This window comes from Canis aureus, chromosome 14 (genome assembly GCF_053574225.1).
Source record: "Canis aureus isolate CA01 chromosome 14, VMU_Caureus_v.1.0, whole genome shotgun sequence".
In the NCBI taxonomy this organism is placed as follows: domain Eukaryota; kingdom Metazoa; phylum Chordata; class Mammalia; order Carnivora; family Canidae; genus Canis; species Canis aureus.
In genome coordinates this window covers 57,903,025-58,047,203 of record NC_135624.1, presented here as the reverse complement: position 1 = coordinate 58,047,203, position 144,179 = coordinate 57,903,025, and the positions used below count along the sequence as shown (strand labels likewise).

At 34.3% G+C, this 144,179-nt stretch overlaps 1 long non-coding RNA gene and 1 pseudogene across 1 annotated transcript; one reads left to right on the top strand and one right to left on the bottom strand.

Annotated features, from left to right (window-relative positions):
* Nucleotides 1–37,528: 37,528 nt before the first annotated feature.
* LOC144282969 (uncharacterized) lies at nt 37,529–111,544 on the bottom strand. Its single transcript, XR_013351378.1, has 3 exons — nt 111,466–111,544; nt 94,546–94,671; nt 37,529–37,644 (listed from the first exon to the last, which is right to left on the bottom strand). It is a non-coding gene; the product is annotated as an uncharacterized LOC144282969 (long non-coding RNA).
* On the top strand, nt 39,656–55,834 carry LOC144283807 (inositol polyphosphate 1-phosphatase pseudogene; annotated as a pseudogene).
* Nucleotides 111,545–144,179: the final 32,635 nt, after the last annotated feature.

Here is a 144,179-nt window from a genome sequence, read left to right as displayed (position 1 = left end):
TGACTAGAAAAGAGGTAAAAATAATAATTCAGAAAAACTTCAACCATTTAGAATCTTTGAGAAACTAGGTACAATTAAATTAATAAGAATCTGAATTCAGAATAGTTATAAATCATATATTATTTCCACATACATTAGAGTAATAAAATGTAGCTGGCTTTTCAAAATTCCTTATTATCCTCACAACAAGTTTCCATAAAACATAGTGTAAAACATACGTAAGCAAGACTTTTCTATCTAAACGTTTATTTGTAGTTTCATTGGTAGTATAATAGAAATTTTTTTGGACTTAGAATGTAATCCAATGCATAGCATTGCTGAATTATTGGAATAAGATTTTATTTGTTTGCACTGAGATATGCCTGAGAGCAATTACCCAACTCGTAGTTTATGGAGCCTTTCAGTTGACCAAAATAATAAGTGTTCTGAAAAATATAATATCCTCGACCCTTAATTTTTTTTTTGCTTGTTTCTGAGTTTGAATACTATGTTATAGGCAAGTTTTTGATTAAATCTGCAGTCACTATGACCAAAGTTTCTGATCTTTCCTTGAGTTCTTTTTAAAACTGTTTTCTGCTCAATGCGACTTTACTTCAGGTTTAGAAGGGATTTTTCTGTGTCATACAGAGATTTTTACACTTTCTTTCTTATTAAGACTGACAAGTTACCAGGAAAGTTATGGCAACCAAACAAAAATATCACTCTGTTTACTTTAGAGAGTTATTTTTCTTTGATCTTTTTGGATGATGTACTTGAATTTACTTCTGTTCCACACCTGAGAATTTGCTCATCTGATATTATTTTTTGAGGGTTTTTTTTCTTCATCTGCTCATTTCATTGCTGTTACCACAAATATACCATGACTTTCAGAGTTTTCCCATTTACTTTACACTTTGCAAAGGGATTTTTGTCCTAAGAAAAAGCTTTGGGAAATATTAAATATCAAGTTATGATGTATCAAATTTTAATACATTTAAGAAATCTGTTTTTTTTTTTCATTTTTATACTTGATGTTACACAATTGGAAGTATATTGTTTACTGAATCATAATTTTACTGAGACTGAGTTACTTAAGTTAACTGTCATTCAAAATGTTATATAATACCCTACAGGTTACTCAGTAGACATTATAAATAATATAGTTAATTTTGTTAGTGATCTTTAAAAAACCTTGAAGTCTTATTTTATTGTGGCTTCAACTACAGCATGGTTCAGTCTTATAAATAGCAGTTTCTATTAAAGTAGTACATGTTTTCTTAAAATACTGATTTTTCAAATGTTATTGAACCATGAGTATTCTTTTATAGACAAACATGCCACTAATTCAAGATATAGATGTAGTTTGTCCAACAGTGTCCTCAATGAATACACTTAGATGCTCTTTATTTTTCAATTATATATTCCAGAAACTTTTGATTTTTCCAAAAATGTACTTACTAGGAAATCAGATGATGCATAATAATGACATATTACTTGTATTATTATTAAAAATTCTGTATACAAGTGGGTTCATTTTGCAAACATTAATTGAACAATCATATATCTGGAGCTCTGCTACACACTCTCCATTAGAAGTTTGTTAACTACTAGTAGCCACTTTAACTAGTTAATACACTGGGTAAGGAGAAAATAAGCTAACCCATGAATATACGATACTCTCAACTGGATGAGAGAAATTTAGAAATGTGCACTGACACTACAGGGAGCAAAGAAGAACCAAAGAAAATAATAGTAATAACAACAGCAACTACATAACAACACAATGAGAACAACAGCAATAATTAAGGCTGGTTTTCCAAATCTTATAACTGTTTTTAAAAACTTCTGATTCTGTTAGGAACTGCATTTAATAATAGAGATGCTGGCCTATAATGTTTACAGTAAAAATTCAGATCTATAGGATGATATTTTGATAAAATAGATCTAACATAATTGCTAATTTTAAGTTTATGACTAACATACTTAATATTGACAAAATATGTTTTTCTGCCACTGGCATTTCTATACATTTAAATATACATTTGATATAGAAGATATTTTGCAATATTGCCTGTTATTTACTTAAATTTGGGAGACAAATTCACAAGTGGATATTCTCATTTTGCAAATAGCAAAATGCAATGGTAAAATTAATTTCCTAGGTACAATTGAAAGAAAAGCATAACCAAGATTTGCATCACTATGAAGTTCTCAGCTCTCTTGACAGTTCATCTTGCTGCTCTATCAAAAAATAAGATAAGGGATCCCTGGGTGGCACAGCAGTTTGGCGCCTGCCTTTGGCCCAGGGCGCGATCCTGGAAACCCGGGATCGAGTCCCACATCGGGCTCCCGGTACATGGAGCCTGCTTCTCCCTCTGCCTGTGTCTCTGCCTCTCTCTCTCTCTCTGTGACTATCATAAATAAAAAAAAAAAAAAAAGTCTTTAAAAAAAAAAAAGAAAAAAATAAGATAAAATGGGCAGCCTGGGTGGTCCAGTGGTTTAGCGCTGCCTTTGGCCCAGGGCATGCTCCTGGAGACCTAGGACCGAGTCCCACCTCAGGCTCCCTTCATGGAGTCTGCTTCTCCCTCTGCCTGTGTCTCTGCCTCTCTCTCTATCTCTCTGTGTTTCTCATGAATAAATAAATAAAATCTTAAAAAAATAAGATAAACTGATTTATTACATGGTCAAAAGATGTGCTTACTTAATCGATGATAAAATTTAGTGACAGCCTTATACTTAGAGAAATTGGACATTGTAGGAACCCACAACTTCCAACTACTTAACTTCCACAGCAGGAAGTAACAATTAGCATTCACTCTATGACATTAGAAATTGAAATGCTCCTGGGATAGCTAATGCTATTTATTCTAAGGAGCATATGGTTCCTAGTGTTTGTAGTACTGTTGGATAAATCTGCTTTTTTTGGTCTGCTTTTTTACTGATACCCTATACAACACCTTTTGTGGCAATAGACAGATGGACTTATGCTGAAATTCTGGACACCTGTCACAGGCACAAATGTTAAATTGTCAAAAACTTAGATGAACTTCAGGACTAGAGATTCTCTAGTCTAGTAACTCTTGTTGACTTCTCATTAAAATACCTTTGAAAACTTGCCAAAATGAAAACAAATATTTTTTTTTCCACAGCAGTAGAAATAAGGGTCCGACATGCTGCAATATGGGAATAATTGTCACATAATACAGTGTTACTGGAATAAGCAAAACAATAAATGAGATAAAGGCACATATTTTGCATTTAGTATCGGAAAGGAGAAAAACACATAATGAGAAAGTTAAGAAACAGACACTTCACATCCCTTTCCTATTGCCGTAGGTTTGGAAGTGCAAAACTTACATTTACTTGAATCCAGTTTACTTGTTTTAAAGAATAGATTTCTGACTCACCAGAATAATTTCTCATAGCCCAAACTCTTCTTCTTGAGTGTCTATTTAGAGAATACAAGTGCCAATCTCTACCATGTCAGCAACTAAAACAAAATCTATGATTATACATTATAGCAAGAATGGAGACAAAACGATTCCTGGAAGCTGTATACTTTTTTGGATAGTTGTTCTGCTGTCCTATATCTAAGCTATGAAGAATAATTGCAAGTGGTTCTCAAAATCTGGGAAACAAGTAATGTAACAAGAGATGCTCCCATGACATCCAAGTTTAAAAGTACAGTAAGTTAACTCTAGATATCTGGTAAGGGTGTCACATAAGAATATTGGATCTGGTTTGAGATAAGAAGAATCCTCTTAGAGAAATGACATGATCAGAAGGGAATTAATTATTGTGCACAAAGTTGGAAAAACGTCTCTTATAATTAAGTAAGCATAGAGAGAAAAAAAACAGAGGCCATGTTTTGCATCAATAAAACATTTAAAAATGGAAAGAGAACACAAATTTTAGGATTTTTAGAGAAGGTCTTTCTCTGAATACTATTACGATCAGAAACAAAATAAAGCAATGGAAAGTTTTCTGGTTTTTCCTCTTTGCCAAAATACTCCATGGTGTCCCTATAAATAAGAATTCATTATAATGTAGAACAGATTGAAAGGCAAAAGAAAATCCTGATAAAAAATGAGAACAAATAATAATAAGAAAAACCAGCAGAGTCTAAAATTTTAGTAGCATGACTGAATTCATTGTTACAAATCAACAGAAAGGAAACTTAAGTCCAGGAAAAGTGTAATCTGTATTTCAAAGGTCAAATAAAAGATGTTCTGTAACACTTAATAGAAAATTAAAATGTGGTCGAAATTATGACTGATGATAATTGATATGCATATACAAAACAGAAATCTAATTTTCGAGTAAAAGGTATTAATAATTATATTGAGCAAAAGACGAGGTAATAATACTTAGAATTTTTATTGGAGAAAAATAAAATAATGAGCTGAAAAGGCAAACAACAGGCAAAGGAAAATTAGTTGAAATGCAAATGACAACAAAATTACCAGTATCCCTAATCTGCACCATTCTTATCTACGTGTCTTAAACAGTCACTTAAATTTCTCCTGAAACAAAAATATCAAAGCAAGAGTATAATTCAGAAAGTAAGATGATAGCATCAAGAAAGTAAAAAAAAAAAAAAAAAAATCTAGTAAAGTAAGTGCAGCCTAAAACAAAATTAAGATTGTGGAGGCCAAGAAAATTAAGGCCATTCCACTTTGAGTTCAGTGTTAGCACAAGCACAGCCTTCCCAGGCCCCTGCGAAGAAGAGCTGAACTTTACCTTACTTCAGTTACAGGAAGAAAACAGCTTACAGCTTAACGTCCTAGAAAGCCCCATATTAGAATAAAAACAGAGCCCAAGCCAAGGGCAGGAAGCCCCTATTAGAATGAGAACAGAGCCCAGGCCGGTGGCAGGAAGCTCCTATTAAAATAAGAACAGAGCTCAATGCCCTTGAAGGCCCCATATCAAAATGTAAACAGAACTTGAGGAATTGCTCCCCCCCTTCTGGAGGTCCCCGAGACCAGTCCTTAAAACTAAGCTGAAACCCACCTCGGGGTCCAGGTCCCTGCTCCACTGCGTCGGGTATACTTGGACCCAAGCTCGAGCTTGTAAATAAACCCTCGTGTGTTTGCATCGGTGTCGGCTCCTTGGTGGTTCCTCGGATTCGCGATCTTGGGCACAACAAAGATAGTATTTTTTATTAGTAACAGTGCAAATATTAAAATACAATGATAATATTCAATTAAAATCCTTAGGTTCCTACTAAGAATGAGAGCACACGGAATTTGATTGTTCTCAAAGATGCTTGCAAGATGAGGGGCATATTTAGGAGAAGTGCAGGAATGAGGGAAGAATCCTGGAGAAGAAAGCAGAAGGCCGTTACCACAGTTTTGAAGAAGTAATATAAAAAAATGAGAGAGAGATTATCTGGCTGTGTGTATGTTAGAGTTTTTCAGGTGAAGTGGACCACCTGAAAGAAGCTTTGCCTTTTGACTGAAGTACACATGATTTAGCAAATAGGGGAAGCTTGCCTGAAGGAATGAGAGAGAAGAAATACTTAACCCACTCAATTCCCTATCCTAGGTTTTAACAGCAGCTTTTACTACTTTTCAGTCCATTTCTACAAGCCCATTTACAATGTAACCCATATGTTTATGTGTTTTGAGTTCAGCAGGAAAGAAAGCTTTGCAACAGATTCCGACGGTCTGGCAAAGTGTTGTGACACTGGGGCATGGGATATACCAGATGGTGGATGAAGTGCCTCTGACAAAGGAACGCCATAGGCAAATTATTATGCATACCCCAAGGATTTTGAAGCAAATATAGGCCATCTGATGCAGAAATTTGTGGGGTTTTTTTTGAAAAATAATTCTGCATTAATACTGTGCCTGGTAGAGACTGTTTCGGTACGGACCTCCGGAATACCAAAACCTGGATGTCTGAGCCATCAAGCTATAAATTGAAGTGCTTTAACAGCACTCTGTTGTCAAGTTAAAATTGTGAATAAGAGGTTATAGAAGAGAGCAGATATTGGAGATATAACTACATTGCATAAGGAAGTGCCTCATGGTCTCAAATGTTCATGGAACATCCTCTGTGATTGCTTAAGGAAGCAAATGAAATCAGATCTTGTTTACAGATAGTGCTAATAAGCATGCTGGTACCATGTGAAAGTGAGCAGCTGCAAGAAAATCCTCCAAATGGGGTAAACTTTATATGCTTGATTGCTGACTTATCTAGAGGGAGAGATGAGAAGTATAAGTCTATACCGACTCATGAAATGTGGCTAATAGTTTGATAGATGGTCAAGGACTTGGAAAGAACAAGATTGGAAATTTGATGACAAGGAAGTCCTGGGAAGAGCTATGTTCACCACCATCTGGCAACTTGAGGTTGTTTGTTTCCCCTCAAAAATGCACAACAAAGTAACTCATAGACAAAGGAGTTTCTCCAATATCAGATGATCAAGATAATCTATTCTGCGGGTGTCAGTTATCTTCCCCAGATACTCTTTTCTTTGCTAATAAAGTCATTACAGTATCTTGATGACAATAACGAGGAGATCCTGTGTGAATTCAATAGTTTCCATTCAACAAGGCTGCACTGGTCATAGCTAACGGAAAACTCTCAATGAGTCCCTTATATGGCACAATTCCCCAGGGAATTCCCCAAACAGCAAGTCACAAGAAAGCAAGTTGATTAAATTGAACCATTTCCATCATGACATTTTTACTTTTATCAGAAGATGGTTACCTTTTACGTATGTATGTACTTATGTATTTTATTTAAATTCAATTTGCTAAAGTATAATATAAAACCTAGGAGATAGTTACCTTTTTAAATATTTTAGAATTAATAGTTAACATTTGCTTGGTTAACAGTCAACATTACATTAAATTGGACATGTACAATTTAATATTTTCAGTATATTCACATGGTTGTGCAGTCATAATCGAAATTTTAGAGCCCTTTACATTCCCAGCAGCAATGGTCAGTGGTTATAATTTTTGCATATCCTCATCAACAATTGTTATTTTCCATATTTTTATTATAGCCATCCAGTGAATGTGAAATGGAATCTCATTATGATTTTGATTTGCATTTCCCTGGTAATTAATAGTGAGCATCTTTTCATGTGCTTATTGGCCATTTGACAATTCTTTTTGGAAATATGTCTATTCCAATATTTTAACTATTTCTAAAATTGGATCAAAATTTCTCTTTATATTCTGAAAACAATTTATTCATTAGGTATGTAATTGGAAAATATTTCCTCCCATTCTGTGGTTTGTCTTTTACTTTCTTGCTATTTAAAAGTATTTTAAAAACTTAATAAAACCAAAATTAGATTTTTCCTTTGTTTGTTGTGTGATAGATGTCATACATAAGAAACCAGTGCCAAATCTCAAGTCATCTTTATTTGTCCCAGTTTATTTTAAGGGTTTCATATTTTTAGCTCTTATATTTAGGTCTTTGATATATTCTGATTCAATTTTGCATATGGTATGAGGTACAAATCCAACTTTATTTTTTTGCATGTGGCTAATCAGTTATATCAGTATCATTTATTGAAATGACTTCTTGTCCCTATTTAGTTGTGGATCATTCTTGTCAAGAATCCATTGATCATAGATACATGTGTTTATTTCTAATGTGTTTATTTCTAATTTCTAGTCACTCATTTATATGTCTGTCCTTAAACTAGTATCACAAAGCTGGATTATTGTAGCTTGGTAATAAATTTTGAAATTAGAAAGTGTAAATCCTTTTTTTTTTTTTTCTGTTCATGATTGTTTTGGCAATGCCGGATCTCTTGTACTTCTAGAAGAATTTTAGAATCAAGTTGTAAATTTATGAAGAAAAAAATCTTGGATTTTGTTATAAGGATTGAATTTGTAGATCAATTTAAGGAATAGTGCGGTTTAAAAAATATATTAGTTTTCTGAGTCATTAACATGGTATGTTAAACTTCTACACATTTTAAATAATTTGTTTATTGAGTAACTTGCCTGAACTGATTCTGCAAAGGCTATTTCCCTTTACTGTATAGCCTTTTATGTCTCTGCTCAGATTTCTCCTCCTGTTTTATCTTTTCATGTGTCTATCTAGAATTTGTCCCACGTTGGTATAAGAAACTAATTAGTCAAATTTTGTGCTCCCAGGTTGGTATAAGAAACTAATTAGTCAAATTTTGTGCTTAAGCCCTCTTAACTAGTTTGATTTGACTCTTCTTTTTAAAGACTTTATTTATTTATTCATGAGGGACACCGAGAGAGAGACTGAGACATAGGCAGTGGGAGAAGCAGGCTTCCTGTAGACACCCTGATATAGGACTTGATCTGATCCTGGGACTCTGGGATCAGGACCTGAGCCAAAGTCAGACAGATGTCCAACCCCTGAGCCACCCAGGTGCACTTATTTTACTCTTTATTATTGGATGTACAGGTTGGTTGGAGGATGCTGCCACTAAACAAGGTGTTTGTGAGTTTTCTTTATCCCTTAAGTTCCACCGTGGATCTCTAACTTGGAAGTTTCCTCTTTTCATCCCTTAGGTGATACATGAGTATGCACACAATCTTTCAGACATCCAAGGAGAATTATTATTTTATTTTTAAGCCTGCATTCTTAGGAGTCACTCTCTGATCAAAATAGCTTATTGTTTAATGTTAGATCAGTCTGTTTCTGCCCCTTTGGCCAGTTGGTCAGCCCCACCTTAATTGATTTCATGTGTCTTGAAGAATGCTCTCAAGTTGGCCTCACATATGCCTTGGTTGCTCCTGAGTAGGTGCAGGCTAACATATATACACAGCTTTTCTGAAACCTAGAGTTGACTATGATCCCAGGAAGGAAGGCTTTTTTTGTTGTTGTTTGTGTCTTCCATGGTTCAATGGTTCTTTCTACCAAATTTCTGATAGTTCCATGACACAAGCAATGTAGCCAAGCAAACAGATCCTCCGAATTGCTCTTCATCGAGCCCCTCATAGTTTTTAACAACATCCTTAAGCATGGCATTTTCCATTCTCTGATCCAAATAAAACCAATCTTCTCAAGCAAAGCTCTGGAACTCCTCATCATTACGGCCTGCCATTCTATCATGCAGAATCACTACACCACTAGAGGTAAAAGCAAGAACCTGCTTTTTTCTAAGATGATACTCTTGCTCTTTGAATGGACACTTGAATTTAGGGAATAGCAAAACTTGGCCTTAAAAACCTCTGTCTAATGGGGAAGTGAGCTGAGAAAGGGAGGTATGGAATCCCAATATTCTTTATCTGCTGTGATGAGTAGGGCTCAGTCCTATAAATATGCACTTGACTTGGGGAAAGGATATCTGCTCCTTTTAGCCATGCATGCTGGAAATGGAACCTCATGGAGGGCAAGAAACAATAGCTTGAACCTTTGAGGTGAAACTATAGACCCAGACAAGAGGCTTGGAGGATAGGAGAGCCTTGTATTAACAGTGACATATACCCAGGATAGAGTTTCCATAACATGGAAATGACAGAGGAGGGATGTGAGGTAAGACAGCAGACTATACTTCAAATGCTACAAACTTTTATTACTCTCATCAAGATGTAGTAGATTTTTATATCTGAACATTTTTCCCATTTATTATATGCCCCCCAGACAATTTTCAGAGACTTTTAGAGATAATGTTTTTATATTATTGAATGATTTTGCTATGCTGAGAAAAATATCTTGTTGTTATCCTTACTCTACTATTCCAGAAATCACATATTAAAATATCTTAATTTGAGGATATCTAGGGAATTTAATCAGTTAAGCAATAGGCTCATGGTTTCAGCTAAGGTCATGATCTCAGCGTCATGGGATAGAGACCCACAACAGTCTGACTGCTCAACATTGAGTCTACTTGAGGTTCTCTCCCCCTGTCCTTTCTCTCTCTCCCTTTCTCTCTCTTTTTCTCTCCCACTGTCTAAAATAAATAAAATTAAAAAAAAATACTTTGATTTTTCTCCCCTTCCCATGGTGTTTCTGCTATAATCCTAATTTATATATTTATAGAATGCTATTTGCTGTCTTTGTATTCCATACATCATTGCTTCTAAAATGAAGGTGTTCCTGAAATAACTCATTATGATTCAAGGCAATAGTATCTGGGCCACAGACTTTACTAGTCTAACTATGAGCCGAACAGAGTAGATGGTCTGAAAGGACAGTGAGATGACCATTTTGAATGCTTAGTTTAGTCCTAAATGTAATGTATCTGAACCAGTAACAAATAGATGGAACTGTTTATCCTGCAGTCAAATATGTGGGCCAGAAAACCAAATGGTAGATATAAGTATGTCTCATTTTACTCCAAATTATCCACTAAAAAATTGCTACACAAACATGTTCTTCTCTTTATGTGTAACATACATGTCTGCATGTATGTGTTAAATATAAAATAAATTACCATTTTCTTTCATATTATTTTATTTTCTTATTATTTCATAAATGTGCGTATAGTACATGACCAAATATTTCACTAATTACATATTTAATAAACAGAATAGCTCACTGACATTTTGAAAGAGCTAGAAGAGGAATAAATATAAAAAAATATAAAGTGAGGGCAGCCCGGTGGCTCAGCCGTTTAGCACTGCCTTCAGCCCAGGGTGTGATCCTGGAGACCTGTGATCGAGTCCCACCTCGGGCTCCCTGCATGGAGCCTGCTTCTCCCTCTGCCTGTGTCTCTGCCTCTCTCTCTCTCTGTGTCTCTCATGAATAAATAAATAAACTATTAAAAAACATATAGAAAGTGGCACATAAGTTTGTGTCTGACTTTATGACAGGGGAAAGCATGGCTTTGGTGATATGAGACTTATATCATGTTAGGTGGTGATATGCTGTTGTTACTGTTTAAATTAAGAGATCAGATTATATATATATATATATAAAACAACATAATTACACATATATAACATATATAGTATATATTTGCATATATATTCGTCTTCTAAAATATGTATAAGGAGATATTTGTATCTCTTGAGTTTATGAAGCATTGCACGACCCTTTGTTATCTGGTTAACTCATTATCATCTCAGCTTACTTCTATCCAATGCAGAGAGCTCTGGTATAGATTTCTGAGAATCTCTTTAACCTGTGTATTTTGGGTTAAAATTTGCCAATAAGAGGAGCTCACAAGATATTTGAAAGGTGGATGGGAAAGGGACAGGGAAACTTATTTTTGAAGATAGTTGTGGTCAGACAAGATGGCCCTGTAGACTTTTCCATGACTTCCTGATGCTCTATCATGATAACTAGAGGTGTCAGATTTTGCAGTTCTCTATTATGAGCTTGTGTTTTGTTATTTTAAATATATTGGTGGTTTCACAGACCTCTCCACTTGTTCCTGTTTCATAACCATAGAGGTGCTATGCTCCTCAGAACTGGTACTAATGCCACTTTCTCATATCCTCTGGCTATAGTCTTTCAGATCTTCATACCCTAAGCTCCATCCACGTATGTATAAGCCCTTATTCTTACATTTATCCCCTTTATTCCTCTAACACATGTAGTGGTTAGTTTTTCTGATGAAGCTGAGATTAACATAACCACATATGTCCCCTGTAGTAGAAGCGTGGTCAGTTAATAAAATTCTCATGTACATTTGCAACAATATGGATGGAACCAGAGAGTATTAGGCTAAGTGAAATATATCAGCTGAAGAAAGACAAACACCATATGATTTCACTCATGTATATTTAAGAAACAAAACAAATGAATAAAGGAAAAAAGAGAGAGACAAATCAAGAAACAGACTCTGAACTATAGAGAACAAATTGATGGCTATGAGAGGGGAAATGGGTGGTGGAATGGGTGAAATAGTGTGTAATTATCCAGATGAGTACTGAGTAATGTATAGAGTTGTTGAAACATGATATTATACACCCAAAACTAATATAACACTGTATGCTCACTATACTGGAATTAAAATAAAAAACAATAAAATTTTTAAAAATTCTCATGAATAGCTAAATTTATTATTAAATGTTTGTATAACACATTGATAAATTAGAAAATCAGTTCATGTAAGTTACATATATTTTTTAACAGAATATAATGTAAGTTGCCATTTAATTTAATGAAAAATATTTGCCAAACTAATCATATTAGGCTCCTTTCACAACTGTTTGGGCACTCTTGAATTCCACATGTGTGCTTTCTCCTATAGCCCTCTCCAGTGAAAAGGAGTGAGGAGGTGGGAATGATTGAATTCACGGAAGTTGTATTAATTATACATATTATAATAGCATTTAATAATTAAACTTGTTCTTTTGTATTAAGGCTCAGACTTGTGGATTTACATAGGGAGATATGTAAAGCTTTAAGTTTTGACAATTTTTCCCCTGGAATTCTCATGTCAGATAATGGTCCATTTAAGGAGATTCTGACCCTTTAGAATGGAGGCAAAGCAGTGGAAACAATGCCAATTCACATTGCTGAGGAACTGCTACAAAATGGGATCAAGAGGACTTGTCAAACCTCACGTGGCCAGAAGTGTGGCAAATGGATCTTAACCAGTAGCTTGGCGAGGCCCTTATTATTAGCATGTCAGTAACATGATTCTCCCCACATTTGGACCCCTTAGTTCTTTCATATTTGCCACAACATCATCGATACAAATTAATAAACTTTAACTTAATAATTTATTATTAGCAATAATTAATATCTTATTATTAACAAATTAATAAACCACATTTATTTGAGGCATATTATTTTGGGTTTTTTTTTCAAATAATCCAGTGTAAATCCTTTGCCAGACATCATGAGAAAAAGCAGGAGTGTAAATTCTTGCACATTCCAGTGGACATCCTTTTAGTTGTCAGACACCTAAGTTTGCTTATAAAGTCTGAGAGTAAATCAGTGATAATCAAGGAGCCTGGGAGACTAGACTAATCTAGCCAGGATGATTTCTAAGCATACTAAATATATAAACTGCCTTTCAGGTCTGTATTCTTGGATTTTACAGGGTGTACTTTGAGATCAATTGTTTTTAAAAGGGCAATAGTAAATCTGTTTATATACAAGTCTCAGCTGACTGTACCCAATTTATTACCAGGCCAACATAAGTCACTTACTCGAGTGTGCCAGTTGTATAAAAATATAGTAAAGTGAAAACTTATGGGGATTACAGATGACTAAAGAAATTCTCAGACATGGTGTATTGTTTGGTGTTGTCGATGGGTGAACACACTACAAAATGTGACTTTTATCCAGGATAATCATCAGTCAAGAGCAGTTATATTCCATTCTACAAGAGTAGAACTGTTTGAAGCATTTCCACTCTCACAATCTGATATTTATTTTCAGGCAACCCTCTTAAAAAATTCACTAGAGAATTGAAACAACTAAAACATTCCTCCTTAGGCAAACTCAGTAACCTGGAAGCTTTATACCTTCTAGCACAATTCTGAGCAAACTTCAAAATTATCATCGGTGTGCTGGTGAAACATTGTTGGGAGTACTAAACAGGACTATGAATAATATAAGTAAGTAACAGTTGGGCTTGGTGTTTTTGAGTTACTATTTGTTTCCTGAAGACTTTAGAAAAATTTCTCAACTCAAAGTCTTCAGCTCAGACTAATTTATTTATTGGTTATTTTTACAGATCAGAACAGTGACCGATATGTTTTTTCCTCTTGCACTTAATTTGGAACATAGATAATGTGTTTGTTGTGTATGATATTTATGTTGCTAACAAGCATTTTCTTATTTCCAATTTCATTAGCCTGGAATGCTCCCTTCCACTTTGTTTTTAACAAAGTGTGATTAATGCGGTTAAATAAAATGTGAGTGTGATTATCTCAGATTTAAAAGGTTCCCCATCTAACTGAGATCATTATTTGGATGTCAATAAGCATCTGAAACTTAACCATGTTCAAAATTAAAGTCTTTTCATCCACCTCCTCCTATTCATGTGATATATCTTACTTTCACAGTTTTAGCTATTGTTATTATTAGAAATTAAAATGTAACAATAGTTCAAAACCTTGGTGTACTTTTTACTTTTTCTTTCTTACACATGTATAATTCAATTTGTCAGCAAATCTGGTGGGCTGTAGATTCAAAATAATTGGCCATGATCACTGGCACTGTATAGATCTGGTCCAAGTCACCATCATCTCTCACCTGCATTGTTAACGGTCTCCTCACTGGTCTTCTTACACCGGCATTACCCACCTTCATTCTAGCCTCAATACAACTTCAGTGATCCTGTCAAAGTGTTTGGCACTCTTTTGTACTAAAGCCAGCAAAGCTTCACATTTCCCATAGAGAAAAGTCAGATTTCATATAAGTTCCAGTGCAATCTCCAGTGCCTATCCTTTCCCGCCATCTTCTTTCCTATTTGACCTCATTCCTTGTTGCTTGATTACAACCACCACTCTTCTTGTGCCATCTTGGCTTCATTGCTGTTTCCTTACATATACCAGATATTCTATTACCCTAGTGCTTTTGCCCTTTGAATACAATATCTAAAAATTTGCTCCCTCATCTCCATCTAGATTTTAGTCCAAATTTACATTTTTGTAATGAAATCTTTTCTCTCCTCCATATTTAATATTAAATAATTCCCACACCCAATATCTCTTCTGAAGTGTTTTAAACTTTCCATATCTGCTTTTTACAGAACACTTATCACTACCTAACATCATTTATATCTTACATTTTTTTGTATTATCTTTCCCACTAGTATATAAGCTCCATAAGAAGTTGTTATCTGTTTCTTTTGTTCAACAGTATATCCCTAAGGATTGGAAGACTGGCTGGCACAAAATAATGGTAAATTAATATCTATCAATGAATAATTTAATGAAATATATTTTTAATAATCATGGACCCAATGCAATTAAAATGTATTTCCTATTCGATAATGGTATGCAATATTAAGAGCTATTAAAAAAAAAAGAGCTATTAAAAAGGATACCAAAACTATACAGTTGGGCAATGTATTGCTACCTACAAAGCATTTCGAAGCACACACCATCTGAAACACTAGAGACTCCAGTGTAGTTTGCAGATTTCTTCACTCAAAATTATCTCCCAGTGTTTGAGGTTTTAAAATTATTATCATTATTTTTAAAGATTTTATTTATTTATTCATGAAAGATACAGAGAGAGAGAGAGGCAGAGACGCAGGCAGAAGGAGAAGCAGGCTCCATGCAGGAAGCCTGATGTAGGACTTGATCCTGGGACTCCAGGATCACGCCCTGGGCCGAAGGCAGCTGCTAAACTGCTGAGCCACTAAGGGATCCCTATTATCATTATTTTTAAAGATTTTATTTATTTATTCATGAGAGACACACACAGAGAGGCACAGACATAGGCAGAAGAGAGGCAGGCTCCCTGCAGGGAGCCTGTTGTTGGACTTGATTCTAGAACCCTAGGATCAAGATCTGACCCAAAGGCAGACACTCAAGCACTAAACCACCCAGGTCCCCCAAGGTTTTAAAATGGTCTTAAAAAATATTCTTGCTTTTCTTTTGGCAAAACTATAGCAGCTAATTTATTTTTATCTATAAAATTAACAGTAAATTTATAATTCTAGTTAGTCATTATTTTCATAAAAGAGGCTTTCTTATGAATACCATGACAAACCTTTGAAGTGTTGATATTTAGTGTGGTCCTTCATCACTAGGTAGAGTAAAAGGCAACTCATTATAAGGGCACACAATTTAAGATACAAAATTATGCTACACTTAACCACAAAATTGGGTATTTTCTAAGTTTTATGGGAAGATAGAATACTTACACCTTGTATGCAGCAGAAAAATCTTTCAGTAGAGCAAAAATACAAGTAGCAGCCTTTGGAGATTATTATAATAGTTGTATTATTTAAAAGCAAGAATAAGAGGCACTGGGTGGCTCAGCGGCTGAGCATCTCCCTTTAGCTCAGGTCATGATACCATGGTCCCGGGATCAAGTCCCTTGCAGGGAGCCTGCTTCTCTCTCTGCCTATGTCTCTGCCTCTCTCTATCTCTTTCTCTCTCTCTCTCTCTCTCTGTGTCTCTCATGAATAAATGAATAAAACCTTAAAAAAAAAAAGGAAAAGCAAGAATAGGAGTTTGATGTATCCTAATACAAATGGTTCTAAATTACTTAGAGCTCTTATCTTAGAGAGCTACTTAAGCAAAGTAACACTGGCTATAAGAAGACAGTTTAAAATAAAAAAGGAAGATAATCCATTTGGTTGGATTCATTGATTGTTTTTACTTTGAAAATTATGTGCTGAAGCAGGCATCAGGCTACTCAAATGTTGCTTCTGACACACAGCTACTATACACTGCTGTTGAAAAATGTGAAAAATGCCTTCATCAGCTTTGTAGAGTTTGTGTTCTCTTTCTTGAACCGGAGCAAATCATGCCTTCTTACTGCTTTCCATGTTTCTGTCTTCCATCTTATAATAAGAGAAATCAATAGATTTGAACTTGATACCAAAGAAAATTACATTCAAACCTTGATTTTTCTCTATAATTTTATATAATTTGCATTAAAATAAATATAATTAATGGTGTACTGTAAAGCGCAACATTGTATACTTTTTGATACAATAAAATAAAACTTTAAAGAATATTTAAGGATCTCATTTTTAATGTCAATTATTAAGAACAATCAGGACGTTTTTTTGAGACCGCAAAACAAATTCTAATAGAAAATATTTTCCCCGCTGCCAAAAACTAGCAGTGCTGGATTACTCTCAAGATATGTCACTTTTTCTGGCCTGTTTAAAATGTTTATCCTTGGCCTCTAAAACCCTTTTTTTGATATAAAACTATGTAGTTAGTAAGTTCCTTTTCCACAGGGAGAGTCATTTTTCATTACTAATTATAATGCAGAATTTCTGTAAAGTTTCAATAAAAATATCTAGGAATGTAGCAGGAGGTTTTGTTTGTTTGTTTGGTGTAATTTATAGCAATTCAGAGATGTCTCGGTAGCTCAGTGGTTGAGTGTCTGTCTTCAGCTCAGGGCATGATCCCGGAGTCTGAGATTGAGTCCCTGCATTGGGATCCCTGCAAGGAGCAGGCTTCTCCCTCTGCCTGTGTCTCTGCCTCTCTCTCTGTCTCTCATGAATAAAAAAATAAAATATTTAAAAAAAATAAAAATACAGAAATAAAGCAATTCACATAACATAATTTAACTTCACACAAAATATTCTTTTATGACATTGAAATTTAATGTTTATCAACCTAGGTATTATAGTCAGATTTAAATTATCACTTAAAAATACTTTTAGTAGTGAAATAGCATATACATTTGAAAGAAAACATTATTTAAATTATTTTTGTGTCTCTCTTCTTTTACAAAAAAGTAAGCCTTTTTTAGGTTATGCATGGTGGTTCTTATAAACTAAGAGCCAAAGATTAGCTGAATCTTAGATGGAACAAGGACCTAGAAAACTATCATAGTGAGAAAATACAGATGCATTGTCTCTTGTCCTCTCCTTTCTGTGAAAATAGGCCTCATTCTTCTTAAATATTGCAAATTGGTGTGTTTTTTTTTTTTGCTTTTTTATTCATATGATAGGATATGATTGCTCCACTCTTCCTAAATTTATGTAATATAATGCTAGTCATATCAAAAGTGAGTGAAAAGTGTCGATCAAAATTCTGAGTTTCAGAGAAAGAGAATATGATTGCTTCACTTGAATAATGTTTCCAGGGATGGCCAAATTGGCTTGAGGCAGAGAAGTAAAGTTTATAAAATTTACACATGCCTGTCAAGGGTTTATCTCCACAGATCTAAAGGTATCAAATTTGATAAATGAGATCTGAGTGTCATATAGCTATTATTAAATTACAAACCAATTTTAATCTTTTGAGATTAAAATCCTGTAGTTCAAAAAGGATACTTTAGGGAAAAAAAGATGGAATTGACATGTTAAATTTCATATGTTCTGTATGTGGCAGGAAGACTTAAAGAATTTTTTGTGTTTCTAGGCCCATGAATCACAGAATTTTGAAATAACAACAATACTTACAACTTCAACAGAAAAACACCCATTCAAAAATGCAAACAATGAGGATTATGCACTCTGGTGGAACCCGGGCTCCAATTTTACTAGTTGTATTCTTATGGACATGTTACAAAACTTTGGTTTTTTTTCCCTAGATATTTTATCCTAAAAGCCAGTTTCTTAAGTCCATAGGCTTTTTGGGAAAATTAACTCATGAAATCAGCACCTTGATGGGTTTCTGTAAAGTAGTTTACATGCAAATGGTAAATAAGCAATGATGTTGCTATAGCAAGGAATTTATCCATACTACATTTTCCCTAACATTTTAAAATATATTTTTTGTTCCTCTGGATAAAAGCATCCACACTCAAAGTGAAATACAAACTAGAAATGTCAAAAATGTAACACAGTGAATACTTTACATGATATCCAATCATCTCATGCTCTTTTTGTTCCTCAGTTTGGCACCAGATTCTCTTCTGGATCTGCTTATTTCATAGTTCCAGCAGATTTGTACACTTTCCTCATGTCTCCATAACTAAGCAACCACAGTAATTCCTTGCACCTTCTGTATCAAGTCTCTCCCCCATTTTATTGATTTTAATGTAAAGTATATTATCTACTGTGGTATTTGTAACTTATTAGGAATGTAGCCTGTTTTGTATATAACCTAGTATAATTATTAGAGTTATCGTAATTGTCGGTTCTCCAATTACAAAAATGTATATGATTTAAGTTTTCTGTTCTTCACCTTATATTTAATGCATATTGTGCAGAATCTGAGGTTTCGCTAGAACTCATTTATCACATGACAGCAGAAATAATACATCGAATAATGCTTAGAATATAGAGAACACTCAAGAAATATTACTTATTGTTACCATTGTGCTCTTTCTTTCAAAAGCTAGTACTAAATCAAAAGGAGAAGCAAACAAAATACTAATCTAGTCAACAAAGATTAACTGATTGCTTTTTAAAGTAAAGGCATTTTGCACGTGCTGTGAGTGCAAAGATGAATAGGACATTATCTCTGCCTGGAGGAAGCTCACAAATATATCAGATATCATAACATTAAATGTCATTATTAAAGCATGAATAAACTTCTATGGGCAAAACAACGTAGATTCATACTTTCTAGTCAAGTGGAAAATCCATGTGACACTTTATTGTGGAGCAGGCAATATGTGACAGACTAGCAGAGGGTCTAGATTTGTTCTTATCTTTTTTTTTTGTATATTTTTTTTATTTGAGTTCGATTTGCCAACGTATTGTATAATACCCAGTGCTCATCCCGTCAAGTGCCCCCCTCAGTGCCCATCATCCCGTCATTCCATCCTCCCACCCACCACCCCTTCCACTATCCCTTGTTCGTTTCCCAGAGTTAGGAGTCTCTCATGTTTTGTCACCCTCACTGATATTTCCCACTCAGTTCCCCTCCTTTCCCCTATAATCCCTTTCACTATTTTTTATATTCCCCGTAGGAGTGAAACCATATAATGATTGTCCTTCTCTGATTGACTTATGTCACTCAGCATAGTACCCTCTAGTTCCATCCACATCGAAGCAAATGGTGCATATTTGTTGTTTCTAATGGCTGAGGAATATTGTAAACATAGACCACATCTGCTTTATCCATTCATCTTTCGATGGACACCGAGGCTCCTTCCACAGTTTGGCTATTGTGGACATTGCTGCTAGAAACATCGGGGTGCAGGTGTCTTGGCTTTTCACCGCCTCTGTATCTTTGGGGTAAATCCCCAGCAGCGCAATTTCTGGGTCGTAGGGCAGGTTTATTTTTAACTCTTTGAGGAACCTCCACACAGTTTCCAGAGTGGCTGCACCAGTGCACATTCCCACCAACAGTGCAAGAGGGTTCCCCTTTCTCCACATCCTCTCCAACATTTGTGGTTTCCTGCCTTGTTAGTTTTCCCCATTCTCACTGGCGTGAGGTGGTATCTCATTGTGGTTTTGATTTGTATTTCCCTGATGGCAAGTGATGCAGAGCATTTTCTCATGTGCGTGTTGGCCATGTCTATGTCTTCCTCTGTGAGATTTCTGTTCATGTGTTTTGCCCATTTCATGATTGGATTGTTTGTTTCTTTGGTGTTGAGTTTAATAAGTTCTTTGTAGATCTTGGAAACTAGCCCTTTATCTGATACGTCATTTGCAAATATCTTCTCCCATTCTGTAGGTTGTCTTTGAGTTTTGTTGACTGTATCCTTTGCTGTGCAAAAGCTTCTTATCTTGATGAAGTCCCAATAGTTCATTTTTGCTTTTGTTTCTTTTGCCTTCGTGGATGTATCTTGCAAGAAGTTACTGTGGCCGAGTTCAAAAAGGGTGTTGCCTGTGTTCTTCTCTAGGATTTTGATGGATTCTTGTCTCACATTAAGATATTTCATCCAAAAAAAAAAAAAAAAAGATATTTCATCCATTTTGAGTTTATCTTTGTGTCTGGTGTAAGAGAATGGTCTAGTTTCATTCTTCTGCATGTGGATGTCCAATTTTCCCAGCACTATTTATTGAAGAGACTGTCCTTTTCCCAGTGGATAGTCTTTCCTGCTTTGTCGAATATTAGTTGACCATAGAGTTGAGGGCCCGTTTCTGGGTTCTCTATTATGTTCCACTGATCTATGTGTCTGTTTTTGTGCCAGGACCACACTGTCTTGATGACCACAGCTTTGTAGTACAACCAACTACAAATTTGGCATTGTGATGCCCCCGGCTCTGGTTTTCTTTTTCAATATTCCCTGGCTATTCAGGGTCTTTTCTGATTCCACACAAATCTCAAAATTATTTGTTCCAACTCTCTGAAGAAAGTCCATGATATTAAAAATAAAAAAAGTCCATGACATTTTGATAGGGATTGCATTGGACATGTAAATTGCCCTGAGTAGCATAGACATTTTCACAATATTAATTCTTCCAATACATGAGCATGGAATATTTTTCCAACTCTTTTTGTCTTCCTCAGTTTCTTTCAGAGGTGTTCTGTAGTTTTTAGGGCACAGATCCTTTACCTCTTTGGTTAGGTTTATTCCTAGGTATCTAAAGCCTTTGGGTCAATTGTAAATGGGATTGACTCCTTAATTGCTCTTTCTTCAGTCTCATTGTTAGTGTATAGAAATGCCCTTGATTTCTGGGCATTGATTTTGTATCCTGCCACGCTGCCAAATTGCTGTATGAGTTCTAGCAATCTTGGGGTGGGGTCTTTTGGGTTTTCTATGTACCATATCATGTCATCTGCGAAGAGGGAGAGTTTGACTTCTTCTTTGTCATTTTGAATGCCTTTTATGTCTTTTTGTTGTCTGATTGCTGAGGCTAGGACTTCTAGTACTATGTTGAATAGCAGTGGTGAGAGTGGACATCCCTGTAGTGTTCCTGATCTTAGGGAAAAGGCTCTCAGTTTTCCCCCATTGAGAATGATATTTGTTATGGGCTTTTCATAGATGGCTTCTAAGATTCTGAAGAATGTTCCCTCTATCCCTACACTCTGAAGAGTTGTGATCAGGAATGGATGCTGTATTTTGTCAAATGCTTTCTCTGCATCTATTGAGAGTATCATATGGTTCTTGTTTTTTCTCTTGTTGATATGATCTATCACATTGATTGCTTTAAAATTCTTTTTTTTTTTAAACACATCATTCCGGTTTCTTTTTTTTTAAGATTTTATTTATTTATTTATGATAGTCACACAGAGAGAGAGAGAGAGAGAGAGAGAGAGAGAGAGGCAGAGACAGGCAGAGGGAGAAGCAGGCTCCGTGCACCGGGAGCCCGACGAGGGATTCGATCCCGGGTCTCCAGGATCGCGCCCTGGGCCAAAGGCAGGCGCCAAACCGCTGCGCCACCCAGGGATCCCGATTGCTTTAAAATTCTTAAACCAGCTTTGCATCCCGGGGATAAATCCCACTTGGTCATGGTGAATAATCTTAATATACTGTTGGATCCTATTGGCTAGTTTCTTGTTGAGAATTTTTGCATCTGTGTTAATAGGGGATATTGGTCTGTATTCTCCTTTTTGGTGAAGTTTTTATCTGGTATTGAGGGTTTAGATTTGAAAGCTGAAGTCGGACTCTCAGTAAAATTTGAACTTCTGGTAAATAATAAATACATTTTTAGTATAAACGTCATAAGCAATATTTGGGGCATATTTATGCTAAAACATATCTGCTGTTTATTACAAATTCAAAATGGCCTAGAGTCCTGGATTTTTGTTTGCTAAATATGGCATCCTTAGATGACACTCAGAAAGAGGAAATATGTTTGCAGAGGCAGTTGGTATTGAAATAAAATAGATGGCTTAGAAGATCTGAAGTGTGATTTGAGGGAGAAATATTTTATATGCAGTGATTAAATAACTTATGAAATTTGTGTTTGGATTTGTCAGCACTAGTCTAACAGAGATTCAGGGCATGAAGGTGGACTCAATGTATTCTAAAGCTTTCCCTCCACAAAACACACAGATATTGGATAAAGAGTATAACATTGTTATACTCCAACAACAGCAAGGGAGTGGACCATGGTCCTGCTCATCACTGTTCCCCACAAAAAATCAATAAAGTGACACTAACAAGTTCACAAGGATTGAGATGCAAATACTATAAACCTAGAAATTTAGAGATTAATATCCACAGGAGAGAAACAAATTAGAACCAGACATTGCCTTGTACAAAGCTGGATCATTAACCTTGAGAACCACATAAAGAGGAGACTATTCCTCCTCCTACTACTCCATACGATTACAATTTTCAACCCATAACCACACTCATTTTCTTTTTGCTTGTTTACATTTCTGGACCAAAAGCAAACTTACCTGAGTAACTGAAATATTTGTTTTGTGTGATTTATTCTTTGCTTCTCAATTCTAGGGTTCATTATCATATGGCAATATTAGCAGAGAATACTCTGAGAATTAAAATGGAATTCAATAAAAGGAACTGGCAAAACACAACATTTCTAAGGAAAACTAGATTAATGCTATGAACCGTAAGTTTATTTGAAACCGGCATCCCCATACAAGCAACTATTATGCACACATATGCATCTCCTTGGAGATGAAAGAATGCTATGTAAGATTAATGTCAACATGAAAACTGCCTCATATATTATGGACTTTGCCCATTTCATTATTGTGCAAATTGAGAAAAGCCAGGAAATTATTTTCAACATACTTTCAATGCATTCAGAAAATGTTGATAGCAAATTCCACTTGAAAACAGTAAAGTTATGAAGTTTTCAGGGTTATTTTCTGTGCTCTTACAGTGATTTATATAATCTCCAGAGGAGCCTCGAAGCCTGAAGGCTAAAGAATATACCACAGTGAGTGTCATGCAATTCATCCACAGATTGTTTTCACTTGCCCTGTATAAGTTGATTTATGTGTCAACTTACCTAAGCTCTTGTGCCCAGTTCTTTGCTCAAACCCTGGCCCAAATGTTGCCGTGAAGGTATTTTGTAGATGTGACTAACATTTAAAATTTATCGATTTTGTTTATTTATTTATTTTTTAATTTATCGATTTTAAACAAAGAAGATTATCCTCCAGAATGTGGGTGAAACTCTCTAGACAAAGGAGTTAAGAAGAAAAACAGATTTCCCAAAGTAGAAGGAATTTCGCCTCAGTTTCCAAGCAGCTAGCCCGCCTTATATTTCAGAGTCAAGATTCAGTATAAACTGATGTTTTATGTTAAATTAAAGCATAGAAAGTGCAGTTATTATAAAACCAAGAATTAAATGGGATTAGTTGGAAATCTGAAATCTTACACGTTTTATACATTGATGAGGCACTCAGTTCTCTGGGGCTGGAAAGCACACAGGTATTCTATTCTTAATTATTTGCTCAGGCAATGTGTTTATGTTTAATTATATTTAAATACTCAGATTCTTTTTAAAAAATAGTCCAAAATATTCATTTCCAAATGTAATGCTTGTTATTATATAATGTGTTGGTTTATCTGTGTGTTCTCTTGTGCAGTCTAACTTATGCATGACATCCTGTGCTAAACACTTTCAATTACTTAAACTAATGTCAATCAAGTACAATATGTAAATATATTTTCATTTTTTCCCTTTTTTCTAAATTTTGGAAACTTTTAATTATATTAAAAGATTAATAAAATATTTTTAAAGAAAAAATAATAGACAAATATATTTCCTTTGACTCTTAGTTTTGAATTTTCTTCTTAGCTAATATGGAAAGAAAATCCTGGAATTCCTTCTGTTGATGGAGCTTGCCAATTGCATGGTTAATTGATTGTTCAGTATGGGTAGTGTTATTATCAATATTGTTATTGTTTTTACTAGCTTTGGTCTTTCAAAAGCTATATCCTCACTTACCAAGGGAGTAATTCTTTATTTAAATTACAAATTAATTTATTTGTATATATACAGAAATATTGCAGGTTTGGTTCCTGACCACTATAATAAAGCAAATATCACAAAAAAGTGAGCCAAATGAATTTTTATTCCATATCTTATATAAAAGTTGTAGTATATGGTAGTCCATTAAGTGAGCAATAAAATTATGTGTAAAAAATATACATATCTTAATTAAAAGATACTTTATTGCTAAAAGACATTAGCCATCATCTGAGCTTTCAGCAAGTTGTAATTACTGATCACAGATCACTATAACAAATATGGTAATAATGAAAAAGTGTGAAATATGAATTACCAAAATGTGACACAGAGACACAAAATGGTGCTGATAGATTTGCTCAATGCAGGGTTGTCACAAACTTTCAATTTGTAAAAAAATAGAAAAACACAATATCTGCAAAGAATGATAAAGCAACGAACAACAAAATGAGTTATGTCTGTATAGAGGTATATTCAGAATGGATGCTTAGGAAATTAATGGTTCATAAATGAAAAATTACTTTATAAATTATAGATGCAGTAATTTATCAAATAAACCAAATAGATTGAATAATTTATTAAAATTACATATCAGTAGGTGAATTTTGCTCTTCTTAAAATCTTAATGGAGAAAACTAAATATCTAGGATATAATCTATTGATGAATTATAATCTTAGATGAAATAATACATATTAAGAACTATGTATTAGGTATAAAATAGGTCAATCTGAGATTTAATCCACAAAAGGAGCAGCATTTAAAAAATGCAAGGATAATTCTCTTCTCATTACCAGAAAGTGTGAGAAAAACAGTTAAATAAATCACAAGATATAAAATAGACACTTATGTTGTTTATGTTTCTGAGTTTAATGTGTATTTGAGGTAATTACATAGCATTTGGCTTCCTTAACATATTTCCAAACTATTTGAAATTAAAGATACAGCAAATATAAATATACACATACATTTTTGTACACATATATGCACGTTGTAGAACATATATTATTGTACATCATAATGAAGAAAATAAAAATTCACTTTTTCTAATACATGAAATTTGTCACTTAATCTTTCTATGACAATTTATATTTACTGGGAAATTTAGATGAACTGGGCTCTGTACTTGAATGAGGACATCAGAGATACTACAGATAAGCTCTCTGATTTGGAATCATTAATAATTACCAAAAGAAATATAACATAATGAAGTTTTCAATAAATATTTCACAGAGGTGGGTTTTTTCTTTTTTATATTCAGCTGAGAGAATAAATAAGTTTCCAGAGAATGGAAAGGTAAGTAAAGACATTTTTGCATTTGATTTAAGAAAAAATAATCTATATTCTAGAATATCTGAAAAATATGCATCTATGTATTTTTGTGCATATGTGTTTATATTTGAAATATGGCTGTTTATATGTGATAATACACAAAGCGTTATTTTTACTTACAAGTGCGCTTAATACCTAATGAAAATGAAATGCAATATTGTAACTGATAACAATATTATATTTGTAATTTTGATGATACCATTAAAACATATTGGTTTTATAGGAACTTATTCACCAAAGACGGTGCAAAGGATCCTATAAATTCCAGTTAATTTAATTAAAATAAAGCAATATAAACATATTACAGCAACATGGAAAATGGTGATAATTATTCTAGTCTGCAGGAAGTGGGACTACTACACAAGTAGATAAAATCTAAAACTAAGTGGAAGGTTCTACTCAATTGGAGCAAATCATTCCATGCAGTGAATATTCTGAGCAATGCGGGATATTTGAAAATGAATGGTGAATTACAAAAACTTGGTCAACAAAGATATGACTGGAGCCAGGAGTATAATGTTCTATAGATGGGTAATAGGAGAGGATATGGTAATAATAGTGATGATAATAATTTTTGAAGCTCAGATAAGTTCAAATTATAAAGACTATCATTTGGCTATTAATTTACTGTGAAAAATAGGAAAAACATAAAACTTTAGTTCAAAGATGCATGAAATTTTGTGTTATAAATTGCTAATACACAGTCTTTAAAGGAAATTTTTTTGAAAAGTATATCAAAATATCTATAGAGGTACATAAATGGTGATTTGTTGGGGAGCTTGAATGGCTCAGTCAAACATTTGCTTTCAGCTCAGGTCTTGATCCCAGAGTCCTGGGATCCAGCCCATGTAAGGATTCCTGCTCAGCGGGGAATCTGTTTCCCTCTCTCCCTCTTCTCCTCCTCCCACTTGCATGCACTCTCTCTCTCAAATAAATAAAAAAAAAAATCTCATAAAAAATATATACATACATACATACATAATGTTGACGTTATTGTTAAGATAGTGCTAACATTTTATTTTCATGAAATTATTTATTATGAAAATATATATTTAGAGACATGGGTGTTATATCTATATAGAAGGAAATAAAGATGCAAAAATATATAAATAGGGAAGACAGGATAAAAAGGAGAGGTGAAAGAAATGAAAAGAGAAAAGAAGGAAGAAGCAGTCAAAGGAACAAACCAAAATGACTAATAGGGGGAAATGTTTGAGTATGCTCCAATATAAATGCATATTTATTAAATTAAAATGCAATCTATTAAACTTTTAAAATTGTTTTTATATTACCATGTAATTCACATTTTATAAAAAAAAATCATTAGAGTAGAAATTGAAATTTCTCCTTATATAATTGAAACACACTCTTATACTACATCCCAGGGCCAACCACAGTATTTAGATATATCCTTTCAGATATTTAAATACATTTGTTATATGCATACAGAAATATATGTTGTATATATGCTATATATTAAAGGGGATCATATTAGTGATACTAGTATTTAGCTCTCCAAGAAGACTTTTTAAAATTTTATAGAAAACTAAACCTAAATATATATCTCCATGAATTTTCACAAACTGAACCGCTATGAAACCAGGAACAAGATTAAGAAAGAGTTTTGCCCATACTCAAGTAGCCTTTTCCTATCCTTCAGGTTACTACCACCACTTTCTCCTAGACAAGCAATATTTCAGTTTCTTACAGAATATGTTTAATTGTTTTATACTTTATATAAATTAACTCATGTAAAGTAGAGGCTTTTTTATCTGGCTGCTTTAACTCACCTTTATGCTTGTGAGATACATACGCATTGTTGCACATAGTTGTGGATCATTCGTTCTCATTTACTAGATATGCCAGCGAGTGATTATACTGCAATTTATGTACCCTTATTTGTCATCCTGCTGTACTGATATGAACACTCAGATGCCCGTCATTAGAGAATCGATATACCTGTTCTGTAGGCTCTATACTTAGAAATGGAAATTCTGATTCACAGGGTTTACATACGTCCAGCTTTAATAGATCTTACCAAACATTCTCCCAAAATGGTTTTACCAATTTACTCTCTTCATTTATATATGAGAATTCTGGTAGCAATACATCTTTGTTTTGTATGCATTTGTCTTTTAAAAATTTTGGCTTTTCTGATAGGCTATTGTGGTGTCTAATGTTACATCATTATTTGCAAAGTCTAATATATATTGGACATTATTTTTTAGAGCAGCTTTATGTTCACAGCAAATTTTGGAGGCATGTATAGATATTATCCAAATATCCCCCTTCACACATGGATAGCTACCCACTTAATATCTTCCACCAAAGTGGTATATTTATTATGATTGATGAACCAATATTGATAAATCATTACTGCCCAGAGTTAATAGATCACACTGTGATACCTTCTTCATGTACATTCTGAGTTTGGACAAATGTATAATGACATGTCTCTACCACTTCAGTATCATATAGGAAAGCATCACTACCCTAAAATCCTTTGTGCTTGGCCTATTCATCCCTTCTTCTCTCCTAAACCCTGGACACCTCTGATCTTTTTAATGACTTCATAGTCTTTTTCTTCTACACAATGTCCTATAGTTGGAATCATACAGTAGGTAATTTTTCAGATTGGCTTGATGCGCCATAGTTTATTTATCAACTTAAAAACATTTTGGTTGCTTCAAAGTTTTGGCAGTTATGACTATAAGCTGTTATAAATATCCATGTGCAGTTTTTTGTGTATATATAATTTTTCACCTCACTTAGATAAATACCAAGGAGCATGATTGCTGATTGTATGGTAAGAGTGTGTTTAGTTTGTAAAAAACCACCAAATTGTTTTCCAAGATAGTTGTGCCATTTTGCATTCCCACAAGGTATGTGTGGGAGTCCTCTTTGCTCCATATCTTTGCATTTGGTGGTGTCAGAGTTCTGGATTTTGGCCATTGTGAGAGGTGTGTGATAATTTCTCACTGTTTCTTTAAAAAAAACTATTTATTCATGAGAGACACAGAGAAAGGCAGAGACACAGACAGAGGGAGAGGCAGACACCCTGTGAGGATCCTGATGCAGGACACCATCCCAGGACAATGGGATCATGCCCTGAGCCAAAGGTAGATGCTCAACCACTGAACCACCCAGGTGCCCCAACTTCTCATTTTTTTAATTTGCATTTCCCTGATGACATATGATATGGAACATTTTTTATATGCTTATCTGTCATCCGTATATCTTCTTTGATAAGAGGTCTGTTGATGTCTTTGCCTATATTCTAATTGTGTTGTATGTGTTCTTATTTTTGAGTTTTAAGTTCTAATAAGTTAGAGCTAAGACCAAAGGAGAGGCTCCAACAATTAAATAAAGTAAGTTTAACACTAGCTTGCACAAGACTTAAAAAGAGAACTAGGCAGGAGTTATACCACTAATGACATAGTGAGTCATTGATATTTTTTATATGAAAAGAAATGGAAAAACATTGAATGGTTTTAAGTTAAGAGTAACATAATAACACTTGAATTTTTGGAAAAATTACTTTGAAGCAAGACTGAATTAAAGTGGTTTTACAATTAGAGCAATTAGAGTCAAGGAAAACCATTATAAGGTTTTATCATAATTTAGCTGAGAGAGCACACTTTTACCTTCAAATTATTTTCACTCAGAATATTGAAACTATGGTTTATTGTTTTTTAGCATACAACCAGAAAGAGAAATATCCAATGACACTTTGAGTCCTGTTCCTTTTCTTGGTTACTGATTTTCATCACCTTCGACTATGAATATAGTTCTTCTGGTTTCTCTCTCTCCCTCCTTTTCTGTATTTGATAATCTTCTCCTTTCAGTTATTTCACAAACTGAATTTGATAATAAGTACAGAAACAAAAATTAGGGCATTTAAGATTCTACTTACTAATAATCTCATCATGGAAAATTTATGACAAGAAAATATCTCTGAATTAAAACAACAAAGACATGCACATTTTTAAAAGCAACTGTTCTACCCCTTTTGAATAAATTGTAGAAATATTAATCATAGAGGTAAAACAAAAATAAGAAATCATCTTCTATAATTACTTATAGAAAATTAGGGCCCATAAATTTATAATGATCATTTATTTCATACCTGACTTTTAGTATTATGGATCTGCTTTTATCATTACCCTATGGATATTTGTCCAAGAATGAATACACATCTATCCTTTAACAAAGATGCTGATCTTATTTAGTGTAATTTTTTTCTCCAGTAAAAAAGAACTTTTTCCCACCTTTATTGATATCTCTGACATAGTAGGGATAACAGAAATCATGAAATTTGTCTTTAAATTTTGAACATGTTTCAATAATCTGCGAGCTCTAAGACTATTCATTTAACTCAATTTTGCAGAAAATTCTGAAGGTCTATTCCATCGCTGACTCCCAAAGGTTAGACCAAGTTTGAACTTTAAGCAATGAACCTTTAGAGTGAGGGCATATTGAATTATAATTTGTCATTTTTCAGGAAAAAAAGTACCTATTACAAGAAATAAATAGGAACTTAATTGTCTCACCTCACTTGTGCTTGAGAGGACAGCTTGTCATTCTATACAGGAATCCAGAATTTATTATCACTGGGTTAGATAAAGTAAGAAATCATCAAATATTCTCATCAGAAAATATTCAACGTATGTATATTCCAAGGTTTTTGTTTATTTTAAATAGAACAATTCAAGTATTAAGGCAGCTAATCTGGTAAGAGTTACATACAACAGTGTTTTATTTTTAATGTTTTTTAAGGATTTTATTTATTTATTCACGAGAGACACAGAGAGAGGCAGAGACATAGGCAGAAGGAGAAGCAGGCTCCCCATGGGGAGCCTGATGCGGGACTCGATCCCAGGACCCCAGGATCAGGACCTGAGCCAAACACATGCTCAACCACTGAGTCACCCAGGTGCCCCCTGAGAAGAGTTATATAAAGTAAAACCTGTTTACTGAGTTAAGCTAAATACTGACCCACACATTTTATCTGATGTACATTGGTGACTTGACTGTACTGCTCTATTTTATATGGATTTCAAAAATAATATTTCAGAGAAGCAGTAAAGCTTTGTGTGTGTATGATCATTTGAATTGACAATGCATTCTGACACTCATTTTATTCTTCACAGAAACCTTGGCATTTATCTTCTCAAGCACATTAATGTCCCTATCTTAACTGGCATAAACAGAAAGTGCATTTATAATTAGAGGAACTCTGCTTCTAATGAGTGATCTGTTAGTTTTGGATACAAAATTCAATTCTTCTGACAGTTCATACATTTTTCTCAAAATGAACAAAAATTAATTAGATAAATGAGCACCTGCTAACAAGTTAATGAAATAATAACATAAGATTCACATGAACACAACACTCAAATTGGCATAAAATAAGAATGGTGTCTGCAGGTGTGAATGAAGGAATTGTTATGTAGGCTCTGACCATTCAAAAGAGAATGATTAAAAATGGTGAAGTGATTTTGGTGGAGCACTAGATTATTACTTCTCAGAGTGGAGACTAAATTGAATTGATCAAAATTCTTACAGGCATAAATAAAAAATTAAAAAAAAAAACATTTAAAAAAAAAAGGGATCCCTGGGTGGCGCAGCGGTTTGGCGCCTGCCTTTGGCCCAGGGAGCGATCCTGGAGACCCGGGATCGAATCCCACATCAGGCTCCCGGTGCATGGAGCCTGCTTCTCCCTCTGCCTATGTCTCTGCCTCTCTCTCTCTCTCTGTGTGACTATCATAAATAAATAAAAAATTAAAAAAAAAAAAACATTTACAAAATTCTTACAGGCAGTTGCTGTGCGAATTCTATGCACAAGAATAGAAAAATGCAATGATTGGTTATATTAAGTAAAATTATGGAAAAATATAAAAATTTGAACTAACTTAGAGATTATGAAAAATTAATCTGCATTGGAATTATTTACACTTTTATCACTTCTTTAACAACTATTTCAACTCTATTTTAGAAGTGAATAAGCTATAGGATAAATTTAGAAAAAATGAGTTCTCTCATCTTTGATTTTATGGTGAGCCTACAACTATTCATCTTCTTCATTATGTTTCTTTTACAATTTCATAGATATATTCTAGGAAATGTTACATTAGGAAAAAAAATTACCTAAATTTTATTCTTGAATGGTACTTTACTTACTTTTAAGTGTGTTGGATTTAAATACATATAATAATATTAATGATATTATTAAACTATATTATTAAAAATCCATTATATTATTAAACTAAGTTCAAAATTGGTCACATTCCAGGGAGATTATTTCATCTCCAACTCTAAGTTTATCATTACTCTCCAATTTATATCAATCTATTTATCCCTTTAGTGTTTGTGTGTTTTAAAAAGTTTGTACTTGATGTTAGACATGTTATTTTTAGAGGTGGGGAATTTATTGGTATTTTATTTTATGACTCCCTTGTTCTAAAACAAAACATGAAATAAATATTATATGCCAGTGCCTCATTGGAACTTTGTAATTAGGGTGCAAAAAGAGAAGGGGAAAAACAAAAAAAAGAGAGGTAGTGGTGTATTACTAAGCCAGACAAAGCATTGCAAAACACAGCACGTGCTTACATACATGTACCTTCTTCAGAGAGGGTATGAGGAATCATTGTAATGTAGAAGGATCTATTATCAAAGGAAGGGAAAGAAAGCTATATTTGTAGACCATTCTTTCTCAAGTTCTTTTTTTCTGATCTCAGTTTTTCCCCCATAGGACATTAACTGCATTGCTCTACCTAGCTTTAGTACTCAGCCTGTTTGGTGAGACTGAGGAATTTTGTCGTATCAAGATCATGTTACTTGTCCATTTATTTCCTTTGAACAAGATCTTGAATCTCATGGCTCTTTAGGAAGGAACAAATCTAGGAAGGTAAATACAGAGTTCTCTAATCTTTCCTAGTTTTGAATATTATATTTAAGCAATACATACTAGGCAATATGTCTGTCCAGTACAATATGGATTCTCCTGATTGAAGTATATTTGGTAGTCAAATGTCAACATCTCTGTGAAGGATACACTTAGGAGCAAAAAGTTGAGCCATGGGGTCTATTATATTCAGAATAACAGGATATGAGAATTCTCCTTCCTCACATCTTCCCAAAACCTGATATTGCCACATTGTTGTTTGTGTTATTAAGTATTTTTCTAGGCTTCTCTTACAACTTTAGTATTTCAATGTAGTTTTAGTTTGCATTTTCTTGATGACAAATGATTTTGAGAACATTGTTTAGAGACTTTTTACCATTAGTGTGCCTTCTCTTCATGAAGTATGATTTCAAGGTTTTTACCTACCTGGAACATTGAGGGAATGTCTGGTTTGAGTTATGTAATTATATCACTTATATACTTCAACTCTGAATCTATTGCTAAATAAATATGTTGAAACTAAATATCTCAGAACATAACCTGCATTTATTCTCTCTTAATAGATTTTTTTGATATACAAAAGTTGTCAAATTTAATATAATCCAATTCATCAACCTCTACCTTTACAGTGATGTTCTGTTTAAGAAAATGTTACTGCAACAAGGCTATGAAAACATTCTTCCTTATTTCTGGAAATGTCATTGTTTTGATCTATAATCTCTCTGGAATTGACACCTGTGTTTATTATAATTTCTAGATCTGAATTATTTTGACTATGAATAGCCAATTAATATAAATACACCATGCTAACTAGCAATAAAGGGAGATATCCTCAACTTGATAAAGAGCTTCATACTTAATGGTGACATTATACTTAATGGTGAGAAATTAATGCTTTCCTGCTAAGATCAGGAATAAAGTAATAATGTTCCCTTCTCACCAGTCTTATTCAACATCATGCTAGAAGTTCATCCTAATGAAATAAGACAAGAAAAGTATACAAGTTCAGAAGGAGAAAATAAAAATGTCTTATTTATTTATTTATTTATTTACTTATGTATTTTACAAAAGTCATGATTGTCTATGTAGAAAATTACAAAGAATCCACAAAAAACTTTCTGAAGTTAATATAGAGTTGTATTAACTATATTTTTTATTCATTCGCCTATGTATTCAGTTATTATTCTTTTTAAAATTATATTCTTGATGTTTTGGAGCCTTGCTGACAGGTGAGATGCTTTCCTCGGAGCTGGTCAATTCTTAGACATAGGAAATGGATGGTACTTTTCATGTGGAAATTAAACAATCCAGAATTCACACTTCCAATGATCTCTATATAGCTTCTTCACTACCAGAGGCAATATTCCTATCTGCCCTAATCATCCTAGTGCCTCCTACCAGACAACTAGAAGCAACAAATACCCTAGAGCCCATTGGAATTCAAATTAGCCAGTCCATTAGAAAGGACTAATACCCACCATTTGCTTCTTCGAAGTGGTTGGAACTTGAGGGTATTATGCTGAGTGAAGTAAGTCAATTGGAGAAGGACAATCATTATATGGTTTCACTTATACAAAGAATAAAAGAAATAGTGAAAGGGATTATAGGGTGAAGGAGGGAAAATGAGTGGGAAAAATTAGAGAGAGTGACAAAATATGAGAGTCTCCTAACTCTGTGAAGTGAACAAGGGGTAGTGGAAGGGGAGGCAGGCAGGGGGTTGGGGTGACTGGGTGATGGGCACTGAGGAGGGCACTTGACGGGATGAGCACTGAGTGTCATACTATATGTTGGCAAATCGAACTTCAATTAAAAAAAAAAAAAATTAGCCAGTCCTAAATTGTTCTACCCTGCTTTCTCTTGTATTTCCCCTGGAAACCACAGTAAAATCTTCTGTCCATGCTTTTCGGACACTTTCTGCTTCTTGGCAGAACATAATGCTTCTTCATGTGAACTCATGTTGTGTGGGATGCCTCTTATTCTTGGGTACAGTGAGTTACAAATTATTTGTTGAATGGCAGTCATTCCTGATCTACTGGTCTTAAAATACACTGTCTAAAATACATAATAAAACCTGCTTTTTAAAACTGTAATCATAGCAAAATTATAAGATAAAATGTTAATAGGCAAAAGTCAATGGCTTTCTTATATTCCAGCAGTGAACAATGAAAATTGAAAATTAAACACATATCATTTATATAAGCACCCCAAATAAGAAATTTTTAGATATAAATAAAATATGTGTAGGATCTGTACAAGGAAAAATACAAAACTTTCATAATAAAACTTAGGAAAGATCTAAATATTTCGAGAGATAGTCCATCTACATGGATAAAAAGACTTGATATTATCACAATGTAAGTTCTTCCCAATTTAATCAAGACCCAGAATAGTGAACACAATATTGGAGAAGTAGAAAAAGGTGGAGGACAATACTTGACTTTAAGACTTACTATGAAACTACAGTGATCAGTATTCTATAGTATTGGTGAAAATATATACTAAAAGATTAATGAAACAGAATTGAGACCTTAGAATAGATCCACACAAATAGTTAACAGATCTTTGACAAAGCAGTAAAAGTAATATAATTAAGAAAGGATGATCTTTTCAACAATGGTGCTGAAAAAACCGCACTTCCACATGCAAGGAAAATGAATCTGGACACAAATTTTATAGTCTTCATAAAAATTAACTCAAAATGGATTATAGACCTCAATATAAAATGGAAAATTGTAAACTCCTAAAAGACAACGTAGAAGGAAATCTAGATGTCCTTAGATTCAGTGATGAGGTCATGGGTACATAACAAAAGCATGGTACAGGAAATAAAAATTGCTAATTTGGACTTTGTTGAAACTAAAAACTTCTGCTTTGGTAAACATACTGTGAAAATAATAATAAAGAAAAAATATAAACAAGCCACAAACCTGCAGAAAATATTTTCAACAGATACCTGAGAAAAGACTATTACCAAATATATAAAGAACTATTAAACTCAATAATATGAAAACAAAAAACCCAATTTGAAAATGAGCAAAGTATTTCAACAGACATCTTGCCAAAAAAAGATATAAAGATGACAAATAAACAAATCAGAAGATACTCTACATCATATGTTATCAGGGAAATGCAAATCAAAACAATAAGAAACTACTATACACATATTAAAATAATTAAAATCCCAAATACTGACCATACCAAATACTGACAAAGACACAGAACAACAGGAACTCTCATTCATTGCTAGGAGGAATGAAAAATGATCTTGTATGTTCTACTCAATTTTTCTATAAACCCAACACTTCTCAAAAAAAAAAAAAAAAGTCTCTTAAACAACAACAACAACAACAACAAATGTAGCTTTTCCTACTGCATGACTATAGTGTCTTCATCTTATGTGAAATGACCTTAAGTGCTCTGGTCTGTTTTTCTCACTCCCCACCCCATTCCATTATATTAAGTATTCATATAACCTCGTGCCAATACCATACTGCTGAAATTACTGTATTTTAAGTGTGTTTTGCTATCCACTAGGTTAAGCTTGTCAATTTTCAACTTTTAAGAATCTTTTGTTGGTCTCATCCATTTATATTTTCATATAAATTATATCAGCAGCACATCATTTCCCCCAATATACTTTGTTCTAAGCTGGCTGTGTGTGCTATCCAGTTATTTACTCTTGTTTGCAAAACACTCTAAATATCACCCCTTACCAAATCTTTACCATAGGCTACAAGGCTATCCATGATCTGTCACCATAGTTCTACCATTTATTCACTCTGCCTGCCTCTCTTTTCTTCAAACCCGTGAAGCACAGTACATTTTATGGTGTTTGCTTTTGCTGGACACTCTGCTTGTTCTACTACTTTACCAGATTTGCACTCCCCTAACCTTCTGTTATTTGTAAACTATTAGTTATTAGAACAACAGAAATTTAAATTTAGTGATGCAGAAAGATATCCAAAGTATATTGTTAATTCAGTAATCCATGTATCAAAGCATATATATTTATAAACATGATTTTCTAAAAGCAAAGGAATGAATGCATATATACTGGAATATAATGTAAAAGAAACTTAATAGATTATCCTCTATAAAGCTGGTCCCTTAAAAGAAGATTTTTAGTTGCAGTTTTCATATCTTTAATGAGGTGTTTTTTTGTTTTTTTTTTTTTTTTGCTATGGACAGAAAATAATTTTACAACACGATAAACTATTTTTAAAAATAAACAGTTAAAACATTTCTCATCACTTGGTTTATTGTGAGGGGAGAAATTTTGGTATTGCATGTTTTTTGAGCTCCGTGTCCAAAAGATAACTTCCCCATTACCACAGTTTCACCACCAGGAAAGAAAGATATTAAGCTGTTGTCATTTAATATAAGATAGTACCTCATCACTCAAGCAATGTATTGTCCTCCATTCTAAAGGAATTTTTATTCTATAATAGTTTATAAAAATGGAATAATTTTTAGGATAAAAAGGTGTCTAACCTGGCAAAATATGTGAAATTACAAATGCTAAAGCTTCAGTATGTTATCCAGAAATTGAAATTATAAACACAACACTATTCATTGAACTCTCCCAAAGAACAAGATTAATTTCAATAATCCTTCTGCTTTAAACATCATCAGCATGTGTAAGATTAATCATGTTTCAGTGAGATGTATTGTTGGAATGTTTGATGCATATTAATGTCCTCACAGTTGTGGTTATTTATCTTCATATTCAAAAGTTCTTGCAATCTTAGCATTAATAATGTGCAAAGTCATTGCTCTACAAAATCTCCAATTATGCAGAACGGAACCACTTTTTAATACGGGACATACATCTTAAAAGTATTTACTCTTATGTAACATCTTCAAAAGCATTCCAAAAAATAAACTAACTTTGTATCTTTCATAATATGACCATCTCAAGAAAAACAGGCACTAATGAAACTTCAAATGTCACTTTTCATTTTGTTAATGAAGATGTTAATACAGTAGCTTCTCCTTATCCACGGCTTCTCTTTCCATAGTTTCCGATACTCACGGTCAACTGCTCTCCAGAAGCAGATGATCTTTCTTCTGACATATTGTCAGAAGGTAGGTAACAGTCTAAGGTGGCATGTCATTCTCCTCACTTCATCCCATCAATTGGCAGTTAATCTTCTCACATCATCACAAGAAAAAAGGTAGGTGCAATACAATAAGATATTTTAGGAGAAAGAGACCACATTCAAATCACTTTTATTACAGTACAATGTTATAATCACTCTAATTTATTATTAGTTATGGTTGTTAATCTCTCACTGTGTCTCATCTATAAATTAAACTTTATCATTGCTATGTGTGTATAGGAAAAAAAAACATAGGTTATATAAGGTTCACTACTATCTGTGATTTCAGGCATCCCCTGGTGATTTTGGAATGTATCCACTGCAGATAAGGGGAATTACTATATATTGAATTTATCAATATCTGAAGTTACCTTTAAATATTAAAATATGAAATTTTTAGGTTGTCTAATCACCAAAGCATAACAGTAAAATTTTATGCAAATTCCTCCACTTTTTAATTTCTTCAATTACCATCTAATACTGAAATCTTCATATATGTTTATTGCCAAAGAGACCACACTTTTGAACTTCAAATCTATATAATTACTGCATAACTAATTCTCCAATTGAATGTCTTACAAATACCTTATAAAAATGTGTCCCCAAAGAGTGCTTCTGTTACCATTGTTCTTTTTTTTAAGTTTTTATTTATTTATTGAGAGACACACAGAGAGAGAGAGAGAGAGAGACAGAGACAGAGACAGAGACACAAGCAAAGGGAGAAGCAGGCTCCATGCAGTGAGCCCAATGTGAGACTCGATCCCGGGACTCCAGGATCACACCCTGAGCTGAAGACAGATGCTCAACAGCTGAGCCACCCAGGCATCCCTGCCACCATTGCTCTCATAATATTTTCAATGAAAACCAATGTTCATAACAGTACAATATTTTTGCTCAGACTTAAAAGCAAAAGATTCTTTATATGATTTCTTTTATATAAACTCTACATACAATTCACATTTAGACTTCCTAAATTTCTCTTGAATCAACCACATTTTTTTTCCTTGTTAACTGCTAACAATGTATCAAGATTGCATCTTTCATTGCCTATGCCAAATAAATATTGTCCTACCAGTCTACACATATCAATTCTCACTTATTGTACTGGGAGTAATTCTCAAAAAATATATAAAACTATAAAACATGTCTTTTAACTTCTTTCTTAAAATACCCCAGAGAGTCCTGTAGTTGCTCTTAGAAGATATTCTAAAATGCTTAAACTACCCTACAGGATTTTAAATGGTTAGCTCTTTGCTCACTTTTACAGCCATACCTACCATTCTTCCATTTTATTATATTTTGGCACCCTTATTTCCCTTCTCTCGGTTCATAATCTTGACATGAAATCAATTTTTTAATCACCTCTTACAAAACTTTTCCTTTAATTATGTCCTAAATTAATGTAAACCTAACACTCTATTTCATATCATTCCAAAGTGCTTCCCTCTAATCTTTTCTATTTATGTCTATGTTTCAAATATTTCTCACATCACTGAAGCCATTTATTTTTTTGGTCTCATGCTTCTATTTTAACATTAATATCATCAGTGACCATATTTTTCTTTTGGTTTAATCATCTTACCTCAAAACATTAATAATGTCTTTCAACTCATTTTCATTTTCAATGTTACAACTGTCATCCGGTTCCCATCATTTTGCTCTTTTAGTCTAATAGCCATGTTCCTATCCTTCTGTCAATCTCTGAACCTCATTGATGTGAGACTTGTTCCCAGATGCTAGAAATAAGATAGTGAACAATACTGGTATGTGTCTCATGACCTTTATATCCAAATGGAGGAGATGAACAAGTGGATTAACAGATAAACAATAATTAATGAACTATTGCATGCCATTGATCAGACTAAACATCATATAATGCAATACATAGAAACCTTATAACATTTCTTATTTTTACAATATGCAAATAGTTTTAGATTACCTTATTGGATCCTTCCCTGGAACATTCTTTAATTTCATTATTACTTTAATTTTGTTTAAGACACAAACAAGAGTCAAAGAGATTACTGATTTTCAAATGTCCTATAGCAGGTGACGTGTTGATGGCAATTATGGATATGGATCTATATTATTTCCGTGGCCTGGAGAAGCATGCTTCCCCACTCCTGGTTAATCACAGTGCCCCTCTGCATCCCTTCTATATAACCTTGAGTCCAGGTAACTCTAAAAATATGGAGCATTTAAGTTGCACTTGATTTATATTCTTAAATATGGTTCACTATTGTTGTGGTGGTTGTTTGTTTGTTTTGATTTTTTGGTGAGTATGCAGGGAGTTCATTTACTGGACTTTCTTTGTATTAGTTATTACCAAGATGAAAGTGATATTTTTTAAATAAATAAAAACATTCCAGTAAAAATATGGTTAAATTTACAGGGAAAATATGATACTACCAAATCAGTAACAAAATGAATGAGATGGTAAAATCATAAGACATTCAATATGATATTTTTGTCCCCTTCAATCTACACTTATGGAGAAACTCTTAGATTCTGGCTAAGTTGCATTACTTATGGAGACAGAATGGTGGGGCAGTTAGGTTAAGCATGGGGTAGGAGACATTGAGCATGTTATTTCTTATAATTGACATTGTATTAGGTTGGATTTCTTCTCACATTTCTGAAATAACTATTCAAAATAATATTCATGCTGTAAAAGGTGCCCTCTATAAACTGGTAAAGACACTATATCTGCATAAAAATCCCTTCTGAAAAAGTTTGTTTTGGTTCACGTATCAAAAGTTAGACCATGGAAGATCAAGAAGATTTGATTTAAGAGTACAAATACAAAGAAAAACATAACATTGTCATATATCTATCTAAGATTTGCATGAACTTTCTCAGATATCACCAACTCAGTTAAAACTATCATTTAGAAGAAAGAATATAAAAAATAATCTGGGCTTTTTAAAACCTGTGTATTTATCTTTGAGATAGATAATAATAGGTAAGGTTTAATAATGAACATAACTTCATTTTGAAATTAGATTTAATTCTTGCCAAATCATTAGACTAATACAAACTTTTATTGTAAAAGTATTCTCTCTAGAATAATCTAAGTTTGAGTGCATTTCTGGTAATCATTCTTAATAATGGTTATAAATCATTTTTTGAATGCTGTTTCTCTGCCAACCACCAAGCTATTTCTCAACAAATTCACCTAGTATCCATATTATTTGGAATTTATTATTATTATTATTATTATTTCCTTTTTTAAGTTAAAGAACATGAAGCTCAAGAAATGAAATTAGCACCCTTAAATTGAATAGCACACAATTTACAAGAAGGCACTTGAAACCAAGACTTTCTATTCTAAAATCTATGTCAAAAGGAATAAGTATTTAATATATTATAAAATCCCACGATATAAATTGTCATTGGTTTTCAGATACTATTTTAAGAAGCATTGAAATTAAAATTAAATTATGAATGATTATGGGATAGATAGGCAAATAAAAAGGGTATTAAGGATTAAACAATAATAATTATTTGAAATGTAAGCATTTCCTTCTAAAGTCACTACACATTTTAATTTATTTGTGTATGTTTAAAGATTTTGACACAAGGGCATTTGAGTGGGTCAGTGGTTGAGCCTTTGGCTAAGGTCATGATCCCAGGGTCCTGGGATCAAGTCACGCACCAGACTCCTTGAGGGGAGACTGCTTCTCCCTCTGCATGTGTCTCTGCCTCTCTCTCTGTTTCTCTCATTAATGAATAAATAAAATCTTATAAAAGAAGATTTTGACACAGATTTTAAAATATGGTATATTATTTTTCTAGAATGCTTTTTTTTAATTAGATATGACAAAAATTCAATCCATGTATTATCATTATGCATATAATTCTTTAGGCTAAAATTAATTCTTGGAGAGCCTTATCCTTAGCACCATGATTTTATGACATTGTATAATCCAGATTTTATATTAATGTTATCAGGATGACTTCTTAAATGTGTAAACCCATTCCCAACTAAAAGAGGGAGAAATTGAGGAACCTCCATACAGTTTTCCAGAGTGGCTGCACCAGTTCACATTCCCACCAACAGTGTAAGAGGGGTCCCTTTTCTCCGCATCCTCTCCAACATTTGTGGTTTCCTGCCTTGTTAATTTTCCCCATTCTCACTGGGGTGAGGTGGTATCTCATTGTGGTTTTGATTTGTATTTCCCTGATGGCAAGTGATGTGGAGCATTTTCTCATGTGCATGTTGGCCAATGTCTATGTCTTCCTCTGTGAGATTTCTCTTCATGTCTTTTGCCCATTTCATGATTGGATTGTTTGTTTCTTTGGTGTTGAGTTTAAGAAGTTCTTTATAGATCTTGGAAACTAGCCCTTTATCTGATAGGTCATTTGCAAATATCTTCTCCCATTCTGTAGGTTGTCTTTGAGTTTTGTTGACTGTATCCTTTGCTGTGCAAAAGCTTCTTATCTTGATGAAGTCCCAATAGTCCATTTGCTTCAACGTGGATGGAACTGGAGGGTTCCAACTGAGTGAAGTAAGTAAGTCAATCGGAGAAGGACAAACATTATATGTTCTCATTCATTTGGGGAATATAAATAATAGTGAAAGGGAATATAAGGGAAGGGAGAAGAAGTGTGTGGGAAAATCAGAAAGGGAGACAGAACATAAAGACTCCTAACTCTGGGAAATGAACTAGGGGTGGTGGAAGGGGAGGAGGGCGGGGGGTGGGGGTGAATGCATGACAGGCACTGAGGGGGCACTTGACGGGATGAGCACTGGGTGTTATTCTGTAAGTTGGCAAATTGAACACCAATAAAAAATAAATTTATTATAAAAAAATAAAATAAAAGAGGGAGAAATTGGTTGGATATTTAAAGAGGTGTTATAATTAGAGGACATACTATTACCTGGAATTCTTAAGTCTGTGTTATTATAATTCAAAATATTCTGCATAAATCATCTTGCTTAGAAATGTTGATGAATGAGAAGTCAGAGTGATTTAAATGCCTGTACAAAGTACATACTTAGTGCTTCTTCACTAAGCATACTTTTATCAATTATTCAATCCTAAGGATTAACTGGAAGCAAAAATGAGTTTAAGACAATTATTTGTAACTACTCCAGTCATATTTTAACTGCAGATTTTAAAGTAATTGCTTCGTATAAGAACGGAAAATCCTGAAAACATATATGTGTAAGAATTATGTTGTTTTCCATGGCAGAACATTCATGTTTAGGTTTTCAAGCAAAAAACATAGTGTGTGAATTTTAATGCAACATGTATTCTGCAAAATATCCTGATAATACTTTCAACATTGACTTTGTCATTAGATTTATCTCAATTTATTGATCATCCTATTTTTCTTGTTTATATTCCTTTTAACAGAACCTCAAATATACAAAACGAGTAGAAATTTAGAACAGTAAAAACATTTATGCACACATACTATTTACATGTGTGGTACAATGTTGCAAATACATACACATTTTCTATGTATTTATTTACATTCATATTAGTGCATATGCCTATGTATATATCTATATATAAATATGCATATATTTGCAACTGATTCTTGTAAGTAGGTGTGTTTTATTTGTATTCTTTTTTTTAAGATTTTATTTATTTATTCATGAGAGACACACAGAAAGAGAGAGAGAAGCAGACACACAGAGGGAGAAGCAGGCTCCTTGCAGGGAGCCTAATGTGGGACTCTATCCTGGACCCCGGGATTGCATCCTGAGCCAAAGACAGATGCTCAACCGCTAAACCACCCAGGCATCCCTGGCATCAGAATCTAGGAACCACTGAAGATTGAGGGTATGTGCTGGCAAATGACCTTGTTTGGTTTGGGACCTTGTAGAGTTGTACTCCAAGAGTAAGGGTTAAATGAAAATAGACTATACTTAGTAGGGACTTCAGTATAGCTTTGAATCAAGTTAGTACCACAAAAAAGGATTAATGTGATTCCAGACATCACATTTCCCAAACTTGACGAAGGAAGATAGCATCTTCCAAAGCCTCCAGATAGTTTTACAAACAGAAAATATTTTATGTATGAAAAAATAGGTATATTAGGATATGAGACATATGAAAATAACCAACAGCAAAAAAACACAATAGACCAGCAAGACATATAATTATGTTAATATGACATATTAACAAAAATATAATTTATAATCCAGTATGTTTAAGAATATTAAATACATGTTAATAACAGTATCAGGACTCTATAAAATATTTATGTCAATTACAAAGTGAATGTAAAAATGAAAAATGCAAAACTTGATTAACATTAATAATTCAGTATATAGATTAGACATTGCTGAAAAGTGAATTCATGAACTAGAAAATAGCCCAGAAGAAATTATATGTATTAAACCATGAAAAGTTATGAAGATAGAAATATTGAAGAGAAAGAAGATCTAACATCTGAAATTGGAGTTCCAGAAAGAGTAAAAAGAATGAGGAAGAACCAACATTTGAAAAAATAATGGCTTAAATTTTCCAAAAAGAGGAATGCCTGGGTGATTCAGTGGTTTAGCATCTGCCTTTGGCTCAGGGCCTGATCCCGGGGTTCTGGGATCAAGTCCCACATTGGGCTCCCTGCATGGAGCCTGCTTCTCCCTCTCCCTGTGTCTCTGCCTCTCTTTCTCTGTGTCTCTCATGGATAAATAAATAAAATCTTTTGAAAAACTTTCCAAAAAGAAATAAACACGTCATGCAAAAATTATGAAGATGAACAAATAAAACCCAGGATAAAATATTTAACAAAATAAAAGTATCATGTAGGCATATCATAGGAAAAGAAGTAAAAGCAAAATATAGAAACAGATTATCCTCTGAGGAGTCTTAACTGAAGGAATGAAAAGGAAAAAAAAATAAATACTCACAGTGTAATAATGTTTTCTGGTATTGAACAGAGATGAATAGATGTTGGGTGGAAAGATGAATACAGGAATAGACCATAGATTATAGAAGATGATGAATGGATAGACAAATGCAGATAAATAGAATAAAATAAGTGTCAATAATATCTCACAGGTGATTGTCAGAGACTGGAGGGATGGGGAGTAGGGAGTTAGTTACTTTTTATAGTTACAGAGTCTCATTTTGGGAAATGAAAAGTCTTGGAGATTAGTGGTAGTGATTGTTACATAACTAAGTGAATATACTTAATTCCACAGAACCAAATACTTTAAATACCTAAAAATAGTCATGTTATTTTTTTATTGTGGTAAAACATACATATTATAAAATTTACCATTTTTACTATTTTAAGTTTATTAAAATAATTTTAAGATACTTAAAAATAATTTTTAGTTATTGGAAGTGACCATTCCAATTTTTGTCTCTATAAATTTCACTATTTCAGAAACCTCATATAAATGGTATCATACAATATTTGTTCTTTTGTGAAGTATAGTGTGTCAGAAAGTAGCATTTTGTCTTCCAAACTAATCCATGCTGTAGTAAGCCTCAAAATGTCCTTCCCTTTTGTAACTGAACAATATCCCATTGTGTATATATTCCACATTTTTTGTTCATTCATTCATTCACTCATTCATTCATCATTGGGCACTTAGATTGCACCTTTTAGCTATTGTGAATAATGCTGCTGAACACATAAAAAATATGTGAGTTCCTGCTTTCACTTCTTAAAATGGTAGTTTATGCTATGTTACTTTACCACAATAAAAAAAAATCTAATGAGCATATTATTTAATAGATTCGACATAATAAATGCATTAACTAATAAAGAATAAAAAATAGCATTAATATTAGCTCTCCAAAGATTACCTATGTATTAAATAATAGATAACTCAGTGTCATTAACTTTTATATTAACTCTATAAAATAATTTTCATATTTCCTTGAAATAATTTCTCATCAGTCCTTTATGAACACTGTTTGTTAACAAAGTCATCTCTATTTCTTAATATAATATTTAGCTAATAAATATATAATCTAAAAAAATGTTCCTGATGGCTCTCACATGTTAAATTTCCCAGATTTAAGATATTAGTTCAATGTAATATCACATCCAATAACATCTATAATGAGTGCTTCAGAGGCAAAATAAATCTCTAGTTTAGGATTCAGATTGAGATATTTTGCACTCTACATTGGTTCAAATGATAGATAAATAAAAAATAATTTCTTATCCAGATTCATATGTTGTCACAATTCTGTTTGTCATTTCTGAAGAGATTCTAGTGGTCTCTAGAAAAATCTTGCTATCATTAAAATAATAATATAAAGAAAATACACTGTTTTACACACAAACTATAACATAAGAACAGTTTTGTAGTTCCTGTTGTGTGGCTGTTCAATTCTACCATCAAGCACTAGCAAAACAAGATAAATGGATTTCTGGCTAGATCCATTTTTATCACTTTTCCCAATTTAATAAGTGTACATTAAGTTATTTAATTTCCCAATCTCTATGTATTTCATATTTTATGAGCTTGCTTATAGATCCTTTATAAGGAAATGCATAAATCACAAGAGCCCAAATTGATTGCATGTATCTGTACAACCAGCACCCAAACCAAGAATAAGAGTATCATACCAAAAGTACTCTGAATATCCATCCCAGTCACCACTTACTCCAAAAGGGTACCCACTCCACTGACTTAACACAAAACTTTATTTTACTTGTCTTTTGAACTTTACCACAAAAAAAGCATGTGGCAGGAAGCCTGGGTGGCTCAGGTTGAACATCTGCCTTTGGCTGAGGGTGTGATTCCGGGGTCCTGGGATGGAGTCCCACATCAGGCTCCCCATGAGGAGTCTGCTTCTCCTTCTGCCTGTGTCTCTGTCTCTTTCTATGTCTCTCATGAATAAATAAGTAAAACCTTCAGGGAAAAAAAAAGCATATGGCTTTTACTTAATGTATCTAATTCTCTTTTTTTTTCAGAGTATATGTTGGGTTTCATCCATGTTGTTACATGTGTATGTAGTTTGTTCATTCTTGTTGTCATGTTAGGAGTTATTAAGAATATATTACTTATATTTAACTTAGTTAAATATATAAATTAAAATATTAAAATTAATTATAAAAATAGAAGCTACCAAGAAGTTTTTTTAAAATAATTATAAAAATTACACTTTCACCAAAGGTGCATGACCATTCCTTTTTTCCACATTCTAACCAATATTCGAATGTTTTTGTCTTTTTAAAAAATTTTAGTCATTCTCACAGTGCTGCATTTTGATTATGACTTGCATTTTCCTGATGAGTAATCATATTGAGTACTGTTTCATATGTTTATTGGATAATTGAATAAATTTTTGTGAAGTGACTATTTTTTTTTCCTATTGAGTTGTCTCTTTTGCTTTTTGTATTCTAGATATGAATTTTTGTTGGATGCACATTTGAGTCTTTCATTCTCTTAATGTCTTTTGATAAAGACATTTCTTAATTTTAGTATAGGCACATTTATTATTCTCTACCTCCGTCCTTCTTAAGAAATCTTTGTCTAGGGCAGCCTGGGTGCCTCAGTGGTTTAGTGCTGCCTTCAGCCCAGGGTGTGATTCTGGAGACACAGGATTGAGTCCCACGTCAGGCTCCTTTCAGGGAGCCTGCTTCTCCCTCTGCCTGTCTCTCTCTCTCTGTCTCTGTGTGTGTGTGTGTGTGTGTGTCTTCCATGGATAAATAAATAAGATCTTTAAAAAACTCTTTGTCGGGGATCCCTGGGTGGCTCAGCGGTTTCGCACCTGCCTTTGGCCCAGGGCGCGATCCTGGAGACCCGGGATTGAATCCCACGTCGGGCTCCCGGTGCATGGAGCCTGCTTCTCCCTCTGCCTGTGTCTCTGCCTCTCTCTCTCTCTCTCTCTGACTATCATAAATAAATAAAAATAAAAAAATAATAATAATCTCATATTTCTCCTATGATTTTTATTGATTTGCCTTTCATACTTAGATATACAGAATATCTGAAAGTGATTTTGCTATCCTACCATTTATTTTTTTTCATTTTTTTTAAAAGATTTTATTTATTTATTCATGAGAGACAAAGAGAGAGAGGCAAAGACACAGGCAGAGGGAGAAGCAGGCTCCATGCAGGGACCCCGATGTGGGACTGAATCCCAGGATCATGACTGAGCTGAAAGCAGACGCTCAACTGCTGAGCCATCCAGGCATCCCTCATTTTTTTCTCTTTTTTTATGGACATTCCATTATTCATAATCATTTTTCAGAGAGAACATCCTTTTTCATTTTCAAGATTTATATCACTTTTATCACAAGTCAGATGACCATACATATGTGGATATCTCTCTGGACACCAAATACTATTCTTTTAGTTGATCTATTTACCTTCAGACAAAATTAGAGTGTTAATTGCTTAAACTTTATAACATGTATTGATATCTGGTACTGCAAGCTTCCAGTGTTGCCTTTCTTTTCAAACAAAATTTAGAATTGGATTACGAATTTATAGACACACACTAATACACATGGGATCTTGATCAAGATTGCACTGAGTCTATAAATCAATGCAAGATAATTGAAATCTTTACAACAGTAGTTTTCCATTGGAGGTATTTGGTCCCCAAAGGATCTTTGTCAATAACTAGAGATCTCTTTGATGGTCAGAACTGGGGTGCACCTAGTGAGATTGAAACCAAGAATACTGCTTAATATCCTGCAGTGAACAATGTGGCACCTCCCAACAAAATAAAATATTCAAAACAAAATATCAATGGTGCCAGGGTTCAGAAACCCTTCTTTATAAGACTGTGTTCCAATCTATGAAAATCACATATTTATATTTGTTTAAAACAATTTTCATTTTCCTAAGCAATGTTGTGTGCTTTTTGTTATTAAACTCTTGCACATCTTTTGCTATATGAATATATATATATTTTTTCGCTAGGAATTAGATGTGTTTTTTAAAGTTCCCCTAAAGTATATTTTATTTCATTTTTTAAAAATTTTTCATTGCCAATATATAGGAAATAAATAGATGGATCTGTATTGATTTGACATCTGTGATCTTGCTAGATTCACTTATTGACTTACTGTTTATTCTAGATAATTTTATACTTTTTCTATTCACAATCATTTTATCAATAACCAGTAATTAATTTATTTCTTGCCTATGAATACTAATGCCTGCTATTCATTATAATTTTCTTACTTTATTTTTTTATTGTCACCAATACACTGCCGGGCATAAGTGGGCTATAATGGCCTTCCTTATCTTGTTCTGATTTTAAGTGGAAATATGTCAATGATTCATTATGAGTAGGATATCTGATCTAGGGTATTTGTTAATATTCTAAGCTCATTAATAAAAGTTTCTTGGGAAAAAAAAAAAAAAGAAAAGAAAAGTTTCTTGAAGGCGGCCTGGGTAGTTCAGCGGTTTAGCTCCGCCTGCAGCCCAGGGCATGATCCTGGAGACCGGGATCAAGTCCTGTGTTGGGCTCCCTGCATGGAGCCTGCTTCTCCTTCTGCCTGTGTCTCTCATGAATAAATAGATAAAATCTTTACAAAATAATTTTGTGTATATATTTTCTTTGTGTTTACTATAACCAGATATGTGTGTGTGTGTGTGTGTATCCAAAATCAACTTCTCCTAGAAGTAAATCATTATTATAAGTTGTAGCTTCCATTGACATGATTACATTTAGTTTTCTTAGTGGATTGAATTGAGAGAGATGACAAATTCTATTTCATCAATATCCTGACTGTCACAACATAGAAAATATATTTCATCTATAATTATTCTCAGATTATCAAAATAGTTTTATTAAGAAAAATGTTTCTATCCTATAGGGTAAGAATAAAATTAGATTACTGTTTCTCATAATTCCTTTTGGGTTTTACATTTACATTTTTTCTAGATCCTTATATATTTATTCTTGTGCCATAAGGAGTTAAAGTATATAACGGGGGACCAGTTTGCCTTGTAAGGCATCTCTTCATTGTTATACTTATTTAAAGATGAAGGTAAAATTTCATGTAACTTCCAGCTTTCGACTTTTCTTGCAGGATTTCAGGGTTCTTGTCTCATAGAGATGAAGAATGAATTTCACAGACACAAAGGAGTGAAGGTAAGTGAAAGTTTATTAAGTGTAAGTGAGAGCAGAAAGGAAAGAAAAAAGGCTTCCTAGAATGAGAGGGGTCTGGAATGGGTTGCCACTGCAGGCTTTTCCTGGCAGTCTTTCGCTGAGAACTGACCCAGAAGCTTGTGGCCTTGAGATTCTTGTGCTGGCTTGGTTTGAGCAAGGACTACTACTATTCATAACATCTTTAATGGCTTACTTCTTTGAAGTTTGGTCATTTTCTGTGATTGCAAAGTAGCTGCCCAAAAAATACACTCCCTAACATCTAGGGCCAAGTGGTCTGCTTTGTTCCCTTATATCTGGTTTTGTCAGCCTCAACATCTCCACACCTGGGATTTCTGTGAGCCTGATCACAGAGCCCCCTGCCTGAACCTAGAGCCTCCTCAGAGGAGTCAGGGCCTCCTCTCTCTCCCTGCCTAGACTTCAAACCTTTCCTTATTCACTTTGAAAATATCCATCCAAAGAGACAAAGGAAATAGTCGGTGTCAGGAGGGACCGTTAACAACATATTTTGTGAATATATTTTTGTCCCAAATTATATAAAAATGTGCAGTATCTTACTCCTCACACAAATGGACCATCTTCTCACATAGAGTGATACCACAGTATTGATTTATTGTTTGTGTTTATAGCAATTTACCTTGATTACTACATGTCTTTCAATGTAGCATGACTTACCTTTCCTGATTTGAAGCGTAAGTTGTAACATTTTTATTGGAGTGGGTATGTCTCATAAAAAAAGAGTGTAGTTTTCGTTTTTGGCATGACCTTGTCATCTGAGAAAGCATTACATTTTAACGACATATAATTTAAAATGCCTTTAGGAGTGAGTTGAATTTACTGAGATATTTTTAAGAGTAATTACTTACTAGAGGTTGTCAGAGCACTTGTAGAGTATCAACCTTCTTCAGGGCAGATATTTGAGACTACTCAAAATGAATTAACGCTTCTACTATTAATGTTTGATAGGAGACCACAGTGAAAAAGATGGATGCTTATATAATTGACATCCTTAACATTTAGAGCTGAATACTTAAATGCCAGAAACATAATTCTGAATAAAATGTCAGGACCTAACTCAATAATATTTAATGATGTAGTAGGGAAGGAATGAACAGAAGTCATCTTATATTATTAATGAAATTATTTAAAATAGGCTTAATTGTCCCCACATATTGTTAAGAAGCTTTTATTCATATTATTGTTTTTAAGAATAATTTGTTTCAAATATTCAACCATATGAGTCTGGAGATGTCAAATATCTTTCTGATTCATATGATTGAAAAATACTTTTATCAAAATGTAAACAGCAATTGCACTTGGTCAGCTAAATATTTTAACTTATTACAATTGGTACAGTATGAAATCCTACTTCATTCTTGAGTTTTTAGTCTTGGTTAATGGATTGATCTTTTGCTAGTTAAATGATATGCTTAATAAAACTAATTTATACTAGTAGGACCTAGTAGGCATATGCAATAAAAATAAAAACAAATAATGCTGAGATAAAATACATTCAAAATTTATTAAGAAAACTAATAATTAATTAGCATAGTTGAAAAATAACTAAATGAATGATAGAAAACTATATTATATACCAATATGGCCCATAATTTTTATGAATAATTCTGTAAAAATTAGGGTCAAGAGTTTTAAGAGTTATTTATTTCATTTTTAATTAATAAATTAAGTGGTGCTGTGGGGGTTTTAATGCAAAATTGCTTTTTGGAGAGTATATATTAAAGAATGCTTTTTGCAAAATCTTTACTTACTATATACTGAGAGCTGTAAGAAATTTAGGGCAGATTTATAGTTCAGCTAGTCATTTTGCTAAGCCTCAAATCCTGTCATTATAATCTTAATTACCTCTATAAGTAGAAAATAGGCTATAGTGTGGTGATCAAATTATATTTAACCATGTCCATCAATGCAGGGAAGGTTCCTGAAGAGGATTCCTGGATAAGGTAATGAATAATGCTCTTGCTTCAGACAGTAAAAGAAATACTTGTCAATATTAAGCATGGAATTCTGGAATTATAATGACAAGTAGTAAGAGATAGTCAAAGAAATCAACTGGTATTGACTAGTTCTAAATATAGTCATCTTTTCTGGATCTATCAAGGCTACAAAACAGTTAACCAATCTTCCTGAAGTCAATGTTCCCTTTCATAGTGTTATTATAAGATATTATATACTAATGACTCTCAAATTGAACTCCAGAGAACCTTTCAGGGGCTTCAGAGGTCAAAAGTAGTGTTATGATAATTCTTTTTCACTCACATTTTCTCTTATGGGAACTGTGGATTTCTTAAAAAGCTAAAAGATGAGTGTAATAGGCACAGAGCCAAGGCAAGACATAGGAATTCAGCTGCTTTCTTTAAGTCAGCTGGAAATTTAGGAAATTTTATTTAAGAAATTTGCTGAAATGTAAAACAATGTCACTCTTTTCATTTTTTTTTTTTTTTTTGCTTTGGAAAGTATAATTATTTCAATAAACTGCTATTTATGCAATGAGTTCATTAGTATTTTAAGGGGAATAATAATTTTTCAGTTAACTCCTAATACAAACTTTAACAGATCTAACATATGAATAAAAATTATTTGGACTATTAGAGTGCCTGGGTGTCTCAGTCGGTTCAGTGTCCAGCTCTTGGTTTTGGCTCAGGTTGTGATCTCAGAGGTTGTGAGATGGAGCCCTGCATTGGACTCTGGGCTTGGCGAGGAATCTGCTTAAGTTTCTCTCCCTCTGCTCTGCCCCCACACCAGCACATGAGTTTTCTCTCTCTCTCAAATACATAATCTTTTTTTTTAAATAATTCTTTGGACCCTCAATATCTTCTAAGATTGTAAGGAGTTCCCAAGATCAAATAGTTTGGAAAAAAAAAAAAAAAAGGATCAAATAGTTTGGGAATGACCTTTGTATAGAATCTTTAATGATTGAGTTATTATTATTATTATTAGTTGTTATTATTTGAAGTATCTTCTCACTCTTGCACCACTAGAGAGCCAGCGTTTTATTAATTAATTAATTAATTAATGTTAATTATTTTAGGATGTACAAATGCTTCTCTATTATAGGATAACTAGACTTTCCAAGTCATTTACATTTCTAGGAAAAGACTATACTGCAAATGGCCACTCTGGTTCCTGGGAAATTCTGTATTTTTATCCCTATTAGTTATCATTATTTAATTACACAAGAAAGCTATTCAAGTATAATACTTATAGATAGCTATTCCATTAAAACATTTCCCAATGTTTACACAATATCAATCAGGATATTATATTTATTTTCTTCTCCGTGAGCAAATCTGGAGGAAGGGGAATGCTGTTTCCTCATTGTATCTCCAATGCATAGTACATTTTCTGAAGTAAAGTAGATGTAGAGGCTGCGTTTAGGCAAACAGATTTGAGCAATGGAATGTGGAAAGGGCTCACAGAGCCCAGCTGACTGAATACAACAGACAGGTCCATCAGGGGACCCACCTCAAAATGTCCCTAGCGGTAACTGTCCAAAGGGCTATTTAGAATTAGGCACAGTTGCCAAAAAAAAGGGAGATTCAACACATTATCATACCTCTTCAACTTCCCCCTTAAAAGCAGCCCCCTCCCACTGCCTTATTGCAGATAGCCTCTCCTTCGCTGTCATGCTCACAGCTCCCTTGCTGTATATTTAATAAACTTTTCTCTCCTTTGTCCTTCAAGTGAATTCTTTCACCTCCTACGCTACAGGCTTCCAGCTGATCAGTCACCACATATTTGGGGTCCCCCTATCTGATCAAGAGATACACCATTTGGACACCACAGTAGATCCTCAAGTATTGGATAAATTAATGGCACCTGTGGCAGAAATGCATGCATTATTTACTATTAATCTTTAATCATCTTGAATTTGTTAACCTGATTTACCAGATTTACACTACTGCCCTCTTCTTTTAGAAAACATACCTGTCCATTTCCCTTATTGTTTCAATGTATGAACCACACATATGCAGAAATTATCTTTCAAGGTTTTAAAGGAGTTTTTCAAATCACTTTTGAAATGAGTCTTTGCTTCCTTACTGCCAACAAAGGCGTGATATTCAAAGCCTTTTATTATCCAATGAAATTTAACTCTCAGAAATATAATTTTCCAGTGTCCTTTGAGTCATATCATGTTCCTTTGCACTAGGAAGATTAATATTCTCCCAAACATATCAATAACTCTGACAATTCATATTTTTCACACAAAATAGTAATAAAATAGAGTTACTATTCCAAACATTTTAGTTGTATCTAATTTGCTCAAGTTAAATTTCTTAATATACAGTTTGTTTTATGATCCTTTTTATTACAGTAACACTATTTCCCAGTATCACTTAATAGCTATTAAGAGATAGCACTTAATTTAAACTGACTTTACCTTTTCTGTTGGATCTAAATGAATATGCATTCATGAATTTTATGATAATATGGCTTAATGAAATGTTATTATATAATTCTTTGCATAATGTCCTTTTATCTCCTCTCCTCTGAGCTGTGTATTTTAACTGTTCTTTGAATTTATAATAAAACAGATCAAGAATGACAAAGTAATGTGTTAATCTCATTTATTTAAAGGATAAATAATTTAATGATCCATATCCGCTCATCAAATGTCTAGTGATCATATGACTTCCAAACTTTCCAAAATATTAAAAGCTGGTACAGTCCATATATATTTTTTTCATTAAGATACCTATCTGAAGAGAAAATGAAGTTCATTACAGTTGCACTAACTTTATTGAATGGCAATTTAAACAACTGAAATTTTGCTATACAATGTCAAAGGGATATTATGCACTTTGAAACTTCAACTTAAATTCCATCAAGTCAAATTTGTTGTAGTTTAATTGACATATTGAATTGGCCTTTATTTCCTTATCTACTATCTGTAGTTAGGAATATTCAGAATATTGACATCAAGATCCTGCTGATGTATTGGTATATGAAGTTATGAAACGGAATATAGAGAAGTTTCTAAGCTTGGAAAAAAAATGGAGAAAAATCCAACGATTTTACTAATGATTTAGGAAGAAAGTTTATCTTGAGACTCTGTCCAACAGAGAAAGAAATAGCAGAGCTTCTTAGCAACATCCTTAGTGGTAACAATTTGGCACTTGAAGCATTAGCTAAGGTTGTTCATCAGGGTGTCGCCTTTACTGACCCAAATCTGGATTCCGTAGAGTTCAACACTCTATAGGACATTTTAGAAATTTGGGTATAAAAGTTCCTGCTGACATTAAATCCATTCAAAGAATCTTCCCCTGTGGACATCAGTGTGTCACCATTTTAACTGGTATCTATGACATTCAGATAGCAGTGCCCCTGATAGAAGTTATCAACTAACCTTTTGCACACAAGACTTAAACACTCTCAGTTGGAGAGGACAGTGCTACTGGGACTCTTCTTACATGGGGACCAATATCCATTCATTTCAGCCCCTATCTCTAAAAGGAAAAGCAATGCAACACAGAACCAACTGATTGAAAACACCAGTTCTGAGGTGGAATTCCTCTACTGGTTTTCCATTTGTACTTGTAACAAAATAGTACAAGTGAAAAGAAAACCTATCAAAGTCAAATCTTCAGAGATATGTGGATATAATATATTCTAAGTTGTCCAGTCTGCTTGCAAGAATCTTTGTGTTATCCAAGGACTTCTGGACATATCTATCTTACCAGAAGATACCGCATTCCAGTGGGACTCTTGCACTGCTCATGCTACACTCAGGGCCATGGGTAGGACAATGAGAGATTTAAAAGAATGCTTGCAAAAATATCCAGAAATGAGCTTGACTTGCCACAGTTGGTGCACCACAGGTAAAGCAAAGGCACTGCTGAAGTTAATTGGTGTGCCAACAAGGAAGGATTAATTGCATACAGATTAAGGAAATGGGTGGAGTCGTTTCTGAACCTCCCCATCAAAAAATCCAGCATGAGCAGATCCATACACACAGATAAACCATGTTTTCATGTACTTAGAAACCAAAGCATGAAACTATTTCCTACATTTCTATGTTTTAAAGATAGCCCTGTCTTGGGGAAACCTAGAGAGGTCAGAGGAGCCCTGGGGTTTGGGAGGGTGGGGCAGGACCAAACTGTTGCAACCACAGCTGGTGGAGCAAAGCCAGGAGGTGCTAACAAACTTGGCATGTCCTCCAAATGGGAGAGGTGAGGGCTATCAGTAATTAGAAGCTCCTCAGAGCAACTTAAATTCTAGTGTCCCAGGGAAGCTGCAGCTAAGGGGAGCACAGTGAGCATGCTGCAGCCCTGGGGCGAGCATGGCCACGAGGAACAGGGGGATCAATGCAGTTGGGCCCATAAGGTTTTTTCTCTGTCAATTTTCCCCTTTTTCATTCCTGCTGAGCCTCCAACCCCCAGGTCTGATTGAATTCCTAGAAAGGCCTACTGCCTGCTGCCTGCGGGAAGCCTACCAACCCTCCTGGAGTTGGGGCATTGGTGAATGGGAAAAACAACATTCCAGGAGGCAAGCTGGACAGGGGTCAGCTTGCTTCAAATTATCATTCTCATTATTTTCTGACCTAGGTCCTTTGATCTGTAAGAGGCCTGATTACCTTTCTTTGAGATTTGCAGACCACTGGCCTTGAGGAGTGAAGGACCAGAACTTTTTCAGGCCACATAAAACAGCAAGCCTGAGGCCACCTTTGCCCTCTGATTAGCCTAGCAATTTTTAGCAAAATGCTTTTCTTCCTTTCTTTTTTTTTCTAGGTCACGCAAATGATTCTACTGATCCCCCATTGTGTATCTGTAGAACTTGCCCACCCTTGCAGAAAGAACAGAGAACCCCTGCACATAATGAAACACACCAGATGCCCTGGCACAAGCCCTTAGCACTGAGATAATGTTTATGGCTTGCACCATCGAGTCTGCATATGATCAAGAAATTGTGGGATCCCTGGGTGGCACAGCGGTTTGGCGCCTGCCTTTGGCCCAGGGCGCGGTCCTGGAGACCCGGGATCGAATCCCACGTCGGGCTCCGGGTGCATGGAGCCTGCTTCTCCCTCTGCCTGTGTCTCTGCCTCTCTCTCTCTCTCACTGTGTGCTTATCATAAAAAAAAAAAAAAAAAATTCTGCAGGCCACTGCACTCCCTTTGCTGATTTACTACTCTAATCCCCTTTAAAAACCCCTGCACCATTCAGAAATCTCAGAGTTGGCTTTTGGACAGAGTCCACCTTCTCCTCAGGTTGCCAGCCTCCTGAACAAAGCTCAAATTCCTTCTAATCAAAAACCCATTTCTTGAGTAATGGTCTTTCATGCGAAGGGCAGCCTGTATCAGTAACATTGCCACCCGACTTCCCTCTCTTTCTTCCCAGGCACAGGAGACAGACACCAGGTAGAGAAACCCCATTCTCAGAGCATGGGACACATCTAGAGCAGATAGAGGTTCTAATAGTTAAAAGAAGCCTGTAGGATTGGATGATCCTCCCCAAATTTGAGACTTCCCACCAGTGACTTAGGTGGTCCAATGTCCAGGAGGTCTGTGTGCTACAGAATGCTCTTAGCCAGCCCTGGATGATATGCTCTAAGGAACTGTCATCTAAGATCATGAAAAGGAGCAGATCCTGCTGGTGCTGGAGCTGGAGCCCTCCTACCTGAGGAAGTCAAAACCAGGCTGCCAGAACAATGTCTATAGATCAGAGCAGAAGCTATAGATGTCCTGAGGACATTGTAAACAATCTGATAAGACAAGGGCAACGGATGAAAAGAAAATTAAGTTTTGGGGGGCACCTGGGTAGCTCAGTGGTTGAGCATCTGCCTTTGGTTTGGGTCATGATTCTGAGGTCTGGAGACCAAGTCCCACATCAGGCTCCCGGCAAGGAACCTGCTTCTCCTTCTGCCTATGTCTCTGCCTCTTTCTTGGTGTCTCTCATGAATAATAAATAAAATCTAAAAAAAGAAGAAAATTAAGTTTTTTTAAGTGGGAGTGGCTAAGATTCAGAAGTGTGGATACATTGCCTTTGATACCCAACTTGAAGGACCATTTTGCTGTCCCAAGGAACTCCACTGAGGTTTACACTTGCCAGTTTCAGAGAATTATCTATTTCCCTCTAATGGGTTTTTGATCCTGTGTTTCTGAGATACTTGGTTTTTCATTCTTCCTACTTTATTCATTTTCTAATGAATGTAATTTTTTAAATTCTTGTGTTTGACTCTCAAATACCACCTTTCTCATAATATACTCAGTAAATAGTTACTGAATGTCAGATTAAATGACTTGGACAAGGGGGTTCCTGTGATCTCTGCTTTAAGATTATTAAAAAAATCCTACAGAATAACTATTTTTTAGATGTTTAAATTATACAACTAATGCATACATTTTCTTTTCAAATTAGAATGCTAATTTGAGAATGAATTTGAGTCTGTGTATGGACCAACTAGGAAAAAGAGTTTTTATCACTTACTGATGTTTGCCATGAGTGTTTTTGGTGTGAGTGTGAATGTGTCTTTATGTTTGCCTATGTATTGATTGGCAGACATACAGTTTTATGTTTCCTTAAGGGACTTATGTCTTCTAGACTGCCTTTTCCCTGAGATGAACTTATTTCCTTACTGAAAATGTTGAGGCTAAGTCACAATTTTATTCATATGGAATTTCAAGGAGCCCCAAATAGTCAAACAATCTTGAAAAAGAAGACTCACACTTCCCAATTATAAGCTACATTCCTCAAAACATGTGATACTGATATAAGGATTAACACATAGATCAGTGGAATAGAACTGAGAGTCCAGAATAATGCCAGACCAACTAGCAACTAATTTTCAACAAGGATATCAGAACCATTAAAGGGAAGGGAGGGAGGAATGGACTTTTCAACAAAAGGTGTTGGGACAACTGGATATCCACATGCAACATCATGAAGTTGGACCTTTATATCCTATACATACAAAAATTAACTCAAAATCAATCAAATATCTAAATGTAAAGCTAAAACTATAAAACTCTTAGAAGAAAACCCAGGTATAAATCCTCACAGGCAAAGATTATGCAATGGTTTCCTAATATAATATCAAAATCATAAGCAACAGAAGAAAAAAATGATAAATTGAATCTCATCAAAATAGAAAATGTACATCAAAGGATGCTATCATCCTTTGATAAAGTGAAAGACAGCCCACTGAATGGAAGAAAATATTTGGAAATTATATATCATTTAAGAATCTAGTATCCAGAATATATAAAGAACTCAATAATAAGCTACAAACAGTCCAATTAAAAATGAGCAAAGAAAACGGATAAAGGATTTCAATCGTAAACATTTCTCCAAAGAAGATATGCAAGTAACCAAAAAGCACATGAAAATATAATCAAAATCTTTAGTTATTAGGGAAATGGAAATCAAAACCACAATAGATACCATTTTACTCCACTCGTATGGCTAAAATTAAAAAATAAAATCTAACAAACAAACAAAAAACAGAAAACACCAAGTATTAACAAGGATGTGAGTAAATTGGAACCCATTTATATATTGCTTCTGGGAATATACAATAGTACAGCCACTATGGGAAACAGTTTGGCAATTCCTTAAGAAGTCAACTAAAGAGTTACCATATACCCTAGCAATTCAACTCCTAAGTATTACTCAAGAGAATTAAACACATACATTCACACAAAAACTAACACAGAAATATTCATAGCACCATTACTCATAATAGCCAACAAACAGAAACAATCTAAATGCCTTTCAACTGAAAAATGAATAAACAAAATGTGATAAGCCATACAAATGAAATAATATTAAAGCATAAAAAGGAATGAAGTACTGGTACATGGTGCAACAGGAATAAACTTCAAGAACATCATGCTGAATGGAATAAGTCACTCCAAAGACCATTTATAGGAAAAGTCCAGACTAGGAAAATCTACAGAGACAGAACATACATTAGTGGTTGCTTATGTTTTGGTGACATGAGATTTGGGGGGGAAAAAAAAAACTAAGTGTTTTAGAGTTTCTTTTCAAGTTGACAAAAAAATATCCTAATATTGTGTCAAATGATGCACAACTCTGTGACTATGTAAAAGCCATTGAACTGCATTCTTTAAATAGATAATTTATATGGAATGTGAAAGATATTTCAAAAAGCTGTTTAAAAAAGGACACTATCAAGGAGTAATTCTGAATGATGACATTTGCTTTTTTTCCATCCTTGGTCACTTGGCTGAGATCTGGTAATAGTAGATAAGGGATTCTTTATGAGACACTTATCTAGTAGAAAAAAAAATATTAATCTCCTAGTTGTTGCCAAGTGTTTCCTGGGGAACCACATAGCCTCTTTAGGCATGAGGCTCCCTAATTTACACCAAGATAATTTGGGGTTTGGAAGGAGAAAACAAAACTAGGTAACTAACCTTTGTCGAGTATTTGAGGGCAAAGAAAAACTCAGTAGAGAGAGGTTTCTGAAGAAGAGTAGGATGCTAGAACAATCTTGAGTAGAAATGATGGACAAAGTTGATAGAAGTCTGATATTTAGCTTCCATTTATCTGCTAAATCACACTATGATGTAAACCTCTTACCCCTGACTCAGCAATAACACTCTACTGTCTTTTCTGTTTGATATTGAGAGGTATGAGTTTAAAAAGTAGGGACTTAAATAAATAAATAAATAAATAAATAAATAAATAAATAAAAAGTAGGGACTTGCCCCACATATGAGTTGCTATTGTGTTGGAGACAATGGGGCAGTGGCTGTGCATCAAATGGAGAATGAGAATTGAACAGAAATCAGAGCTACCAATAGCCCAGGAGACATAAGACTGATTCACAGTCATCTTCTTAAAGGGCGTTTCTAGGTGTTTCAATAAAATGAATCTGTATATTAAAGAATATTGTGTTATATATGCAATGGAAAGCCAGTCTAAGTATGAAATATGCTGCAGGGATGGGGCATCCGTTGATTATAAGACCTCAAAGTTGGGGACAGGAGAAAACGTGGAACAGAAGAGACAATCACTATGATTGGAAGGAGGATTGCATTCAACAATAAGAATGCCAACAGCAGTAGTATTGTATAGGACAAGGGAGAGACACAATATTATGGAGGCTTCTGCTGGCTGAGCTTGGAACCAAGCCTGTGAAAATCATGACATCATGTTATGTCACATCATGACATCATCACTGACATCAAAGGATTCTGGTGAGACAGCACAAGCAGGAGTTCTCCAAGCAAATGCTTTAGATAGCATGGCCCTCCATGGTCCTTAGAGATGCTTCAGTAGCCTCTAATTTATCAGGGAAGAAAAATCCCCAGTAACTAGATGATTGCAAGAAGATCCAATCATAGAGTTTCCTTCAGAGGCGAGACAGGTGTCTTCCTAACTCGCAAAGTAGAGAATTAAGCAGAAGTTGAGACTTGATCTAAATGAGGAGAGACCAAAATGAAAGAGTAGGAGATACAACTGACTGAGCATTCTGGTTCTAGTTCATTGGAAGGAGTCATCAAACTCATGAGGATGGGAGCTGGGAGAGGAGTTGAGAACAGTGCTCAGGGCATGTCTTGTCCAGAATCTTGTTTCTTATTTTGTATCATGTGAGAATTGTAGAAGGACCTGCTATCAGGTCCCTGGGGGTCGTCAGGACAGGGACATCAGGAGTAGGAAGAGAGACATCAGTGTCCTTCTCACCTGCTTCTCAGAAGTGCTCTTTTGTTTCCACCACTGGGAAGTTAATGGTCAATCCCTTGTGTCTTTTCTGAAGTTGGGGAGTAATTAGAAAGAAAGATTCATGTTTCCAGAACCTCCACCATCTCCCCAGGCCCAAGAGCACAAGTTCAAAAAGAGTGAACAAGAGACAAAGCCCTACTGACCCTAATATGATCTTTAGGAAGATGATAAGAAAGAAAAAAATATAGTTTCATCATATTGATAATCAAAATTAACCTTCCTCTATTAAGGAGCATTTTTTCATTACGTGTTCATAATAATGTTAATGTCAATGATTGAATGACATGCAGCAATTAAATAGATGTGTGGAATTCTCTTTTATTGATATATAATTGACACATAACATTATTTTTTACATACTGTTTATTTATATATATTGAATAATCACCAAAATAAGTCTAGTTAACATCTGTCACCATACATAGTTACAAATTCTTTTTTCTTGTGATGAGAACTTTAAGATCTACTTTCTTAGCAACTTTCAAATAGATAATACAGTATTATTAACTATAGTCACCAGGCTTTACATTAAATCTCCAGAACTTAGTTATTTTATAATTAGAGTTTTGCATCTCTTGACTTCCTTTGGCCATTTGTGAAGGTTCAGCCTTGTGTAAAAGTCTTTGGGGAAAAAAAGGCTTTCTTTCCCTCCAAATCAAGTCCACTTTATTTGAAATTTTTCACATGCCACAAGTTTATATGAAAATAACTGTTTAGGGCAGCCCGAGTGGCTCAGCGGTTTAGCGCCACCTTCGGCCCAGGGCCTGATCCTGGAGACCCGGGATGGAGTCCCACGTCAGGCTCCCTGCATGGAGCCTGCTTCTCCCTCTGCCTGTGTCTCTGCCTCTCTCTCTCTTTCTCTCTCTCTCTCTGTGCCTCTTGTGAATAAATAAATAAAATCTTTAAAAAAAATAGCTGTTTAAACTGGAATTTAAACATGGAATTTAGGAGTGGACATCATAGTAAAATGCCAGACACCAGCAGTTCAACCAGACAGATGAGGAGATCTGTAGTGGAAAGTCAGGTGATGCATATTTGGTCATTTAGCACTTGGTCACAACACACTGTGGTCTGCTGGCCTCCTCCATCCCTACCATCTCCCCTCTCCTCTTAAAAATATGCTGAACTCAATTGTTTCCCAATAAAGTTGCATTAGGAATGGCAATGGTAGGAGGAACAGGAATGTTGGGACTGGAAACACTGCAGGGTGTCATGTGCCCCACCCATACCCACGCATGCACAAACAGATGCCCACACATGTGTGCTTATCCGTGATCAACTCTTATAGACACTCCTGCACATGTGCCCCCCACCCCCACAGTGAGAACAGCAATGCAGGCCTCTAGCTCCCACCCTATTAGGGTTTGTTGGAAAGATATTCCCTGGCAGATTTATTCCAGCAGCAGCTTCTGCTTCAGACTTGGAGTTCTGGGCTGGGGGCCTCAGTTCCAAGCAAGACTTTACAATGTGGTCAAGCAGCCCTGGGTCATCCTTCAATCCTCAGGTATGGCTGACCCTAGAGTGATGCAGCCAATACCCTGGTCCTATGTGAATACAAAACCCCACACTTAGTGTTTTTGGAAGAGCTTTAGAAGGTAATTTAGATGACATTTAGACAACTTTGGCCTTTTCCTTTTGTTTTAGTTTTAATTTATGTTGGTATTTGTTCACCACATCAAGCAGATCTATATGTACTAAGCTAGGGCTGGCATTTTATAGATACTGAGGTTGATATATTATTTGAAGTATAATTTTAAATTCTGGAGATAAATGAAATCATATTTTCAATTCCCCAAAATGGCGATATGGACCATGGAAAGAAGGGATTTCAGGTTAAAGTACCATGGGAAAACACTGAAGGTACATTTATTTCCCCTTGGAAACTCACAGTGAGACTAGCATTTAAAGACTATCAGAAAGCCTATGACCAAAAACCTTGCTACATGGCATAGCTAAATATTGCTTATATTATTTTACCCAGGGAATACTTTCTCTGGAAAATGCTGAAAAGTATCCTACGAAAATATCTAATGAGACACTTAGTTTTTTTCAGAAACAGAAAATAGCTTTTTTAATTTAATCCTTGAAGTTGGATTTCTTAGCCAAGATGAGCTAAATGAATGGAAAATAAAATATATTTTTAATAAGCTAAGATCTTACAAGAATTCTCTAATATTTTATAAATATTACAAATATACAATAAAGATCTAAAAATATATTTCTTCATTTCTCTCCTTGAATGACTGACTCAGACCGACTCATTACATTTCTTGTAGTATTGCAAAATAATTGCATAATTTTACATAAAATATTTCATCATCAATATTTTGTCATGTGAATATAAGCCATTTCAAAATAAAGAAAATGCTGGTCATTCATTTATTCCATTATTCATGAATTATTTTACAGTGCCTGCTCTCTGCCAGAAACTCTTAGAGTTACCGTGATTATAGGAGGGACAGCGGATTAATTTTTACTGAAAGGAGATATAATTTACAGAAGACAAAAGTCTTTCTAATAACAATTGAAAGCTATTAGGAAAACTATACTGAGTGATACATGAGCAGAACATGTATTTTGATAACCCCTGCTTTAGAGAATGACAGGCATCAACAAGGATGATGCTAGGGGGTGGGAAGGAATAGCTTCCAGTAACTGTGATAACAATAACAATTATAAAAATCCTGCCCTCTGTTGTTACTGGGTTTCTCATGTTTATCCTTGCAGAAAGTCATTCCGTCAAGCTAATAGTCACCACCCATTCACAGCAATTGGTCCTTTTTCCTTTGTAGCTCTGAAAGGACCATACCCACTGGTGGGTGGTCAGTGAGTTCAACTCTAAGGAGATAATTTTTTTCTTCAACTTCCAGGACTTAGAGCTGTACCAAATTCCACTCCACTTTTGGTACAACTATTAATCTGGGCCTACTGTAAAGTGAGATTTTTAGAAATACCAAATTTCAGACAACCCAGGAAAGTCTTTTGAAAATTATGCCACAGAAAACTCAAACATTCACTCCTTGTTATTTCCCTTGGCTAGCTGTCCTCCTACAGTGAACAAGTCTATTGAAAACTGCAGAGAAGCTATCTGTTTGTCTTGTATTTGTTTTGCAATTAAGCTCAAAGAATGAAGAAATACCAGGTACTACAACTGAAGGGATTCAACATTTACTTTACCGTGAAAGTCCAGCAAATAAAACGACATACAAGATCCATGCAAGAAATTCCTTGCATACCAGATATTTACACCTGGTTAAAACAAGAAAAAAAAATTGCCTTCTGCATTGAAGTAAAGATAAATGACTCAAAGGCAAGAACATGTTGGGCGGGCAAGAGGAATGGAAAGATCAATGTGGCTGGATGTTAATGAACAAAGATGTTCATGGTCTGACATGCAGCACAGGGATGGTGAAGGGCCATGGTTTCTGGCTCTGGCAAGAGGCTTGGAATTTATTTAGAGAAAATATTAAAGCCATTAGCTTATAAAAACAAGAATGTAATGGATTACAGAGAGGCACAACTGGAAGTAATAAAACCACTTAGGAGATTATTGCACTGCAATAATGCAAAGATGAAGTGAAAGATAATAGGCTGTAGCACAGTACATGTGGAAAGAAATAGAAATACATAGACTGTGAGGATTTATCTGGGATATGCTTTAGGTGGAGGTGGTAGGGCTAGGTACCGTTTTGCATATGAAATGTGTAGGAAAGGGAAGAATTAATAATGACATACGTTTTGGGCTTCAATAACTGCATGGATGGTATACCTATTTACTAAAATGAGGGAAATCCACATTGTCATTGGGCAGAGACTAAGAAGTCAAAAGTTATCTTTTATCCACATTAAGTTTGATATATTTGTAAGAAATCAGGTTGAGATTTTCAGTAGCTTCTTGGTTATATCAAAATGAAGTTCAGTTTACAAACCAGGGCAGAAATATAAACTTAGAAATCTTTGGTAAACATGTGTATCTTAAAGCAATACATCCAGATTAAATCTCTTGGGAGTGAAAATAGCAGAAAGAAAAGTAGAAGATTGGGACACTTGGGTGGCTCAGCGGTTGAGTGCCAGCCTTCAGCTCAGGGCATGATCCTGGGGTCCCAGGATTGAGTCCCACATCGGGCTCCCTGCATGGAGCCTCCTTCTCCCCCTGCCTGTCTCTACCTCTCTCTCTCTCTCTGTATGTCTCATGAATAAATAAATTAAATGTTAAAAAAAAGAAAGAAAGAAAAGTAAAAGATTTAGGCCTGAGCCCTGAGGTTTTCCAAAATTAAGAAATTGCCTAGAGAAGGAGCCAGCAAACATATTTTTAAACTCACAATTTTTGAAGTGGAAGGATACCTGGACAAATAAAGAATGGATGTAACGTTACCTTAAAATTTAAGGGAGATTAATTTGGGGGCATGGGCAGACAGAGGGAGAAAGAGAATCTTAAGCAAGCTCCATGCCCAGTGTAGAGCCTGACATGGGGCTCGATCTCATGTGTCTGAGATCATGACCAGAGCTAAAACCAAAGTTGGATGCTTAACCAATGAGCTACCACAGCACCCTTAAGGTAGACTAATTTTTAATAAATATTAAATAATTGTAATGGAACAAACTTTAATCACATTTTAGGGAACATAAGGACTGCTAAAGCTGTTTCTTTTATCCTCATAGACTTCTCTTTTTTTCTTTTTTTTTAGGTTTTTATTTTTTTTAATTTACTTTTTATTGGTGTTCAATTTACCAACATACAGAATAACCCCCAGTGCCCTCACCCATTCACTCCCACCCCCCGCCCTCCTCCCCTTCTACCACCCCTAGTTCGTTTCCCAGAGTTAGCAGTCTTTACGTTCTGTCTCCCTTTCTGATATTTCCCACACATTTCTTCTCCCTTCCCTTATTTTCCCCTTCACTATTATTTATATTCCCCAAATGAATGAGAACATATAATGTTTGTCCTTCTCCGATTGACTTACTTCACTCAGCATAATACCCTCCAGTTCCATCCACGTTGAAGCAAATGGTGGGTATTTGTCATTTCTAATAGCTGAGTAATATTCCATTGTATACATAAACCACATCTTCTGTATCCATTCATCTTTCATTGGACACCGAGGCTCCTTCCACAGTTTGGCTATCGTGGCCATTGCTGCTATAAACATCGGGGTGCAGGTGTCCCGGCGTTTCACTGCATCTGTATCTTTGGGGTAAATCCCCAGCAGTGCAATTGCTGGGTCGTAGGGCAGGTCTATTTTTAACTCTTTGAGGAACCTCCACACAGTTTTCCAGAGTGGCTGCACCAGGTCACATTCCCACCAACAGTGTAAGAGGGTTCCCCTTTCTCCACATCCTCTCCAACATTTGTGGTTTCCTGCCTTGTTAATTTTCCCCATTCTCACTGGTGTGACGTGGGATCTCATTGTGGTTTTGATTTGTATTTCCCTGATGGCAAGTGATGTGGAGCATTTTCTCATATGCATGTTGGCCATGTCTATGTCTTCCTCTGTGAGATTTCTCTTCATGTCTTTTGCCCATTTCATGATTGGATTGTTTGTTTCTTTGGTGTTGAGTTTAATAAGTTCTTTATAGGTCTTGGAAACTAGCCCTTAATCTGATATGTCATTTGCAAATATTTTCTCCCATTCTGTAGGTTGTCTTTTAGTTTTGTTGATTGTATCCTTTGCTGTGCAAAAGCTTCTTATCCTGATGAAGTCCCAATAGTTCATGTTTGCTTTTGTTTCTTTTGCCTTTGTGGATGTATCTTGCAAGAAGTTACTGTGGCTGAGTTCAAAAAGGGTGTTGCCTGTGCTCTTCTCTAGGATTTTGATGGAATCTTGTCTCACATTTAGATCTTTCATCCATTTTGAGTTTATCTTTGTGTATGGTGAGAGAGAGTGGTCTAGTTTCATTCTTCTGCATGTGGATGTCCAATTTTCCCAGCACCATTTATTGAAGGGACTGTCTTTCTTCCAATGGATAGTCTTTCCTCCTTTATCGAATATTAGTTACCATAAAGTTCAGGGTCCACTTCTGGATTCTCTACTCTGTTCCACTGATCTATGTGTCTGTTTTTGTGCCAGTACCACACTGTCTTGATGACCACAGCTTTGTAGTACAACCTGAAATCTGGCATTGTGATGCCCCCAGATATGGTTTTCTTTTTTAAAATTCCCCTGGCTATTCGGGGTCTTTTCTGATTCCACACAAATCTTAAAATAATTTGTTCTAACTCTCTGAAGAAAGTCCATGGTATTTTGATAGGGATTGCATTAAACGTGTATATTGCCCTGGGTAACATTGACATTTTCACAATATTAATTCTGCCAATCCATGAGCATGGAATATTTTTCCATCTCTTTGTGTCTTCCTCAATTTCTTTCAGAAGTGTTCTGTAGTTTTTAGGGTATAGATCCTTTACCTCTTTGGTTAGGTTTATTCCTAGGTATCTTATGCTTTTGGGTGCAATTGTAAATGGGATTGGCTCCTTAATTTCTCTTTCTTCAGTCTCATTGTTAGTGTATAGAAATGCCACTGATTTCTGGGCATTGATTTTGTATCCTGCCACGCTACCGAATTGCTGTATGAGTTCTAGCAATCTTGGGGTGGAGACTTTTTGGTTTTCTATGTAGAGTATCATGTCATCGGCGAAGAGGGAGAGTTTGACTTCTTCTTTGCCAATTTGAATGCCTTTAATGTCTTTTTGTTGTCTGATTGCTGAGGCTAGGACTTCCAGTACTATGTTGAATAGCAGTGGTGAGAGTGGTCTGAACCGATACCAAAAGATTGGAATCGTCCCCTGCATATTCTCAGACCATAATGCCTTGAAATTAGAACTAAATCACCAGAAGAAGTTTGGAAGGACCTCAAACATGTGGAGGTTAAGGACCATCCTGCTAAAAGATGAAAGGGTTAACCAGGAAATTAAGGAAGAATTAAAAAGATTCATGGAAACTAATGAGAATGAAGATACAACCGTTCAAAATCTTTGGGATGCAGCAAAAGCAGTCCTAAGGGAGAAATACATCGCAATACAAGCATCCATTCAAAAACTGGAAAGAACTCAAATACAAAAGCTAACCTTACACAAAAAGGAGCTAGAGAAAAAACAGCAAATAGATCCTACACCCAGGAGAAGAGAGTTAATAAAGATTCGAGCAGAACTCAATGAAATTGAGACCAGAAGAACTGTGGAACAGATCAACAGAACCAGGAGTTGGTTCTTTGAAAGAATTAATGAGATAGATAAACCATTAGCCAGCCTTATTTTTTTTTAATTTTTATTTATTTATGATAGTCACAGAGAGAGAGAGAGAGAGAGAGAGAGAGGCAGAGACACAGGCAGAGGGAGAAGCAGGCTCCATGCACCGGGAGCCCGATGTGGGATTTGATCCTGGGTCTCCAGGATCGCGCCCTGGGCCAAAGGCAGGCGCTAAACCGCTGCGCCACCCAGGGATCCCATTAGCCAGCCTTATTAAAAAGAAGAGAGAGAAGACTCAAATTAATAAAATCATGAATGAGAAAGGAGAGATCATTACCAACACCAAGGAAATACAAACGATTTTAAAAACATATTATGAACAGCTATACGTCAATAAATTAGGCAATCTAGAAGAAATGGACGCATTCCTGGAAAGCCACAAACTACCAAAACTGGAACAGGAAGAAATAGAAAACCTTAACAGGCCAATAACCAGGGAGGAAATTGAAGCAGTCATCAAAAACCTCCCAAGACACAAGAGTCCAGGGCCAGATGGCTTCCCAGGAGAATTTTATCAAACGTTTAAAGAAGAAACCAGGGGATCCCTGGGTGGCGCAGCGGTTTGGCACCTGCCTTTGGCCCAGGGTGTAATCCTGGAGACCCGAGATCGAATCCCACGTCGGGCTCCCGGTGCATGGAGCCTGCTTCTCCCTCTGCCTATGTCTCTGCCTCTCTCTCTCTCTCTCTCTCTGTGACTATTATAAAAAAAAAAAAAAAAAAAAAGACACCATACCTATTCTCCTAAAGCTGTTTGGAAAGATAGAAAGAGATGGAGTACTTCCAAATTCGTTCTATGAGGCCAGCATCACCTTAATTCCAAAACCAGACAAAGACCCCACCAAAAAGGAGAATTACAGACCAATATCCCTGAGGAACATGGATGCAAAAATTCTCAACAAGATACTGGCCAATAGGATCCAACAGTACATTAAGAAAATTATTCACCGGGATTTATCCCCGGGACACAAGGCTGGTTCAACACCCGTAAAACAATCAATGTGATTCATCATATCAGCAAGAGAAAAACCAAGAACCATATGATCCTCTCATTAGATGCAGAGAAAGCATTTGACAAAATAGAGCAACCATTTCTGATCAAAACTCTTCAGAGCATAGGGATAGAGGGAACATTCCTCAACATCTTAAAAGCCATCTACGAAAAGCCCACAGCAAATATCATTCTCAATGGGGAAGCACTGGGAGCCTTTCCCCTAAGATCAGGAACACGACAGGGATGTCCACTCTCACCACTGCTATTCAACATAGTACTGGAAGTCCTAGCCTCAGCAATCAGACAACAAAAAGACATTAAAGGCATTCAAATTGGCATAGAGTTTTCATTTCAACCTTTTGTCTTTCATAGAGGAATTTGGTCTTAGAAATTTAAAATACTAAAGGATATGAGGAAGATGTAGTAAGAAGACGGTTATTTTCTGCATTCTAAAAGTTACAGTGCTACAGTTGCCTAAGGTATCTGCTTCTTAAACAAGTAGGCTTTGTTAAAAAAACAAAATGGGGAAGAATGTAATAAATGTCCAGTGTCTTTTACTTCTTTGATACGTGAAAGTAATAAGAAGAAAAGTATTTCCTGAAAAGAAAATACTAGAGGAAAGAGAAATTGGGAAAAAGAAATATTATCATTGTGGAGTGTCCAAAAAGTCACCACTGAGTTTAGAAATTGAAGGAACTATTTATAGAATTGCATCTTAACATCCTAGACTCGCTTTACCTGGAAAACCACAGAATATCCATATTTGGACAGAATAAGTATCGCCATCCAGGCAACAGGCTATGAGTTATTTGGCGGAGAGATACTAGAGTCAGACTAGAAAATGTTGGTTATATTAGATGGTCAATAGGAGAATACTTGATTTTTTTTTCTTTTTTGAGAATTAGCTAGTTCATATAGAATGACTTAAGCCATTCCTAATTCTATGTGATTCATTTGTGCCAACCAAGGCAAATATCCATGTTTTGATCACTTTATAACTTTTTTTTTCTTTTTTACTTTATAACTTTTATAACAGAGTTTAAACATGCTTAAGTAAGGCTGAACCTAATGATCCTTTATCCTCAACCACTGCTCTTCACTCTGTCTTGGATTTTTGTTTGTTTGTTGTTTTTGTTTTGTTTTGTTGCTATTTCCTGACATAGATAGCCAAGTGTGCCTGGAAATTCTTTCACCTTATTAAAAGAATTGTATTCCTAAACACCCCTCCACGTAGCATGAAACATCATCCCTTTGCTTGTTTCTTTCCTTTCTGACTCCCCATCTCTGAATGCTATTTATGTTGAAAGCCTTGTAAGGAATGGAATGATAGTGTTATTAATTTTTGCTTTTCCCTTTTAAACTCCTTATATATAAATGTTCCTTATGGGGAAAAAAAACCCTGAAAATGTCATTAAAAACCATGTTAAATACAAATTTTATTTTCTATAACATCTATCCCATTCTTTTAACCAATACCTACTGCACACTTATTGTGTACCTGGCACTATTCTAACTCAGCTCTGTTAACGTTGGGTATTGATTGCTTAAATGTAAATTCCCCTAGGAACTTTACAGAATCAAAGCTTTTAGGGAATGATATTTTTAAAAGTCAATTATGATTATGTACTTGAAAATTATTAAAAATATTTAAGACTTTTTATAGTTTCAATAAGATGTTACTTTCTTTGATTTGCTTCTCTTTTTTGTGTGTCTTCTATTTCCCATTGACATGTGTCTTAATTTGGCTATATCATATTCAGGATTTCTCCCCCTTCTCCTTAACAAAAATTAAAGCTATAATACTGGAAATACTTTAGGAAAGTCAAACAAATGTAAGAGACTCAGAGGAAGATAAAAATGAAATAAATTGAGATCAGCAAAATATGCCTTACAAAAATTCTTTTCCTTTCCAGCCTTTGTGAATCATGTTAACGAATTTCACTGTGTTTTCTATTGGCAGGAATTAAATTTACTTCTAAGATGATTTGAGTGAATTTGACAGAAGCTTAAATGAAAATATTATTTTATCTGTGACAGAACAGTAACTACAATGACTAATTTTATAGTAAGCTCAGTTTTAAAATAAAGACGATGTTTTCAATAAATTTATGAATTTTACAAGATGAACTCATTTCATATTTCAGTAAATTAATTCCCCAGAAGTCATATGGAAAAAGCCCATGGATATTAATAATATTCTGGCATAAATAACACATTTAAATTTTCAATCTTATCCTACTGCAATAGTTATCTCAGGAAGAAAATAAGAAATATTACATATTTAGAGGGCAAAAGCTTTTTTATTTAGATTTTCTTGCTTTCCAAAATACTCATGGCAATTCATAGATAATCAGTAAAGCATAAGAAAAATAGCACAGCATATGGGATAATAAGAGAAATAAATAAATCTCCAGGCAAAAATAATAACTAATAATATTCCTTACAGTTACTATCATTTTGTATCATATTTTTATTTTTATTTAAGGGGGGTATAATGAGATACAAAATTCATTCTGTCTGTTATGACTTTGTTAAATTAACTTTTCTTAAGTAGAGTACAGAGTGCTAGATGGTGACTCATGAATGGTTCAACAGTAGACCACAAGAAAAATTGCAATGGAGTTTATTACTCACAGGTCCTGGAGAAGGTATATGGTACTCTTTGAGAGTCACACAGGGAAGTCAAGGTACAATTCAGGAGAGGGAAGCAGAACATGGGACACATTCCTTTCTTTAGGAGTCATGGGTGGAGTGCTTTACAGTTCCCAGGCTAAGGCTGGATTGGTCAATTCAAACCAAGAATGGTGCTTTGGTAAGCTCCATGGGATTCTTAAGAAAGGAGTGCCAAGGGGAATGCCTTGGGAGGTGAAGGAGAAACTACTGGCCATAAGAGCTGTTGGGAAAGTCATATCAGGGACTTATGCTTGCTTGTTACTCTGTAGACTGCTGGTCTTGAGCTTACATGAGGATGCTAGTGTCAGTTCAAGAACACTACAGACCACTAAGCCAAACAAAATGGATATGGAAACAACCATACCATGGAGTAGCTTAGCTAAATTCTTGACACTGTCTGTAAAATGTAAATCTAGAATTTGCTACAAAGATTTATATATTTTCCTGATTTAATCACATGTATGCATACATGCAAATACACTGTGATAGTATGATTTGCAAAAATACATACATTCGATCATTCAGATGACTAAAATATATTTCTTATATACATTTAGTCTTCATTCAACCAGTTCCTAGATCCCAATTCCTAAATCTCTTAGAATGTTCTGAGTGATAAGAATAATAGGAACACCTTTTGTTGTAACATTTGGTCTCCTGTCCTCATTACCTGAAAATGCTTCAGAGCATCAGTAGATATGAGAACTCTCTGTAGAAAACTCCAAATGAAGCCAGCTAGATATGGGTGAGAGATGAACAGTGTATATAACAATACACCATTTATAGTATCAAGATCTACTTGTGCCCCAAATTAAATCCCTTCTGAACTCTCACTAATTCTTAAATTTGGTAGTTGGTTACAATTCTTATAAGAGAAAACTTTTAAAAAAGGAAAGACTAGGGATCCCTGGGTGGCACAGCGGTTTAGCGCCTGCCTTTGGCCCAGGGCGCGATCCTAGAGAGCTGGGATCAAATCCCATGTCGGGCTCCCGGTGCATGGAGCCTGCTTCTCCCTCTGCCTATGTCTCTGCCTCTTTCTCTCTCTCTCTCTGTAACTATCATAAATTTAAAAAAAAATTAAAAAAAGGAAAGACTAACTGAAAGTTGGTAGCACAAAATATAATCCTTGTTGTTGTTGGCTTTGAGGTCATAATTAAAATTCACTGCCCTCATATCTACTACTCTTTCTAAATTTGCCATACTCTTAGTTATTAATTCTGTTACTCTGTGGTTTGCTTAGTGAGGTGACCCAGAACATTATTACTGAATTATCAATAGCTCTGATTCATTTTCACCACATCAAAGTGCAACGATCTCCTGTATTTGTCCATTTATTGTTACTAAACAGTTTTGGAAGCACAAAATGTTATCTAATAGATACAAAAAAAATCAACCATAATCTATCCAGCACCTATGAGTATCAAATATTCTGGACTTTTACTTGAACAATGCAGGGAGGGGTTAGGGGCACCAAATTGCAGCACATAGAAAAATCCATTTTTAACTTTTGACTCCCCCAAAGCTTTACTACTAATATCCTACCAATGAACAAAGTCTTCTAGATAATATAAACTATCGACTAACACATATTTTGTATATTGTATTTATTATATGTTGTATTCTTATAATAAAATAAGCTAGAGTGGAAAAGTCAATAGAAGGCAAACATTATATGGTCTCATTCACTTGGGGAATATAAAAAATAGTGAAAGGGAATAAAGGGGAAGGAGAGAAAATGAGTGAAAATATCAGTGAGGATGACAGAACATGAGAGACTCCTAACTCTGGGAAATGAACAAGGGGTAGTGGAAAGGGAAGTGGGCAGGGGTTTGGGGTGACTGGGTGACAGGCACTGAGGGGGGCATTTGACAGGATGAGCACTGAGTGATATGCTACATGTTGGCAAATTGAACTCCAATTAAAAAATAATAAAGAAAAATAAGCTAGAGAAAAGAAAATGTTATTAAGAAATTCGTAAGGAAAATACATTTATAGTACAGCAGTGTATTTATCAAAAACAATCAACATATAAGTTCAAACCTGTGTTGCTCAAGGGTTACCAGTAATCACATCTGATGATTATACCCAGTATAGCAATCCCCTTATTTGACAAATAACCCATAAGGATTTTTTTACTATGGACCTGCTGACTAGAACACTGAATCATGCAGAGACTAAAATTGCTGGGATGCGAAGCCCCCACATCACCAGGTATGTTACCAAGAGCAATGATGAGAAACCCCACCCCTTGAATCTTCGAATTACGAATCCTAGCTCTTGGAAGCAGAGCACCACACAATGACAGTTTCATGTGCATAATGTATCTTGAAGAATCGTATCTTACTATTACTTACTTAATCGTATCTTACTATTATTATTATTCCAATCTGGGACCAATGTTTCAATTTTCTATCAGTTAAAAAGGTTCTATGTTGTGCTATTCATGAAAGAATCAGTCAGTTCCTTGAACATGTGCTCATTTTTGCATCTTCCCTGCCAAAAATCTCAATCTCTTAATCTTAAATGGTGTCGTCTGAAGTCCCATGTTGTCAGATAGTTGTAAATCTCTGGGTGGAGGTATTGTCAAAAGCAGTGTTGGCAGGGAAGGTGAGCCTTTACCCATAAGTGCATCCATTTGGTTAAGGAAAAATTACTGCCCCTTTATACAGTAAGAGGTTTGATATGAATAGATTGCTTCTAAGAGATTGGTTGTTCTCCTGAGAGATGCTACCCTAATAAGGGTTCAATATATATATATATATATATATATATATATATATATATATATATAATAATAAAATAAAAATAAATATATAAATATTTATATATATATATATATGTTTTACCTTTTCTGGTAGAACAAACATTAAGCATTGTTATTGACTAGATTAACCTTAGAGAAGGGGAGTTAATGTTACTGGGACCTTGCATAGCCTCTATCTCTGCCTCCATGGTTTCCTGGTTCATGGAATCATGTAATAAGGCTGGGGATAAAGGCTGGGAAATCATGACTGAATGACCCATCCTATCAACTGGTTGGTTTGAGTCTCTTCATTAGGAATTGATATGAGATTCAAAAATCTTCAAACTCTATGCTCATCCCCTATATACCCTGCCCTAACTTCTCCCTTCAACCTCCTGTGTCTGGTCTTGAAATATTGTTCCTTTTCTCCCAGTCTCCTGACAATGCAGCCAAATCATGTGCTCAGATCTCTCCCTACTAGAAGGATGTGTCCTCACTACAGTCTTCCAAGTAATTTTTAATTTTGTGTCAAAAGAAAAAAGGCAGCTTAACTTGTTGATTGCTGTTTTAAAATAGTTCAATATTATTGAAATTATTTATAGAAATCAGTATTGACTTTATCTTCCACAGGACTCTCTATTGAAAGCATTTTACAAATTAAAGAAATTATTAATAGAATACATAATTGTTTTAAAAGGCCGTGATTCAAAATTTTCTTAATTACTGGCGAGCTGTAAAATTTTGACAAATTGCTGATCTGCTTTTAGCAGTAAAAGTATACTAATAATGCCTACCTGTCTATCTCACCAATTAAGAAGGACAAGACAGTACCTATCTTATATAAGTATTCAAGAGATAATATATGTAATGAACTCAGTAATCAACACATACCAAGGGGTCATTAAGGAATAATCTTAATTTTAAACTAATGGTTGTTGAGAGGATCAAGTTTAATGTAACAATACACTACAAACTGCTTTAAATGATTTTTAGTTCAATGAAAATGGAAGTCGCTAATACTATTTCCAATTTTATTATGTAGTATTAGAATTATTTCTGGATGTTTCCTACAAAGTTGACATTTTCTCCCTTTTCTTGAAAATCTTCAGCAATCATAAAAGCATTCAAAATGTTTACCTAATTGGCCCTTGAAACTTCTTAGTTCAGCACATATAGCTTTAAATTTTTCAGTAACAATCAATATACAGATCTCTGCATCCCAAATATACAATTTAATTGACTGGAACCTTCACTGGCATTTGAAACAAATATAATCACATAGGTCAAAGTATTTCACAGAAGACGTGGTTATATATCACACAAGATTAAAATTAAATGTCAGGACACAGATTATTTTCCTACTAGCAAAGCTAGATGCTAGACATTTTCCTTTTCTTTTGTCCCTTTAGTGTGAACAATAAAACTGATTTGTAAATTTAAATGAATTAGGACTTTTATCACAGCCTGTATGACATTAAATGCAGCAACTGTATCATGAAAATAAATAAGAATTATCAAGTCTCACCAGACTCTGATGTAACATGTTTATATGAACAGATATATCTGCAAAGATATTTAGAGTTCACACCACTACTATAAACATTTTCATCTGCACTATTATAGGCACCATTATCAAATGCATATATGATCCTAATTACTGAAGACACTGAACTTCTAAGGCATATGAAGGCAAGATATACGTGGCTCAGTGACATAACGGATAGAAAATGATTTCTTCTGAGTTTAAACTTTAGCCCAGGCTGGAGTGGTGAAAGGGATTGAGTTCACAGAGGAGTCAAAGATAGATGGACATTGAATATTAGCTAAAGAAGAAAATAATATTCCGAGAAGATTACCTTATAAGAATAAAAGCAAATAGATAAATAATATGCATCGTATGAGGGATAATAGCAGGACATTTAATAAATGTACAAGATTTAGGTAGAATAGTATTTGATGAACATAGAATGGAAATATATACAATGACTTAAATCTACACTAATTATTCTGGTCTTTTAAATATAATCATTCATAAAGAAGTAAATTCATAGATAGATGATAGATAGATGATAGATAGATTAGATAGATAGATAGATGATAGATTTTTTTGCAGTCCATAATAAGTTTATTACTTCTTCAAGTCTTCCAGACAGAATAGATAGATAGATAGATAGATAGATAGATAGATAGATGATAGATAGATCGATCGATCCACTTGTGGATTATATGACTATAGTTGTGCACAAATCATAGTGTTTTATAAGATTTATTAGATGTAATTGGTGAGATAAATTGAAATTATACCAGTAGTACATGCTTGAGAGTGAAGGAAAAATCTTTATTAGAAAAATAGGACAACGTGCAAGATCAGATAGCTAACTTCAGCAGGGATACAGAAACAATGAAAAAGAATCAAGTGGAAATTCTAGAAATCCTAGAAATTCATATATGAATAATGTATTTAATGGGCTAATGAATAGTTGACACAACTGAAGACATAACGCATGAACTTAAATATAGATCAACAGAAATTACTAAAATGAAAACACAAAGAGGAAAATGACAGAAAAAAATACGGAAACAAAAAGAGCATCTAAGATATGAGAAACACTATCACATGGTCTCATTAAATCAAATCACGGAATCAAAGAGGAAAAGAGAGATAAAATTAGGCAAAAGAAATAGTTGAAGAAATAATTTTGAGCAGTTTTCACAATAATAGATACCAATTCACAGAGCCAAGAAACTTCTACAAGAAGCAGGATAAATACCAAACCAAAGTAGTAACAACAAAAAAGGAACTTGACATATAATGTTGCAGCTTCTGAAAACAAAGACAAAAATCTTGAATGTGGCCACTTTAAATACACTGAGAAACCATGCAAGCCAAAGAAAGACAGTGGAGTGGGATGTACAAGGAATATTACAAAACTGAAGGGGAAATAAAGAGTTTTTCAAAAAAAAAAAAAAAAAAACAACAACAGCAACTGAAAGAAATTATTTCTATTTTCAAAATAAAGTTTGAAAGTTTTCAACTAGAGAAGTATCATGCTAGTTAGAAACTTGGATTTTTAAAGAGAGAAGAGTGTTGGGAAGTGAAACATTAAACTATTTTTCTTATGTTTAATCACTCTGGTAACTCCCTATTTAAGGTAAAAAATAGTAGCAATGTATTATGTGTATAAGACAGATATAAAACTACTCTTATTAACAAAATTTAAAAAGATGGGAAAGGGGAAATGAAAATAAACTATTTAAAGTCTACACTATACATGAAATGGTGAAAGGTTATCTGAGATAAACTTATTTTTAATTAAGATTTATATGTACGCCATAGAGCAACCATTAAAAATTTAAATAATAGTCCCAGAGTGGAAATAAAATGTAAAAAAAATAAAAATTCAATTAACCAGGTGAAAGAGGGCAGCCTCTTGGCTCAGTGGTTTAGCACCGCCTTTGGCCCAGGGCCTGATCCTGGAGACTTGGGATTGAGTCCCACATCAGGCTCCCTGAATGGAGCCTGCTTCTGCCTGTGTCTGTCTGTCAGTCTGTCTGTCTCTCTCTCACTCTCATGAATAAATGAATAAAATATTAAAAAAAAGAGAGAGAGAGACAGATGCCCTCTCTAATACCATACTGGTGTGTAAAAATTGCTTGTTGGTGTAGGAAAATATAAAAATAATGCTAGAATATAATAAGAACTTCAGGAGACAGATTATTTCTAGGGAGAGTTATAAAGAGAAGATCCAAAGTGTGGATACCTATCAGTAAGTGTGGAACAGATAGTAAGAGAAAAAACTGTAACAAACAATTCCACCCCATAAATAAAATGAATTTTGAAGGATTTGAGATTTCAGGTGCATGGAGGCCAACCAACCATACCAAACACAGATTCCAAACTCAGACCAATCCCTTACCAGGCTAGCAAACCCAACTGAACCAAAGGTTACTTATTTCTAACCACAAAAAATATTTGACTCAGTATGTACTGTGCTATACAACTTGTAACAGCAATAACAAAAACAAATTGAAAAGAATTCAAAAAGAAAAAAAAATCAGAAGAAATAAAGCAATCATCAGAATTAGACTAAGATGTAACATACATTGGAACAATCAGAATTAAAAATAACCAGGTCAGTACACCTGAGTGGCTCAGTTGGCTAAGCATCTACCTTTGACTCAGGCCATGATCCCAAGATCCTGGGATAGAGGCCCATTCAGGCTCTCTGCCCAGTGGGGAGTCTACTTCTCCCTCTGTCCTTCCATCCACTTCTGCTCTCTCATGCTCTCAAATAAATAAATAAAATCTTAAAAAAATAATAAATATAAATAAAAATAACCACGATCAATATTTGTTCTAATAGAAAGATATTTTACATGCAAGATCACATGTAAAATTCAGTAGAGAGATGGAAACCATAAGAAATTAATCTAATGGATGTGTTTGAGATAAAAAGATGACAAATGCTTTCAACAGATTCATCAACTGTCTTGGCACAGCTTGAGAAATCAGTGCTGTGAAGAAAAGCCAACGGAAATTATTCAAATTGAAATACAAAAGGAAAAAGATAATTAAACAAATAGATAAATCATCCAAAAGATGTGAAACAATACCAAGAAATTTAGTATATTCATAATCCGAATCTCAGAAAAAGAAGAGAATGCAGCAGAAGAAATTTAGTGACAAACATGAACACAGATCCAAAGCAAATAAGGATAAGCATTGCAGCAGACTTCTTATCAGAATTCATGCTAACAAGAAGACAGTGCAGTGACATCTTTAAAGTACTGAAAAAAAAAAAAGGAACATCAATTCCATACCCAGTGAAAATAGATCTGAAAGGAAAAATAGATAAATCTGTAATTGTGTACTTTTTATATTTCAATACTCCTCACCCAATAACTGAAAAAAAAAATGACCTATAGGCATATACTCCGTCAGAAAACAGGCAACCTTAATAACACTAATATTTATTTACAGAACACTTAACAACAGTAGAATATATATTCTTCTCAAGTATACATAGAATGTTCAATAAGAGAGGACATTTTTGATCCATAAAACAAAACCTAATTGTCATAAAATATATATTCTTTTAACATAACAGAATTAAATGAGATATTGATACCTAGAATATCCCTAAATATTTGCAAATTAATACAAATCTAAATAACAATTGGGCCAAAAAGAAATCTCAAGGTTCTGTTTTAAGTCAGAACATTAGAAAATTTGATGTTTACTTGAGGGTTTTTTTTAAAAAATCCATTACTGACAAAAACATCCCACAAATAATATATACTAAACTAACTTACAGGAAATCTACAGAAACAAAAAGTAGATTAATGTTTCCCCGGGGATGAGTGTAAGGAAATAGATCAATTGTAAAGGAGCAAGAGGTCTTTTTGCAATGATAGAACTGTTTCTACAATTGAGTTGTGGTGATGGTTGCACAAATTTATAAATTTATCAAAAATCATTGAATTGTAATCTTAAAATAGGTGAATACCATACATATAATTTATAACACAGTAAAATGGTTTTAAAAAAACAAATTTTATAGCTAGAGTATCCCTCTAACAGTATTTGCCTAAATTCAACAAGCAAGAAGCAATTTCATTTTTGGAAGTTAAAAAAAAATTAAATATTGATATATTTGTTTTTTGTTCAAATGGTGTGTGCAGATATTTATTGTGGCATAGTCTGTTGTACTTGATAAATTTATTTAGTTACAATCATGGAACAACGTTCAGGAAACTATTAATAATTCTCTTTGTTAATTTTCAATATACATTCAAGAATATGTAAAATTTTAAATAGGTTGCTGCTATTATCAATGCATATTTTTGACATATAATTTTATGATATATATATAGATAAATAATGAAAATGTTTTTCACCTTATACAAATTTATTTTTATTTCATTTTCTAATAATTTGTAGATTATACCAATGTTGGTTTAGAAGAAAAATAAATAAATTTCCTAATTCTTGATCACAGACAGTTTGAAAACTGATTCAAAATTCTTTTTTTAAATTAAATATTCTATTTATTTATTAATGAGACACAGAGAGAGACAGAGACATAGGCAGAGGAAGAACAGGCTCCTCGCAGCGAGTCTGATGCAGGACTCGATCCCAGGACCCCAGGATCACACCCTGAGCCAAAGACAAGCACTCAACCACTGAGTCATCCAAGTGTCCCTCAAAATTGTTTTTCCCATAGATTTACTTTTGGAAAGTTATTTTGTTCATTCATTTGATTTACTAAAATTAAAATTATGCATATTAGAAATGAGAAGTTTGAATTTCAATATATTTTTATCCTTGAAACTATTACATTTTCTAGTGATCAATTTTTTACCTATCATTTTAAGCAACATAGTTGTAACATTTGTAAAATATTTAGGGGACTATCACTCAGTTTAATGGTAAGAGTAGGAAAATATAAACATTTATTTCATTATAATTAGACCTATAGGTATATGACCATCTAATATCACAGAAACATTTGAGGTAGGGGGAATACAATAAAATTAATAATAATAGTAATAAGAAGAAGAAGAATGTAAGGTCAAGGATAATGGAGTTAATTTAATTTTATAATACTGAATGTGGAAAATTATAAGGACCATAACACTAAATAACATTGATTAAGAAATAGCACATCATATCCTAAATAGTTTTTAATAAATGGTAAATAAGTATCCAAATAATTTTTCACTTTTTCCACTTTACATTTATTATATCAGGAACTGAATCAACCTATGTTTAGGATTAGCCTCTAAATGTATTTTTTTTTATGTTTTATCAATACATCACAAAGTTATCAGTTTTAATAAAAGTATCACAAGTCAATATCTAAATATTAAGATCCTTTTGTTCTCTCTTGCACCATTTATAAAGAAAGAGTTAAAATGTGAAAATCATTATGAAACAATAACATATGTACCTAATCCTTAATAAAGAAAAAAATGGACATGACCATGAAGGGACAAGTCTCCTTTGACTAGAAGTAACAGAAAAGGTCACAGGAAAGAAATGATAATTGATCTTTATGTTGAATGATTATTAGAAATTTGACAGACCAAGTTGATAAGGAAATGAATGCCAAGAATAAGAGACAATATGTGCAAAAACCTTGATCGTCTGAAGAACTGCAAATAACATCATTTATTTAGGGAAACTGAATTAAACTGTGTATAAACCAGGTGCACATATATTTGAGAGAGAAAGAGAGAGAGAATATATCTAATAGCATTTTGCTTTCCTGCAAAATATGACCTTGGACAAATTCTTCTCTGAAACTCATTTTTCATATTGATTAAATCATGATGCATCTTGCTTGTTTAGAAACTCCTGATGAATTCAAGCAAGGGTAAATGTTATTTATAAATTTGTTACTATTTTTCTAAGTATTGCAATCGATTATACTATTACAGAGTAATAGCAAATTGCTGTCTGCACATGATCTAATTAGGATTCTTATATAAGGGTATTTAATGAAAGCTACTTTACCTGAAAAAAAACAGAAATTTCAAGGTTCCTGCAGACTGAACACTTGTTAGTCACTTCACCTTCTGTAGTTTAGTCTGCCATTGTTAGCACATGGCTTCAAGGTTATCCTAGTAGCATCTGTATGAAAGAAGAGGGTAAGCAGGGAGGATTGCATGGAGATTTTAGGGTATAGAATTGGTATATAAGGATCCCTGGGTGGTGCAGCGGTTTGCACCTGCCTTTGGCCCAGGGCGTGATCCTGAAGACCCGGGATCGAGTCCCACGTCGGGCTCCCGGTGCATGGAGCCTGCTTCTCCCTCTGCCTGTGTCTCTGCCTCTCTCTTTCTCTCTGTGTGTGACTATCATAAATAAATAAAAATTAAAAAAAGAATTGGTATATATAATTCATATCCACATTCCAATGTCCAGAATTTCATTGCATGGCCCCGTCTGACAGTTCTGAAGGGTAGACAATGAAGTTTTTCTGTATGGCCAGGGAAGAAAGAAAATGGCTTGGTGAATGCACAGTATTTTCTCTGTCAGATTGAGCATCCAAGTAAGATTAGCATTTGAGAAAAGTTTTGAACATCAATATAGAATATAATCTCATGGGATAAAACACTAGATTTAGATACAATAAGTTATTTTAATGTTAGGTGTGTCAGAAGAGCAAAGGACACTGACATCATTTTTCTCCCACAGATAAAATTCTATTCCATACAGTTACACTTTATTAACATTCTTCCTTCCTATTGTGGTGTTGAAGTACAGGAATAGTTCCGATTTTTAAAATCCTGGGCAAAGAACTCTCGATTATAATTAATATCTTCAAAAGACAAACACAGTTTAATGTTAATTTGAAACTAATTAATATACCATAAATTATTTTGCTCAATAAGGCTTTGTAATTTTAATTTAATTTATTTCTGAAAAGATTCCAGATTGACATAGTATCAGGAATGAAATATCACCTCTCAATCAAGAATTCAAACATTGATGAAAATGAGGAGTAGAATTGTAAGCTAATGAATCTTGGTCAGTCAACTTAAAGAAGCAGGCCTACAATAATGTGAGAGTCTGAAGATGATTATGAAATTGTATACTTTAATGACTTCATTGGCTTCTCAGGAATCATCTTTGAAATAAAATTAACATTTTATATGGTCTATGTAAATGCTAATTTCATTAGGATACTCACACCAATTAAAATATTTACATATTAGGGTATGTTTTTCATTTCCTCCCAGGAATGCCATGTGTTCACAGACCTTTTCTCTCTTGTTTTCTGGCTCATTCTCCTGCTCTTGTTCTTTCTCTGTGTTTCTCTCCCTTTCAGAGAAAGTAGCAGGTCTTTCTCCCTATAAGACTCCCCTCCTTTCACTCTAAGAGTTACTGATCAACACATTTAATGATGCATTTGACTTTATTTTCACAGCACAGTGATTATGTGATGACTGTGGGTAGTGTTGACAACAGTGTAAGTAGTTAAAAAAACTGAAAATAAATTATTTTTTTCTGCTAATTATTTAGAATGCTTGACGGCTCTGATTAAATACCCTATGTCAGCCTTTTTGAAGATGAAGAGCTTAGCAGGATTTCTTTATCAAAAGTATTTCAGGGACATCCACTAGAACAAAATTATGAGATATTTGATGAAAGACTCTCAGAACCTTTAATAATCCCCAATGCATTTTGAATCTATAAAGGGTGCATAGATTGTTTCCACAGAAAAAATGCTTTATTCAGATATCTTACACATTCTGGAAACTATTCAAGTACAGATATTTCAAGACTAATATAAATAGGAGTGCATATATTTTAATTATATAAAACTGGATTAAAATTCATTTACCTAGGAATTAATCCATACCTATACTCATTTAGATTTTTAAAAAGAGCATTTGGGAATAAAAGGGCATTTGGTGGGATCCCTGGGTGGCACAGCGGTTTGGCGCCTGCCTTTGGCCCAGGGGGCGATCCTGGAGACCCGGGATTGAATCCCACGTTGGGCTCCCAGTGCATGGAGCCTGCCTTTCCCTCTGCCTGTGTCTCTGCCTCTCTCTGTGTGTGTGACTATCATAAATAAATAAAATTAAAAAAAAAAAAAGGGCACTTGGTAAAGGAGAGATAGACATAAAGAAAATTGTACTGATTAGATAGATGATAGAGATATAGAATGACAACATGTTGAATGGTTCATTTGAGTTTATTTTTTAATTTATTTTTTGTATTGTTTTATTTTGTGTAAATTGTGTGCTTCCCTAAAGCCTTTCAGGGGGTCCCGAAAAATAATAATGGGAAATATCACTGAGATCATCATAATTGGTAAATGCTATCATTTTCTGAGGTATGTTGTTTCTATGTTTGATCAGGCAAGGTTCTATCAGAAAAAAAATGCAAATTTTCAGTTTTTCCAGTGATAAGGGGTTTAATACTGGGCATCAAAGGCTTTTGCAATGATTTGTATTTTTAAGAGTAAAGATCCTAAAATACCACTAGCTTAGGAAATCTGGAAGTGCAAATTCTTTCCAGACTGTAACACAGAACTGATCTGGGGATGTTCGCCCGGAAGCCACTGCAAACAGTATGTACCCTGCCAAGTTCGAAAGCAATTGTCTTTAGCTCTAAGAATACTTTCAACTTCTATTCTGTCTTCCAAATCAGCAAATATCTCTTATTGAATGAATCACAATTTTAATTCTGTTCATAAAATATCTTACAGCCTGTGATTTTCAGGTTTCTCTCTTGCTCTACAGGAGAGAGTACAAAAAGACTTAAACCTTTGAAAAATCATAATACTACACGTCGTATGCTTTTATTGGTCCTTATAAATTCTTTCTACCTCTATCAAACTTTTACAACAATGAAGGAAGACACGTGCATAACAAGTTTTAACTAATTTTTGAGTGCAAATGAACAGGATTGCCCATTCTCCAACAACAGATTCAAAGCTCCAGTGATTACTTTATATATCTATAAATTACATTGATCACTTCTGTAGAACAGTAGCAACTGTGCTACTGTTCTAAAAACTACTTTAGTAGTTTTTAATTGTAGTGTGTAATGGAGGTCATGCAATCGTTTTCCCGTTCTAGGTCCCAAATGGCTATGCAACTGCAGTCTGTCTCTCTGGATTACTTGTCCTGTAGCTCTGAATTTTCATATAACAGTTGAACTGCTCTGTAAGCACCACAAATGGAACATAGAAAATCATTAGAACTACAAGAAGAGTTAGAGACAACCAACCAGGGCCAGCCCCCAACTACTTTAGGCACCTGTTATTCAGCATCTGCTTGAGGTAGAATGTCTAAACTAAATACATTTGTAATTCCTGAACCATGGAAATCATGAAAGAGAACAAAAATAAAATGATTTATATTTAGAGAAATTGAAAATTGAGGAAGAAAATTCCTTCCCTTCTCTATTACTCATGGCTCTCTGGAGAAACATAACAAATTCAACAAGGTGAATACAGAAAAATCTTAAATATCAAATGCTTTTCTGTATTTATATGAAAAATTACCGAGGAAAGCAAAATATTCCATTTAAATTTTCAGTAAAGTTGTAAAATATGTATAATAATCTTTATTAAATTATTGCATGACATATATTTAAAAATATAAAGTCTTTGAAGGATGTAAAATTAGATATTCTTAGATGAGAAAACTTAACACAAAAATTCTAATATTCCCAAGTTAATGTAATTAATACTATTCATCCAGAAGTCCAAGAAGTTTTTGTTTTTGCTCTTGTAATTTTCACGGCAAATGATCTGAAATTGTATATCTAATAAAAAATGTCCAAGAGTAGCTGTGATTCCCAGAAAATAATTATTCAGTTTGGATTGCCTTTATGTGTCTCTCATCTCTTCCATTCCAACAGGTCACTCAGTGGATGTTCTTCTCTTAGAAATGGCAGAAGGGAAAGCAACCCTAAGCATGCATTGAGATTTATAGGTGTTTTCTAATGGCATCAGTACCTCCTTCCATGGGGATGGGGAATGAGAAAAGGTATAAAAGCTTGCTGAGTATCTAACCCACCATAGTGGAATACTGTGGCATTCTCAGACATCAACTTCAACTTGGAAAAATTGTATTTTACATAGACTTAAACTTAGACCCCTTTTAGAAAATTAAATGCCCCTATTTTGTTCCTTGTTATTACCACTAAGTTTCTGCACCTCTGAAATAACCCCTTATCCATTTTTACTCAATTCCAATCCTACCTTCCCTGAATCTTATCCTCCACCATCCACATCCTTTGAGTGGAGTTTCTCAAACTTCAGAACTATACAAAAATCACTTAGATCTTCCTAAAATATGGATTCCAATTCAGTAATTCTGCTTAGGCATGATATTTTCCATTCTGTCAAACTCCCCAGAAGATGTTCATGTTGTTGGTATGAAGCCCAATCTTTAATTATCAAGACTATTCCATTCTCAGAATTCTCTCTCTCTCTCTCTCTCTCACACACACACACAGACACACGCACATGCACACACACAAAGAGAAATGAACTCAAGTCTCTGTTTTAATTTTTTGTGTGTTTCTATTAATTACCAGATAAAAATCAACTGCATATGTTTTCTTTCCTCCCTTTTTAATAAGCTTCTGACAATGCCAGTTTTATACGCTTTCCTACATCATCCATTTTTAAGTAACATATGCTGATTCACTGTTCTGGAGGAAGCTCATATGACATTAAATGCCATAGTGTCACCAGGAAGACTAGCCTCAATTGTTCATTCTTTTTTTTAAAATATTTTATTTATTTATTCATGAGATACACAGAAGGGGGGGGGAGAGAGAGAGAGAGAGACAGAGAGAGAGAGAAGCACAAACATAGGCAGAGGGAGAAGCAGGCTCTATGCAGGGAGCTTGACGTGAGACTCGATCCTGGGTCTCCAGGATCAGCCCCTGGCCTGAAGGCGGTGCTAAACTGCTGAGCCATCCGGGCTGCCCAATTTTTCACTCTTTATAAAACAACTGTAACCCCCATTGGTTTGATTATATCAGATTATAAGTTTTAGCAGAAGAGCAATTCTATTTACCTGTCCCTTCAATAACCACTCAGAAATATTTCTATCTTCCAGGCTATGCTATATTTTTATGTTTAGATTATTATTATTATTATTATTACTATAATTGTTATTATTTCACTTGTAAGTGCTTACTAAGTGACAGACACAAAGGAGATCACTAGGGATGCAGTGATAACCAAAAACCAATTTCTCCGGAAAATTTACAGTCCAGTGGGAGAAATATCATAAACAATCGCACTAATAATTATATCATTACAGAATCTGGAAAGTACTATGCATGAAAGAAAACACAATGTAATATTGCTAACTGATTTAGTGGGAAACAAATAAGAACTTGTTTAGTGGGGAAGCAACAGGTTAGCCTTCTCTGAAGAAGTACTATGGAATCCCAAAGAATGAGTAGGAGTTAGTGAAGAGAAAAATAGCAAGAGACTGAAGAAGTGGGAAAACAGGAGAAGTCAAGACTGGCAGTTAAAAAAGCACTTACCAGATCTCATGAACAAGAAGCAGTGATGTGCCTGGAGCATACAAAGGAGGGCTAGTAGTATAATGAGGGAAGCTAAAATGGTTGGTGATGGCAGAGAGCCAAACTGTACAAGCTTCTTCGTTCCATCTAAGGAGTCTGGATTTCACTTATCTTTTGGAGTAGGAAGCAAACGAAGAGTTTATGCAGGTCATTGACATAAGGTGTGTACTTTTAAAAAAGATTGTTCTGCCAGTAATATGGGTTATAACATGGCTGGAAGCTTACAGTATATATTTATTGGAATATCTATTAAGTTTTGTTTATTGTTTCGTATGCAGTTCACACAATATTTGCCAGTTGGAGGCACTGTTCTTTAACTTCAGTGCAGTAAATGCAGGGCAAATGAATGCTGCTTGGAGAGTAGTTAAAATTATCAGTATCCTAGAGGTAAGAGATTGTTATTTTACCTGTCCCAGAGAAGTGTGTGTGTGTGTGTGTGTGAGAGAGAGAGAGAGAGAGAGAGAGAGAAAGAGAAAGAGAAAGAGAAAGAGAAAGAGAAAGAGAGAGAAAGAGAAAGAGAAGAAAGAGAAAGAGAAAGGAAGAAAGAAAAATGAGAGTTTTATTTACAACACATTACACTAATTCCAGGAAAATAGAGCTGAAGCTAACATGTCTACAAATTATACTGTATGATACACAGTTTATTTTTGTTTAAGATTTTATTTGTGTATTCATGAGAGACAAAGAGAGAGGCAGAGGGAGAAGCAGGCTCCACGCAGGGAGCCCGACGTGGGACTCGATCCCAGGTCTCCAGGGTCACACCCCAGCTGAAGGTGGCGCTAAACCTCTGAGCCACCCAGGGATCCCCAATACACCCTTTAACTAAACCTCTTTAATTAATACCATCATTTGGTAGCATATCATTTTTAAACATTTATGATATGCATTCTTAATACATTGACTGTTTAAAACTTTGTGTATTTTATTAAATGCTTTTAAACATGTGTTCAGGGATCCCTGGGTGACTCAGCGGTTTAGCGCCTGCCTTAGGTCCAGGGCTTGATTCTGGAGTCTCCGGATCGAGTCCCACATCAGGCTCCCTGCATGGAGCCTACTTCTCTCTCTCTCTCTTATGAATAAATAAATAAAATCATTTAAAAAATAAAATAAACATGTGTTCAGTCCATAAAGGGTACATTTTACATGGTAATTTCCAACATTTAAATTCTATGTACTTGTGAGCTCTTTTTAAATTCAAGCTGAGAGAATTCCAAAACCTTTAAAAATCACTATAATTTAATTTACCGTACAATATGTTGTACAGTTTACAAATACTTTTACCTCTATTATTATTCTATCTTCCTATTGTCTCCTGACTATACAAACTTTCAATAAAAATCAAACCTTTTGATTTAAGTTCAGTATTTTACAATCACTATTATATCCTCTCGATATTGTATGACTGTCATATATATATATATATATATATATATATATATATATTCAATGAAAAAGTTAACAATTCACCACCAGAATATACTCTACTTAGAGGGGAAAAAAGTGTTTAAGAGAATAGGGAATGTGTTACTTCAGTCATTTTTTTAAAATATATTTTTTATAGATTTTGCATGACCAATCAGTGACCCAAAGACAAAGCAATTTTATTTATTTTGTAGTATTTGGTATCAGAATAGGGCAATTATAGTAAGCCAATATAAAATTAAAAACAGAATATCACAGTAACTAATGAGTAAAAGGTTTTTGACAAACCTCACCTGTAATCTTATATATTAGTTTATCCTCAGGAAAATGTAAAATGAAATATTTCCCACAGGATTAGTTTTAGGAGTTCATTTTAGTAAATACTGTGATTTTAAATCAGTTTGAATTCAAAATCCAAATGTATATAGTTGGTGGTAATGGGATATTCAAAAATAATGAATATAAATAATCATAAATGTATTTTTAAGATATTGAAATAAATAACTTTTTTGCTTGAGTATAGCGCAGTCAGGAAGGTTTTATATACTTAAAAATAAATTATGTGAATATTATATGGCAGTAAAACATCCAGTTTGAATATGTCAGTCTGTTCAACTTATGTCTGAATTATAGCATTTTTTCCCTAAGCAGTGACATATCAGTGAATGCCTTGGAGCCCTTTACAATAAAGGGGGAGGGTGGGGAATAAAAACTCTCTTCTCCATTACAAATGAGAAGTCTATTGCAGAAGCTTAGTTCCAGCAAATATCAATCTGTCAGAATTTCACCTAATGAGGACCTCACATTGTTATTCCATTGGACAACTAAGTACTTCAAGAAATGTTGACTGCTAAAGTCTTCATTCTTTATTCTCTCATAACTTTTGCACCAACATAGAAAGGCTAACATTTACTATGTTTTATTATTCTATGTAGTGGTAAAAGTTTCTACATGTTGGGCTTTGTATGTACATGTACATATGTGTGTGCATGTTTAATTTGGGCTAGTGGGTGCTAGTAACATACACTGACTTCTCATTAACATAGAAAATTAACACATGCTTATATCTCTTTCCCCTGAATTTCACTTTATAGGACAGAGAGAATGAAAGAGACAGTAGATGATGGGAAATACCAACAGTTTTTGAAGGAAGAACCAATAACTCTCCAGAAGAGTAGGACAAGTTGGACCCTAAATGCTGGCCATGTGAGATATCTTATGAATCAAAGCAATTCAATCTGAAGAAGCCCAGACAGAACCACAAATTAGAAAGTTTAGGTAAATCCAGAGGCAGTGTGAGCTATGGAATTGACATAGGTAAATCCACACAAGAATAAATTAAAAATGAATTTTTACTTAATGAAGCTGTAGCTTGCACAACCTGGTGACCACAGCAACTCAGGAAACGTGTATGCCTCTGGATATGGGGACACTGAACAGAAGGAAAACACTTAAGAAGAAGCACAGCTTCACAAGAGGGTAGTAGGTACAAATCTTGTTTAATTTTTACAATATATCCATGGTATAGTGAGAGATGTCTCTCATTTTATATTTAAAACACTTTCGTTTGTAGAAATTTGGCTTGCTCAAGATTACCCCAAAACTGAGTTACATTAATAACCACTTGTTTTACCCAACATGGTATATATTTTTTCTCTCCAGAATGTTTTCTAAAATGGCTTTAAAAATAATATGTTAAGACAGCAAAACTTCCAGAGCAACAAAGTCTGTTCTGCTTAAAAGAAGTGCATCTTTCTGTGGAATGACAGATCATACGTACTTATATCCAGAACAACATAAGTCAAAGCCTTGACTCACCAAGTCCCTATTTTCATTGGTCCTTCAGCAGATGTTACCAATAGCCATTAAGGTAGACATACAACACAACTGACAAAAAAAATAATATTGATCTTATTTGAATCACAAATACATACACACAAGCACAGGTATATTTCACTTTCATTTTAGTTTGAGGTGACAAGAGATTCTTGGGGAAAAAAATCTGTGGTTTCATTTTCACATGCAAATATTCAGGAAGCAACATGGATAATTCTTTCTTCACTTGTGTTTTCACAGGGTATTTTTTCCCTCTTCTCTACTGAAATTCTTAATTTTAACTTTATATTTCTATAGACAGATATATTATCACAGTTTTGGGATAAAAACTTTATATTATAAAATAAGTGCTTAGGTGATAGTCATGATCTTGCCATACTAATAGGCTGAGCCATTGAGAAATCTTTGTTGTAGAATACATTTGTTTTAGTTAGAACATTTGACATTAAAGAACATTTTTTTAAAAAGTAAATAAAAAAGAAAATATATCAGTAAAGCACACTATAAATGGATATAATAATTATATGAAAGAATTCATCATTCTACTCATTAAGAAAACCAACATATATATGGGTAAACAAATATATATGTACAAATGATATTATATCTAATGAAACAGACAGAGACTTACATGTAGATGGCTAGTTTCAAATCAGAAGTATTTGCACAGGACACAGTTTAAAGTTTTTTTTTCATAGTAATGTTTTCTTTTTTCTAGCTTACTATAAGCATACATTATATAGTACATGTAACATACAAAATGCATGTTAATCAACTGTTTATGCTATTGTAAAGCTTCCAGTCAACAGTAGGCTATTACGTTTGCAGGAGTCAAAAGATGCCATGGATTTTCACCTGAACAGGGACTAATTGCCCCCTAACCCTACATTGTTCGAGGGCCAACTATATTTTGAATAATCATGGGTACAGCATACTCAACAACTGCAGATATATAATTTGGTCACAAATACCAATCAGTATAATTACAATTGTCCTATTAAGACAATTTGTGCAAGGGTCAACTGTGATATTCTTTTAAATGTCCCCTATATAAATCCTGAGAGCTTGAACCAGGGTGTCTCTTGGCTCTTCATTGTTTTCCTGTCTTCTTTTCTTTTGGCTTTAGAACAAGCCTTAGGTGACGATGGTCTTTAAAATTTGTAAGATCTTTTAAAGATCCGAATTTATGGAATCTTTGCAGTTCGCAGTGAGAATGGGATATTTGAAACCATCTCTGACAATGCAACCTAAATAATAATGGCTAAGACATGGTTTGGGAGAAATAAAGCTGAAAGAAAGGAATCATTGTTAACAGATTGACTTCCTTGCCATGCTGGGGTTTGGGTTTAACAAGCACTACACCCACTGACAGGAGAAAAATTACAAATGAGACTGAAGCTCATGGATCCAGGGCTAGGTGGATATTAAAATGCATTACAAAATAACTTATATAAAAGCTCAATCAGTCAACAGTGCGGTGTCTTTCTTTTTTTAAAATATGTCCTAGTAAATTCTAAGGTAAGAGAGAAGCAGCTAGAGGCTGCTAGAGCTGCAAAATCATGACCTGTATTTCCTGTATGAAATTAGGATTTTAAAAAATTTAAAGAAAAAAAGACATTAAGATTTCCACTACCTCTATACTATTATTACCAAGTGATGTTGTACAAAAGGAATTCTAATGGTTTGGACCCTATATGTGATTTTATTGTTGAAGAGAAAAGTTGCTGTGTGCAAAACTGTTTCAGATTTTAAGCCCCCAAATAGAGCTAACTAATGGGGAAATTTTCAGGATTATGCAAAAGATAGAGCAATAAGAAAAAAAAAAGTATAAGAAAACCTCAAGATAATTAAACTATGTGGAATTCTTCAGAGGCTCAATTAAAGATGACATGAAAAAGGAAGAAATAGATGGAGTAGCTACTAAAATTTTAATGAATCACTATAAGAGATTAGGTCATCCAGCCCTACCAACTACTCAGGTTGTGAAAGAACTGAGACAAATTTACTTACTTTATCTTGGCTATGATAAATTTTAAAAAGTCTGATGATGATAGGAAATTAGAGTCTATAATCTTTTCAGAGCCCATGCCCATTAAAACAGGGTAGGATAAGAATTCTGAGTGACCAGCCATTAGAAACAACAAATACCCACCATTTGTTTCAATGTGGATGGAACTGGAGGGTATTATGCTAAGTGAAACAAGTCTATCAGAGAAAGACAAACATTATATGGTCTCATTCATTTGGGGAATATAAAAACTAGTGAAAGGAATTATAGGGGAAAGGAGAGAAAATGAGTGGGAAATATCAGTGAGGGAGACAGAACATGAGAGACTCCTAACTCTGGGAAATGAACAAGGGGTAGTGGAAGGGGAGGTGGGCGGGGGGATGGGGTGACTGGGTGATGGGCACTGTGGGGGGCACTTGACAGGATGAGCACTGGGTGTTATGCTATATGTTGGCAAATTGAACTCCAATAAAAAAATATACAAAAAAAAAAAGAAGAATTCTGAGTGATAAGAGGACCAGGGTATATTGACATAATCATCAGTAGGGGACCCAAGGTCATTTGCATTGGAGCCAGGTAAAATAGCCTATGGCTGGTGAAGAAAATTCACTAGGATTACTGAACACTGGTGTTCAGTGTATTGTTTTGCATAAACCTGCTAATGAAAAATGAGAAGGTAATAAAAATTAGCAGAGTATGATGATGCAAAACAGGTTTTCAGATAAAACTATGGCTTAAAGTAGGAATTTATGAACAAATTGTAGGTATATATGGGTGTTGGCCTCACTATTGCCAGAATATATTATTGGAATATATGTTATATCTAAATAGGAGAGTTCTCTCTTATTCAAAATATAGGAAAAGGAAATGTGATCCAACTCTGCTCTTCAGGCTGTTTTAATTGGGAAGTCTACATGAGAACATTATAGAATACTCTAAATATACTCAAGTTCTTAATTGAAAACAATACAGGATACTTGAGGGTTATAAATATTTTGGTTTCATAAAGGAGCTATTAGATGTAAGTATATTAATATCCCAGAACTCCTTGTTTAATAGTCCATCAGGGCCTCTAAAAGTTCATGAATTTTTAAGTTGACTGTAGATTATAGAGGATAGGATAAAGTGGAGACTCCAAAACTATCAGCTGTACCCAAAATGATATCAATAATTCAAGATATACCACAAACGAAGGGACATAGTTTGGTTTGGTTCTTACCTTCTTTTCCATTTCTGTTTAGAAGAAATTTGAATGAAGCTGATTTGCATTTCTCTGGGATGGGCTCCAACATACATTTACTGTGTAACCACAGGAATATTTAATTTCTCTGCTGATTGCTATGACCTGGTAAAAAGAGATACAGATTGGAATTTAGTTGGAAAGTACTATTATTGTTCATTATATTAATCATAGAATGTTGGTATCTCAATCAGAAGAATTAGCCAAGCCAGAAGTAAAAATACTTATTAATCATATGACAACCAGAGTATGATAATTAACCCAAATAAAGTACAAGGCTCAAAACAGATGATACAATTCCTTGACACCATTTGAACAGAAGCAATAGAAACATTGCCCCCAGACAACCAAAAATAAGTTATTGTCTCTACCAGCTCCAAATCAATCAAGGGACATATAGATTTATTAGGCTGTTTGGTTTTTAAAGATATCTCATGTCGCTTTTGAGGATATTATTAGCATATATTCACAAACTTACCAGGAAAATAGTTAAATTCAATTTTTCTCACAAGAGTAAGCTTTCTTGGAGCTGTAAGAGTCACATGATATTATTCAACACGTGCAGACCCCAACCTTCAAAGACTTTGGAAATGTATGAAATTTAAGGCCATAATGATTGGACAATCAAGTAAAAGCCTGTGACTGCCACCCAGCAGAGAGACCACTGGGATTTTGGACAAACTTACTGTTGCAATTTCTTTTTTTTTTTTTTAAGATTTTATTTATTTATTCATGGCAGACATGAATGAGTAGAGAGAGAGAGAGAGAGGCAGAGACACAGGCAGAGGGAGAAGCAGGCTCCATGCGGGGAGCCCAATGTGGGACTCGATCCCAGGTCTCCAGGATCACACCCCAGGCTGAAGACGGCGCTAAACCACTGGGCCACTGGGGCTGCCCTACTGTTGCAATTTCAATGTGTACACTATTTAAAAGGAAATTGCTAGATCGTTATCAAGGTTTTTGTTGCAATTGTTTCTATTATGGAGAGATGCAAAATTATCTTGACTCAAGATACCCATTGTGTCAAAACACCTGCTCCATTCCTGATTTAACAGATATTAACCACATACATAGCAGAGGTTTGTTTGTTGGCTTGTTTGTTTGTTTTTGAGGGTGGAGGGTGAATTACTAAGGTAGAGAATATTTGGAAAGCAAAAACCAGTATTAGTTTAGGGGTAACTTGGTGACACATATTCTTGCTTCTGATACTGACAGTGTCTGTCAAGGACACTTTTGAGAAGAACTTTGGCATATTCAAACTATAGTGGAGTTTGAATGACTACAAATCATACCATATTGTCCTGGGGAATTCAACATTTTTAAGTCCAAACTCAGTTTGTAATTATGAAACAAGCATTCTAAGGCAATAAAATGTTTGGTAGATAAACTGACATTGACCAAAATGTCCTACCTGAAAGAGCTCTAGGGGAAAACTGTCACAAGTCTAGAAATCCTTGGGCGAGCTAAACTTGTATTTCTAAAAATAGACAGGAAATGAGGAAAATGTCTTGTTGACCTTTTTATTGCCCACTTAAAAAATAATTTATTTCAGGAGGAAGGAAAAGGTGCAAGGAGCTGGACAGATTATACTATTTTAAAAATAGACAAAATAACCTCAAAGAATAGTTAAGAATAAAGATGGGAAAAAACATGAACACTTAACCAAGAGGTGCTGCTAAGTATGTTCATTGAGATGAAAACAGAGGTAGCTCAAGGATAAAGGCCTGGATCTTGGCAAAAGTAGTAAAAACAATGAATTTATGGAAGATTTGCCATCACACTCCCCAGCCCCCACCCCCCACCAAGGTCTATGGGAATTTGTAAATGGAGAACGTAACTGTATAGGTGATCCTAGCTGCCAAGGCCCCACGTATAAACAACTAACAGATGTGCCTGATAGAATAGTTGGAATTGGAAGCCTATTCAACTTAATCAAGAATATACTTGCATGTATATGTGCATTTGTATGGGGGGGTTGGGGATATTACGTAAATATGAAGCTTTTCATGAGATCTGGGTAATACAATCTTATAGTATGGTATAGGTCATATAGTTGTGCACCACAAGATAACTGAAAGTACAGAATTACAATATTTGGCTCTAGATTTACACCACAATCCATGACAGCATTTATCATACAGACAGGGACTGCTTTTGTTAGAAAGCCCTAAAAACTACTGTTGAAATTCCAAATGACTGATTTTGTAATAAAGTTAGTTTAATAACTGGCATTTAGTATAACACTGATGTAATTGATAAGAGTAATTTGATTCACCTACATCTCATCTGATGATGCAAAAATAATTAGTATTTGACAGTTGTCCTTTTGCTTTTTTGTTTTATAAATATTCCAAAAGATACATGGAAAATTGATTATAGCAATTCATAACTTAGAAGATTTGTTCAAGAGTCAGGTGATTGACTTGGTAAGATATAATTAATTTACAGCTAAACTGGTAAACTCTACCTTTATCTTTGGGAATACCAGGATGTATGGTTTTGATTCTTGGCCAAGATAAGGACAGTGGAATTTATGACATGCTATTTAAAGTGCAAAATTTACTTGGTAACCTTTAGGGTCAATCTGATGGTTTTCCAAAGGTTTAAAATATTAGACAGCTTAACTAGACTACATAACCAAAAAATCTGGCTGGGAATGTCTTCTTTGAGCTCTCCCAAAGTTCAGGTTCATCACACAAGTAGAGATTTACATTGGAGACAAAATATATCCATGTTCACATAATGACTGTGGAGAGCTTTACTCCTGGAACTCTCTCAGACCCGAGTATTGCCTGTACTGTCTATCTTTGCCTACACTATATGTTTGCCTCTAAACACAAACTTCATAGGAATGTGCTCTGTGGGTTTTTGTGAGTCCTTTCACCATCTAAACTTGTCAAATATTTTTAGTTAAATCTTATTCAAAATAGTAGCTTCATCTTTTTCATTAGCAAGAGATATTGTGTGGCTAATAAAATTATTAAAGAGTCTTTTCTGGAAGTATGCAATTGCAATGAACAGCATTCTTCCAAAGCTTCTCCTGGCCACCCCTCCCCCACCTCTGCCCATAGAGCAATTTTGGCGAGGCCATAGTCACATCCATCAAGAACAAGATTTTTAGAAAGGCACTGGTCCACAATCTAAAATGGGACCACATTAGAAAGTCTCTTCCTAACAGCTTCACAAGCAGAATAACTAAACAAATAAAAAAATTGTTTTAACCAGTAAGAGAGACTATAGACACAGGAAGTGGCTCAGCTAAGTCCAATTCTGAAAGTTGTTTGAGATTCCTATCCCTGAAAGTTCTTTGTTAATCTGAGAAAAGAATGGGAAAAAAAGAGAGGGCTTAGTGTAGACACTATTGTCAACACAATCCAAAAATGATTTTAATAATTACATTCCTCTTGTGTTAAGGTAAATTGTGGTTAGACATGAGTGGCTACTTGCTGGGATGATTAATTTGGAATAATTTGCTGTGGAATTTTTCATTTCCTGATTTAAATTGTCTTTTAAGAGCTCAGCAAACTCTTGTAATTCAGCAAACTCTTGTAATTCACAGGAGGAGACAGTGGGCCATCTTATTTTCTATTTTTAACAAAAAGTTTAAGATGATTAACAAGAGAGTAAATACAGTGTTTGTGAAACCACCACCTCTATCTTGAGCAATGTGTTCCCAAAAGTAGTATTTAAATGGATTCTGAAATGGATGTTTCTCTCCATTTACCAGACTGAATTTTTGATCAATCAGATTTGAAAAAAAGACCTCACGTATAACTCCTAAAATCATTTGTCCTAGTCTTGTCCTCATTTTATGCCCATCCATGGTTACATTTTTATATCAATCCTTCCTGCTTTCCTAATCATGTCCAGGATCCACAGAGATAAACTAATTGATAGAGATCAAAATATCTTGGACTAAAAGTTCATAGAGTAATCTTAAATTCTTCAGTGGACTTTTGTCTTTTCTATACCTCAACAAGATTATGATCTAATATGGTCTCAAGAGAGTTTTCCAATGAGAGACCAAAGTGGGTCATTATTTCCAAATACAGTGTGAGATACTATGATAATGTTCAATGGAAGGAGTATGTTTAGAAGAGGACAGTGCATGAGATAAGGGTCTGGTGAAAGTGAAAGAGACAGAGAAAAAGCAAAGAAAAAGGGAGGAGGTTGAAGTATGGGAAAGAGGATGCAAACAGAGCTGGGTAAGGAGTGTTTACATTTGGATGTTAGATATTACACATTTCCATTGGTTTTTACGACTCTCAAAGAGAAATAATTTTAGAAATCCCGTGTCCTTTTTTTTTTTTTTTAGATTCCCTGTCCTTCAGTGATCTTTTCATGCCTACCTAAAAATATTGACCATTGAATATTTGAAATCTTTAAAATGTAAATTTTCCTTGGTAGAATCTTATCAAAACGTTGAATACTTAAGGCTATTAGCACCATAACCTGACATTTATTGAAAGTCTAGGAATTGCCAATATTTAAATGAAGAGAATAAACATGACAAAACTAATCCAGAACTGAGGTACTTAGCCTTATCCCACCTTATCTATAAGATCTTGGAGCAATACAAAGCAAATCAAAAAGCCAGTATTAAGGGATCCCCCCCCCCAAAAAAAGGAAAGAAAGAAAGAAAGAAAGAAAAGAAAAGCTTAAGGTACTTCAGAGTATAAGAAGTAGCACCTGTCAGAAGCAGGACTTAGTTGTACAGTCCCTGGAACTCTGAGGACAGATGTCAAAAGATTTCTGGTATGTCCTACCCTCATAGAAGTGGTCTCACACTGATCAGGAGAGGAACTGTTCTGATCCAAGTTACATAATTAAAAACTGTGGCAACTTTTATAAAAAAAAAAAAAAAAAAAAAAAAAAAAAAAAAAAACGCCAAACATGAGAAGGCTCTGAAGAAGCTTTTCTAATTTGAGAGAGATTGAAAGTGACTTTTTAAAGTTTAAGTAAAAGGTCTGTTTCAGTTGGTTTCAGGAAGTTTGTCAAGAGCACCTGGGTGGCTCAGTTGGTTAAGCCTGACCTTTAGCTCAGGTCATGATCCTAGACTCCTAGGATCTAGCCCCACATTGGGCTCGCTGCTCAGTGGGGACAGAGGTTCTCCTTCTCCCTCTGCCTCTCTGCTTATGCTCTCTCTCTTGTACTCTCTCTTTCTCTCTCAAATAAATAAATAAAATGTTTTAAAAAAATGAAATAGTTGTTTAATAGTGTTTCTTAGGAAGGAGAAGAATTTTGCATAGAGTAGGAAGTTGTGATTGGTCAAGATGGATTTATCAAGAGGGGTTAGAGAGGGACAGTTAAAGGTTAGGTCATTAGCAGGAAGAGGTAAGAAGCAACAGTTGCAGAGGCCAAGTGGAAAATCTCAGTCCTTCTGTTCTCCTCCAGAAGTTGCTAACAAGGTTATGTTTGGTTTGGTTAGGTTTTAAAGATTTATTTATTTATTTTAGAGAGAGAGAGTTGGTGGGAGAGTATCAAGTGTATTCCTCTCTGAGCATGGAGCCTGATGCTGGGCTCAATCCCAGGACCCTGAGATCAGGACCTGAGCCAAAACCAAGAGTCAGACACTTAACTGTACCATCCAGATGCCCCTACTAAGGAGGTTTTAAGGAATCAGTGGTTTTCACTGATCACCTGGGAGTGATTTTTAATAGTCTACTAATTTGGTTAAATGAAGCCTATGTTTCATCACGTCTTATGGTACATAGGTTGAAATGCCTGAACTCTGCTAGTGTATAAAGAGATAAGAATTTTAAAAATGTGACTGTTAAAGTAGTTCTATTATGTGCAGCCTGCCCAACTATATCTTAACCATAATACTTATAAGGATTGGAGGACATTTCCTCCAAGGCATTAACTGTCTTGATGAGGACACCTTGTACTTGAATAACTACAGGAGAGGTTGGGGGTGAGTGGATGAAATGAGATACTGACATGGTGCTGTTAAACTGCTCAAGAAAATGAGAATAAAATCACAACAATAAACTGCAGGAAGAGAATGCATGTAGAGGGGTATGAACTGATTTCAGGGTCCTAAGAATTAAATTAAAAAAAGACAAAATAGCTCATATATTGAAAATCTCTTTAACATATAAAAATAAAAAGTAAATCCTAATGGACAGAAACCTAACTTGAGTTACTGTCATGAGGATTCACAGACTCTCCCCCAGTTCTAAGACAGGATTCTGAATGAGGCAGGAGCTGACTTTCTTTGAAGAACCCTTCAATGTAGCTTTAATGTATAAGGTCAATAATATCCTAAACCTTCTCCACAGTGACCCATGACCATTAAAGATAGTGAATGCATCCTGGGAAAAGAGAAATAGCCTGATTTTCTGTGTGTATTGTGCATACTGAATATGACTTTAACTGAAACTATTCCTTAAATATTCAAAACAGTCCTATGGTATGTTTTCCAGAATTAAACTAAGTTTCATACTTAGATATACTGAGGTATGCACTCCAAGTGATTAAATTTAAATAGTAATTTCTAATAAGACATTTATCTATGAGACATAACAAATATAGGAACCACTTTGGATATTTCTATACTTAAGAAAAATATGCCAAGAGAATAATAAAAACACTAATTAATAGATTTAAAAGATAAAGGGGCAGAGAGTTTATTATGATTTGTTTTCATCCTTTTCAAGGTCCATAACAACGCAAGTGGCTCGAGAGACAAACACAATTTCAGATTTTGCAGAATTTAAGTTCAATAACTCATAAACATCCCCCCTTAAATAAAGATTTTGTAATCTTGGATAGATATTCAAAATATGATGATTCATCTCACTTCTATATTCATAAGTAATGTCTTCCCTAAAGCACCTAGCTTCTAATGCTACAAAGGGAATATAATAAGGGAATAGAATGCATTCGTTTAAAGAAATAAAGGGGTTACTGAGAAAATGCAAATATCACACTAACCCAAAGGCATATATCATAAAAGTAAAAATGAAAATTCATACTGTAATATTTATGCATTTTATTAAAACTAAGAAGTCTTATGAACTTGAACTCAAGCTTCAATAGTAACACCAGTTCTGGTTCTAGCAAGAGTCTAATAAATGCCTCCTAAATATTTTGCTTCTAAAAAATTTAAAGGGACACCTGGCTGGCTCAGTCAGTTATAACTAAACATCAATTTCTTCCTTCCAGCTTTAAATTAGAAAATCTTGTAATCACCCTCAACTCCTCTATTTCTTTCACCACCCACATGCTGTTCACCAGTAATTCCTGTTAAGTGTATATTTAAATTATGTATTGAAATTGATCACATCTCACTGTCTCCACCTGGTCTAGGTTCTCAAATTTGATCTCACCTGAATTACAAGGTGATTCTTCTCACTGATCTTCCAACTGCCCGCTTTATCCTCCACACCTCAGCTGTTACCCCAACAGAAGCTGGCCTTATCCATTTAAAATGTAAGTCACTCCCCATCATCACTCTCCAGTGTTTTCCCAGTCAGAACAAAATCCAAAATACTTTCCCTGCTCCTGTAGGAGTTATTACCTAACCTGGTACTGTGTCTCTGGTATTCTCTCCATCTACTCCGTTGTTCACTTACTCTTTTCTAGACAAATTGGTCACTTTGATATTCCTTGAATGCTCTGAACATTAACCTATCTCAAGATCTTGACATTTGCTATTTTTTACCCTATAAATAGCCCCTCTCACCCAGATTCCTGCATCATTTGCTCTCATTTCTTCGAAGTGTCAAATCAAATTTCTCCTTATTAGACAATCAAATAAAACAAAAACAAAACAAAAAGTAAACCTTTTTCCTTCTGGCATTTTCTGTATCCTTACCCTTTATATTCTCCATAGCATTCATTTCTGATTGACATATGTGGTGGTAGGCTTACAACAATTATTTGATGAATGGATGACAATAGGAAGCAATTAACATCTGTCTTTGTGCTCATATATATTTAAGTTTTGTGCCTGTTTTCTATTAGTTGTAACAGCAGTGTAGGAGTCGTGTAACATGTGCAAAGCTCTTTGTTTTCAAATTCATTTTTTATGAGTGTCATTATAATCCTGGTAGGAGATATAATGAATATTGTAGTCATAGTGTAATATTAATTTGGGACAAATAAATCAAATAGTTTCTTTAATTTTCTTCAAATGGCCTGATATGTTCCCTCATTACACAGCACCTTTCTTTTCTCTAAGAATCACAGTTATCAATTTCTCTTTTGTCAAGCCAAAAACCAGGGAAATATTGAGTATCTTGTTTCCTAGCTGCCCCGTAATATTTAATAACTACCTATATTCCTGGGTCTGTCTTTCACTGTAACTCACAATGTATATCTCCAAGTCCTTGATTTTTAAAGCCCTATTTTCATTACAAAGTATGACTTAAAGTGTATATAGTTCAAGAACCTGAAAGATAAAATTTTGTTCATCATTTTACAAATTAATTCTATTCAGTTGTAAAAAGAAACACATAAGTAAATCATTTTATAATTATGAGTAGTTTTCTGATGAGCACAGACTTTATTTTTCAGAAATTCATGCTAATTATGCTTAGAAAAATTATGTACCTATTATAAAGAATTTAAGCAATAGGTGATACAAAAACAAGTGTAAAAAAATCCAAAACCCTACTGTCTATGATAAAAAGTAAATTATTTTTTAACATTGTTTTTCCAGATATTTTTATCTGCATATTTTATAAATAAAGAGTAATAAGTTGATGCTTAAAAATACTTCTAGGGGCACCTGGGTAACTCAGTCAGTTAAGCATCCAATCTTTGATCTCAGCTCAGGTCTTGATCTCAGGGTTGTGAGTTCAATCTCCTGTTGGCTTCCACACTGGGCATGGAGCCTACTTAAAAACAAAACAACAAACTTTTATAAAAAAATTGAACAATCTTACACATGTTATCAAATAGAATATAAATTGAAATCAACAGAAAACAATAAAAGAATTGGCTGCCATACTTCAAAAAATGCTTCTTCATCGACACAAAAATAGTGAACTAAAACATCTTTGTTATTTAAATGAGAAGAATTTAGTTTGTGGTCATTGTAGTTTGTTTTTCAAAATAAGTTTCGGTTATATATAATACTAATTAACTTTTCTCTGTGAAAAATCTGTGTTAGCACTTTCATAACTTTCTTTGCAGTGTGTCCTTCTATCTGCTAATCTTTGTTAATAATTTTGTTTACATTATGCTGCTAATATTTGTACCATTTTTTTTGTACCATTTACTTTTTGTTTTATGATTCTCCACAATTATAACATTTTAATTATTTATTCCAGTGTATTCAATCCTCATCATCAGTCTTTTTATCATGATTTCTCTTTGTTACAGGAATATTTATACTGATTTTTCTTTTTTTAAGATTTTTAATATATTTATTCATGAGAGACACAGAGAGATGCAGAGACATAAGCAGAGGGAGAAGCAGGCTCCCTGTGGGGAGCCTAATGTGAGGACTCTGGGATCATCACCTGAGCCAAGGCAGATGCTCAACCATTGAGCCACCCCAGGTGCCCCCTGATTTTTCTCTTTATTGCTTGGGTATCATTATCAAGAATATTTTTGTTTTGTTCTTTTGTAACTCTTTTCCTTTAGGTCTTTCCTAATTTAAAAGGCTGCATTTTGCTCTTTCATATTAATCATCAAATACCAACTTGAGGTGATATTATATCCTTTGTTCAAATTTTATAGTTTGTAATGTTGTTTGCATTTTTTCAGTGACCTCTGACACTAAATTTACTCAGACACTCTCTTGTGGGCTTGCTTTCTTTCTTTCTTTCTTTCTTTCTTTCCTTCTTTCTTCTTTCTTTCTCTCTCTTTTTTTTCCTTCAAGTCCTCTGATCAGACTTTCTTGGATGAATATAGGATGATCTCTCAATCTGCAAAACTATTTATTCATGTTAAATATTTGTCCTCTATTAGAATATTGATTTTTTTCCATTTGTTTGATAGTTCTGTTCTATTAATTTTACCAAGATTTTGTTTTTCATTTTTCCATTACATGGGAAACTTAGGTTAGCTCTCCTATTGTCTCAGAGAGAAAGGGTATCTTGACATGGTTTGTTTTCTGAACTATAGTCTGGGGCTTTGTATGAATCCTAATGGTATAATGAGGGGACATTCTCAATTACATTTATGTCGTTTCATTGTCAGAATTCCAGAGTGTCCTTTACTTCTAGTTACATGATAATGTTGATATCATACTTTACTCAACCTAGTTGGGGAATACATGTTATTTCCACAACGAATTCCCTGAAGGTTAACGTTGGTCCCAAACTTTTATGTGCCTTTCTTTTCCCTTTCACTTCTCACTAAATACAAATCACAGTCACTTCTAACACTCTCCAGTTAAAATAGAGAAGGTTGAAACTGAAAAAAGATATCTGAGCCAAAACGGTAAAGTTTGCCTTCTAGAAAATCAGAGGATAATGACCAGGAATAACTTTGTAAAGATAATCAAAGTGGCAGATGGGAGATTTATAAAAGAAAGAGACTGGTTTGAGGAAGAAGGATGACAATGGTGATATTTATGACAATAAATAATAATAAAATAATAAGATTTAATAATCAATATAGGGCCTACTTTATGCTATGCACTATTTGTGTGTTATTTTGTTAAGTGATTTAATTTAATTCTTCCATCAATCATATAAATTAGGCATTAGTATTATCCTTATTTTGCAGATGAGAACAATGAGGCACATTGATATTTAATTTACTTTGCCATCCAACAGTAAGTGGTATGGTTTGGATTGGAACCTAGGGAAGAATCCTGAAGCAGTACTCTGCTTCAGAGTACAGAGTCACTCTTCCTTAAAATTAGTCAGAGGGGATAAGGAATATAGTAAGCTACTGAAAGCATGTGCTGAAGTGAACGATGGTAGACAGTTGGCAAAATACTGTTACATATAAAGTACAAAGTTTGGGTTTTGAAAAGTGCAATGGGGAAAAATAATGAAAGGGAAATAGATTTAAAACATATTGTAGGGAAGATAATAAAATGTTTTTGTATTAAGCTGAACTAGAAAAAAGTAAAATTTGAGACTGCTTCCTGAATTATAAGGCCACTTAAAATTGGAAATTTCAGGAAACTTCTCTTATTCCCATGTTGTACAGTTAGTAGCATGCCACAGAGAAAGAAGAAAAGAGTAGTAGCTATATAGCGCTAATCATGCCCAACCATTCTGCAATAAGAGATTTTGTAATAAGCAAATAAGAAAAGTGCCTGCCATTATTTACATAGTCATAGAATTAAGTAAAATTTTGAATTATACTATATATGTATATTACACATATGATCATTAAATATGTGTTCTCATGAGTAAATAAAATGTTATAGTTAGGAAGATTTTTTAAATATGTCAGCAAATAGATCTCTGAATTCAATGTTATAAATTTATAGTACATTTTTTGTCATTTCAAAATCCAAGAATCCTTAAAATATAAGATTTTTCATAATTTATTTGGAAATGAATCTGGCCTAGTCTGACATGAAGCTATGTATTTCTTTATTCATTTAGTGTGAAAATTTTTATGTTTTCTTCTATAGAAACATTGGTTAATCATGAGATACTGCCCTAGACGATGATCAGTCTGTTGCCTAGTATCTCATATACATACATTTAAACTTTCTAAATATCTGAAAAAGTCTCAAATGTGCCTTGCCCAAGTGTTTTGGGATAGGGGAGTATGTACTTCTACTACATAGAGATGTGGTCAGCTGTGGACATGGCTCATTAACAAGATTGCCTGGGAATACATGTCAGCTAGCACTCCATTTGCACATCATTCGATACCCAACCACCACCAGTCTCACATTATATTTTGACAGAGAGGAAACTAAACTTTATTTAGTTTAATTGAGGCAAGAAAAAGTTCAGCATAATTTCTATCAATGCTTAACAAAGATATGGACTGTTACTCTGCTAGTTCTAGTGTCTGTCACCTAATGTGCTGATTTAATTAAAGGGTACTGTCCTCATTAAGAACTAATGGCATGTCAAAATGTTATTTGTTAAGCTCAATAAGGTAATAAATTGTGATTGTATAGGCTAACTATTGTGGTTATCAGGATGTAATTAAGAAATAATTATACCCCCCAAAAAAAGAAATAATTACACCCAAACACACATATAGTGGCTTTAAACTTGGTTAGATTATTGAAAGTGTAACCAATAATATACCTTAGAATAGGTGTGGTTCTTCATGTTGTATATGTGGCTGTTACACTATACATACAAATATATTCAATTGATGCTGTGATTTTTTTAAATATTTGGCACTTTCATTTTAGAATTGTCTCCAGAGCAAGATAACAAAACATATAAGTGAAAAATAAAATTATTTTTGTAATCATATTTTCGATGCCTAAGTTGAGTGTGCAAGTTTGAATTTCCAAACTATTAAGCAGATGTGAGCCTTAATGACTTTTCATTTTTTTTAGAACTCCAATACATTTCAAGGAATAAAGACGTGCAGTCTGCTGAAGTATTCTCAATAAATTTCCTCAGAAACCAAGAAAACTGCTAATAAAACATTCTCCAAAATAGCTTCATTCATGGAACACCCTATTAATAAAGGAGAACAGAAATATTAATCAATCACTTAAGCATGGTACTGTGCCAGGCACTGTATTATCAGTAAATATTGTAACTTTTTGATTCTCATAAAAATTGGGAATTTGAAGATTAAGAAGAAAGAAAAACCGAGTTTCTTTGTTGAGTTAGTGAATGTCCAAGATTCAATCCACATCCAAAATCTGAACACCATAATTAAGTAGCAGATGGCATTATTAAGTATAAAAAGTCTTTGAAGCCTTTCAGATCTGGGTTCTGAAATCTGTTCTTATACTTGGTATTTCTATAATGTCACACATGTCAAATTGTCTAACTTTGTTCTCTTTTTTTTTTAACTTTGTTCTCTTATTTAAAAAAAAAAGCAGTGACAATATTTATCACATAGATAAGCTGAGAGAATGAATAGAATATAAAATATAAAACACATAATGATATAATGATAAGACTGATATTTGTTGGAGCTTTTAAAAATACTACTTTTATTGTTTCCTGAAAAACTAAGTGTTAAGAAAACAAAATTCAACTGAATTCAACAGAGTAAATTTTAAAGATCTTATTGGCTTTATTTAACAATTCATAGATCAAGCAGCATCCAATATAGCAGAGAGAAAAGAGCTCCAAGGAGCTGTAGAAAATGAAAGACTTAGAGGCAGAAGGGAGAAGGAACAAGAAGTTCTACAAGGAAAAAAAAAAAAGTGAATTAGTTATTTCAAGCTTCCTTTAGGGATGGCAGGAGTCTATCAGACAGGTTATTCCTGATTGGCTGTTTTAAGTTTCCATGTGGGAGAGCCAAAAGTATAAATAAGTCTTGGTTTGGTGACCTGAGGTTTAGCATAAGCAACTCCATTTCAAGCCTGTTGTCTTGTTTTTAACATAATTAATCTTATTTGTATGGCATGGCATTGGGCCCGTCTGTCTATTGCAGTTATCACAACTAAGACTCATTACAAGTAGAGAATCCTCTTCTTGCATAAAATCGGGATGGTTCAATGGGTATATCATTTTGCTGAGCAGCATGCTCTCACAGACCCCCTGACCTCTTTCAATCCAGAGGAGATGCCCTTGGATGAGAATCTATAAAATTCTTCTTGAAGCCGACCACACCACAATTTTAAGGCCGTGCTGGTACAATTCATATAACTATCAGAAACAGCACCATAGGCATTAAACTGCCTTGATGCTACAGCTAGCCATGAAAAAGAAAATTTTCCTAAAATCCAAATCTTGTTTCCTGGTAAAGGTAAATGAGCCCCCATTGCCCCATCAGCCAGAAATCCAAAAGAGGAGCTCCAGGGGATATTGAGGTTTCCAGACTCCCTCAAGGGATAGTGTCTCAACCCAGCTCCCTCCTTCATGAGAGGACCAACAGGCATCTCTCAATTGGCAGCTTTGGAGATCAGGGGTCCCTGATGACTTAATCTCTGGACAACCTGAACACAAGTTAGAAACCTTCGCTCAGGTGCTGTGATGTCTTCCAAAGACTGCCAGCCCTGCCCTGAGAGTAGGTTCTGGCACCACCCAGAATGCCACCACCTGGCAGCAGGATCTGGGATTCTATACTCTGACCTCCAAGAGTGGCAGCCTCTTAGGCCCCAACCCTAGGGACCTGGCAGTTCCCCAGAGTTTGTCCCTCAGGAACAATCACCAGTATATTTCTCTAATTATCCACTGGGACACACCCAATAGACCTTTTACTGCTCTTATTGACACTGGCGCCCAAACTGCAGTACTTACCTGGAACCCCTCCAAACACAAGCTAGGGGCACTCTTTAAATTAAAAGATAGAGGGGCAGCCCAGGTGGCTCAGTGCTTTAGTGCCGCCTTCAGCCCAGGGCCTGATCCTGGAGACCCTGGGTCAAGTCACATGTCGGGCTCCCTGTTGGAGCCTGCTTCTCCCTCTGCCTGTGCCTCTGTCTGTCTGTCTGTCTCTCTGTCTGTGTGTGTCTCTAATGAATAAATAATAAAATAAAATCTTTTAAAAAAGATAGATTAGTAAAAGACATTCAATCTCCATTAGATGCCAATATTGGAAAAATTTGTATTAAAATCTTTTAGTGGGGGTGTTCCCTTTGGCCCTCTTCTTTCCTATTATAGGTATGAATGCCTTCATGTGCCACCAAGCCATCTGGAATAAATCCAAACTCCCAGCCTTCTTGGTGGAAACTGCACACTGAGAGCCCATTAGACTGTCATTCCTGATTATGATGGTAAATACCCTCCAGTATAATCTATGGCAGGGGATTGAGCAACTGGAGTCCATAATTCAAGATCTATTAAAGAAAGGAGTCATTAAACACACCATTCTCCTTTAAGTTTCCCTATTTGTGGGTATTGAAGCTCACCACTGATAGGGGAGCCTAACAGTCAACCATCAAAATTTAAATGCTCAGGAGCCCCCCTATTAAGGCTTCCATTCCCAACACTGTCCAGTTAATCAAGGAGATCAAAGAGCTCTCTACTTTGCTGATTGATCTAATATGTTCTAGTATCTAGTGCTGAAAAAATCACAGCTGTAGTTTGTCATATCATAAGGCACTCAATGAACCTTTACCTGGTGGCCTGTGGGCTAATAACCCAGCTATTGCCCACAATCTTTGCCTGCAGGACCTGACTGCCCTTACAGTGTCCTCTTGCACCATACTGATGATTTTGTTATTAAATATGTGGATACATTTACTGGCCTGCCACTTGCTTCATCCACCAGGAACACCTCCGTGGAGACTTAATCTCTTTCTTTTCAAGTGTATCCTGCCCCCATTTGGCCCTCCTCACACTACTGACACAGATCAAGATCTCACTTCACTGCCCATTTAACACAGCATCAGGCTCTCCAATAGGACATCCATTGGAACTTCCATCTCCCACACCGGCCACAGGCCTCTGGTGTTATTGAATGCTACAGTGGTCTTTTAAAATCCTCGTTCTTTCAGTTATAGGGCAGTAAATGGACTCCTCAATGGACTTCCTTGCTGCCAGGGTCAATTACCACTTTAAACTCTAGGCCAGATGGCCACCACTCTCCTCACACTAACGGAGCTTGCCCAGCCATGCTGCCAATGATTGTTATCACAAGGGAATCTGACGTCTTCATCTTACAGCACAATATTATATACATTTTTCTCAACAATTCTGAGTCCCTTTACAGATTTATAATATCTTTTGCCTTCCATTATTGCTTAACGACCCAAGCAACTACACAGCACCCACTAATGCACCCCAGGATGGGGGGCTGGTTAAGTGTTGGAAATCAGCCCTATAAGGACACTTGAAACTTCTTTAGGTGCAGCTAGTGGTCAGGCAACTCAATCCTTAACTTAAATGGGACCAATGGCACAAATGCTTAAAGGCCACCAGCCCTGCTCAAACAATCATTCGTATCCTCACTTCTGAGCATTGGCCATTACATTACCCTAATTTCAACATGAATTGGCTGATGGCATAATAGAGTCCAGACCCATCTCTGGGGATATAGGGCCAAACATTAAATTGTGAAGAGCATGTAACTAAATTTTGTTTAAACCAAGGCTACACATATGTCTCTAATCTTTACTATCTATGGATGGAGACCTCCTACTCCTCAGAGGAAAACATCACCCAATTATTTGCATAATGTACCCCTGAGCACCACCAAATTTTACTGAGAATGTGTGTCCCTGAATGATTCTAGTGTATCAAGTTCAAAAACTATCCTTAGGCTCCAGAGACTTTCACAAAACGTTTGCAACTCTATAAATAACATTTATTAGGTACTAATTCTGTTTTAATCTTTGCTTTATTCAGTTTTCTGATCTTTATATTTGTCTGTACCCACTAAGCAATTTTTGAAATGGTAACTCTATCTATGCCTATTCCTCAAGTCAGTTCTGTTCTTTTTATTTTTTTTTTTATTTTTAAGATTTTACTTATTTATTCATGAGGGACACAGAGATAGAGGCAGAGACACAGGCAGAGGGAGAAGCAAGCTTCCTGCAGGGAGCCTAATGCGGGATTGGATCCCAGGACCCTGAGATCACAATCTGAGCCGAAGGCAAATGCTCAACTGCTGAGCCACCCAGGTGTCCCACTTCTGTTCTTTTTAAAAATCATTTTGAGCAACATATATTATCTCTAATGTCCCACTGAAATAACTATAATCTGGAATGTAGATTTGGATGGGAAAAAAAGGAAAAGAAAGTTAACGACCAATGGCAAAAAGTTTAATAGAGTTGTTCCATGTAACACTTTTAGACTAAAAACCATATTAAAGGTATCCAAAAAATTTCAGATTAAGCAGTACCATTTTTTGAATAGTGGTTTAGAATTGAGAGACAGAGCCAGTACTCACCTATGTATCCATTATCTTCAAAAAGCATTAGTGCAGGTTCTCTCTGTAAATGCACAGTTTTAGGGGAGAAATTAGCCTGTGAGAGGAGACAAGTATTACCATTAAGACTAATGTGAGAAAAGTACCTATATTGAGTAATGCCTATTCCCTGCTAGTCTTGAATGAGATGTTCAAGTCTCAGCTTTCAATGTCATAAATTAAAATTCTGATAATTAAATTACATTTCCCTGTTTCTTAACCACCCATTTTCTCCTCAGCCAATTATAATCAGTAGTTCATCCCCACAGCTGCACTGAAATTATGTGGTTATTGTCATTAATAACCTGCTTATTACCTACTCAGTGGTCATTTCTCAGGCCTTACTTCATTTCACTATTTGGCAGTACTTCAAACATTACTTATCCCATCTTCAACCTTGAAAAAAAACCTTTTATTTTTCTCTTTTGTTACCGGCTACCTTTTTAAAATTTCTTTTGTTTCTCTTTAATTTCTAAATGATAACATTCTCTAGGACTTTTTGCTGTCTATGAATCACTAGGGGATCATATGTAGTTTCACAGATTTTTTTTTTAAAGATTTTATTTATTTATTCATGAGAGACACAGAGAGAGGCAGAGAGAGAGGCAGAGACAGGAGAAGCAGGATCCATGCAAGGAGCCCGATGTGGGACTCAATCCTGGGACCCTGGGATCATGCCCTGAGCCGAAGGCAGATACTCAACCACTGAGCCTCCCAGGCATCCTTAGTTTCACAGATATTAATATCATCTATAACATGACTTTCCTCTGAACTGCTCAAATTTAACATGTTAAAAGAAAAAAAATCTAATTTTCTTCGAAGCATGCTAATCTCTCAATATTCTTTATTTTGGTAAATGGCCATCCTTGAAGGCAATCTTTCCCTCACATGCCATGTTTAGTCAGTGAGTTATCTCTGTTGGATTGTCTGTGAATCTAGGCTCCTCACCAGTTTCTCCACAACCACTTAATATAAAGAATTTCACCTTTGGCACCGGTGAATTCAAAGAATAAAAATGGAATACATATATATAAAGCTAAGTACTTAAAAGTTATAAATACAGTTTTACTTGAAGACTGAGCTGCTTCCTTGTAATAGGACCCATCTGGCCCTTCCCTGGGGATTTTCTTCATGACAGGAAAACAAAGGAGCTACTTTTCTTCTTTTTCTGCCATGCCCACTGCCTTTGGGCTAGCGAGAGGTGGTTGCAAAGTTGACTTGGGACCCAGGGCTCCTGGGACAGGACTGGATCCCTATTCAAGACTTGGCAAGGTGGAATTTTCTAGAAACCAGGATAGGCTGGCATCTCTCCCCTCCCTTCCCTAGGATAACTGATTCAGCACTTCCCAAAACACCACTAGCCAACAGAGGGAATGAAAAAAGCACTATATATTTGGGGAACGGGGTGGTTTAGATACACTCTTTGGACGACTTCTGTTCTTTCTGCCCTTTCACCTGTTCAATGTTCTTAGTTCTACTGCCCCTTCTGGCCTGGCACACAAAGTTCTCCTCCAAGGGCCCACTGTAGCATATTTTATTAACTTGACAGAGATTCAACAAACTTTCTCAAGAGAAGGAAAAGAAAAATAACTAAACATATGTATTTATATTTTATAGATCCACATATATTTTATATATGTTATATATATTATATTTTTCATATTAATATGTATAAAACCATCCAGGGTATGGCTCAGGGTAGGATCGCTTTCCCTAGATCTAAGTGGTACGGTCTTTGTCCCAGCTATCACCATGTGGCTCCTATGCTATCTCATTAGCTCTGACCATAACTATCACATGTGTGCTAATTACATTCCATTGAAGTCATAAGATGTATTTCAATCTACTAATACCCATTTTTTAACAGAAATGAATATCTTTGAGAAAAAAGGTAAAAATAAGTAAATAAATAAAGTTATTATACTCAGGTAATACATACTCCTAAACTCCCACACTGTTTCCCAAAGATGGCAAGATAAAAGAGGTCTTACTAAACCTATATAAATTTACCAATTTGCTTTAAAATGCAATATGCCATTATTTGGGCATTTCCTTTTTCTATTTGGAAAGAGAAACTGTCTCAAAACATTCACAAATATAGGATCTATAACTAATTATGGTCTATTTACCAAGTATTGATTTTTTAATTCTCAGTTTTCACTTTGATTTTTGAAAATGTTTAATGTTTCAACTAAAATACTGTGCTATATTAGACATATAAGGTTATATGTCACTCATGCTGCATTATGAAATCAGAAATCTCAATTGAAAAGCATTTCTTAAAACGGGACTTAAAAAGCATGATCATTTTAGAACATGATCTACAACAATAACTTTGAAGAACTACTTTTTTTCTGATGTTTTTTTGTGACACATGAGACACTTTCACTCCTACCACTGTGGTCCTGTTTACAAAAGAGCCAAACATGATTTACAGTAAAGAAAAAAAAAAAAAGTTGTGTCAACAATTTGTTGTTATTGAAAATAAAATATTCAAATCTTTAACAACAATTTAAAGGACATTAAAAACAAAAAGAGATGAAAAGAGATTACATAATTATTTTTATTTTCTGACAGAAAAGTTTGGGTTTTTTGTCTCAAAACTACTGTGTCAATAAAATATGGTGGTATGTAAATGAAGCACTTGTCTTGAGAAATATAGTAAAACTTAAGGTATAAAACACTGAACTTACATATTCGTGGGCTTATCCACAACTTGTGCGAAGCTGAGTAAAGCTGTCCCACTGAGTCTGTCATTTCTAACTTATAGTCGTATTATAACCATATTAGTTAAATAAGTTGCAATGCATAGATGCATTGATTTTATAGACTATCTAAAAGAATAAAATATAACTACACGTACCAATGCAGAAAGTTCCCAGGACACACTATTATGGGAAAAAGGAAGTGTTCAAACTAATTCCTTTTTGTAAATGCATATTAATAATAATATACTTCAAGCAAAAATGGAAAGAGTATATAATTATATTTTGCAGAGGTAGGGATTAAGTTTACTTAAAAGAAATGTTTAAATAATTACCTTTGCAATTCACAAAATGAAATATTGCCATATGGCACCTGTAATTTTTAGAATAATTCAAAATTGTATAATTATATACTCTTTTCCCCTTTTTATATCAAAGTGTTAAATTTGTGACCTTATGGAGACACACTCCATTTGCCAAGCAAATTTGGGAATTTTCTCAGAATTCTTGGCAATGAAACTAAAATGCATTACTCACCAGATTCACATTTCAGGCTACATTAACTAAAGATGAACTCAGGCTAAAATAATGATTATATAGGCAGATCTATTTGAAGGAAAACTCACTAATTCACACCTAATGAATAGCAAAGCAGGGTCAATTAGAACTATTGTTAAATCATTAGAAAAGGATTCGTCTTGCTGCTGTTGGAAGCCCTATATTCCAAAATCTGTCCCTTAATCCTATAGCAGTTATTTCCAAGAAGTCATTACATCTTCTTGTAATGAAGGTAAGTGAGTTTGTGCCTTGCTATATGTGCTAAGGGCCTTACATACAGTATTCCATTTACCTTAGGAGCTTAGATCTCTTATTCACAGTTTAGATGAGTACAATACTCATCTTAAGGCATAGAGAGGTCACTTGATCTGTGTAGTCATACATCCAGAAAAAAGTGAAGCAGGGGTCTAGCAGAGCTCCATCATTTTTAACCGCATTTAGACTTAACACCTCGACTTTTGCCTCTTTGTATGGTTTCCTACAGGAACCAACTGACACAGTGTCACTCAAGGGACCAAGTAAGATTTAAAATAATGATGACATATGAATATCTGAATAAATAAAATTGTGTCAACATGTTTAAATTTAAAAATGTAAATGTTGGGATGCCTGGGTAGCTCAGTGGTTGATCATCTGCCTTTGGCCCAGGGCGTGATCCTGGGGGCCCTGGTTTAGAGTCCCACATCGGGCTCCCTGCATGGAGCCTGCCTTTCCTTCTGCCTGTGTCTCTGCCTCTCTCTCTATGTCTCTCATGGATAAATAAATAAAATCTTTAAAAAAATACACAAAAAAATAAAAATGTAAATGTTGCTGCTTCTTTGATATATAAAAATTAAATCCATGTATTCTTATATTATAATTAGTATTAAATCCAATTGTTTCCCGACAGGTATTCCATCCACAGGCTATACTGAAGAAGCAGCTACAAGGTTCTATAATTAGGGTAGAATTTCAATCCAGATCACACACATTTTTAAGGATATATCTCAAAGCTTATCTTCAAAAATGAGAAACAGGACTTAACCAGAATTGTTGTGTTTACCAAATCTGTCCTTTTGGTGTTTCCACTTACATACACACAAAAAAGGCAACTACAAAAATGGTTTGCTCTGTTTGATATTTTCCATATTTACCAAATCACCTGTTTCATAAGAAAGCAACAAAAATTATATGAGATAATATATAAAGTATTTAGAACAATGCCTGGTGTATGTATTGTTCAATGCATGTAAACCTTATTATTATTATTGATGTTAATATTTCTGTCAGGTAATCTTAAGAGTTAAGAGTAAAGTAATAATGTTGTTCTTTTTTGTAAAGACTAAAGGAGAACCAAATTACTTTTTTTTTCTGAAATCATTACATTTTTATAAGTTTGTGAGAATTTGAAACATTTTAATTGCAACTGTTTTGGTTAAAACAGCTCATCAGTTTTAGGAGGAAATGTATTAAAACAAATATATGCTTATTGTTTTAAAATATAAGATAATTTTTAAAACAGATTTTGCATAAAGCCCCTAAGTCTGTTTGCAATTAATATTCATGAAACAGATGTGGCCTTCTTTCCATGTGTCAGAATTTTAAGTGTTTTCTAAACTAAATAGTAGAAATTCCAGGTGTTAATATTATTTTGGATATATATGAAATGTAATTACAAAATTAATTTGTGATTTTATAATACTTTTAGTTTGTTATGTATAATGGAGATGACAGGATTATCAGATTAGGTAACAATAGATCATTCCTTATTTGCCCACTATATGGAAAGGACTAGCTGAGATCACCTAATGAATTTGACTCTATATTATGCTTCCTTAGCATTTTAAAGTTATGTTCATTTTTCCATAATCTACATTATCCAAAATGGTACTACTGGTCACATATTGTTAAATATATGAAATCTGGCTAGTTCAAATTAAGATGTGCTTTAAATGTAAAGTATACACCATATTTTGATGACAGTACAGAATGTAAAATTCTCATTAATAATCTTTTTATTAATTATATATTGAAATAATATGTTTAATAGATTGGTTTAAAATATTTAAATTTATTTTATCTATTTCTTTTTAAAAATATGGCTACTAAATAGTTTAAATTACATATGTGACTCACATTTGTAGATCACATTTTGATGGGCCAGTATCAATCCACAGAATATATATGTGTGAACATTTGTGTTATTATACATATATTTGTGCATACACATAATGCATAATTGTTTCATTTTGTCTATTTACAGACTTTACAAATTAGTTCATTTTGCTATATTTGCTGAAAGACATGCAAACTCCATCTAAAGCTCAAGCGCCACGCTCTAAGAAAATGCTAATTTTCTTATATTTCCTATATTCACATCTATGCCAAATTGGCTTTCTGCATATTTTCTAAAAATATATCAATATAGACTTTTGGGAATATTTAGATTATATTTTTTATAAGTTTTAAAATCAGATTTTCTGTGCCAGGAATTCCTGGCACAGAACTCCTAAAACCCTTGTAATTGCCTAGGTGATAAAAGCACTAGGAGGATCTTTTGTTCTAATACCTGATCTTTCACCCCAGCTCTTGACACTGGGCTCTTGAAATCCTTGTAATTTCACTCTTGTCAGAGTGTCCTTAGTTCCAATGAGGTAACTCTGAGAAGGGTTTTGAAAGGGAGCTGATTACTGAAAAGACCCAGCCATGATTAGAAGCTGGAATTTTCACCCCATTCTCATTTTTCAGAGAGGGTAAAGGGACCAGAAATGGAGTTAGAAACTGATCGTGCCTAAATGAGAAACCCCCAGCGAAATCTCAATAGTAGGGGATTTGAGGAGCTTTTGGATTGGTGAACACATCCACATTTTGGGAGGGTGACACATCCTAACTCCACAGAGACAGGTCCTCCTAGACATCACCCTGTTTCTCTTCACCTAGCTATTCATCTATATCATTTATTGTATCCTTTACTACAGTGATAAACCTAAGTAAGTGTTTCACTGAGTTCTGTGAGCTGTTCTAGCAAATTAATCAAACCTCTAAAGTGGGTTTTGGGAATCTGATTTGGCCTACAAAAATTATGGGTAACTTGGGAACCTACTGTTTGCAATTGACATCTGAACTGGAGTAGAACAAGTCCTGTGAGCCTGAACCCTTAACCTATGGGGTCTGATAGGTATCTCCAGGTAGATAATGTTAGAATTGAGTTAAATTACAAGACAGCAAGCTGATGTCTGAAAGAATTGACTGGTGTGAAGAATATCCTCCAGACATTTGATAATCAGAAGTGTCAGAAGTGAAGTGTTCTGTGTGAATGGTAAAGAAGACACACAGATGGAAAATTAAGTTTTTCTAAGTTAGGCATAAAAAGCACCTGAAGCAGATTAGTATTTATTAAATGCTCGTGCTTTTCCAGTCATTCTGGTATGATGAGATTATCTTCTTCATGGGTGAGTGGTTGACATTAGAAATAAAGAACCCAGATTAAATGAAGTCCATTTAATCTCTCTGTCCTCTTGTTTTTTTTTTTTTTTTTTTTCATCTTTTACGAGGACTAAATCCACTAATTCATAAGATGAGCTAGTATTGTCTGATATAGAAAAAGCATGCACTAAAGAGATATGATTGTTTTTAAATTATTTTAAAATATTTTATTTTATATTATGTACAATACTAATATATTTTAATTCTATATTGTTTAGTCAATTGGTATTAAATGGTATTATTGGTTGAATTGTGTCCTGAAAAAAAAAAAAAATCATGTGCTGAAGTCCTAACTCCCAATACCTCAGAATGTGATCTAATCTGAAAATAGGGTCATTGTAAATGTACCTAAATTAAGATGAGGTCACCCTGAAGTAAAGTGGGTCCATAATCCAATATGACTGGTGTTCTAAAACAAAACAAAACAACAACAACAACAACAAAAACACAGTGTGAAGAGACATACATATGCTAGAGAGCACTATGTGAAGATTGGAATTATGTTGCCAGTAACCAGGAGGAAGTCCTGGAACAGAACTTTCTCTAGTATCTTCAGAAGGAGTATGGTTCTGCTGACACCTTAATTTTGAACTTGTGGCCTTCAGAACTGTAAGGCAATAAGTTTCTGTTATTCAAAGTCAATGGTATTCTGTTAAGGCAGCTTTAACAAACTAATACAATCGTATTTACTATTTTGTGTCATACTTAGAAGACACAATGAGAGAGTTGGATGATCCCAAATTAACCAGTAAACAGCTAATACACTGCGGGTGGGTATGTATAATGGAGATGTTTGTCTTAGATGTGGTTCTTTTCTAAGTGCTTCATAAGCTAAAGATTCTGAATGTGATTTATTCAAAAAGAAGTCAAAGGAAGACCCAGAGAAGGTATGGAGGAGGCAGGACAGAAAAAAGGGAAGAACCTAAGCAAGGGTGGAATTTAGGTTAAAGTCCCAGACATAAACTAAACCTAGAAGGAGCTCTGAAGTATAAATTCAAAAGTTCATCCCAACTGGAGTCAAGAGCTGGCTAATGTACTCTCAAACCATAGACACTGGTCCCTCCAGTGTGTGAGAAAGATAAGAATAGAAGGACAAAGAGAGCTAAACTTTTGTAACCTTCTCTAGACAGGCACAGTGGATAATGGGCCTAAGGGCAATGTGACTGTCTGTTGCTGATGCTCCTCACTGGGTATGGGTATGGATGGCAGGAGTACATATATAGCTTATAGAGTGGGATTTAAATTTTTTTGGGCGGGGATTTAAATTTTAATACTCTATCTACACTGGACTTTATGGGAGATCTTATGAGAAGCACATTAATCTTGAGAGTTTAAAGAAAGCTTTTCTGGAGGGAGAGTCTTGTTTATTGAGTATTCAAGTATGTGTGTATGTGGACCAGTTGAAGGTCAGTACTCTTTTTCATTTGTCAATTTTTTGCTCTGCTTCTAGTCTACGTTCTATGTACTATTATGTTCCCTGAGCATTGAACTTGTGATTGATTTAATAATGTCCTTCACAGTGTCCAGTGGAGTGTTCTCAACTGTGTGTCACAAGAGTGAATGTTAAGTCTTTTATTTTTGTTAGCCTCATTTTCCTTTTTGTTGTCTACCAGCCACTGCTCTTCTATTGTTTTTTTTTTTTAAAGATTTTATTTATTTATTCATGAGAGACACACAGAGACAGAAAAGCAGAGACACAGGCAGAGGGAGAAGCAGGCTCCATCCAGAGAGCCCAACCTGGGACTTGATCCACCGTCTCCAGAATCTCGCCCTGGGCTGAAGGTGGTTGCTAAACCTCTGAGCCGCCGGGGCTGCCCAAGTCACTACTCTTCTAAAGCAAATTTTATTTTTAAACTCATTCCAAGATATTCAATGTACAGTAAGCTGTTTTTGACAATTCGCTTTTGTTACACTGTCACGTCAAAAAAATTCACAATTTTCTCAAAAGTATTTAAACATTAGTTTGAAGACATAATCTAGATGTAATGTCGCTGTAATTTATAATACATATTTGTTCATATATATACATAAAATATATTGTAGTCTTAAGTTTAAAATATATAGAGGCACCTAGGTGGCTCAGTGGTTGAGCTTTTGCCTTTGACTCAGGGCATGTTCCCAGGATTCTGGGATCAAATCTCACGTCAGGCTTCCCACAGAGAACCTGCTTCTCCCCCGCCTATGTCTCTGCCTCTCTCTGTGTCTCTCATGAATAAATAAAATCCTAAAAAAAAAAAAAAAAAAAAGACTTTCTGTGAAAAAAATATTTAAAAGATATATATAACAGACTAACTTGAGAAAAGAATTTTCATTTATATCTTAAAATTAATGTCAATAATATAAAATGCCAATCTCCAGGAACAAGAAAATATAATTTAATCCAAATGTCCTTTTTAATCTACTCAAATCATTTACAGGAATAAACATCAAAAGGAACTATTGGGAACTACAAAATATAACAGGTACAGATTGAATGTAAACTCTAAAAATGAAGTATTTATTAGCTTTTTAAAAATCCAATTTTTATTAATAGAACAATGTTTAATTAACTTTCTGGTTGCCTAAGAAATTTCCTATAAAATTTTAATAAAGGACAAATATTTAACACAAGAAAATCAGTCAATGGGAGAACAATTACACTGCACAAAACTGTTGTCTAATTAGTAGTGCATTTTCTAGGTAAAACTTCTGGTTATTCTTCTATTAATATTATCAACAGTTTTTGTAAGGTATATAATTACATGTAAATGAGTATGGATCAAATATAAAATCAAATCTTAGACAACAATACATCTAGTAAGAAATGAAAACAATTGCTAGGACAGGTGATAGCAAAAGTTGAAATTCCTCTTTTTTTTCCACTCTTAGTTTCTGTTCTCCTGGGAGGTTTTATCTATTTGAGGCAGGCATTAGGGAAGACAACATCTTTGGAAAAAAGGAAAATAGAATCAAAGCTTTTGTCACATGTCAAATACTAACTGACAAGTAATATAGAATCTATGTGTTGATTATTTCTACCTGAACGATTTGTCTTTTACCATAGTATCTGAGGCCAGATACTAGATAATTCCACTGCAGTGGTGGGAATAATTTGTTTGATACTGACATCACATTTTCCAGTACAGTTTGCGAGTTAATTTCACAAGAATAAAATAATTTAGATCACAAACACAACTGCAGGGATGCCAGTGGATATGGTGTAAAATTACAAACATATTGATTCGCCGATTTCTTAGGCCTAGGAAATAAATGAAAAAATAGAAATCTAAAATGTACTGCCTAAATATCAAAGGGAATTTATTCTTCTCTCCTTGCATGGATTATCTATGTTGAATTTGGATAAATAAAATAAAATAATGAGACTGAAATAATGAGACATCATTTTTCTGTGCGCATGTGGATTTTTTAAAGTTATTATTGAAGTGTAGTTAGCATTCAATGTTATATTAGTTTCAGGTGTACAGCATAGTGATTTGACAATTCTAAACAGTATTTGGTGCTCACTACAACAAATAGAGTCACCATCTGTCATCATACCACATTATTAGACTATTATTGACTCTATTCCTCATGCTATACTTTCATCTCTGTGACTTATTTATTTTATAACTGGAAGTTTGTACCTCATTCTCCTTCATCTATTTTGTCTATCTCTCCCATCCACCTTCCCTCTGGCAACCACCAGTTTATTCTCTGTATTTAGTCTATTTGCTTTGTTTACATATATTTTTGTTTCTATATATTATATATTTGCTCTGTTTATAAATATATGTAGTTATATATACAAATACATATTACATATGTATGTGTATACACACATATATATTAAGTAAGCATATATTAAGTTAAAAATATATATTATAATATATAAAATATATTTTTAAAATACGTATAATAATAATTTAATTATATATAATATAGTGTGTGTGTGTGTATGTATATATATATACATACACACACACACACACACACACCATGGGACTCAAACCCACAACCCTGAGATCAAGACTTTACCTGATATTTAGAGTCGGACTCTTAACTGACTGAGTCACTCAGGTGCCCCTGTTTGCGGGTCTCTTCCGCAAATCTCTGGCCTAGGGCAGCCACTGCCTGCCTGCGGTGCCCCTGGCGCAGCCCTGAGCTCGGGGCAAGAGCGAGGAGGGGCCTCGGTCCCTCCACGGCCCCTGCTCTGGCCACCCCCCCTAACCCCCAGTGCCACAGTCCCCAGCAGCACAGCCCAAGCAGCACCAGCAGGGAGACCCTGACCCATGCCCTCCAGGGTCTGGGCAGTTGGAGTCCCTCCAGGGTGAGCTTATGTGTGATGCCCCATCCAACCAGAGAGAAAGCAATATGGTTGCTTTTAAAGAGATATTAAATGCTTTTATTTTCAATATTAAAAAAAAAAATTAACCTCCACATATAAGTGAACCATATGGTATTTTTCTTTCTTCATCTAATTTATTTCACTTAGCATAAGACCCAGAGGGTCAATACATATTGTTGCAAATGGCAGGATTTCACCAAAATTTGTAAAGCAAATATTAATGACATAAAGAGAGAAACTGATGGTAACACAGTAAGAGAATACTTCAACACTCCATTTACATCAATGGCTAGATCATCCAGGTGGAAATCAATAAGGAAGCAATGTTGTTGAATGACATTGGATAAGACGGACGCAACAGACATACACAGAACATTCCATCCCCAGACAATAGAATACACATTCTTTTCAAGTGCATATAGAACATTCTCTAGAATAGGTCATATATTAGGACATAAAATAAGCCTCAATAAATTTAAGTTTGAAATCATACTTTGTATCTTTTCCCAATCACAACAGTGTAAAACTAGAAATAGGAGACAAGAAAAAACTGGAGAAAACAAACACATGGAAACTGAGCAACATAATACTAAACAACAATGAAGCACTCAAATATTTTAAAAATACATGAAGACAAATACAAATGAAGTAAATATAAATATATATGCATATACATGCACATATGCATACACACAGACACACACACTTCACATCACATCTTCTTTACCCATTCATCTATTGGTGAATACCTGGGTTGCTTCCATATCTCAGCTATTGTAAATAATGCCGCAATAAACATAGAGGTGCATGTATCCTTTTGAATTAGTGTTTTCATTTTCTTTGAGTAAATACCTAGTAGTGGAATTACTGGATCATATGGAATTTCTATTTTTAATTTTTTGAAGTATCTCCACATTGTTTTTTCAGAGTGGCTGTACCAATTACATACTTGCCTTCAGGGCATAGAGGTTCCCTTTACTCCATATTCTTCCTCACCAACACTTGTTATTTCTTGTCTTTTTGATAATAGCCATTCTAACAAGTATTAGATGATATTTCATTGTGGTTTTGATTTGCATTTACCTGATGATTAGTAATGTTGAGTATCTTTTTATGTCTTTTGTTCACCTGTACATCTTCTTTGGAAAAACAACCAAGTCCTCTGCCCATTTTAATCAGATTATTTGTTTTTTTTTGTTTTGTTTTTTTTTTGTTTTTTGGTATTGAGTTGGGTGAGTCGTTTATAAATTTTTGATATTAGCCATTACCATTTACCATTTCCCCATAGAATATTCTTGCCTCCTTTGTCATAGATCAAAGGACTGTTGACCACAGGGCTCTCTATTTTGTTCCATTGATCTATGTGATGAGACATATGATTTGTAAATTCCAGTAATGTAACTCTAAATTATAGTTAATTTGGTATCAATGTTTTATCCATAATTCACTTAATTGTGAATATTTTATAGAAATGTTTACCACATAATTACTTTGTTCTGGAAATTTTCCTAGGCTCTTAGGGTTACAATGTTAAAAAAGTATATTCTTACTCCCAGAAAGCATGGGGAAGGATATAATGGTTGCAGGTAAATGCAATATCAAATAATAAGTGTTGTGATGAATACATGCACAGAACATCTGGTAGCATAGTAATAAAACCATTTAGCCAGTCTTCCTGCTACCTAAATAGAAGTTCCATGTGAAGTGATTGCTAAGTAAAAGTAAGCAAGATCTAAGTAGGAAAACATACCCTTGTGTTTCAGGAGGAGGAAAGTGATGAAGGAAATCCTAGACAGAAAAGGACCCACATATTAAAAGGTGAAGGAGAACCCAGCTTGTTACAGAAAAAGAAAAAAATCTGGTATGTAGTACCTCAAGAAGCAGTATGATTTATCAATTAAGATAATCAAGTGCTATATCATGAAGGATGGTCTTTTATGGCCAAAGGATTTGGATTTTATTGAAGCCTTTAGTGCTTGTTCTTTGGAAGCAGCAGTTTGATGATAAGCTCTTAACAATGCTAAAGCTGATTTTCAATGGGAGTAAAAACAAGAGAAAAAAATCATATATATAATCATATATAATTATATATTTTATATAATTTTATATAATATATTTAATATTAATATAGAAAATATATATTTAATATTAACATATAAAATGTTTATGTATGATATATAACTTTGTGTAATATATATAATATATGAATATTTATATACAAATATAATTTATTTATATATATACTTTTTTCTTTTTTAAAATTTCTCTTTTTAAATAATGGTTTATATTTGGCCAAATATTCACATAATGATTTCCTTCCTTCCTTCCTTCCTTCCTTCCTTCCTTCCTTCCTTCCTTCCTTCTTTTGTTTTTTATTATATGGTAAGCTTCAGAGAGCTTATCAGGGTTTTTATTAGATTTCTAGCATCTTTCTTAGCTCCACACATACATATGTATATTATTAGTTCAATTTTTCAAATTCTTAATCATGAGGTCACTGACATAGGACAGTTTATTCAATTCAATGCTATGTCATTATACTGAATCTTAGTCATTCCTTTTATAAATTCATGATACTCATCCCAAGTCCCTACAAAAAAAAATATATACGTGATTAACCTTCAAGAAAGGCCTTCAAGTCATGTACTTCTGACAAATATAAGTCATATTTCTTAATGTGAATCAGCACATTGGCTAACTGCTGTATGAGTCCTAAGAATAATAGACATATTTTAATCCAATAGGCAGAGATAAGCAGAATTAAATGCCTGAACTGTTAACAAATGATAAGTTGAGTACATTAAACAGACTATATTTCCTCCCCATTCCAAACTGTAAATCATATGAAATCATTTTATGTAATACATATTCATATTTTTAAATGTTACAATAAGATTTTAACATAAAATGCAAATAAAATGCTCTCTTATATTAAAGAATTTAATTTTATATTCCAGTTACAAATACCTAAAATAAATTTTTTAGAGTGGCTTATGTAAGTGATAGCCTCCCTTAAGAGTCTTATCAAATAAGCTAAGTGTAGAAATGAAGTAGCTTTGTGATTCCAAAGTACTTTATTCTGAGCATAGAGTTTTATCTATGTCTTTTGTAATTTAATGAACAACTCTGACTTCCTACTGTGCCCTAAGAAATCTCTTGCTTACTCTACGAATCATATTTGCCACTAGATGACTTATTTTAAAAGTTTTGTGTTGGTAATGATTTTTTACTTTGTATGGAAAGGATGGTGGTTTCATAATCTATAAATTTTAAATGAATATTTTAACAAATAATGTAGATAATTTTTCCCTTGATTACCAGAAACTGCATCACAACTTGTTTGTGCAATCTACCTTAAATATGTGAAAGAAATCATCTGTCACTGTCTAGCGTAAGTATATGGGTATATGTCTCAATATATAAGATAGCAAAATCACTATATATGAAGTTAAAGTTATTTTATTTTTGCCCTCAAGGAATAACAATGTGAATAAATTAGATTATATTATAGATACTTGTGATATTGACACAGGGACCATGGGAACAAGTCCCAAGTGAAAAGCATGATGCACGTGGGGCACTTCAGTTGGCTGTTAGTTGCTAAACTACATCTCTTGCCAAGCAGAACCAAGATGTAGCTCAACATACAAGCCAAATTTAAAACAGCAGCCGCAGCCATACCATGTTGATGCAGTAGTGAACAGAGGTTCCACAAACATGAAAGACGTCGGCTCCAAAAGCATCAATGAGCTGCCTGCGCATATCAACCAATCAAGACAAGGCACTCTTGTATCCATTATTAGCATAAAAGACCTAAAAGTTCCCATGGGAACTTTATATAAGTAGGGCTTCCTTCCCCTTTCCTCTGGGAGGCCAGGCTATCTGCCCTCTGTTGGTGCTGTGTCCCCCGCCTTCAGATGGAGCTATAGCCCCAATAAAACCTTGCCCATAACAAACAAACAAACAAACAAAAAAACCTTGACTATGCCTTTGACTTTTAGGTCCAGCCTGATTTCCATTGCTGTTGCACAAGAACGTGACTCCAGTAACAATATGGTTCCTTCTATACTAGTTGCAAGAAAAAAATAATAATTTTCTGTATCTCTGGTAAAAATATTATTTGAGAATACTGAAATTCCTAAAATGCTGAAATTGAATTAGTAGAAAATATACAAAAATGAAATTTCTGTGAAAAACCATATGTTATAAATAAGAAAAGAATTTGCTTTCCCTCTATTTTGTGCAATTTCTTTCTTTTTTTTTTTTTTTTTTTAGGTTTTACTTATTTATTTGAGAGAGAGAGCATGCACAAGTGGGGGATGAGGGGAGGGCCAGAAGGAGAGGGACAAGCAAACTCCTTACTGAGTTGGGAGCCTGAGGCAAGGCACCATCTCCAAACCCTGAGATCATGACCTGAGCCAAAGTCAGGCACTTAACCAACTGAGCCACCCAGGAGCCCCTGTGCAATTTCCTAGTTTTATTCCTGTAGCCCAAATTGTGGATTCAGTGTTCAGATTATGTAGTGGTATATTAGATATTATGACAAGTTGTATTATGAAAAATAATCTGAGAGCCGTACTTGGCATTTATGTATCAAGCACAACAACAAAAATAAATACAAGCACAACAACAAAAATAAATAATTATTGTTTTTATAATATATGCAGCCCAGCAATGATTATACTTTCAGGTGTATAAGCATTCTCAACTACATGTTGGCCCTATATGAACTATCACTACTTAAATGTATTAAATTTAAGGACATTTAATTATTCCCTCTTTATATTTTTATCATATTATATCCCTTCTTTATATCAATCTTCAACTTCCAAACAGTATATTGCTAAAGATTCAGCTCAAACTTGCTTTGTAAAAAATCAAGGCAAAAGTTAGAAGCAGGGTGTCTATGTCCTTCTGATTTTTGTAATCAAGCTATCTTAACTGGCTATACAGTTGGAAACCATCAGCAAACATACTTATCCTGGGGTTTCCCAGTGGAATTTCAAACTTTATACATCACTTAGTGAATCTCAATGCCTTAATTTTAAGTAAGAGTCAAAGTTGTGTCAAAACATTCCCAGTGTTAAGATTAGAGCATTTCAAGCATAAGCTATACTACATAGTGTTATTTTGCTTTCCAAAAGAGTGTCTTCAAATCAACTAATCCTTATCCAGTCTTAAATTCTAGTCTCCTTGGTTAAATACTGGGATCAGAACTGGGGTGAGGTTAATAAGATGCCTAAGGTGCAAAATGTAAGGAAGTACTTTGAGCATCTTTCAATATTAACCAGTCCTTTACAAATACCAAGCAAATATTGTTTCTGGATACACACACAAATACATATTTTATATTTATTTATTATTATATATTTATTCATAATAGCTCTGAAACACAAGCACATTATCATCTAAATTTTTCTGTTGTCACAAAAAGAGTAAATTATTTGCCCATCCCATGGCTAATATTGTACACAACTGAGAACCACTAAAGAAAAAAAATTATCCTGACACTGGCTAAATATGGTAAGAAGGGTTGTATTTATTTATTTATTTATTTATTTTATTTTATTTTTTTTTAGAAGGGTTGTATTTAAAAGAAACTACTACAATGGAGATTTGTAGTAGGGGAGAGAAATCAATCTCAACTCTAAATATAACAAGGAAAAGTAAGAATTTTTTTAAAGATTTTATTTAGTTATTTGAGAGACAGAGACAGAGAGAGTATAGACAGAGAGCATGAGTGGAGGGAGGCGCTGGGAGAGAAGCAGGCTTCCTGCTGATTGGAGAGCTCAATACAGGGCTGGATCCCAGGACCCTGAGACCATGACCTGAGCTAAAGTCAGATGTTCAGCTGACTGAGCCATCCAGATACCCCAGAAAGGTAAAACTTTATAGACAAGCAACAGAGTGGAGATCAGTGGGTGGAAAATTACTAAGAGGAAAGAAACATCAAGGGTAAAGAGGATTTTGGCTAAACTTAGCTAACAGAATTTTTGCTGAAGGCAGAACAGGATGATATAATATTGAGGGTAGGGGAGTAAGGAATGTGTTTGAGTATTGATGGTGCATAATTTTCCCTAAGCTGATTTATCAGAAATCTTGCTAAAGTTGGGTTCTTTAGAACAAAGCACAAAGATAGGCATGATGGGAAGTTACTCAGAGGAGCCCGACTAGAGTTTTCTCTGGGATTGACAGTCTCCAAAGAAACTGGTGAAACTTATTTAAAAACAACAACAACCAGCACCACCACCCCCAACAAACAAGCAAGCAAAAGACAGCACTCAAAGTGTCTGGAAATGGTTCTAAGAGTGAAAAATTAGAAAAAAAAAATGTATCAAGAAAATCTATGAAAACTTGGTAAGAAAGCTGAGAGTCACTGGAATTTGAGCCAAGACTGCTCCCTCTGCCACCTTTATGCCTCAGTAATGTGCAAATATTACTCCACACTAGTAGCCAAGAACACAGGACTCTCCCTCTCTCTCCAGTTCCCAGTCAGAGTATTTTTTGCCTGTGAGGAGCAGAACTTCAGGATTTGTCATCTTATTTCCTGTTGCTTATTGCCGAAGCTAAGTCCCAGGCAAGTCGGTTAACATTTAGGCCCTGATTTCTTTGCCCAAACCCCACTCTTTTAGTTAAGGATCTTCCTTGGGTGTGGCATGATGAGAATACTCAGGTTCCAATAGGCTTTCTCTGGCTCATGAGACAGTGATTCTGTGTCAGGAGAGGCTTGCCAATCGAACCCTCTCACACTCCACTGAATGCTAAAGACTTAGAGGGGACTGTGACTCAAGGAGTAGCCTGCCATGGTCTCCACTCCCAGCCTTAATCTTAGGTAGGAACAAATGTACTCACATGGAACATTCTCCAGAATAGATGACATATTCCAATAAAACAAAGCTCAATAAATTTGAAAGGATTGAAATCATACAAAGACTATTCTCCAAACATAATGGAATGAGGTTAGAAATTAATAGCAGAAAATTATTTGAGTTACTCACAAAAATTTGGAAATTAACAATATAAATGTTATTCAAAGACATACAAATACAATATAAATGTTTATTCAAAGACATACAAAAGAGAAATCAAGACATTTCGAAATGAATGAAATGAGGATATGATACAAAAAAAAAAAATATATGTGATGCAACTAAAATAATGCTTGAAGTCAAATTTATGACTGTAATTGTTATTTTAGAAAAAAGAATGGGGGTGCATGGGTGACTCAGTCAGTTAGGGGTATGACTGAATTTCAGCTCAGGTCATGATCTCATGGTCTTGAGATCAGCCCCGCAAGAGGATCCATGCTCAGCAGGGAGTCTGCTTCTCCTTCTCCCTCTGCCCCTCTCCCTGCTCATGCTCTCTCTATCTCTCTGTAAAATAAATCTTAAAACAGAGAAGAAAAATAATCTATCTCTTTCTATAGGATATCAGAAAAAGAGAACACTAAAATTAAGTAAAAGGAAGTAAATACTAAAAATTAGAGAAGAAATTAATGAAATACAGAATTTTAAAAAATAGAGAAAAATAAAGAATACCCAAAACTGGTTCTTTGCAAAGATCAAACAAAATTGACAAACTTTTAGCTATATTGGCCATGAAAAAAAGACAGGAACTCAAATTAATAGTATCAGAAATATCAATAGATTTTTAAAAAGTGGCAAAATCCAACACCCTTTATGCTAAACTCATCAACAAATTAGTCATAGAGGGAAACTTCCTCAACTTGATCAGGAGCATCTATAAAAAATCCACAGGTAACATGATAATTAATAGTGACATCCTGAACACTTTTTCTCTAAATCATGAACAAGGCAAGAAAATCCACTCTCACCACTTCTGTATTAACATTATAGTGGAGATTCTATCTAGGTAAATTACACAATAAACAGAAATAAAAGCAAGCCAAATTGGAAAGGAAAAAAAAAAATAAAAAGACTTCTGTTCAGAGATGACATTATCTGATATATAGATAAACCTAAGAAATTCACTAAAATCTATTAAATTAATAAATGCATTAAGTAAGATTACAAGATGTAAGAGCAAAACACAAAAATCAATTGTATTTCTACATACTTGTAATAAATCCAAAAATAAAGCCAATTCCTTTCACTATATCATAAAAATTAAGCACATTAAAATAAATTTAACGAAAAAATGCAGAACATATCTTGAAAAGTATAAAACATTCTTGAAAGAAATTAGATGTAAATAAAAGAGAAATATCCACAGTTTATGGGTCAAAAGACAACATTTTTAATATGGAAATATTCCCAAAGTTATATGCAAATAACTTAATTTCTGTGAAAATTCCAGCCAACTTCTTCAAAGAAATAAAGATCTGATTTAAAATTCATATGGAACTTTAAAGTACCCAGGAAGCCAAAATGATTCTGAAAAGAATGAATAAAGTGGCACTTGCACTTTCCAATTTCAAAACTCATTAAAGCAACAGTAATCAAGAACATGTGCTACTGGCACAAAGATACATATATCGACCAAAGAGAATCCATAAATAAATATATCTATTGTAAATTGATTTTTGACAAGAATGCTAAAACAATTCAATGGGAAAAAACTACATGATGCTTGGATACCTGGATATCCACATACAAAAGAAAAACATTGAGCCCTTACCTTATACTATGTACAAAATATAACTCAAAATGGATCAAAGACTCAAATTTAAGAACTAAAACTAAACTTCTTAGAAAAAAATACAAAGGTAAATAAGTCTTTGTAGCCTTGAAACTAACAAAGGATTCTTAGATATGACAGTAAAAGCACAAACAATATCAGAGAAGTTAAACTAGATAACATCAAAATTAGAAAATTTTGTGCTTCATAGCAGACCTAAAGAAAGTGAAAAGATTAGAAGAAATATTAGAAAGTACATAGATTAGAAGAAAATATATGAAACTCATTATTTGGAAAGGGACTTGTGTCTAGAATATATAAAGAACTCTTACAATTCAATAATAACAATGACAAATTTTAAAAATAGGCAATGATCTGAATAGATATTTCTCCAAGAAATATGTATGTAAAAAGTCAATAAGCAACCAAAAATCTTTTACACTATTAGTTGTCAGGAAAATCTCAAGAAGATACCATTTCACACACACTAGGGTGACTACAATACAAATGTCAGATATCAAGTATTGACAAGGATCTGGAGAAATCAAAACATATACACTGCTAGAAGTGTAAAATGGTATGGCTGTTTTGGAAAACAGTCTAGCATTTCCTCAAATGATGAAATGTAGAGTTACCATATGACCCAGTAATTCTACCCCTAATATATGCCTAAAAGAGATAAAAACATGAACACACAAGAATTTTTACCTAAATGTTCATAGCTTCCTTATTGATAATTACCAGAAGGTGAAAAATCCCAAATGTCCTTCAAAAGACAAATAGATTTTTTTAATGCGGTATATCCATAGGATGGATTATTATTCAGCAATAAGAACAAATGCAGATACATATTACATGGATAAATCTTGAAAAAGCCTCAGTGAACTAAGCCAGTTACAAATGACAAGTCTAACTCTGATTCTATTCATAGGAAAACCAGAATAGGGAAATCTACAGATAGAGAAAGTAGATTAATGATTGCTAAAGGCTGAGGAGTTAGGTGTGGGAGTGGGGATGGGATAGCTAAACAATACAAGATTTCTTTTTGGGTTGATGAAGATGTTCTAAAATTGACTGTGGTTATGGTGCAGATATCTATGAATATTCTAAAGCACATTGAATTATATACTTTAAATGGATAAATTATATAAAATGTCAATCATATTTCAATAAATCAGTTAAAAATCAAAAACAAAAAATCTCACCTACTCTTGGTGGCTTTGAAGACACAACAAAGAGCTATGATCCAAGGACTATGAGTGGCCGTCAACAAATAGGAAAGGCAAAGGAAAAGATTCTCTAGTAGGGCCACCACAGACTTAAACCACCTCTGCCAACAATTTGATTTCAGGCAAGTGCAAACCATTTTGGACTATTGACCTATAGAGTTATAAGAGCAAATTTGCATTTCAAACCAGTAAATTTGTGGCCTAAACATGCAACAAGAAACTAATAACACTGTCTCTAGGCTATATGGCACAATTATAGCTATTTTATTAACAAAGTTTCCAATAGATTCACACACCATGGATTCTTCCAGTAGAGAGGGAATTTTTTACTAAAATAAAAGGGGGAAATGGTGGTCAGGCAAATGTTCTATAAGAGTCATCATTTTAATATAAAGACTATAAGTAATGGTGAAAAGAGTATTTACATCATAGGAAGCATCAAAACCCAAATTGTTAAATTGATATCACTGATTTTTGTAGCATAGATTAAATAAATAAATAATATATTCAATGCATTCTTATTATTGATTTTACCAAAGCAAAAATTTTACTTCGTTTTTTTTAAGATTATATTTTTAAAAATTTGGGTGGTTAATATGTTTATCTAAGTTGTAAATTCTAAGGACCATTTTCTTTTCTATTACCAATTAATGAAAAGTTAAAAGGCAAAACTCTATTAAGAACATTCTCTTACCTTTTTACATGAAAATTTCTTTAAAATACTACCCTATCATTGCTAGTAATAAAATTAAAAGCACTTAGTTAATTTTCTGGCTTTCACCAAATAAAGATAAATATTTAAAAATTAAATCCAAAATTAAAATTTAGATATGTTTCTTCATAATACTTATTGTAAATATTTTGTGCTTTATTAAAAAAATAACAATATAAGGATTCTAATTAAACAGCATCTATCCTATTCAAATTGTATGTATTCTGTAACCTTTTACATCACAATAGAAAGACAAAGCTTATTGCTTCTCATTTCTTTTTTCATGTGAAAACTTTGATACTTTACATTTTTCTCAGGAGAGGTTAGGTTGGTCAACTTAGGGGACATGGAATGTTAATTTATTTGCATAAGATTTTAAAGTTTGTCTGAAAAGGATGTACTGGCATTTTTAATTAGTGAATAGTATTATTCAAACCCCTCCAAAAACCCCTCCAAAAAAACCCCACAAAACAGCAAAAAAAAAAAAAAAAAACAAAGACAAACAAAAAAACATGGACTTAAATATTTCAAATATGTTTCAATCTGACTAAAACTATTATTTATTTTGAAGGGTTTCTAAATTACATTTTCAGTTTTGATCGACTATGTGCAAGTTAATTCCCAGATAATGACTCAGAAAGTGTTCCAAATTCATTTTTGAAACAAAGAAATAAAGAACATCTGGGGAAGATTTATGATGTTTTGAAAATGTTGATTTCTATATATGGAGTCTAAAAGAATATTGAATATAGTGAGTTTTCTTTGGTTTCTAATGCATGTTAATAGAAAATGACATCCCTGAATAAGATATTCTACCTATTATCCCCTCATTATTCATATAGTGGGAAGAATGCCTTGAGTGGGCAATCATTGTTATCCTCTCAGTGGTGATTAAAGGCCATTTGAACCTAACCTTTGTCAGTCCACACTTCTTTCAGTCTTAGTTTTCTCTTAGCTTGAGTTAACACTGCACCTGACAAGCTGCATCCAGAGCTGTTCAGTGTCATTGGAGGCAATCCACCATGAGCCCTGAGATGCCCTGCAAGTTCTTGCTGACTCCTCACTACTCATTTATTGGGCTATTTTTTAGTGTTAGGGTTGCAACAAACAACCTTCAGGGATGAGGTTGTGTCTCCCTCTGGATAGAGAGCAGGCTTGTTTCTACTCACTGTAAAAATCAGTGAATGCCCTAGTGCAGTGTTCCTGGTCCCTGAGAGGCATCTTCACCGGCCATAACTCCTGGGGAGCTTGGGGCAAAAGGGAATTGACACAAACTAACATGAAGCCCTTGCTGTTGCTTTCACCAGGAATAATAAAGTCCTTTGTCCCTGATTCAGCAGTCCTGTGTCTTTTGCTAGCACCCATGAAGCAGTCACAGGTTAGCTTCAAAACTTGTCAGTAGAGTGAAATTCTCAGCTATCCATAAGACTTAATATTAAGAAGGAGTTACAACACAGTCTTATGCTACTACAACTGGGGACCAAAGCAAGGAATTGGAAGTGAATGGAATTAAAGCTTCTAAAAGTAAATTTTCCAGGAATTTACCTTTGCTATCCTGATAATGCCTCCTGTCTGATATTTGTCATTTTTCCCCAGTTCTGTTACACTTTGAGTTCTGGACATGGAACTTCTGTGTAAATCAGAGACTTACTAAACTCCACTTTCTTGATGCATGACTGTGATCATTGTTTCTCAAGATTATTCAGTATACCGATTCCCTTTACCTAACTTAGAATTGGTATGCCCAATTTAAAAAAGAACACTTTATTAGACCTAATAATTGTTACCTTTTCATAGATTGCAGATTAGTCTCACATTCTTGAATTTTAAGCCTAGAATTTTAGAGAATGCTGCTATTCCTTTTTTAAAATCAAAATGTTATGGAATCACTTTATATTTCTAGGGCTTGTCATATTTTACATTTTTTCTTTCCTCTGTAGCTGTGCCTCTCCACACCTTTATTCCAACTATGGTACACAATAAATACCATTAATTACCTTCACAACATCAAAAAATAATTCCCAAATAGTTCCTTGTCTCCTCCTCAGATCATTTGCATGAGATTTCTATAATATGTCCCTAAAATATGGAGCTAAATTCAGTCATTAAAGAAATATTCTCTGAGCCCTTAAATTATTTATTATAAAATCAGAATTGCATTTTATTCTTGAGAAGCTTTTGTCAATCCTTTGATAAAATCCAGACTATCTTCTGAAAAGAAATGAAAGGTAGGAAGGAAAAAGCTACATAACAGATGGGTAAAGGGAATCATCTAACAGATAGTAGATGATTCTATGGAAAAGCAAGAGTGTAGAAAGATTGAGAATAGTATTATATGTTGCATTCTAAGTAATATAGGTTGGTAAAAATACATCTTTGGTTTCAATGATATATATATGTACATACATATATAATATATAATGTATATGTATGTGTGTATTTTAATAATTACTTGGCCGTCACAAACCCAATTAAATAACCACCCACCCACATTCTATTTGTTTCTTTAAGTCAGAACCAGAGCTATCATCATAAATAATAGTAGGAGTTAACATTTATTGAGATCTCACTAAGTGATTATATATGAGTATCTACTGTATGTATATATTATGTAAAGATATAGATATACCTAATAATGACTGCTTTTGAATATGAATTGCTATTACCTTTACTTTGAGGCTGATGAGATAAAAAGAAGCCAAGTCACTTTTTTCATAGTCAATTTTATATACTTTATGTAGTCGGTCACTTTTCTGATATGTACAGTTTGCAAAAGCTGCTCAATGATAGAATGTTATTGTACTTTTGTAGATAGAGTTCCAACATGAATTGGAACATGAAAACTGAATCCCAGAGAGAAAATACATTCATGGGCAAAGGGATTTCTTCCTTTACCATAATTTAAACTTCTATTCCAGAACTATTCTAAGTTATTTGTATTCAATTATTCCATCATTTACCAACTTATTAACTTAAAAAAAAAAAACACTGATCGTCAACTCTGTACTTTGATGGGAAAGTTAAAATAATTTTTAATAACATGATTATACACACACATATATGCACATATGTATACACATACATACCTATATATTGTGTTTAGCAAATATTATAAACAATTTTTCCAAAGTCACATAGTGCTGAATTCCTAAGTAGAGAGCAGTTTGCAAAGATTAATAATCTTGGTATAGTTTCCCTAAATTTATTCATTACTTCTTTTAAAATATTTTATTTATTTATTCATGAACGACACAGAGAGAGATGCAGAGACGCAGGCAGAGGGAGAAGCAGGCTCCATGCAGGGAGCCTGACGTGGGACTCGATCCCAGGTCTCCAGGCACACCCTGGGCTGCAGGCGGCGCTAAACCACTGCACCACGGGAGCTGCTCTATTCATTAAATTTATTTAATTCTTGATATCCTGACATTTAATTCAGTTTTAGTAATCCGTTATGTTGCTTGAAAACTGATGTCTTTCTGATGTATATGATGAATACTGTATAATTGCTTTGTGTCAGGAAACTAAAAAAGGAAGAAGTCAAGATTTGTTCCAGCTCATGATAAGAGAACAGTAAAGATAACATTTAGTGAAGCTAGGATCTGAATACATATCTGTCTTATATCTCAAGGTATTTTTATTTAGTAATAAGGCAAAGTAATAGGCTTAGTTATCTCTGAAACACTTATAATCTAAAGTGTTATCTCTAAATACTTATAATTTAAATCTTATAACTTCAAAATATGTGTCAAAATATTATCTAAATAGCAAAACAGACATAAGCTATGAGTAGAAACAGATACAATTCATTCATGTTAGGGTCCAAGGTGAGATAAGATCTTTCTAATAAGGTCAAAGTCATTCTTAATAATGCTCTCTGCAAATTATAGAAGAATAAAGAAAACTAATGTTTTAGTGGGGTTTTTTTCGTGCTTAGCATTATTTTTTTAATTTATTTTTTAATTTATTTTTATTGGTGTTCAATTTACCAACATACAGAATAACCCCCAGTGCCCGTCACCCATTCACCCCCACCCCCCACCCTCCTCCCCTTCCACCACCCCTAGTTCGTTTCCCAGAATTAGCAGTCATTACGTTCTGTCTCCCTTTCTGATATTTTCCACACATTTCTTCTCCCTTCCCTTATATTCCCTTTCATTATTATTTATATTCCCCAAATGAATGAGACCATATAATGCTTGTCCTTCTCCGATTGACTTATTTCACTCAGCATAATACCCTCCAGTTCCATCCACGTTGAAGCAAATGGTGGGTATTTGTCATTTCTAATAGCTGAGGAATATTCCATTGTATACATAAACCACATCTTCTTTATCCATTCATCTTTCGATGGACACCGAGGCTCCTTCCACAGCTTGACTATTGTGGCCATTGCTGCTATAAACATCAGGGTGCAGGTGTCCCGGCGTTTCATTGCATCTGTATCTTTGGGGTAAATCCCCAACAGTGCAATTGCTGGGTCTTGGGCAGGTCTATTTTTAACTTTTTGAGGAACCTCCACACAGTTTTCCAGAGTGGCTGCACCAGTTCACATTCCCACCAACAGTGTAAGAGGGTTCCCTTTTCTCCACATCCTCTCCAACATTTGTTGTTTCCTGCCTTGTTAATTTTCCCCATTCTCACTGGGGTGAGGTGGTATCTCATTGTGGTTTTGATTTGTATTTCCCTGATGGCAAGTGATGTGAAGCATTTTCTCATGCGCATGTTCGCCGTGTCTATGTCCTCCTCTGTGAGATTTCTCTTCATGTCTTTTGCCCATTTCATGATTGGATTGTTTGTTTCTTTGGTGTTGAGTTTAATATACAAAACATATAATTCATCATCTTAATCATTTTTCTTTTTTTTATTGTGATAAGAACACTCAACAGAAAATCTACCCTCTTATAAATTTTTCAGTATGTGACACAGTATTATCAAGTCTAGGCACACTGTTACACAGAAGACCTTTAGAACTTACTCAATTTGTCTAACTGAAAATGTGTACCCATTGAAGAGTAAATCTCTATTGTCCCTTTTCCCCAAACAACCTACATTTACAACTCAAAGAACTAGAAATATAAGAAGCTGGGGTACCTGGCTGGCTCAGTGCTTTAGCATCTGCTTTTGCTCAGGTCAGGATCTCAAGGTCCTGATTTTCCCTCTGCCTATGCCTCTGCCTGTCTCTCTGTGACTCTCATGAATAAATAAATAAAATCTTAAAAAAAAAAAAAGAAAAGAGAAAGAAGCTAAGCCCAAAGTTAGCAGTTGGAAATAAATAACAAATATTAGTGCAGAAATAAATGAAATAGAACACAGAAACATAATAGAAAAAGATAGACAAAACTTAAGGGGTGTTGTTGTTGTTGTTGTTTTTAATCAATTAAATTGACAAACCTTTGGCAACACTTAAGAAAAAAGAAAGAGGGACCCCTGGGTGGCTCAGCGGTTGGGTGCCTGCCTTCGGCTCACTGTCTCCCTCTCTCTCAGTCTGTGTCTCTCATGAATAAATAAATAAATCTTAAAAAAAAAAAGAAAGAAAGAGATAATACCATGAACAGAGATTAATTTACTCACAGTTCTAGAGGCTGGAGGTCCAACATGATGTTGGCATGGTCAGGTTCTGATATGGTCTTTCAAAATGAAAACTGCTGACTTCTTGTGTCCTGACATGGTAGAAAGAGGAGAATTCTCTAGGGTCTATTTTATAAGGGCATCAATCCAATTCACAAGGGCTCCACCCTCATGACCTAAAAATCTTGTAAAGTCTCCACCCCCTAATACTATCACATTTGGATTAGGATTTTATCATGTCAATTTGAGGGGGGCACAAATATTCTTTCCATAACAACTGACTTCTTTGGTAGTCTATGTCAGGTCTTAAATATCCTCTCTATGTAGAAAACTCCCAATTTTATAGTATACATCTCTGAAGTAGAAGTAGACATATTCAAATACTTCTTTGATATCTACATTCTGATAGCTGATAAACTTCTCAAAATTATTATGTGTTGAAAAGAATGCCTAATCTCTGCAACACTATTTCCAGTTTGAATTTCCTTACACCTTTGCCCATATCAGCAAATTACAAAACCTATTTTTCTAATTTTTCAGGACAAATTTTGTGAGTCATTTTGATGGTTTTCATTATCTCTCACCTTAATTCCAATCAACCAGAGAAGCCAGGTGACACTTCATTCACATTATAACAGAACATGACAACCGTTCACCACCTGCTAACACCATGGTCCAAGTTGTCAGCATCTCTCTCAATGATGATTGTAATATTTTCCCTAGTTATCTCTCTATCCCACTCTTTATTTACCACAATTTATTTCTCCTTATAATACATTAGAAAATATTTTAAAATAAGTCATATAATGGAAGTTATCTTAGGCCAGATTCAAGATTTTATATCTTATTAGGTAAATTAGAAGTCATATGAGTCTTAGGATCTGTTTCAAGAGACCATTCTGGTTATCATGAAAAGAGTATTTTTGGATGAACAAATGTAAAATATGGCTATTTCCATTGTTAGATGGAACATGATTGAGTCTTGGACTAGTACATATTTAAAAAAGATCAATAGTTAAGTGGATTATAATTTGGAAGGAAGACAAAAATTTAAGGAATGGGAGTAATCAAAGTTTGTTTAAACAGTGGAATGACGGTAATTTGTAAAGGGATGGTGAAGACTGTGAGGAGACAAACAGGTTTATCAGCAGTGAATTAAGAATTCAGATTTAGAAATATTAACTTGAGAACCCTTTCAGTAAAACAAGGAGATACATCAATCAGACAGTCTGTTTCTCATGAGAGCAGTCAATGCTGAAGCTATAAACTTATATCAGAAAATTTGTAACCAGGTCTTAGAGCTTGGAAGATACCCAATCGATATTACCCATCCTCATTTCCATGGTCCTACATATAGTGAGTAATAAAACAGAAAATTTTATCTTCATTATTATTATTGACATTCTATTTTTTCCTATGTAAATTGTGATGGCCAAATTTAAATAACATTTAAGATGTCTAGAGAAATATAAAAATATTTCTTCACCAATTTTAATATCGAATAGATATTAGGTTAGAATAGGTTCTGAATGACCAAGTCTTATCTTTCATAAATGTTGAAAGCTAAAATTTTTATTTAAAAACCAAAATTATTTATAAATGAAAAAATAAAATATAATTGGCAACAGCTAAATAATTTTAATGTCCAGTCCTAATTGATAGTCAAACAATTCACATTTAAAAATCTTTTGAAAGTTAATTTATTTAAAAAAAAAAGCCACACTGTGTACATTTTCAGTTTGGTTTGGATACATTTAATGCAATAAATTGGCTAAAAAAGATTATTGAAAGCACCTTAGAAGGTTATTGAAATACTTAGCTTGTCAAATAATGAAAACATTTAATCATCTTGACATAAGGAACATTTGACTGTTAAACAATATTCCAAAGTTTTAAAATATTTGGGACCATATGAAAAAATAACAATTAAAATTTTTAAATCCTTCAAATCGTAAACACATAAATTTTCAATTTGCCACTAGTCAAAAGTATGCTTGTAGTCAAGCCTGTCAAAACCCAGTTATATTGAGAAATCACATCCACACACATTTTAATATCTTCTATGGTATTTCCATAAATATTTTTTTAAGTTTTATTTATTTATTCATAAGAGACAGAGAGACTGGCAGAGACACAGGCAGAGGGAGAAGCAAGCTCCCTGCAGGGAGCCTGATGCAGAACTTGATCCCAGGATCCTGGGTTCACCCCCGGGTCAAAGGCAGACGCTCACCTGCTGAGCCACCCAGGTGTCCCTCCATAAACATCTTTTAATAAAAATTGAATCTGAGTAACTAATCGCAGGTATAGTATTGCTTTATAGTGTGGATTTCTGTCATGTTTTATGAACAATGTAGATTTTGAAAATTGTACAGCTGGTAGAGTAGGTTTTTAAATGCCAATGATACCCTCAGTGAGAGTGACTGTTTTGTGGTTTAGAGAGTATTATAAAGTTTGAGAGCAAAGCATTTCAAAATGGACAGGCATTGTGTTATGCTTTTCTTCAAATTACATCCAAACACCAGAAAATTTTAGCATTCTTGAGATCAATAATTGAAATTTTAATTTCTGTTCTTTATTACACTTTACTAAGGAAATCCGGAATCTAGCAAATTTGTTTCCATTCACAGTATGATATATGACATTTTGATATAAATGAAAAAATCAGTAAGTGATAGTAGCAGATAAAATAACAGTGTTTCACTGCATAAAACACAATGACAAAACTTCATGTTAAAGCTTATATTTGAACCAACAGTGAGTTAATGATATTATAACTGCACAGTCATAGATTCCTTGGACTTCCGTCAATTCTAATTTAATTTCCTGTTTTAACCAGGACTGCAAGAAAATGATAAGCTTTATTTTTTAACAATGCTGTAGTTCCTTTTATAGTCCTTTTATTCTTATAGTCTTGAAGGAAGAAAATATCAAATATCAGGGTGCCTGGGTAGCTCAGTCAGTTGAGAGCCAGAGTCTTGGTTTTGACTGATTTCGTGATCTCAGAGTCCTGGGATCAAGCCCCACGTCAGGCTCTGAGCTCAGTGCAGAGTCTGCTTGTCCCTCTTCCTCTGCCTCTGTTCCTGCCCTCATTTGCATTCACTCTTTCTCTCAAATAAATAAATAAAATCTTTAAAAAGAAAACCCAAATATCCAATAACTATGAAAAAATAATTGAAAAAAAGTTTAAAATAGTCTGCTCTACCTCCCCCTTTTTTTCAGTTGCTGTCAAAAAATACTAAATGCTCTTTTGCCCCCCCTACTTACAAGCCAGGAAACAAAATTCTAAATCAATCTAAAACTGTTTAATAATAATCACACCATATTTTGCTAAGCTCATCCTTGCCACCACCATTTGGTACAATTAGTCATCCATATGTTACAGACTATTATCTGTATCTGATAGAAAAAAAGCAATAGCACGCCTGCTGAAAAGAGAATAAAATGCATACGTTAAATAGAAAAAGTCCAACAATTATCAATTATCAGATCTACTGTTCTGTAAGTGATAGATTATAAATTTAGGTTTAAAGCATATTCAGTTCTTCATTTGCCATTTACATTCAGGAGAGAATTTCTCCCTAGTTGTCTAGAGAGGCTCAGGACTTCTTTAGTGCATCTTTGATTAGTCGCAATTTATTTTTATATTGTTCTCTAAGAGTGTCTATTTATTCATTAAAAAGTTGTAAAAGAACAGATGAGGCTTATACTAAGTGTATGCCCTGCTTGGATATGCTTCTTGAGAAGTGATTTATCTTTTTCTTCTTCATGTACTCTGCATTATCCAGCACAGTGCCTTAAACACAATATTATTCAACATATATGTATGAGCTTAAAATAGTCTCAAATCATTTCTGAGTCTTACTGTGGTCAGATGCTATACCAGCGCTTAACGTAATCCAGACACCGTCTTAGTTGCAATAACCCACTCTTCCTTAAATTATTTACTAAAGTGAGAAATTCAAATTAACTAGTTTATTTAAAATTTATACTATCTATTGAGGCAGATTGATAGTTGTTTTGGGCTTTATCAGTAAGTTTCTTAACACCAAGGATCTAAAGGTTAAGTATTCTTTAAGAAATTCCTAAACTATTATGATATTCTTATTAGAGGTGGTTTTTTTTTAAGATTTTATTTATTTATTCATGAGAGACACAGAAAGAGAATCAGAGACATAGGCAGAGGGAGAAGTAGGCTCCCTGTGAGGACTCCAATGTAGGATTCGATCCCGGAACCCTGGGATCATGACCTGAGCCAAAGGCAGACGCTCAACTGCTGAACCAACCAGGTATCCCTCTCTTTAGAGTTAAAAGAGGAGAACTTTAATTTCCTGTTTTAACCAGGACTGCAAGAAAATGACAAGCTTTATTTTTTAACAATGCTGTAGCTCCTTTTAGATATTTAGATATTTAGATATTTTAAATGCTTGGTCTGATAATTTTAGATGATACACATTGACAGATAAACAGGTTGGATAATGTCTTCTTTTTTTTCTTAACAATTTGAAATAATTTAAAATTTTTGGTGTCATAATTTTGTAAAGTTAATGATATTTTAATTTAAATTTATTTATTTTAACTTAAACTGTATGTTCAACACAATTTATATCACTTTCTCTGTGAGGTTACATCTACCGACTTCAAAGAAAGAGAAAGTTCTCTTTAAAAAGTCCAGTTTCTAGCTCAAATCAAATAAGGACTCCCTGTCAACAGAATACCTGACTCTTGGGAAACAGCAATGCTCTCTCTATTCGCATTGTATGGTAGTTCTATTCAGGGAAGAAGCTAATTATTACCTGCCTACTTTAAGAAAAGATTAAGCATTGTTGAAAATGCATTACATTTAATTTTTCCAATAACTTTATTATTGTTGACAGTTTTAGAGAGAAGGACAAGATCTTCTTTATTTTTTTAAATATTTTATTTCTTTATTCATGAGAGAAACAGAGAGGCAGAAACATAGATGGAGGGAGAAGCAGACTCCCTGCAGGGGGCCCAGTGTGGGACTCTCATCCCAAGACCCCGGGATCACGCCCTGGGCCAAAAACAGATGCTCAACCGCTGAGCCACCCAGGCGTCCCGACAAGATCTTCTTTAAATAGTCCAGACATGCAGCTAGCTTTTATCGGAACTTTGATTTGAAATTCAGTCAGATTTCCCAAGCAGAGTCTTCGAGAAAATAATTTTATTCAATTTCTTCTTTGGGGCACACTCTAAATTGAATTGGAAAGTCCTGCAAGTGAGCAGTGTTGAGTGTTTTAGTTTTGTTACTGAGCTAGTAGGCTGGTTCCCTTTTAAGAAATGGCCAAATGGTAGTCTTAGGAAATAGACAAGAGCAAACAGAGAACTTGCTGCACAAAATTATACCACCTCCACTTGCCTTGCACCATACTTAAAATTGCCACATTTATCATTGTTCCAATCTGTGTTTTCTTAGGTCCTGTATGTCATTTGGCATCCATTAATCACAGGACCAAAATACCAGCCAAAAGTGTTTACTC